This window comes from Lygodium microphyllum, chromosome 16 (assembly GCF_053477565.2).
Source record: "Lygodium microphyllum isolate KBCC chromosome 16, Lygodium_microphyllum_v1.1.10, whole genome shotgun sequence".
Taxonomy (NCBI): domain Eukaryota; kingdom Viridiplantae; phylum Streptophyta; class Polypodiopsida; order Schizaeales; family Lygodiaceae; genus Lygodium; species Lygodium microphyllum.
Window position 1 is genome coordinate 76,323,268 of NC_141150.1, and position 144,179 is coordinate 76,467,446.

Below are 144,179 nucleotides of genomic sequence, written 5' to 3' on the forward strand. Positions count from 1 at the left end.
TATTGTAATGGTGGGAGGATTTTGGTTCACAAACTTTTCTTAGACATCAAGAATTAAGGCCAAATATGATGCATTAAGTATGCAAATTGGCCTTACTAGTTCTCATGAAGCTAATACCATGGAGTCTAATGAAAGGAAAGATAAACAAGTCAATGATCAAACTATCAATACTTCTATAAGGGGCCCCTTAGGTCATGACAATAACTCAACTGGTGCTTCTATTGACCATCCCAAGTCTCATCAAATAGATCCTCCTGTAGATGATCACATCTCTTTAAGTGAGCCATCATTATATCAATAAACCCTACAAAAATTCCAGCCAATGGTGCTTTAAGGTCAAAGATAACCAAAAGTTTATCCAAATGGTTCTTACTATGTGTTTTATGCATAAGCACATGAGAGCTTTAAGGCTGAAGAGAACCAAAAGTTCATTCAATGATGCTTACCATATGTTTTACATGTAGTTGATAAGATACCAAAGCCAATTTGTGATGCGGGTTTATTTCATGTAGATTTTGCACATGCCTTCCATATATTCGGCTTGGAGAGTTTGAAAGGAAGAAGCCTTTGGTGCTACTTCTTCTTCCTTAGAACATGGGGCATGATATGGAGAGCTATCAAATGACATATTGAGACATGGCTCACAGAATGTACGTTGATGTTATGACTGCGAATGGTAGCATTACATATAGCAATGAAGACCAATAATCATTTGAATGAAATATCTTATGTAAATTATTATGAGAGTATATTTTTCACTTCAATATTTAAGATATTAGAAATGGAAGTAGATGGGCTTTTAACACATGAAAGAATGCTTATCCAAGTAAGATATTGTCTTGTTTTACCTCATGGTTATATTATCATTGATTATTAGCGCTATTGTCAAGCTAAAGTTTGTGATTCTCTGCTAATGCATGATGAGGAGCATAATAGAGTTTTAGATGTAGCAGAACTAGTTGAGTGTTACCCTTTGGACAATGTTATTTGATAGCATAGTGTGGTAGCATCACAAATTTTAGTCACAACACTTATAGTGAGGCAATACTAAGTGTAATAGGGAACTTGATTGATGGTAATGTTTATGTCTATCTCATTTTGGTGGGAATGTTTCTGTCTGTCTCATTTTCACCCAAGTCAAGATGTTGAAGTGATGATAAATTGTCGAGTTCATCATGTAGAGACCTATGATATTGATACTAAGAAAGTTGCCAAATTCACCCAAAGCCAAGTGAATTCCACCTTCAAGCTTATTGAAAGCTATGTTTAGACCCTAGAGTTTGTGCAAAGCACCTAGTTGCTCTGAAACATTTATAATTAGACTATCGCTCAACAGATCAAGGCTACTTAGATTGGTAAGATGGGACATGTGTATTGGAATGACTTCAAATAGTTTGTTGGCATTTAGGTACAAGACCACCACCACGATACAATCCCCAATCGAGTTTGATATGCTTCTTAACATGAGATTCTAAGAAAGGTCAAAGCAACTATGGTGTTGGACATAGCTCCCACTTGGGATGGATGCCTATTGGATTCCAAAACATACTTCTAATGGAATGGGGTCAATCAAGGCATTTAGTAAGAGGACCAGACACCCCAAACTTACAAGGCTTCCAATCTATATTCTCTCTTTTTGACTCTTAGTACACAAAATGTGCAAGATAAAAGATTGTATAGAATGGACATCCACACAAAGAGGGATATCATGATCTTTGCATACATATATTTGTGTAAGGTGTCATGTATTATCTCTTATTGGCTCTCTTAGCGTATAGATGTAAAAGATAAAAGATTTCCCAAAATACTAGGTTGCTTGCATGTACCAAGCCAAGGATTAGTAGACAATCTACTTGTACCAAGCTTCTCGAGAGGATAGGTTCCAAACTATAATAGACAACATGCCTATAGTAAGCTAATGGTTGTGCTAGACAACCTGTTTGTATTAGTTGTCTCTTCTCCTTCTATACCTGCTATTGTGCCCTCAATTGGTAGGATCTTATAAGATTTTTTGAGCTTTATCTTGCATATTTTCTAGCTATACCTACAATTTAGAATTGAAGCTTCTCAGGTTTTGGGTTATACATGTAGTGAACAATGCATTACATGGGTTTATGTAATGAGACTGAGTCTCTTCCTAGTGATCCATAATTATAGGCATGCTATTAGTCATTTACTAGAATTGCTTCAAACCATTTGGATAGAATAGATAAATTCAAGTCAGACTTCAAAATTGCAAGCATAATTGGCTTATAATTCTAGTCCATCTAGTAAAGTAGCTTGCTACATAAAGAGCACAATGATGCTATTGGTTGGTAAATTTAAGATAAGACACAAACTCAAGTGTATCCACCTATGGGTCTGGATCAACTCAAGCTTGCATTGATTATCTCTCTCTCAGTGTTGGCCATTATCTTAGTTATAGTGCGGGAAACAAGTGTCTTACTTCACTTCTAGTGTCTTGAATGACAATTTGGGTTATGAATCTAAAGTCCTTCATTAATTTCATTGGATTTATGATGCCTAATTGCTACCAAAATTAGGCCTTTCTTGTGCATGGAGTTGGTCATTATTGCATGTTACTTAACTCTTAGCACACAAAATGTATAAGATAATCCAATACATTATTTCTTCATATGCTTTAGGAATTAAGATTTGATGTTAGAAAACTTGAAATTACCCAAATTCTCTGGAATCACGCACACATGAGAAACTAGAGAGCTAGATAATAGGGAAAGATAAAAGAGATAACTTGGATGTGAAAAACCAATACACATACAATCATTAATCCAATACACTTGATTAGTTTTGAGAGTGCCACAAAAACTTGAAATAGATGTTTTAGAATTCCCTTGGTGTTGCTTGCAATTTTCTTATGCAATGTGAGTGATCAATTACCTATTGACAATTGGAGTTGTGACAAAAAGTGCCATTCAATGCTTGATATAACAAGATTGAGTGGTCATGAGTGGGAGAAGGGACCTTTCTTGAATCTTGGATTTGGAAGAAGCAAACATTTTTTGCTATTTTCTTGATTCTTGGTTCTATGGAGGTATGTTTTGCTCTCACGTAATCAACACAAAAAACTTTATTTATATATTTAGTTTTATTGCACGATTAGACCCTTTTTAGGCCTTGGCTACACTTACATTACCCCACTATCTAGTGACCATGTCAGCTATTATTGATGGAGGAGGTAGTCAGCTATGTTTTTCTAAGGCTCACTTCAAACATCTTGAGTGTATTCGAAAGTTTTCATGAGATGTCACATGTAAATTTTCCAAAGAATGTGCCCATGGTGGACAAAAAATTTATTCGCCATTTAACCCTCATCCATACATGTAACATTTGAATTAATGAGCTTGCACACATGCAAGCAAGCACTTCACAGTATGTCAATCATAATTCAATGAAAAAAATATTAACTTACTATATTTTACCTTTATTTGGTCAAGTGTGAAGTACAAGTTCACTTTGAATGTGAAAGGGCATTCGGGCATCCAAAGAAATGTGCAATGGGTGTAAGATGTCTTTATCGAGACTTCAAGCATAAACCATGCATGAAATATGAATGGATGGGTATGTGCATGATTTGCAAGTTTCTTATGTAATCATAATAAAATCTCCATACTTACATTGCATGAGAAGCTAAATACATCCTTATGTATTACATAATTATGTTTGGTGTAGGCAATGGCTACAAGGAAAGATTACTATATGATCATTGCCTATACATGGAAAAGTGTGTTTCTAGATGAAAAACATGCAAGAGGAGATTGAGATATAAGCTACACTAATAACTCTTCTACACTCAACAACATAGGTTGGGGCACAATATACTACCACAATATGGTTGTAATAAGTGCTAACTTTGCTTAGTTTTATAAATATCACTATTTTCTATCACTTATAAGACATTAGTTTGATTTGCTTTAAACTTATTTTACTAGTTATAGCTTCATATATATTTATTGTATAAAATTAAAAGCCTAATTCAGATCCAATACTTCCTACATGGTAGCTAGAAAAAGTTTATACATTTACTAGATAAGAGTCATTGTACTAGTTATACCTTTGTTCTTATCTAATAAAACTAAAAACCTAGTTTGGATATGGAAATTCTGACTTGCTAACTAGTAAAATTCATTCATTTACTATTTGTGGGTATTTTTACTTTGTAGTCTTGTGTCTAAAGTTCCTTGTGCACGCAATCACGATAGCTATCAGGTGTCATGACAATTAGCCATTATGCCGAATCACACGAATAACATAGGAGCTAGAGTATGCCACTGCCAAGCCAAGCCATCACTCAAGAGCTGTAAACTTCCATTGCCGCACATGATGCCATCGACTACATTGCCTCACAATCTACTACATAGTAGAGACTAGGTGCACACCAATGGTGATGATGAGATTGATTGCCCAAATGCAATGATAGCCCAAGTGGTTGCACAATACTAGAAATCCATGAAAAATGGGAAAAATAGTCATCCAAGACAATTGAAATGATGTGACTCGAGATAGCCCAAGAGTCAGTCGTGTGGCTATCCACAATTCAAGGTAGCTAAATCACTGCCCTAGAGAAGTGATAGCATCGTAATGCAATAGTATTGGACATCATCTTGAGATCATAGCACTGTGAGCGGCCATTCTGATCTACAGTCATCTTAGCAAGGCTATAGGTTGGGCAACGTCAACACAGGGGGCCCAAGAGACACATGAAATGACGCGTGTTGATATAAGAGCAAGCCCACCATTATTCACTCCTAATCAGCATGACGAGGTCTCACTACAACGTTTGCTGCAACACATGGTGAAAACCTAGGCACAGGTGGATGAGACAACAACCAGAGCCAAGTTAGTGCAACGCACCCACAAACCTCTTGTGAGTCTGCAAATGCAATCAGAAACATCATTAAGGGTAAACATTAGCCCGTGATGGTTGGACGACTTGGCCACGTGTTTGACTACCCTCCATCCTAAAACACAATCAACAAGCCACAAGCCACACAATTTTCTACTATGCCTTTAATACAATTCAAAGGCAACCACATACGTTGAACAAACAAGAAACATGGCATGTCTTAACATCTTCTATGTTGAACTCGTGCTTGAACTTGCACAATTAGGTATCCAAAACTTTAGCAACAAAGGGTGTTGCAAAAGCCATCATAAATAAAAAAATGCAAGATAGGCCATGTTAGATTTGGATTTTTGCACATTCATGGTTTTTGTTGAGCTAATATCCCTTCCCTTCATACAAGTATCATACAAGAAAAATGTATTGACAATTCTCAATGATATCACAAAGGTCTGATTGACAATAATAGCTCAAGTTTGTGTCTTGTTTTTAATTTTTGGGTGTGTTTTTGAGTTTGTTTTTGGGTTTTTTCTGCTCTAACAAATCCAATCGTTCAAATCTCAATCTAATGAATTGATGCCTCTTAATTTGACCATCCTAAGCTAGTTGCATGTGTTTTGGAATATGCAACTTGTGAGTGTGAACAATCAATGTCCCATCGATTCCATCTATACTCAAGTGGACAAGCCTCCTATTTCGTCATACAGTAGAAGTGTGAGAATCTCGGTGGTTGCACTATCCTTGGTCTCTCAATGGTTGCATTTTCTTGGTTGCAACAAAACAAAATCAAAATTCTAGGCTAAACACACAAGAGTTGGGACATTGGATGGACAAGAGTTGTAACTTGCTTGGGCAACAATCTCTTACCTTGTTTCTCAACACATCTGCTCTAACTAACCATGCATCATTCTCTCCATCCCAAGGAAGCAAGAATACAAGACTGACTTCAAGGCGTAGTAAACTCACCAACTTACCTATTTGCATTGTAGTAGGAAAGTTTGAAGGCTCAAAGATGGTTCCACCATGCAAATAACACAATTCGATGCCGTTGCTCTTTCACATCCACCACCAAGCACATTAATGAGTCAAGAAGCTAATAGAGAAGAAAAAGAAAAATAAGAATGTGATGTAGACCTTCACCTTCCCTTAGATCCTCACTCAATATACCTCTCGCTCACTCACCCACCCACTGACTCGCTCTCAACAATGGAGGCAAGATAATAGAATAAAAGTAGAGAATGGAAAGCTTAAAAACTTACATTAGTAGAGCTTATGCAGTATGGATGCATAAACGTATAAATATAACTAAGATCTCCCACCCTTGTATAGACCAATATTAGGATTAGGGTTAGGTCGCTTCTCTAGGGTCGCTCCCCATTTGCCTTTTAGGATTTGTGTCCCATTCCCATTTTAGGCTCTACACCCATTTTGCATTTTTGGGTTTCCACAGTTGTGAATTAGGGTTTACATCCTCTCTTGAGTGTCCTACCCACTTTGTGGATCTAAGACTAGCCAACCCTTGAAGCATGCTTCTAGATTACCCTAAATAGACCTAGCCTAAGCTATTGTGATTACAAATCCATGTGTGCAACTCACACAATAATTGCACACAGTTGCAATAAATGCAACTACGGGTAATAAATACAATGTGCATGGAAGTAAGCTCGAATCTCAAAAAATAATAGAATCACGAATATGATGTGTCCATGAAGTACAAAAATAATACAAGCTTCCAAGAATAATACACTAAAGTGCTCAAAAAATAATAATCCACCATAAAATAAAATTGGCATGTGTGCATTGACTTTGCTTGAACCTTCCTTGACTTTAGCCTTCTCAAAATAGTGTTAAGAGAGCGAAGGAGCACAATTTGCATTTTATTCTCTCATTGTTGTCAACAATACAATTACCCAAGGTTAATGGATTCTCGAGTGTATAGCGAGTCCTTTGTAAATACAATTGCTCGAGGACAATGGATCTTTTAGTGCACAATGAATACTCTATAAATACAATTGCCCAATGATAATGGATGTTCTGGTGCACAATGAATGCTTGATGATTTTTTTAATTGCTGCAAGAATTGCTTTCATCACTACGAGCAATTGCATTCATAACATTTGGTGCATTCAAATCCACTTCTCTTGGTAAAGCATATCGCCTAAGAGACTCTTTAAGAGTTTTTTGTTTTTTATTTTTCTTATTATGCATCAATGTTGGTAATTGCAACCATAACAATTGATGCATTGAGGCTCACTCTATTGGTAAAGCATATAGTTAGTGTAACTCTTCAAGGGTTTTGTGTTTTTTACTCTTCTTACAGTGCTTCAATGTAGCCATAATAGTGTATTGACATATAGAATAAACATGCTTTGATGTCTCCTCGCTTGTTCATTCACAAATTTACCTAGAAATATATGAAGATTGGTGATGTATACATACCTCAAGGCTTTATGATACATCTAACACTTGACTACATGGATAATGACAAATTGTGCCTTCAGCTTTTCATCAATAGGGTGCAACACACCCCTCTCTCCTCTTGAGTTTAGACCCTTGTGCTATATGCAACATTTGATTAAATCAATATGGATGATCACATCTCTCTAATAATCTCTATGGTAGAGGGGTAATACATGAATTTATCAACCTTTAGTAAATTAGGAATCAATTCATTGTTTAGGATTCAGCTTGTTGCAGTTTGCAAGCTTGCATGTCAATCCAAAACAAGCTACAACATGGTCGCCATTTTGAGTCTATGCAATTGATGATTACTAGTTCAGATGTCCTCATCACTGAATATAGGATGTTACAAGCGTGGCACAATGGCACATATGTGTTAAGACTCAGATCTTGGTTGAGAAAACACACAACCTCATTCCAAAAAATGGCATGGCACATTGCTTGCATGACATTCCAAACTCAATGCATTGCTAGTCTATTATGCACTCATGAGTCATGATGGTCGACTCATGACTCACGAGTTTTTAGAGAATCTTCAATCATAATTTAGCAAATCGACATGAGTCTTATCACTCTTTTGAGAATCTCAAGCTATAAGCCTACATGATGCATGCTACTACAATCTAGAACACCACATCAACCCATCAGAACAATAAGGTATTGTGTTGATGCAATCCTGATCAAACTTTGTGTGACACAGTCTTGAATCTTGCTCAACTCTATGTGATGTATCGTTAAAGTCAAGTTTTGTCGCAAGTACAATGTAACCTAGTCCCTTTTCTCAAATATCGACGTTGGAGGGAACTCATGCGAAAGTGACTAGAGTCACCATTCTCATTTCTAAATTTTATTCTCTACCTTACTTTTTAATATTGGTTTAAATTTGGTCAACATTTACATAGATTCCAGTTGCCAATTTATTGACATTTATTGACATCAATGAACAATAAGGTATTGTGTTGATGCAATCCTGATCAAACTTTGTGTGACACAGTCTTGAATCTTGCTCAACTCTATGTGATGTATCGTTAAAGTCAAGTTTTGTCGCAAGTACAATGTAACCTAGTCCCTTTTCTCAAATATCGACGTTGGAGGGAACTCATGCGAAAGTGACTAGAGTCACCATTCTCATTTCTAAATTTTATTCTCTACCTTACTTTTTAATATTGGTTTAAATTTGGTCAACATTTACATAGATTCCAGTTGCCAATTTATTGACATTTATTGACATCAATGAACAATAAGGTATTGTGTTGATGCAATCCTGATCAAACTTTGTACGACACAGTCCTCAATCTTGCTCAACTCTATGTGATGAATTGTTAAAGTCAAGTTTTGTCATAAGTACAATGTAACCTAATCCATTTTCTCAAAAATCGAGGTTGGGGCACAATATACTAGCACAATACGGTTGTAATAAGTGCTAACTTTGCTTAGTTTTATAAATATCACTATTTTCTATCACTTATAAGATATTAGTTTGATTTGCTTTAAATTTATTTTACTAGTTATAGCTTCATATATATTTATTGTATAAAATTAAAAGCGTGATCAAACTTTGTGCGACAGAGTCCTGAATCTTGGTCAACTCTACGTGATGTATCGTTAAAGACAAGTTTTGTCGCAAGTACAATGTAACCTAATCCCTTTTCTCAAATATCGAGGTTGGAGGGAACTCATGTGAAAGTGACTAGAGTCACCATTCTCGTTTCAAAATTTGATTCTCTACCTTACTTTTTAATATTGGTTTAAATTTGGTCAACATTTACATAGATTCGAGTTGCTAATTTATTGGCATTTGTTAGAAAAAGCTATGCGTATGAAAGGATTGTCGATTTTAAATCTTGTAATTCTTGTGAAATGTTTAAGTGTTGGGCATAGGACAAAATTGGGGGCTGTCGGACAAGTGGATGGTCATAAAATCCTATTGCGATTGTAATTTTTGATTAAGGATGAAACCTACTTACAAATAGATTGCACTAAAAAGGGACTGCAACCTTCAAATACAAGCCCTAGCCCTAGTAGGAGCATTCTAGTCGTGCCATGTAGGAGGGGAGAGGCTATTTGGGTTTATCAAGAGAGGGACATAGATATTCCACATTGCACTAGGGCCCAGGGATAATTATACAAGGTATCTCTAACTCTGCTTAAATAGGTCGGAAGAAGGCGCCAGTGGTGGCGCGCTGAGAGGAGAGATGGCGTGGACTCCGTCGCCACCCGACCTTCTCCGCCGCCCCCCTCACACGCCAGCATTGCTCTCACCTCGTTTCCGCCCGCACTCTGCACAGGCCTTCCCAGCGCCATGGCTGGAGCAACGGCCGTGCCGCTGGACGCCTACAATATCAGCATCAGCAGCAACACCAACGTCAACATCGACCCCGACGCAGACATCATCGTCGACACAGGCCTCTCCAGTGCAGCTCGAGGCCGCCTCCTCATCCAGCACGCGTGTATCGCTGGACTCCACGGCCGCCGCGCCCCGCCGCAGTTCTGCGGCTGGAGAAGGAAGCAGCGGTGCCGCGCCCCGCGCCGCCATTGCAGCTGAAGAGGGAAGCGGCGGCGCTGCCGTGGTCAAAAGAGGAAGCCGCGGTCCTCATCCAGAGGAACAAGGCAGCGGGGCCAAGAACTCGTCCTCCAACAGCAGCAGCAGCAGGCCAGGGCTTCAGCTCAAGTGGAGCATGCTGCTCAGCACTGAAGCCCTAGAGGACGCGCAGATATCGCGAGCAGGCAGTGTCACAGATGCTCATGTCTTGCGACGCAAAGGCCGCCTGAAAGAGCAAGACGGTCTCATCGAGTTCATCATCTCCATGCACGCCACACACACGCCTTTAGAGGTTGGCTCGTCGCCCCCTGTCCTTTTCCCCTTTCTCTGACTTCCTTCACAAGTGCCGTTTTCGTCTTTTTAGCCTCTCCTTTTGAAAGTCGAGTCATTTTTGTTGAAGTCTTTCAGCTGGTTTATTACGCAATTGTTAGGTTAAGTTACTGTGTTAGAGTCATCCAGCTGGGTTTATTACGCCATTGTATGATTCGATGCTTTTCGTGTAACTAATGAGCATTTTTTTCCCCTTATTGTATGTACCATAACTGAAGTTTGAAGAGTATAGCATCGCATTACGGTTTCAAAAAGCTAATATCTACTGAGCCAATTAGCTATGCCAACCTTTTGTTTGCATCCACAATACTAACGTTGACTCTCAAGACCCGCCTCTTGCTTAATCGCCTCTTGGGCCTCTTGATTAAAAGCTATAGAGGATGATCACCTAGCAATCTTTCTTTCAATGATGTTAGGTCTTTTGGAGTCACTTCCATCAACTCCATCCGGAGCAATCTTGGACATTCTTATCACCACTCTTTAGTGCTAAAATGGATTGCTCTCAAGTGAAGAACAATCAAGAAAATATTAAAAATAGTGGTGGAAACACATCCAAGTAAGAAGGAAAATTAGTGGCAACTACCATGAAGAGGTAGGTAGAAAGAACAATCAAAACCGTCTAAGCATAAGGAAGTATGGATATGAAGGAAATTGTGAATATGGACCTTCCATACTCTCAATGAAGCCTAATTGTGTAATACAAAAAACACAATAGGAGCAAAGAGATACTGTTGATAGAAATTGCTATGAACACAAAAAACACAAAATAATAACAACAAGAACACAATGAACTCATGGTGAACAGACTCGAGAAATGAAATCCATATACCAAGGTTCAAGAACAGTACAAATTACAATGGTATAGGTGAGGGCAACCAATAGAGTGGAGCAACCTCTCTCTTTGTCTCTCCAATGGAAGCAATGTGTGCTCATATATGAGAGTGATAATGATAGGGGAGTTGAGATTGCTTATTAATAACCAAAAATAAATACAACAATGATGAATCAATTGGCCAACATTCAATGATTGAAAATACCAACTGGCCAGCATTTAATGCACCTGACTCATAAATTAAATGCACTCCAGTAGGAGGACTTGGCACCTATGATATATGCTCTGATGTAAAGAAATACTTGTCTACAAAAGAAAAACACAATCATATGACAAAGCATAGATTGATAAAAGAATTTGGTGGGGTTAGGGTAACTTGGAGACCATGAACATTGAAGATGAATGAATGAATAATGCAAACATACAATGCTCAATGCAACAAACACGCTATGCAAGGTGAATATTGAATTGGAGTAGAGAGTATGAGCTAGAGAGTGTGTTGTATTGTGATGGATCTTGTCATGCAAAAGATAGCCTCCTAAGTGTACGATATCAGCCAACACAGATTTGTACAGTTTGGATTCGTGTGGACAGCTTGGAAGAGTAGGTAGTAGATTGTAGACAGTTAGGGTGATGAATGTGACAGCTGCTGCAGCAAAACGCAGCTATTCTGATGACATGGTAGGTTGTACGGTAGTTAAGATCAGCCAACACACATTTTTGGCTAAACTCAAATATTACCAAAAGTTTCATTGAATGGTGTGCGTTCCTAGAGAGTGTTTGTGTCCCATAAGCCAACCGAAAATTGGGAGGATCCACACTTCTATAAATAGATGTGCTGTCCACCACTCAGCCCACTCCAATTTTGTAGATTGCTGGTGCTTGTCTTTGTTGTCCACACCCCATTTACAGAGGATATCTCAGTTTGAGCTGGTTTCTACTGCTATCCATAGTTGGTACTTGCTTCTAGTTCCGCTTCTTGTTGGAGACTGTTCTTAGCTTGCTTCCATCATTGGGCAGCTTGCATTTACTGCTGCTGTTCGCTTTCCAGCCTGTGTTTCCCCTGATCTGCTGTACCAACTGTTGATGTCATCAAATTTGCCTATGTTTATTGACCAGCCTGGTCATACAGCCTGCCACATCAGTAGAGAAGCTGTGTTGTGCTGCAGCAGCTGTCTCTGCACATTTTGGACAGATTTTTGTGTGCTGCCGATTGTTTCTGTTGTCTAGCTTTGTTTGACATTGATCTAGACACTCCTAGATCTGCGCTTGTTGTTGCTAAACACATTTAGAACCTATTTGCTATGTTTCAGGGTTTGTCAAAGTACAACACACTCTCTAGCTCATACTCTTCGCCCTATCCTAGAGACACAGGAGTTCCACGTTCAATATTCACATTGCATAGTATGTCTATTGCATTGGGCACTGTATTAATCATTCATTCATCTTCAATGTTCATTGTCTTTGTTATCTCGGCCCTACCAAGTTCTTTTATCAGTTTGTGCTTTGTTGTATGATTGTGTTTGCCTAGTGGTCTACTAGGATTTGCAAAGGCAAATTTAATCACTTTGTTTTGCTTTTTTTTGGGGGGGGGGGAGGGGAGTGCTTACGTCTGCCCTTGGGGAAAAGAAAAAGGGATAGCCAAATCAACGGACAACCATGTGAAATAGCATGAATATTGTGAATCTAGAGTCCAATGGGATGAATGTGTATAGACACATATTAACAAGAGTAGAATACCAATGTATGGGGTGATGCAAAGGGCAATGTAAGGGGTCATGCTCAAGCAAAACGTAATGCAACAATGCCACCTAGACATCACCCTTGTAAGGAAATTGTTCACTTGTCTATGTATCCTTTCACAATCATAATCATCTTTATTATATGGATAACGATTCAATGCATTCTCTCTCTCCCTCTCCCTTTTGCTTGTTTAATGTTTAAATAAAGAGATTTTTTGCTTATTTAGGAGGTAGAATAATATTGTCCATGAAGCAAAAGTAACTAAAACCCTATAAATACCAAGAGAAGAAGGCCATTCCCTCTTACCATGGGACAGCCAAAGGAAAAGCTAGAGGGAACTCTCTCTCCCCATTAGGTTGAAGTAGAAAGCAAGGAGCATTCGCATCGATCCTAGGTAGCAAGTACTGAAGAATTGGGCAGTTGATTGGTTTGGTCAAGATAGATGCAAAATTGTCTGATGAGGGCACAAACTCTAGGGGGATGGTGCTAGTCTCAACTTGCTCTCTAGTGAAATGGCAATGCACCTCTACATGCTTCGTCTTTGAGCTAATGATGGGATTACTAGCAAGTGCGATGGCATTTGGCTATCATAGAAGATCATGATCGAAATGTCACATGTGGGAATTGAAGTGCCCCTAGTAAGCTTCTTAGGCAGACAACATGTTGTGAAGTGAACCACATGGTGAATCTAGAATCTTAAATTTTAGATACAAACAACTATAAGAAACATAAAATAATTGGAATAAGTCAACGAATTTAGAAAAAATAAGAGAAAATGCATGATAGGGCCCAATCTTCCCCATGACAAAAGCTATGGTTTGTTGTTCTCTATTATGGAATACTAATTTACATAGCTAATAATATTCGTATCATATATTTTATTGCAAAGAAAATACAAATATCAATTAAAATACAAAGATTTGTGTTTTAAGAGATTTCTTGTAGCTTGTTGTAATTGTTGCAAAGAATTTTGTGTGCCGAATCATGATATTTTGATATCACTAGCGCGTTCGAAATGTGCCAAAACTTCTTAAATGACTCGGAATTCTCTCAATTCCAACTTTGGATGTGGAAGAAACAATGAAGCTAAGTTTTCACTCTGTTTTTCTTTTTCACTCTTGATCCTATTGCTTTTATAAAAAAAGACAGCAAAGTTTTCTAAAAACTAAACTACATAAAGAAAAATAGCAAAGCATTTCATAAAGAAAGCTCACTTTTGATAAAAACATATCTTAATCTAATATTATAATTTATAATATTATATTAAAGAGATTAAATCAAATAATTTAATAGTATTACAAAGCAATGATTTAGTTTAACATTAAGAAGCTTAAACTTATAATTCACAAATATAATGATAATTTTAACTCTCTCTCTCTCTCTCTCTCTCTCTATATATATATATATATATAATGTAAATATATACTATTATATATTATGCTTACTATATAGATTCACCTAAACATTATTTATACTAGATAATTCTTTAAAAATATTAATTCGCATAATTTGGCCTATTAAACTACTTGCCACAATTCAAAGCGCATTAGTATCATCTATCTACCAGATATAATGCAACCATTGTCACACACATGTGCACGTATAACAAGTTGCGGATTGTGTGGCAAATAGACAAAATCCACATATATAAATAAAGTAAATATCATCTTATTGTCATAGTGAATTTCACTAAATTTCATAATTCCATAACATAGCCTTGGTGATGGCATCATAAAGCGCCCTAAATTTCGTCTTGGCAATGGAGGTAGCCATTGTCTCCTATTTACGGCTAGATCAAACAATGGGAGCAATACCCAAGGAGAAGATATAAGGGCCATAGGAATGCGAGTGTCTTGATCTCTTGCCCAATTAGAATCAGTGTAGCCCTACAAAATCAAAACATGACCATATGTCAGCCCATAAGAATAGGTACACTGAACATATTGCACATATGGTAATATACATGAATGCCATCTAATAGGACATCTTAGGTGCATTGAAATACCAAGTGAGTAAAGATAGTGAGGAAGCTAAGTTTGGCCAAGTAGGAATTGACTAGATGAGTTTTTCTCCCGTAGATCTATAAGTGTGTGTTGAAGGGCCAACCTTAGGGATCCTTAGATAGTTTGACAGTGAGATCTAGAGGTGTGGCTAGAGGCTGTGTTTGATGAGTGTAGAACTGCTCGACCAATTGAAGGATGTATTTTTGCTAAGATACAAAGGTCTCATCTCTAAATCTAACAACCTCCATATCTAAAAAATAGGATAATTGACCAAGGTCAATTATCTTGAATGTAATGCAGAGCTGGGCCTTTATATCAGCAATAGTAGTAGAATTTGAGCTTATAATAAGTCATCTATGTACAAAAGAATATAGCTGATCCCCTCTAAAGTAGTTTTGACATACAAATTTGGGTTGAACCGGATAGAATGGTAATCACGAGTTTTGACGAACTCATCCATCCTATGGAACCATGAACGTAGTGCTTGTTGCAGCCCATAAAGAGCTTTGTGCAATCTTACAGTTCGAATGAGAAAACCTAGGAGGTTGCTTTGCATTGACTTATCCAAATAGCCATTCAGAAAGATGTGTTTGACATCCATTTGATAGAGTGGCCAATTGTGGCGAGTGGTTTGTGCAACTAGTAGTCGAAATGATGTCAACCGTGCAGTCAGAGCAAAAGTCTCTTGATAATCAACACCATGCTTCTATTGAAATCCTTGCACTACAAGGTGAACCTTGTACTTGTCCAAATTATCATCAATTTTCAGTTTAGTCCTAAAGATCCACTTAGTCTTAGTGACCTTCTTGTGGCTTGAACTATTTACTGAGGTCTAGGCTCTATTCTAATCAGTGCTCTTAAGCTCCTTTTCCATGGCCTCTTGTAATTGGGAATGCTGTAAAACCTTCTGCCAACTCTTTGGCTCAGAGTGTGTTATATCTGTTGTAAAGACAGACACAAATGAGGTAGTAGGTGTAAGCTAGACAGATCTTCTCAAGCCCTTTGGGATGGAATCCAATGGAAGGGTCCTTGAATCCTAGTGTGTTGGTACTAGTGAGGTAGCGGGTCCCTAGGAGGTGGCTTACGAGTAGAGACTCGATAGGTAGGTAAGGAGTGGGTGGTAGACTTGGCTTAGATGGCACTATCTCAAGCAATGTAGGTTAAGAAATTGGCTTGGAGGCCGGTGCAATGGGCTGCACGATATCCCTCTCATAATAAACTACATCTCTCTAGGTAATAACTTTATTTGTCCTGGGATTAAGTAAGTTGTATGTCTTTGCCTTAGAGGAGTAACCTACAAAGATCAAGAGATCAACTTGAAACTCAAGCTTTCCTATATGATTATTGGGGGTGTGCTTGCAAGCATGACTCCAAAAAATGCTAATGTGGGAAATGAGGGGCTGAGTGCTAAAGAATGGCTCGAAGGGGGTCCTTTGAGGGACCGCCTATCAAAATAGTGTGATAGAATTGTATACACTCATACCATATTAGAGAGAGAGTAGGGTTTGTAGGGAGAAACATGGAGCGTACAGCGAACATTGAGAGAAGAAGAGACTTGGAGAAAACATAGAAGTAGCTTATGTGAATGATGAATCACTGAGAGAAGAAGAGACTTAGAGAAAACACAAAAGTAGTTGATGTGAGAGAAGAAGAGACTTAGAGAAAACATAGAAGTAGCTGATGTGAATGATGAACCACTAAATCATGCTAAGTGAATCAAGTGGATTCAAGGGAGCCGAAGATTTGAAGATGATTGCATTGTCTTGTTTGATTAGGCGGCAACACTTGAAGGGAAGTTGCATAGTAAAGGGAGCGAAGGGCAATCTTTCGATAGTAGATATCAAAGGTAATGTTAAATGGTGAAGGAAAGGACAGCCAGCTATAGAGGAAGTGAAATGCAGTCCTCAAGAGTTGTCAAAGGTGAAGGATATGCTAAAATCTCTTCAAGACGATGATTGCTATCAAGGCGATTGCTAGGCAGCCAACTGGAGAAGAAAATGCAAGAATATCTAATGAAGACCTCTCTATGTAAGTGGTTGTAGACAAATGACTGCTGGGCAGCCCCTTTAGCAGTGAAGAAAACATAAAATTGGAGGAATGTGATGTAGGGCTATTAAAGAGGGTATATCCTTCTCTCTAGATGGCTTGAAATTGCTGCAAACATAAGCATGATGATGATGCTAGCTGAGGGGGGTCGACACTAGACGACTTAGGCTGCAAAATGCCAGGTGGAGATGGATGTAGAAGCCACAAACCGTAATGTTCTCTTGGCGGGGTGTGGACGGTAGTGGAGACGATGGAGAAAGGAGCGAAGAATATGGAAGAGAGTGACTAAGTGTCAGAATGAATGATATGTGGGATGTAGAATGAGGGAATTTATTTCCGTATTTTTAGGCACATATTGTCTTGAGTGGTGGCCCAACTCTCTCAAGTGGCACCCATTGAAGTCTCTCAGGTGGCGCCTTGGCTCTCTCAGGTGGCACCTAGACACCAACTAACGATCCAAATAAAGCCTTTTTGGGCCTGTAAAATGGAAACCAAAATAGGAATGAAAGAGAAGAAATGTATCCAATGACTTAGTTTCTCAACACAGCCATAGTCGGACATCAATTGAGGATGTACACTGAAGTATTAATAGTCTTGGTCCATAGGTGCTTGGGAAGCTTTGTTGCAAAGAGCATAGAGTGTGCCATGTTCATCATGGTCCGGTTCCTATGCTTACAACTCCATTTTGAGAGGTGGAGTTGAAAGAGGTGAGTTGACGAGGGATGCTATGCTCATATAAGAACTTGGAGAACCTGTGGCTTGTGGGAGGTAAATTCACAACCATTGCCACTCCTCATAGTATCTATATGATGACTCATTCGATTTTTCAAAGCACACACCCAAGTGGAGAAGTTTGTGAAGGTGTCAAATTTGTGCTTTAAAAAGTACACCCACATATATCTCGAGGAGTCATTCACAATAAAAAAGAAATACAATATGCCATTAATGGTAATAGTGGATGTTGGCCCACAAAGATCAACATGAATCAAACTAAAAGCTCCTTAGCTCTATGAGAAGTTTGTTGAGGATGGTGTGTGGTGTTGTTTTCCTAGTGACAAGCTTTGCAGATATCCTTAGATAGTTTTAGATGTGGAAGCCTCTCAACCTTCTGGTAGTGTGACAACTCATATAAAGAGTCATATCCAAGGTGTTCAAAGCGAAAATGCAAAAGATGCTCCTCATTTGGAGGCTTTTGTATGGTGGCTAAAGCTTGGAAGCAATGAAACTTAGGGCTCTTAGTAGTCGATTAGGAAAGGAGAAATGAGTTATCATATATATCGGTGGTGCCTTGCCATGAGTAATCACACTAAATAGTTTGAGATTCAATGACCTTGATTGTGGTCATAGTGAAGAAGACTATTTGTTCTGATTGGCAAAGTTGCTGAATGGATAATTGATATACCCCAAGCTTGGGGACATAATACACTTTGTCTTGCGAAGTGAGATCTTGGCCCTTCTCAGTATCAAAGTTGATGTGACCTAGACCATGGATCTTAATTGAGGAGCTATTTCCGCATCAAACATTCCTAGCTGCAAGGGCTTGCAAAACAAAAATGTATTGAATTGGGGCCATGTGATGTGTGGCTCCACTATCCACAAGTCAAGAAGGTGAAGGACTACTCGTTGAGTAGAATGGGCCTTTGTGGTTGCCTTGTCAAAGCAAACCAATTGGAAAGCACAAATTAATTTGAGCATTTAGAAGCCAAATCAATGATCCAACAACTATCTACAATAAGAAGCATCTACCAATTGTGAATCTGTATGAGTCGTAGCCTTTCAATTTGGATCGATGGGAGTAGAAATGATATGACACTCTTGCATTTGAAAGGTGGTCAAGAGCTCTTGCACATACCATTGGTGACTGTTGGGAGAGAAAGATCCCCCTCTTAGTCCACCATATCTCATGATTGAGAAAGAAGTGAAGAAGCCCCATATTTGTCATCTCAAACTTCTCACGGAGTGCTTTCCTGGTCTGCTTGACCATCTAGACACGGTCACTTGTCAACACAAGATCATCCACATAAAGCACAAACAGTGCGTGCCCTCTAGTTGATGTGTGGACTTTAAAATTTGGATTGGGTGTGGATCTCCAATACCCCAACTTGTCTTGAAGGAATGGTTCTATCTTCTCATTCCAACCATGCAGAGCTTGTTTGGGGCCATAGAGGTCCTTCTTTAACACATATATCTTACCATTTGAGGTAGAAAGGCTAGGAGGCTGCTTAATGTAGATCTCCTCCTTGAACTTGAAGTCACCCTTCAAGAATGTAGACTTCACATCCAATTGGTAATTTGGACATGTCCTATGGCTAGCAAGAGTAAGGATTGTCCAAATTGTGGTCATATGAGTTTTGGGGGGCAAAATTATCATGGAAGTCAACACTTAGCCACTGTAGAAATCCTTTGGCAACCGACCATGCCTTATACTTGTTAAGGGTACCATCATTGAGGTACTAGGTCTTAAAGACCTATTGATTCCAATCACCTTTTGATGAGCGGGCTAAGGCACAAGGTATCAAGTGCCATTCCACTCAATAGACTCCCAACTCTTGCTCCATGGTCTTTTCCCCAATGATTAGACTATAATACTTTCTTTATTGATATTGGCTCCCTATCTTGCATGGCATAGGTCATCAAACCATAGTTAGTGCAAATAAGCTCAATGTTGTGTGCCTGGTTCGTCGAGATCGTTGTGGGCCATCTTGTGGCTGCCACTCTTCAGGCATCCCCTCAACCCCTACATCGTTGAGTGGCTCACGATCCCAATGAGGTGGTGGCTAGTACTTTCCTTGTTGACCTACCTTTATTGAAGTTTGTGGTACATCCACTAGGTTGGAAATGTGGTGAAGCAATCTTCTCATCTATAGGTGGAGCCTCAAGAGGTGCAGGTACCACAAGCACTATCACACGGATCTCCAAGAATAGGGTGCTCCTTACCCCCCTATGTAGCTGGAAACTCAACAAATTGCACATCCGGGCTCATATAGACATCCTCGAGATGGGATGAAAAATTATGTATCCTTGTGATTGAGACTTGTAGCCAACAAACACCTATGTTTTGGAAGCTAGATCGAACTATCCCTTTGCGTCTTGGGGATGTGAATGTTTGCATCACATCCAAATACCTTGAAATAGGAGACATGTAGCTTTAGTCCAAAATATGCCTCAAAGGGAGTCATACCAACAACGGTAGATGTGGTTGACCGATTTAGGATATGAACTACGGGAGCCATTGCTTTTGCCCATAGATATTGAGGTGTTAGCTGATACTTTGGTGAGAGTGCGCAATGGAAGAAGGAACTCGAACACAGAGAAAGAAGATAAGGAGGAGGAAGAAAGAAATCTGCACCGACTGAAATAAATGCTGAATACAAGCAGATGGACTGATTAGTCCCTGCACACAGCCCAAGGCGTCAGTGAGGGCACGAGATTTGGCTTGAAATGATGATGGCAGCAGCAGCATTGGAGATGGAGTGTGCTCGCAGCCAGAGGAGTAGCTTGCAAAAGATGATGGCCTAAGTGTGGAAGGGGGCAGCTATAAATATCTGGAAATCCCCAAAACTAGCCAACCAACCAATAGAGGCCAAAATATGACTGACCTGCTGCAAACAAAAATAGGACTGCAATAAATGCAAATCGATTGTTGAAAAAAATGCCATAAATAGCATCATGGTAGTTTGGAAAGTGTGTGCCTAATAGGAGATGAAGTTCGACTGACAGGCATAAGAACCAGGCCTAAGATAGGAGAAATGCATACTAAAGTGCCAGAGATCCCATGTCTCCGTCAGACTCTGACATGAGCTCACACCTAGGAGATGATAGAATGACAACACTAAAGTGATAGGCGAACACCTCCTCTTAGATCCTAGGAGTGTTTGTAGACCCAACAATCTCATGTGATGAAGCATAGAAGCCTTGGGCAAAGGCTTCATGAAGAGATCTTCTACATTGTTCTTAGTAGAACAATACGCCATCACTAACTCAAATTCCACGATCTACTCTTGAACATAGTGGTACTGAACCTCGATGTGCTTCATGCGAACATGAAACATGGGGAGCCAAACTGTCTCCATAGCTGTAGAACAAAGGGCATGGTACTCAGCCTTTGTAGAATGATTGAGCCACAATAGGTTGCTTCTTACTACTCTCAGAGATGGCTCCTGATCCAAGGGAGAAGGCATAACCAATAATGGATCATTATGAGTCCACACCACTTGCCTAATCAGAGTCAATCCATCCTGAAGGAGTGGTCCCCTCGCCATACATGATCCCATAGGATTGAGTACCCCATTCGTAGCATAGAATGCGCAAGGCGGCTCGCCAATAAGCTAGAGTAGAAGTCTTTATGAGGGAAGATAGTAGTGGATCATTGTCACGAGGACGTGAAAATTTGATGCTTTGCTTAAGTTTAATTGACATTTGATTAAAGGATTAATCAAATGTGCAATTAAAAGATGCACATGTGTTGCACATGTGAGGTGCAAGCTACTTTTTTTTTTACAGGTGAAGGCCCAAGGACCCTTTGAAAAAGATAGGTGTCAAAGGCAAAAGTTGTAACAAGTTACACTTGTTAGATTCCAGGTGAATTTTGGTGTCAGTTTGTCCCTAGGACCATTAATTGGCCATTAAGTGTCAGTGGTGACACTAGGGACTAGGCATTAATTAATGGATTAATGCTTGTCCAAGGGTGAATTAATGCATGGGACCACTTTGGGTTGCAAATGGCCTAGCCAATTAATTTTTGGATGGGCAAGGTCAATTGTCTGGGCATGGATTAAGGGCTTAAATGGCTGGAAATTGTTGAAAATGGATTAAGAAAGCTGCCACTTGGCTAAACTTTCCCATGCAAGTGGGGGAAAGGCTAAATAGGGCCGAAGGGAGAGGGAAATCTCGTTTTTTCATTTTGGAGCTGTTGGAAAGAGGTGTTGGACTGTTGCTGCCAGCTTTTGGGGCCATTCCCAGCCATTGGAGACCATTTTAGTGATGGAGATTGCATATTCTTGACCTTGGGAAGCTGGCAATTGCTGCTGATACACTTTCTCCTGAAGATCACAGTCTCTGATGCTCCTATTGTTGTTGGTGCATCCATTTGGGGCTGGTACAGCAGGGCAACAGCTGATTTTGATCAGTTCTTCGCGACAAATCTCAGAATTTTCTCTCTCTACAGCATTCTCTCATCTCTTTTAGCGTATGTTCAGCCATTCTCAGCAATTCTTAGCCATTCGGAGGAGATCTCAACCATTTTTGGTGGGCTGATCTGTAATTTCTGCAGTAAACCCTAATTTACAGCAAAAATTAGGGTTTAGCAGCCACCTTGGGATCCGATCCAGAGATTGAAGGCTCAAGGGACTGAAATCAGTAGCTGATAATTGAAGATTATCAAGGGATTTAAGGAGCCAGTCCATCTTGAATTGATTTGGGGCAGCATTTGACCAACCAAGGGTCAAATTGGAGAAGAAGTCCTGGGTGAATCAAGGGGCAAATGACCCAAAAGGCTCTCTGGTCATTTATGACAGCAAGAGCAATTGATTAGTAGGAGGAGATTGAAGAATCTCGAGTTGTAATTTCTTCCAATTGAATGAAAGCTAAAGAAGTACCGCAAGGGGCGTCAGTTTTGGGGCCAACAAGGTGTCCACTGTCCAAGTTTATGAAGGTAAAGCGAGCATTTCAGTTTATGTTCATTTGTTGATTGCTATAATTAAGTGCTTAATCAGGTTAAACCACCCTATCCGAGAAGATAGGCTGGTTACAATCATCATGAGTCCACACCACTTGCCCAATCAGAGTCAATCTATCCTGAAAGAGTGGTCCCCTTGCTATACGTGATCCCATAGGATTGAGTACCCCATAGATAGCGTAGAATGCGCAAGGCGGCTCGCCAATGAGCTAGAGTAGAAGTCTTCATGAGGGAAGACAATAATGCCACCACAAAAGAGATGTCTGGCTGAGTATGGATTAGCCAGATCAAAGAACCAATGAGGCACTTTTAATGGGTGGCATCACCAAGGGGATCTTTACTGCCAAAAGCTTGGACTTTGGGTCCATTGGGCACGAAATAGGTTGACACTCGGCCATATCAAACTCCGAAAGAAGCTTAGTGGTGTACTAGTGTTGTGAGATAAAAATGTTTTGTTCCATTTGATAGATATCCTATCCAAGAAAGAACCGTAGGATCCTAAGATCCAGTATGTCAAACTCTTGGCCTGATAGTTGTCATGTACGATCAACCTATTGTGTGCCACTCCTTGTAACAATGAGATCATCAATATATAAGATGACCAAGATGCACATGTCCTTTGGAACCTTGTAATAAATGTTAGGGTCATAATATGATTGATGGAAGCCATTGTCCAAGAAGAATTGATTAGGTTGTTGATACCAAGCCCTAGGAGCTTGTTGTATGCCATAAAGGGCCTTCTGTAACTTGTAAAGATGGTTCTCCTTTCCCTGCACAAGAAAATCAAGAGGTTGGGAGACATAAATCTTCTCCTCTAGGACGCCATTCAAAAAGGCTGTCTTCACATCCATCTAATAAAGGGACTAATGGTGATGCATGGCCAAAGCTGGGATAGCTCAAATAGTGGACATTTGAGCTGTTGGTGCCAAAGCCTCAAAATAATCCAAACCTACCCTATGAGAAAATCCCTTGGCAACAAGCCATGCCTTGTGCTTGTCCAAGGTCCATCTGCAAGATACTTGGTCTTGAAGACCACTTCACACCAATCACCTTCTATCGCTTTAGACGAGGAACCAACTTCCAAGTTTGGTTCCATTCGATAGAATCGAGCTAAGCTTGCATAGCATTGCGCCAAACATCCTATGTAAGAGGCTCATCAAATGTAGGAGGCTCATGGTCCTAAAGAATTTGAGATATAAGATCATAGTTCACACATAGTGAACTATCCCGCCGGGCCTGTAACTTGGTTGACCTATGTGGGCCAAGAGACATCTTAGGAAATTGAGTAATCCTTGAATCTTGCATGAGCCGTTGATACCACTAAGTAATGGTGATAGGCTCATATTGCTGCGAAGAAGGGTGAGAAGCCTAGGGTACTTGTAAAGCATCTATTTGTGGAAGGGACTCCCCCTCACTAACGAAAGGTGGATCCTCCTCACTTGATGAAGAGAGCTCCCCCTCGGACAACTCAATCCCCCCAGAGGAAACTTGAGGGTCACTAACAAAAGGTGGATTCTCCTCACTCGATGAAGAGAGCTCCCCCTCGGATGACTCAATCCCCCTAGAGGAGACTTGAGGGAATAGGAAAGGGGCCTTGATGCGAAGTAGTGGATGGAGGAGTCATCAAAGGTGGAAGGGAAGAAGGTGTGGAGGACGGGGAGGAGTCGTAGATGAAGAAGAGTTGCCAAGGGGTAACCTGGAAGGAAGGGGAGGGGTTGATGGTTTGGGGGAGGGGGGAGAGTGGGGGGAGGGGCTAGTTGAAGATGAAGAACCACATGTAGCAAAAGCACCATCAATATTCTCGGAGGTTGTAGCCTCACCGAGGATTATATACTTGCTCATCTTGATCTTACGAGTTGTTGGGTCATAGAGCCGATAGCCCTTCATGGTCATATTGTAATCAATGAAGATAAGCTTCTTTGACTTGGAATCAAGTTTGCTCCATCTTTTTTTGTTGTCCACATGGATATATGCCTGACATCCAAAGGTGCAAAAGTGGGAAAGGATAAGGCTTCTTCCCAAAGAAAGCCTAGTGGGGAGTCATATTCTACATTGCTGAAGTAGGTGACCTGTTGTGTATATGAATCGTAGAAAAGCCACAACCTCACCCCATAAGGAATGACAAGGTAGGTGACTTGTTGCGGATATGAATCATAGTAGCCACAACCTCACCCCATAAAGAATGGCAAAGATCCCTGTGCTCCAATATTGATCGGTGGGCCATCTCAAGCATGGTTTGAATGGCACACTCCACCACACCATTTTTTGATGGTGTGTTTAGATGGGAATATTCCACCCAAATATCTTGATCCCTGCAAAATTCAGAAAATAGGTTAGAACAAAACACGCCATTGTGATCAACTCGAACTCCGCAAACTTCGAAGGAGGTTTGCTTCTCCGTAAACACCTTCCACTCAAAAAAATGGGAGTATGCCTCGCTTTTGTACTCCAAGAAACAGGGCCACACATGATGACTAAAGTCGTTAACGATCAGCATAAGGTACTTGGCCTTTCCAAGGGGGGCCGTGCCCATGGGTCCGCAAATGTCGATGTAAACTAGCTCAAGTGGTGTAGAAGCCCTCCAAGTAGCAATTTGTGGATGAGGTTGCATATGTTACTTGCTCCTTAATCAGTTGGGGCATAGTGTATGAACGGAAGGGAAATGTGGAAGTCTCTCAGCCATCTTCCTCCTCGAAGCCCGTTCAATAGCATCAAGTTTCAAATGCCCATAATGAGCTTGCCAAAGTAGTCCAAGCTTGTGTGAAGATTGTGCAACAAGGGTTGTGAGTGTGTAGAGTTCACCCTCCTGTGTACTTGTTAAAATAGTAGCTCGTGAAGATGTATTCTCCACTACTGTAATTGCATCCTTGGTAAAGATGACTTGGATACCTAGTTGTGTAAGACCGTAAACAAACAGAAGCCCAAATTTGGTACATAAAAGACTTTGGTTGAAGAAGAACGTCGATCGGGCAACAAGGGAATGGTCCCTACTCCACACATAGGGACTAAAGAATTATCACCAAGGGCGACGGATCGCCCTTTGGATCACATATCTTGAAGCCAATCTTGTTGGCAAGTCACGTGGAAAGAGGCCCCACTATCCACGAGCCAAGGCTTTCCCTTAGAAGAAGCAAGAGCTGCATTCTCCACCTGAAACAAGTATACGAAGGTTGACTTAGTGGTAGCGAGTGTAGCCTTCAAATGCTTGGACCTCTCCTTAGGCTTCGTATGGGGGTACTGTAACCAGCCTTCCTCCTTGGATAGTGTGGTAAATAACCTAATTAAGCACTATTTACAGCAATTAACAAAGTCACAAAACTGAAATGCATACTTTACCATGTAATCTTGGACATTGGACACCTTGTTGGGCCCAAAACTGACGCCCCTTTTGGTATTTATTTAACTTAATTGAAGAAAAAGTTGATGTATAATGGGATTTTCCCAATCCCTTTCGGTATTCCAACTTCCCTTGCTGTCCACAATGACCAGCAAGTCTTCAATCTGATTTGCCCCTTGATTCGGACAGTCAATTGGCCTTCACCCACTTTGATGGAGATGGAAAATGCCCCAAATTCATTGATTTGTTGGTCCCTCCACTTGAATTTGACTAAAAACAGCTTTATCCCTGTTGAATCCAAGTCTTGGAGCTTCCAATTTCTGGCACGCTTCTCAAGGTTGTTGCTTAACTCTAATTTTTGTTGTAGATTAGGGTTTACAGCAGAAAAATCTGAAATTTCTCAGTCTCTGGTGATCTCAATGTTGTAATCTTCAGAGCAAGGCTATAGAAAGGCTGGGAGATGGGAGAGAATGCTGAGGAGAGAGAAAATTCAGATTTTTCTCGCGAAAAATTGAAGAAAATTTTTCATTCACTGTTGTTGCACTGTTCCAACAACTTATAGGTGTAAAGAATGAAAGAAAATCAGTCATTTATTGCTGCTGCCATGTCTCAACAACTTGTAGATGTTGTCACTTGCTATTGATTAGTCTTTTCTTGCCCTTGGTTGCCTCAGAAGGTCCTCCAATGGTTGCAAATCAGACCAACAATATCTCCTTCCTCTCTCTTGCAAGATGAATACTCTAAAAATGCCTCTCTCTAGCCTCTAAAGACGTTTTTCAGTCTTGGATGGGCATTTTTGACAAGTGGCAGCCTTCTCAAATGGTTTTTTCAGCATTATCCATAATTAAATATTAATTTTCAGTCTTTGAATGCTGAAAATTAATCTAGTAATTATTTCGGTGCCCTTTAAAATAATTTGACTGGCCAATAATTAAATTGGCTAGCGGACTTCCATTCCTGAGTGTCTTTGCACCATCTTTGACCATCGGATTGGTGTTAGGTAGCATTAAATGATACTTCTCTAGTGTCACGAAGTGACGTTTATGGCCAAATGAATGACCTAGGCCAACAATTGGCACCAAATACCACTAAGTATTTGTGCAATATAACTTATAGCAACTTTTGCCTTTGACATCCTTGTGATTTCCTCAGGACTCGGGGTCGTAAATTTAGTCTAACCTAGTTACACCTCACATGTGCAACATTTACTTAACCACGTGATTAAAAATTAATCCACATGTTAAGTGAGGTTTCAAAAATACATGTCCTCATGACATGTACTCTTGCTAACACTCCTTCGGATGAGTGCCCTTCCCACAATGTGGGCACTTCGGCTTCTTCTTCTTCTCATTCTTGAAATCATCCTTCTTGTCTTTCTATTTCTTAGTCTGTGGCTTCCCCTTTTTCTTCTTGCCCTCAATACTTGCAGTAAAAGCTTTCGCAGTGTCGGATCCACTACTCCCCAGCCCTTGAGATGCCCATCATGCTCCAAGACAAGCAGTGAAAGATCCTCCCAAAGAAAAATTGTCGGGTTGGTATAGAAGACATCGTACTTAGGAGATGGTAGGTGAGTCAATAGAATCATAGTCATATCCCTCGATGATATCATCCTCCCTAGGGACACGAGCTTCTCTTGTATATCCTCTAGTTTTTTGATGTGCTCCTTCATGAAGAAGAGTCATCAACATTGAGCATTTGAAGCTTCTTCTCGAGGGAGATCCTGTGGGCAAACGTCTTTTGATGGTAAAGAGATGTAAGCTTCTTCCACACCTTTGTCACAATTTTTAATTTGTGAACATGAACCAAGTTTGAATCTTGTAAACTCATAAAGAGGAAGGATTAGGCTCGAGAGTGGAGCCGATCCCAAAGGGTTGCATGATCCATCCATGACCCATGTGCGGGGTCTTCCACGGGCTAGGGAACAAGGAGATAAAAACTCCCAAAGGTTGAAGGTATCAAGAATACACTCCATCTTACATGACCATAAAGAATAGTTCAAACCATCCAACTTTTCTTCTTTGGGCAAAGAAGGAAGCACGGGCATTTGTATAGCGGGTGCCATGTAAGGCATCTCTAGGCTGATAGAGTGTGCTTGATGAGAAACATGAAGGGAGGGAGGAGGAGAGGGGCACTCCGAACAGGGAGTCTACACAGGGGACTTAGACCTTTGATAATCTCGCTGTCAGTCAGAAGAATGACGAGAGACATCATCCTTTGAGTCAATAAAGCTGAAAGACTAGTGTTGAGACATCTTCGAGAACCTGCAATCACCCCGAAAACTGTGTTTGACAATCAGATATTAAAAAAACATGAGGAATCAGCTGTCACTTGTACTCAAGTGATGTCACATGCACCTAGAAGCTGTTGCTTTCACCCAAAAAGCTGTTGCCTACAGTCAAAGAGTGTTGCTAGGGGTAAACATATGTTAGAAAGCAGAGGAAATCTGTGTGTTGCAGCTAGATGCTGTTGCCTGGCCAGAAAGGCAGTTGACTGGGCAGCAGAGAAGATTGGAAGAAGGGGAGGGCAGTTGCTTAGTGCTTGGAAGGCTGCGTTTGCAGCAAACACAAATTCAGTGAAGGTTGCTTGATAGTTCAACGTGGTTTTCGTAATAAAAAGCTCCTATGTGATCTCTCCTTAAGTGTGATTCCACGTGAGAGTGCCCAATGGAAGAAGGAACTTGAACACAAAGAAAGAAGACAACAGGAAGATGATGGAAGAAAGAAATCTGCACTGACTGAAATAGATGCTGAATACAAATACACGGACTGATTAGGCCTTGTATGCAGCTTGATGCATCAATGAGGGCACTCGACCTAGCCTCAAATGATGATGGCAGCAGCAGCACTGGACACAGAGGAGTGTGCCTGCAATCGGAGGAGCAGTTTGCAAAAGATGATGGCCAAAGTGTGGGAGGGGCCAGCTATAAACAGCTGGAAATCCCCAAAACTGGTCAACCAGCAAATAGGGGCCAAAATATGTCCGATCTGCTACAAACAAAAATAGGACCGCAATAAATGCAATCAGACTTATGAAATAATTGCCATAAACAGTGTCATGGCAGTGTAGACAATGTGTGACTGCATTAGACATTAGATGAAATCTTATTGACATGCATAAGAATTGGGCCTAAAATAGGAGAAATGGATACTAAAATGCTAGAGCTCCCCTGTCTCTGCCAGACTTTGACAGGAGCTCACACTTGAAAGATGATAGATTGACAAACACTAAAACTGATAGGCTAACAGCTCCATCATAGTTTGAGTCATGTTGATCACACTCCTATTCCTCCACTTTAAGATGCCATTCTACTAAGAAGTTTTTGGTATTGATATATTGATGAATTTGTTGATTTGCACAAAACTGAGCTAATTCATTGGTAACATACTATCAACCCTTGTTGGGTCCTTTGTCTTAAGCTTTTGTTCTAAATAGTTCGCCTTGAAGATGCGCCAATCCTTTAAGTGTGAGAAAGCTTCAGATTTGAATGCCAAAAAATGCGCTTATGTTATATTGTTTGTGATCATCCACGATCAACATAGAGTAAAGACTCCCCTTAAGGGACTTTGTCCTCGTAGTTTCACATAAATTTGTAGAAACAAGCTCCAAAGGCTCCTTTGCCCATCTTAAAGCCTTGTTGGGAGTCACATCTCTGTGTTATTTATCTCATATGTAAGAGGTACATGGCAGATGGTTGACCCCAGTATTTGGCAATCCACACATAAGCTGGTCATGAGCTACCTTCCAAAGGTACTCGTAGTTAAGGTGGTTGAACCAAGCATGCCATAGCTCGGACCGAGATTGGGAAGTGAAAAAAAGAGTGAGCACGCCATAGCTTGGGACCAAGATTGGGAAGTGAAAAGAAGAGAAGAAAGGATTGGAGTGCTGAGCTAAGAAATGCATTCCATACTGATTAGTCTCGTAAACAGCCCCAAAACGTACTTATTTAATGAAAAACAGAAAATCGGTGCATGGTTCGAGAGAGTTTTTGTTTGTGAAACCCTAATTATGGAGGGACCATCCACATCTATAAGTAGGGAGGTTGCTCCCATTAAGTCTTCATCCCTTCCATGGAGGTTTTTTGTGTTCACTTAAAGATCTTCGCTATTAGCCCTTCTCCATGTGGTTGTCCAACCTCCGTGAGTGCTACCACCACTCCGTTTGCTACGCCATCCCTTAGTGATTGCCCTTCCAGCTGTTGCATGCTGCTTGGCGCTTCTTCCACTGCTACGTTTGGCCCTAGACAGCCATTGCTAGCCCTAGTTGACACTTCTTTTGTGTGTTTGGTAGTTTCGGCCATTGCTGGCATCCTTGTGTATCTCCATTGTTGTTGTCAAGCATGCTATTGCTTCTATTGATGTGCATTTTGTCAGAAGTGGGGCAACGGTGGAAGCATAAACATGTGCTGAAATAAACTGCTGAAACACAAGACAAAAAGAGAAAAGAAAACGATACAGATGAGAACTCAGATGTATGCACGGGAAATGGAATCCATATATCTGAACACGAGACAGTCGCATACAACAGTGAGTCACTGGCTGCGTGGGCACTGGCACTGGCTCTGGCTCCTCTCTCCACAGAGTCTGCAGATGGTGAAGATGATGATGATGATGATACTGACTGAGGAGGAGCACTGAGTATAAATAGGCTGAAAAAGTGGGGAGCAATAATGCTGGTCGGACAGCATTAATGCTGGCCGATTGGTGCATAAAAATGCTCCACTGGCATAAAATGCCACACCAGAAAAAACCTAAAATACCTAATAAAAATGCCTAGGCCAGATCAAGCTCAGACTCACACGAGTTGACAAATACTCTGCTAACACCCTCTCTCAGATCATGGGTGATCTGATATAATACAATAGTACAATGAAAAGGGATCAAAAACTATACAACATAGAACCACCAAGTAGAACCATGGATACCCATGCAGTGGGTGATCAAGCCACCACCAAGGTGCCTCGGAGAGAACCTGATGTCGATGTTGATCGTACCAAACACCGGAAAATAGAGAAGATCATAGCATGTCTCTGTGTCCATCACCAGTGTCTTGCAGTAGTATACAAGACCATCCTGTCAAAAATGCCCCTGAACATAGGTGACCATGGATTCCCCGCCTTTGGCCAGACCGCCAAAGTGTCCCCTCATGTGAGCTCCAAACGAAAGCCTCCCGCTCTCTGTCAATGACCAGCTCATCATGAATCTGGATGTCAATCCTAGTGCCAGGATTTGATTCTGCCAGACTGAAGTCGATGCGTCAGGGACGTCCCTCTCTGGAACCTGTGCACCTGTATAAAAGTATAGATGAGGCGTGGCTGCCCCATTTGAACACCCGCTCACACTCCCTCTCTGGCACAAGAGAGTCGTGAGGGATGATCTCATCACCACCACTAGAAAGCAGCCGAGGAAGGGGCCACCAAGCCCTTCCCGCGATCCGAAGAGGAGGATCCCTTTTGCGCCTTGGACTTCACCTTGGTCGAAGGATTGGAGTCGGAGTCTGATGAAGGAGAGGACTCATCGGTAGAGTCAACATCCTGCTTCTTCGTCTGCTCCTTCTTCCTGGAAGCCGCTAACTTCTTGCAGTCCTTCCGCAAATGTCCCTTCTTGCCATAGTGGTAACACTGGGCCTTCGACTTCTTCTTCCCGTCACCCCTCTCTAAAGCTACATAAGCTTCGCCTCCATAATGTGCCGGAAGCCGCCCCTGTGATCTCAAGGATGTCTCATGCTCAAGAAGCATCGAGGTCATATGTGTAAAACTGACAGGAGTCGATGATGTCTGCGCCCGCAAAGCATTGGCCACTCCATCAAACTCCGGGGGAAGCTTGTAGAGGACCGTCCTGACGAGATGCACCTTGGGAAGAGCAGATTGCATGTGCCGAAGCTGGTCCTGTACCTGTGTAACACGAAGAAGAAAAGACTGAATAGTATCTTTCGGCTCAAACTTCATTTGCTGGAGCTGGCCATAAAGTGTGACTGCCCGCATGGTGGAAGGTGCCTCGTACATCTGCTGCAACTTCTGCTATACTTCAGGAGATGTCCTACAGGAGGTAACCGCCGGTAAGACTGCTTTAGAAATACACCGAAGCAACGCCGAGTAAGTACGGGCATCGTCCGAGTCCCATGTGAGCACCGCTTCCTCATGGTTATCCTCATCAAAGTCGTCAGGAAGAGGAAAAGGACGGAGAGGTCGAGCAATAGCTCCACAGACGATGTACCATAACCGCTTCTGCACAAACCAAGCTTTCATGACAGCACTCCACGTGAGATAATCAGGTCCATGTAACTTATCATCAGGGGAAGGGCACGGAGGAGCCATATGGAGAGGATAAGAAGAGAAGTAGAGAAGAGATGGAATGTAGAGAGGAAACACAGCCAAAACACAAGCACAAACGGCAGAAAATGAGAGTTCACATGCAATATAAACCAAAATCTGATCAATAGAAGACAAAATCTGCTGCAGAAAGTCAAAAAATCAGGTCAGAAACTGCCAAAAACAGCAAAAACGTCTTGAATTAACAGTCACCCAGCCACGAGAGATGCTGAATCAGCAAGACGCAGACTGTAAACTGGAGAAAAATAGGTAGAAAACTGCCGCCAGCAGTTGCAGATGAAAAACGCAGGCAGTAGAGGGTGCGTAGGCAGCAGGCGATGGCGAAACTGCAAAAAACGCAGACTGAAAACAGCCCCAAAACAGATCGCCTGGCTGCGACAGCAGTCGTTTGATCAGCAGGGGTACAAAACAGTCCTGAAATCAGCAATAAAACACAGCAGAAACACACATCCTGAAAACTGATACCATGTCAGAAGTGGGGCAGCGGTGGAAGTATAAACATGTGCTGAAATAAACTGCTGAAACACAAGACAAAAAGAGAAAAGAAACCGATACAGATGAGAACTCAGATGTATGCACGGGAAATGGAATCCATATATCTGAACACGAGACAGTTGCATACAACAGTGAGTCACTGGCTTCATGGGCACTGGCACTTGTTTTGGCTCCTCTCTCCATAGAGTCTGCAGATGGTGAAGATGATGATGATGATGATACTAATGACTGAGGAGGAGCACTGAGTATAAATAGGCTGAAAAAGTGGGGAGCAATAATGCTGGTCGGACAGCATTAATGCTGGCCGACTGCTGCATAAAAATGCTCCACTGGCATAAAATGCCACACCAGAAAAAACCTAAAATACCTAATAAAAATGCCCAGCCCAGATCAAGCTCAGATTCACACATTTTGGTCTTTTACACCCTCTGACACACTATGATTGGTGGTTATAGCACTCGGGATTCATCTTTGGTGAATGTCACACTTTGACACTCATTGCTATGCCCTTGAGCATTTTGTACACTGTTACATTCATTTATTGCATTGATTCATTCACTTTAGAGTTCTCCTTCTCTCTTTGTTTGCGTTTGTGTTTTTAAGTTTTGTGTTTTGTGTTTTGGGTTTAGGGTTTGAGTTTTGCACATCATTGTCGGTGTCTTTGTGTTTCTGTCGTGGTCATATGCTCTGTGTTTCCTTAGTGCAAACCCTAGTAGTTTCTTTATATGGAGAACTCTGCATCTCTCTTTGTTTGTGTTTGTGTTATACGGAGAACTCCGCATCTCTCTTTTGGGAAGCTTGACATGTAAGAGCCTCAAATTTCTGCAAATTTGGACCCCTTTGTTGTTCCTCTTGGTCCAAGACCATAGGAATTGGCTCCTCCCACTTAAGGGTCTTTGTCTGCACTGATGCAATCAAGGGATAGTAGAATGCCTTGAATCTAGTGGGCAGCCATGACAACAAAGTAATTGTTGTGTCCTTGAAGGAGATTGCCTTTCTTGCATTCTAAAGTTGCATTTATAACTGTTGAAGCTTGTACACATGCTCATAGATGGAAGTGGACGTGCTTGGGTTCAAAGTTCACATATGCACTTCCAAAGAAATCCTCTTGGTCACAAGGTCTACCAAATCATAAGACTCCAAGATGGCAAGCGTCATCACCCATCAAATGCGGTAGTTCTCCCTATCTAGCTTTTGACCTCTTGGAAGACCTAGTAACATTAGGATCTTATGGTCCATAATTGCCTAGAACTCCACGCAATTTCGGAAGACATGGTTGCTTGAATAACTTTCACAAAACAATGGGTAGTGCCCCTTCTGACTATGAAAAGCAGCTTGCTAGAGCTTCCTCCTCTCCTCTCAAACATGTCTTAGTCAATGAAAGTGGTTAAAAGTCAAAATCTGTTGTAAAAGGCTGAAAATGCAGCCTTTTCTCCTTCTTTGATAGCAAATCCTGCACAAATACAGCAAACTTTTTTCCTTTCCGTGTGTTTTTACTTGCTTCAGCCTTATGTTGATGTGCAGCCCTCTTGCTCGCCCTTGAATGTTAAAAATGCAGTCTTGTTGTTGTGCTGAAATCTGTTTTTCAGATCTGGTCACGATCGATCAATCCTTCAAATGCTGCTTTGATACCATATTAGAGTGCAGTGAATGTGGAAGCACATGATTTGACTGAAAGAAAAAAGTGAACATGGAGAGAGAGAGAGAGAGAGAGAGAGAGAGAGAGAGAGAGAGAGAGAGAGAGAAGAATTCTGAAGGCTGCAGAGTATGAATGTTGAATATTGAAGGTAGATATGTACAATGTGCTGTGGGAGTATAACCAACCAAAGTTCTCTTTCGACCTACAAAAAATTGAAGTGAGTGTGACCCCAGGCAGGCTTGCCATAAATATGTAGCAAGAAATGTTCAAATCTAATGAGTTGACTAGTTGTGAACTGGTGGAGTGCATAATAGACAATTAAAAAAAAAGGAGTGAAAAACTGCATGCCATGTGGCACAAACTCCCTCCCTAGTCCAATTTTTCATGACTAGCCTAGAAACTTGCCCAAACTGCTGGCAACTGTTTAACTGCTTCATAACGTGCTCTTGAATATGTATGACTGCATAGATTGCCATGTACATGCTTGTGCCTATCTTGGGGATGACCAAATCTCCAGCACATATAACTTCAAATGTGAATGTGAAGCATTCCAATGATAGGTGTGACCAGCTCTGCATGATCAAGGCATGCATACCCACTTCTCCCATCTATTCCATCTCATCCTTTGTGATGCCAAGTTTAGCAACTCTATTTGTAGAGATAGAACTAGCACATGGACTTGGATCAAAGAAAATCATTGCATGATGATCCCTTACTTCATCCCATGCTCTATATAACTCTGTGGCATCATCATTTTGTTGCTCAGTGATTACATCTCAAACCGAATTGGTAGTGGTCTTGGGCCCTTTACCCTTAGGATTACTGTTACTTTCAGCATTTTCAGGTTGTTGACTATTAGGGTAGTTTGTAGCAATATGCTTGAAACCAGCCTTCCTTCTCGGATAGGGTGGTAGATGACCTAATTCGACTTATTCTACAACAAGCACAAAATTCACAAATCTGAAGTAAGTACTTTACCACATTAATCTTGGATAGTTGACACCCTATTGGCCTCAACTTTGGCGCCCTTTGTGGTATTTCTTCTTCTTGTATCACTTGAATTCGTAGTATATAGAGACATAGGCTGATTTCTCTACAAGTTCCAACACTTTGGACTATCACAAATGACTTGGTAGGATCAAGATTCAATTTACCAACTGTTTCTAATACTACTTGGGCACAAATTCAATTGTGAACACTTGCATGCAAGCCAAATCAAATGTGTTTGAGTTTTTCCCTTTGGATCAATTGCAATTTCTGCAATTATAGGTGCATCATTCTCTATATGTGTCCTAGGAAGATGAAAGATAACGTCCACAACAATGCTCTACCAAGGCCTATTAGGTATAGGAAAGGGCTGCAATAAACTTGGCATATTTTGTCTATCATACTTGCTCCACTACCTTCGCTTTAGAAAATGCCTCTATGCCTTGTATAAAGAGGAGCATGACTTTCTATCATCTCTTTTGGCCTCAAGTGCTTTGTGACGCATAACCACCCATGCATAATAAAAAAGCCATCTCTAAGCACATAGTGCTCATGCCTTTGGCCACTTCAAAACTGATCATAAATATTAGCTAAGTCCAAATCAACAACTCGTACCGCTCTCTCGGAGCATCTAAATTAGTGTGATAGACCATAATAACTGCTGAAATCTAAGGCTTCCTTGATAGTGCATCAACTGCCACATTTTTGTGCCTTCAATATGCACAATTTGAAAGTGGAACACTGAGAAAAAGTTTACCCATCTCATCTACTTCTCAAATAACTTTGTACACAACGAATGTACACAATAGGGCCTCGAGTCCTATTTATAACTTTGTAACCATTGTGACCAATGCTACTAGTGCCCATCTAGATGTCCAAAGATGTAACATGCCAATTGCTGCTCTGAGGTAATGCTAGTCCCCACATGGCATTGAGGATACCTCACTATAGTTGCATAGGTAAGCCAGTCTGTCAGAGAATCTGTTTGGCGTTTGGCATTGTGATTGAGTATTCTTGTACTTCATTTCTCTTTCTTTCTCTTGCACAATTGCTTCACACCTAGACCATCAGAATTATCATGCTGTGTGATGATCGATCTTTGTTCTTTGGCCTCCCAACAGGCGTGTTTTGAGAACTTGGTTGTCTGTGACATATTTAATTCTTCTTCTTTGTCTTTGAAGGCCAGTTACTCTTGTTCTTGCTATTTATGGCTCACGGTGGCCTATGTGTGCTGCCAAGGCAACTGGGACAAAAGGCAGCAGACTTCAGTACTGAGCTGCCAGGGATGAGTTTCGTTTCAGAGGGTTACAGGCAATGTGGAGGGATCTTTGAGGTTGCAAGGACCATTTTGAATCAGCTAGAGAAGAGAAGGTGATTGTAGTCCACGAGGTGTCTTCTTGCATTGAGTGTGTGATAGTGTAGATGAGATTAACAGTTTGAAGTGCTAGTTCTGTAAGTGATGAGTAGCTCAGTCACTCAGCAACATGCTTGGGAGAGTCTGAAACTTAACATTTCATAATCAAGATGCCTATCTTCACAACTCCTCTTGATTGGACTTTTGGGTGTCACATATTTGGATAGCTAAAAAGGCTTTCTTTTATCGGACCCGTTCTGCCATCCGTTTTTATGAGAGAGCTGTGGATAAGGCAATAGTTAAGCAAGTACAGGTCCTAGCACACACGTGTGATATGATGTTTTCTTATTTGAATCTGTTGCTGATTTTGTTACTGAAAACAGCCATTCAGGTGTCTGATATTTTGTAGAGAGTTTCTTGAATTTGTTGTTTTCCTGTTATCTCTTGTGGGGGTTGCAGGTGATGGAAAAAATGGAGAGGTGGGTAAGGGAGCATTTTGAAGATCCCAGACGTAGTACCCTAAAGAGGCTTGTGCCATCCATTGGCCGTTTTTACTCACCGTTACCGCTTGTTCGGGCTTTGCAAGAGTATGATCAGTTTTCTGCACTTTCACGGAGGAAATATGTGCCGCCTAATTTTGCTGAAATCCGCCATGTCTTAAATATAGCTCAGGTATGTAATCTATTTCCAGATTCAAGTTGGTAAGGGAGAAATGGCATGTGTTGCTGGTGTGTTTGCAAGGGGCTTGTTCTTGTGAAGCTAAATGAGCAATGGCCAGTGATGTGCATGCTAAGTCTTGTAAATCCTTCCATATAGTTTACAATGCACCCTTCATGAATTTGTCTGGGGTTTTCAGGTGAAGTTATAGTGCAGCAATATTGTTTGCACAGATAGCTCTAAAAAGAGAGTCTAATGATTTTGGCACTGTGAATATAACACGATCTTTTCTGTGCACCATGATAACATCTATCCCATAGAATAGGATTGTTTATAGTTGTATAACCTGAAGCGAGGTCTGGTTTCACAGTGTCAATGGGTCTGGTTGTACAGGTTCAAGCGGTTGCAGAGGATCTTACTTTAATAACTTTTGATGCGGATGGCACCTTGTATGCAGATGGACATCACATTGAAGGAGACAATAAAATGATAGGACACATTATCAAATTGATGCAACATGGTGCTCATGTTGCAATTGTCACAGCAGCTGGTACTTTTTGTACTTTATTACCTACTGAACTTGTTCGTTTTCCTGAGCCTTTGAATGTCTTGGTGCAGGATGATCTAATGTCAAGTCTTGGTATGTATGTTAAGACCACAGAAAAACGTGAAAAATTCCTCAGAAAGAAGTCAAGACAATGCATTTAACTTCCAAGAAGAGTGCTGAAAACGAAACTCATTAACAAATCTGAGAGTGGAAATAGAAAGGGAGTGTAGTTTATTTTAAACACGTATTGGCCTATTGATGCTCTAAGCATGCATACAGCTCCCACATGTAAAATGCTGTGTACTGAAAGGCAGCAAAGTAGAATTGGATACTATTAACAAAGGATGGCACATGGGGTTTATATGATTTGACTTTTGGATACTATTAACAAAGGATTGCACATCGGATTTATGTGATTTGCCTTTTGGTAAGCATACTCTTGCTACACTGTCAAATTTTAACTCATCAAAGAAAGGATTGGTGGGGCTCTCTCAGCTGCTGTTGTTTTCATTGGTGGGCCTCTTCTATACTCCCTAATGAATCCAAGTATTGTGGTCCTCTTCTATAATCCCATCCCACATTGCCAAGTGTGCTATACATCTGGCTCGCCTTTCAGCTCTACCATCTTCCAACCTTGCTTCTGCCTATGGCCCTCTTCTCCACCAACTTGTTGCCCCTCCTCTTGCTTGCAGCCTTTGTAGATGGAGTAGATTGTCAATAGGATCTCTAATTTTGTAGTTCCTTATTTTGATGGTTGGATCCAAGGAAAGGGTTCTCAAATCTATTTCCTTTGGGCTAAATAAGAGCTATGCTCTCTTCCTTCAACATCTTCAAACAAGTGGTGGAAAGAGATTGGTCGTATGTACATTAGGTAGAGGATGGTCTCCTCCTCTATTACCTATCAGAAAGTCTAACAATCTTCTCCCATGCTTTAAAATTGCTTCCTCAATCCATTTGTAACCAGCCTTCCTCGTCGGATAGGGTGGTAAATAACCTAATTAAGCACTATTTACAGCAGTTAATAAACTCACAAAACTGAAATGCACACTTTACCATATAATCTTGGACATTGGACACCCCGTTGGCCCCAAAATTGGCGCCCTTTGGGTATTTATTTAACTTAATTGAACAAGAAGTTGATGTACAATGGGATTCTCCCAATCCCTTTTGGTATTCCAACTTCCCTTGCTATCCAAAATGACCAGCAAGTCTTCAATTTGATTTGCCCCTTGATTCGGATAAGACATTCATATAGATGACTATGATGATCAAACATGCATCATCCTTTGTTGCTCCCTCCACTTGAATTTGACTAAAAACAACTTCAACGCTATTGATTCCAAGTATTGGGGCTTCCAATTTCTGGCATGTTTCCTGAGGCTACTACTAAACCCTAATTTTTATTGCAGATTAGGGTTTACAATAGAAAAATCTGAAATTTCTCAGCTTTGGGTAAGACATTCACATTGATGACTATGATGATCAAACATGCATCATTCTTTGCTGGTCCCTCCACCTAAATTTGATTGAAAATAGCTTCAACCCTAATGAATCCAAGTATGGGAGCTTCCAATTTCTGGCACGCTTCTTCAGGCTGCTACTAAACCCTAATTTCTGCTGCAGATTAGGGTTTACAGTAGAAAAATTTGAAATTTCTCGGCCTTTGGTGATCTCAATGCTGTAATCTTCGAAGCAAGGCTATAGAAAGGCTGGGAAATGAGAGAGAATGCTGAGGAGAGAGACGATTTAGACTTTCTTTGTGAAGAGGTGGAGAAAATCTGTCAATTATTGTTGTTGTCTTGTCTCAACAGTTTGTAGATGCAAAGAACTGAAGAAAATCAATCATTTAGTGTTGTTGCCATGTCTCAACAGCCTGTAGATGCTGTCACTTGCTGTTGATTGATCTTCTCTTACTCTTGGTTGCCTCAAAAGGTCCTCCAATGGTTGCAAATCAGACCGATAGCATCTCCTTTCTCTCTCTTGTAGGATGAATATACTAAAAATGCCTCTCTCCAACCTCTAAAGACGTCTTTTAGTCTTGTATGGGCATTTTTGACAAGTGGTAGCCTTTCCAAATGGTTTTTCCAGCATTATCCGTAATTAAATATCAAATTTTAATCTTTAAATATTGAAAATTAATCTAATAATTGTTTCAGTGCCCTTAAAAATAATTCGACTGGCCAATAATTAAATTGGCGAGGCAAATTCATTCCGAGTGTCTCTGTGTCATCTTTGACCATCAGATTGGCGTTAGGTACCATTAAATGCCACTTCCCTCGTGTCACCAATTGACACTTATGGCCAAATGAATGACCTAGGCCAACAATTGACACCAAATATCACCAAGTACTTGTGTGGCAACATAACTTATAGCAACTTTTGCCTTTGACATCCCGTGATTTCCTCGGGTCTCAGCTTGTAAATTTACTCTGACCCCAACTACACCTCACATGTGCAACATTTACTTAATCACACGATTAAAAATTAATCCACATGTTAAGTGAGGTTTCAATAATACATGTCCTCATGACACCATCCCATACCTACTAGGAGATGCTTCAAGTCATTGGTATTTTAGATTAGTGCTTCAACTAGAGAGCATGGCCACCTAGTGGCATTGTGCCCCAAGAACCCTATCAGGTAGGGCAAGCCATCTAGAGGAGAATGTGAGTTGAGGAGATTAGAGGACCATCACTTGGCCTTGTGGACACAAGGAAGAGCTTTATAAGCGCTAGAGAGGATGCCATTGTAGAATAGGTGGAGACATTAGAATTAGATAGCATGAAGTTGTGTAGTCCTATGGAGGGGGGAGGGAGGGACATATATGAATAACAATAAATAAGTAAATAAATAAATATCTGTGTCTATACATATATATAGTATTGTCCGGGTGGTACACTATTGTATTTACCAGATTTCAGTTTACAAACTGCTGGTGATCAGCATGCTGCTCTTCCACATTCAATACTCTCTTAGCTCTAACTATTGGTTACAGTAGGTACATTATTGTGTTTACCAGATTTTGGCCTATAGATTGTTGCATTTTAGTGATCAGCCTGCTGTCTGCAACTTTGGTGATCCGTTTCCAGCCTTGTTTGGTGGGTACACTATTGCGTTTACCAGTTTTCATCCTATAGACTGCTATAGACTGCATTTACCAGCTTTTAGCTTGCTGCCCTTCCACATTTAGCATTCTCTCAGCTTCATTTGCTGGTTACATTACTCAGGATCTGTCTTTGGTGGACGTCCCACTCTGACTACATTCATTGCTCTCCCCTTGAGCATCATGTACACTTTGTCCATCATTGACAACATTGATTCATTCACTTTAGAGTTCTCTTCTTTCTTTGTTTGTGTTAGTGTTATTGTGTTTTTCGTTTAGGGTCTGTGTGTTATTGTGTTTTAGTCATGTTTGTACATTTTCTGTTTTCTCAGTGCAACCACTAGCTTATCTTCACAGTTACACATTGGACTATTGATTTCTATATTAGATGCTAACAACATAGAGCAACCATCCACTTCAATGAGAATGGCCATGAGCAAGATTCATTCCCACAGATGGCTGATTTTTTGGATCAAGAGTTGCTAGCGACATGGGAAACAAAGGTGAAGGGAAGCTAGTTATAGTTTTAGATCTAAAATTGTCTCTCTATTCCTTATGAAAATTGTCACTTAAAATATTCAAAGCATTTGCTCTCAAAGCAAACAACATGATAAGTGGAGAGTGTATGTGCGCAAATGCTTAGGATGTCTTATGCACAGTTGAATATCATAATCATAAAGAAGTAGGAAGGGTAATACATTGTCATGGCTCTTGCATGTTGTCGCCTTAGCTAGCACATGGCCACATGTTGCTGCTATCACACATTGCTGCCTTCCTCCCAGCATTGCTATGATCTATACTATGCCACCATATAGCCTTAGCTAGTACTGCCTCAGTCCAGCCTACTATTTGTAGTGTAGAAGAAGAAGAAGAATAAGGAGGAGGGGAAGAAGAATGAGGAGGAGGAGGGGGAGGAGGAGGAGGAGAGGAAGAAGAAAAGCTAACTTGTGTGCTACTTGTTTTTGGTTACCGAACTAAAGAGGTACCAACTAGTTCTCGTATTGATCGGCAAGAAATTGTGTCCACTATTGGAATGTTGAGGTATGGCATCCACGATGAAAAGTTCTTTGTGTTGGATTTTTGATTTAAAAGACAAAGATTTAGCTCATCCTTATGTGAGAGGAAGGTCATGTCTATTGAAGAACCAGAAATTGTTCGAGGGAGTGCCCCACATTTTTACCAAAATCTGCTTGAAAAGGAGGAGAGCGCACTAGCCATTATTGGGTTTGGTCTCCTCAACAATCTAGTCCATCACCTTGACTTATCAAAACAAGCAAAGAGATATGGGATAGTCTTGCTATGACCTTTGGATGTGACACAAAAATTCAAAATTGATCTTGAAAACGCAATTGTACAACCTTATATATAATCCTACCCATTCTCTTAGACAACATCTTGATCACTTCAGCCTTCTCTTTCAACAATTGATCACTCTTAACATTCATCTAGATGACGATGATAAAAAGGTTGTTTTTCTTAATAGTCTTATAAAAGGAGATATATTCAATGAGATTATAACAGCCCTCATAGTTGCTAGGGTGATGTAATACGAAGGAATAGTCGCCATCTGCCTGAATGACAACGAATAACATAGCTTGCCTGTTTATTTGATTTCGGTTCCTTTTTTAGAAAGAGTAAGCTAGTAAAGTGTATGTAGTCCAAACGTATTGATCATGTCATTGATCAATGCTTCAAAAACAAGGGCAAGCAATAAGAAAAGCAGTACACAAACTTTGTGGTCGCTTATTCCTTCCTTGACAAAAACAATGATATTGATGAGACACCCTTCATATATGACAAAGCCTTAATTGTTTTTGTTCTATGTGTAAATCCAAGGTTAGAGTTTGGGGAAATCCCAAGGCTGTAAAATAAATCCCTAGGCTTGTACTTTCATATCATCCACTATCACATCAATATGTTTAGCTTTGTGTATGTGAAAGAATTCTCTCTCTCTCTCTCTCTCTCTCTCTCTCCACCATGGAACCGCATCCACCATAGCTCCCCCTCTTGTTTCATAGTGCTCAATCCAACGAAGGATAGAGCATGGTGGAAACCTATAGTGATGGTGGGATGGTTTTATATAGCCCCTTCTAAATGTAAAGTTTTTGTTACGAGAATTTTGGTGGGTGGTCTCCCATTTGTTGTGGCTCTCTCAAGATGCACCATTTCAATTGATTCTTGCTTTTCTATACTATAGATGAAGACACCTCTCATTGTAGGTTTCTTGTTTGCGCAATTGCTTAGTGCATATGGTCTCGCTTGCCTTGAGTTTGACATTCAGTTTGTTGAAAGCTCTATGCTATCCAAATGATGGATTTTTGGAAACTCCAAATTTAGATGCATTGTGCAAGTATATGTGTTGATAGTTTCTCACTTTCTAATGGAGATGTTGGCATAATTAGACTTTGTAAAATTTTCATTTTTAATTTCCGTTTTGACATGCATAGCAATATTGGTCGTTAGTGAGGTTACCTTTAATGGTGGTTAAGCACCATCAAGTATATAGGTCTTTTTACTGGAGATGATTTGGCTCCTTGGTGTGTTGCCATTTATTAAGTCACTTTGGGTAATACTTAGTAGTCATGTGACTCTCGTGTAATCTTGATAATCAATGCAATTATATATGTGTGTGTGTGTGTGTGTGTGTGTGTGTGTGTGTGATAGAGAGAGGGATAACCCAAAAGTGTGTGTGTGGGAGGTCGAGCCTTCATCATAGGTATATCACTTAACCACTCGGAAACGTGTATGTAGAGGTCTAAAGGCTGTGCCTAAATGTGGAGAACTTCCTGGTGTGGTGAGTGGTGGTAAATATGGTGCACTTAATGGAAGTGGAAAGGAAGGTGTTATGGAAGATGAGGGAGGGATGGATTGAAGTGCAAATGGATTAGTGATAGATATTGTTGGGCGAAACATGGTTGGTTTCTTTTGTCCATTAAATGCATTAGATGAAGATGCACCTACTCCAATTTGACCATGAGAAGTAAAATCATTTGAAGGAAAAGGAAAGGAAGAAATACTTACAAGTTTTTCTTTCAGCTTTTTACCTAGTTTTGAGTTCATAAAGAAATACTTGTCTTTCTTATTACTAAAAAACCAAAGGTTATTTTGAAGAGTCCCTTCTTGATAAGCATTCTCTAATTCAACAAAAAATATAGAATCAGTTAGCATAGAATCTGACAAAATGGGATTTGTATCTAGCATTGGAGAAAAAAAGTACTGCGGAAGTAGAGTGTAATTCGAGCCAGGTTCCACTTGTGGATGGCTAGTCTGTAGTGGAGATTTCGAAGGTCCCGCAAGATCATTAGTTTTGTGCATTTAATCTAAAGGAGATAACTCAAGCTTATCTTCAACCTCCTGCTAAGCCCTATGCATAAGGATGAGATCATACTCAGCGGTAAAAGTCTAGTATGATCTGTGGACTCCATGGTAACCTGACGGTTTTCCGCCCATGTGAGATCAGACAGTAGCAAGCTAGGAGGCCCACTCTTGATCATTTCTGTCCATGTTTGGCTGTGGAGACTGGAGCGGGGATGTGAATGTGTTCGAAGTCATTTGACCCTTTTGTTGTTCTTGCTTTTGTGGATGAGCTTTCCCATCAAAGGCCAATGTTTCTCAGGGAGCACCTGGCTCTGCTACCATGTGAAGAAATGCTCTAAACGCATAAAACATAAAACCAACCGTATGACAAAGCACAAACTGATAAACATAGAACACAATTAAGGTTAGGGTAACCTAGAGATAGTGAACATAATGAATAATGAAGTGAATGACTATTGAATATACAATGCTCATGCAACAAACACACTATGCAGTGAATAGTGAACCTCGCACTCTCGTATCTCTTGGATTAAGAAAGAGATTATGAGCTAGAAAGTGTGTCGTACTCTGAATTGATCTTGAAAGGCAGCAAGGTAGCCTCTATGTATCTGAGGAGAGAGAAAAATTGGGCGACAGTAGACAACTGTGCACAAAGTGTAGGCAATAGCTAGAGAAGAGAGAAACTTAGCAAATACAAATTTTGGATGATGGCGATAATGGCTGACTGATGTCGACAAGTTTAACTGATGACTCAAGTAGCAAATGCAAGGTGCAAATTGTTAGAAGTGGTGCATCAATGGAAGCATAAACATGTGCTGAAATAAATTGCTGAACACAATACAAAAGAGAAAAGAAAAGAAAGAGATAACACAATACAAATGAGAACTAGATGTATGCTCAGGAAATGGAATCCATTTATCATAAATGAGACTGTCACATACAACAGTGAGTCACTAGTGTGGGCACCGGCGCCGGCACCGGCACCGGCTCCTCTCTCCATGGGACCTCCAGGTGGTGAACTAACTGTTTGAGGAGGAGGAGCTTAGAATATAGAGGCATGAATAATGCCATAAAATATGTTAGGTCGGATAGCATTAATGTTGGCCGACTGGCAGCAATAAATGCTATAAAGCATAAAATGCTACACAATAAAAATACATAAATATCTACATAATATGCCCATCCCACAATACATGCTCAGACTCACACATGAGCTGACATACTCTGCGAACACAAATAGTAGGTAATAACTCCAGGGTACCAGATGACAGCTCCTAGATGCATACAATAGCTCACTACTGGAGACGAAGGTTGAAATCAGGCTCTACATTGTAGTAGACAGCAATAGGAAGCTCTGACCATAATGTTCTCCGTGAATGGGGTGTGGGCAGCAGCGATGCGGCTCTTGAAACCTACAGAAACGAGATTGAGAGAGAGTGGTAGATTGTATGCCTATTTATAGAAAGTTTGGGACACCTAAATTAAGGTTTGGCATGTGGGACACAATAACTCTCTAGGATCGCATTTCTTTTTAAAATAAGAAGGTTTCTTCATTATTTAAGTGTGTTTTGGGGCGGTTAAAGTCAGGCTAATGCAATTTTAGTTGAATAGGTGTTTACTCCAAATAGTAGGGGTTATTCAGCTTGGACTGCGCTTTAGGCTCTATATCTGTAGATGTAGTGCTCCTTGATCTCTACCTCCTCTTGGCATAGCCTACAAATCCGCTCAGTTTGGGGAACGTGGGCTGCCCTTTGGGTCTCAATCTCAAGCTGGTGAGAGGATACCTTGATTTGGCCAATGGCTACTCGCCTCTCATGTGGCATCTATATATCTAGGTATCCATGTCTCTCAATGAAACCATTTGCTGTAGTCTTCATGAAGTGGTCGTTGTGGTACATCTTGGGGGAAAGGGGCTGCTCGGGTGAAATCCATGTATGTTGTATGGACAATTGGCAAAGGTCTTGCGGCATGACCAAGTTCCTCTTTGTGTGGGAGAGGTGTATGAAGGGGTAGTCAAGGTCATATTGAAAGGGGGGAGATGGTCCATATTGATCTCATATCCTGTAAGCCTTTGCTAGACCTATGCATTCCTCACCTAACTTCCTAGAGGCCTTGAAGGCTCTTCTAGGTAGTCTATCCAGGTCCATGTCACATACTTTGTGCATGAAGCTGATGGTTTGAAAAAGGGCCTCCTCTTTGTGTGGGAGAGGTGTATGAAGGGGCAGTCAAGGTCATATTGAAAGGGGGGAGATGGTCCATATTGATCTCATATCCTGTAAGCCTTTGCTAGACCTATGCATTCCTCACCTAACTTCCTAGAGGCCTTGAAGGCTCTTCTAGGTAGTCTATCCAGGTCCATGTCACATACTTTGTGCATGAAGCCAATGGTTTGAAAAAGGGCCTCCATCATCATGGAGATGCAACAAACTTGGCTCTAATAATCTCATGCAATACCGGTGGTTTGCTGCAGATCATCCATGAGAGCATGATGACTTGTGGCCTCTTGATGTGTGTCCATAGGTATGTAGCCAAGCCAGGGCTTCAAATAGGTTCACCATAAATCATGGTAGGTGTGACTAGTGTGTCAAATAGCCACCTCTCTGTGCAAGCCTCCTGGAAGTGTGTTTGGTGGTACTGTCTCTCTATCATGGCCAATGATGTGTATCTTCTTGTGAGTCAGTCTTTGGTTGCGTGTGCCATGGAGAGAGAGAGAGAGAGAGAGAGAGAGAGAGAGAGGCCCATCTAGTCTTGGGTCCTGGGCAAGTTCCCTTCTTCCTTCCCTTTGCAATCAAATCATCTTTGACTCTTCCATTTTCTCAAATGGATAGGTCTTTGACACATTTGGCACACCCACAATACCTTATTTTTGATTCGACCTCAGGCATCCGTGGTCATGTGGCCCATATTTGAGGATTATTGTTATGGAAAATCTCTTCCATGGTTTCAGTGGACATGGTCCTCCTTGATGTGGCTGTTCCTTGGCTGGAAACTGTTACTCTACATCTATTGTGTTGGTAGCATGATGTTTGTGTGTTAGATTTTGGCAATCTTTGGCTTGACATGTGAATTGCTAAGATTTCCTAGCTGGCCAAAAGGCTTGCTTCATGTGACGTGTCACCTTTTGTTTGGTTGGCTTGAAGGCATGATGTAAATATTTCCATACATTAGAATACACTTATGAGAGAGAGAGAGAGAGAGAGAGAGAGAGAGAGAGAGAGAGAGAGAGAGAGAGAGGGAGGGAGGGAGGGAGGGAGGGAGGGAGGGAGGGAGAACCTCAGACTTGCGCGCGGTTCAGTCTGCCTCGACGTCAACATCGTGCCCTCGACTTTTCAACCTGCTGACCCGTCTGAAGGCGGCGCCTCTTGTCCTGTTCGCTTCCGCCTGACATTCGTGAGCAGTAGGGCACAGAGCAGGGACGCGACCAATCGTTCCGTTCAACGAGCAGACGGGGTCCACAGGACAGTTCGACATGCCACAGTTTTTGCAGAAACAGGTATCCTTTGTCCGCTGCCTCGTCAGCCATTTGCATTGCGTCTGTTGCCCGTGGGTGCCTGCCATGTGCATCTTGCTGTGTCGAGACAGAGAAAGAGAGTCATAACCTGGCAGCACGCGACTGCAACCTTGCACAGATCAGAGAGCTGACTTGCTCTTGTAGAGAGAGAGAGAGAGAGAGAGAGAGAGAGAGAGAGAGAGAGTTACAGAGGTGCAGATTTTTATCACAGTAGACAGAGATCTGTGATACAGCAGACACAGAGAGAGAGAGAGAGAGAGAGAGAGAGAGAGAGAGAGAGAGAGAGACTTGTGCTGTTTCTGTCTTCTATGAGCTTCTGGTTCAGCATCCAACCTGCACAAGTGGTGATACAATATGGCTGGTTTGGATATGGCCTTTCTCGACCAAACGGTGGTAGTCCTTGGTCCGGATTCTGATACAGAGGAACAAGAGGATATGGTTCCTTGTACGGAGGAGATGCCCCTTGGTCTTGACTTCCAGCCTGCGGGCAAACGCACCAAGCATACTTCGGAAGAGACAATGGATCATCGAGAACGTTCTTATGCGCAGGTTGCTTCTGATTCTGTGGATTCTCGGGATGTTGATTGAGAGCATTTGTTGGACTTTGCCAACACTCTGCTTGGCGATTATGTTCAACATAATCATGAAGCATTTTCTGACTCTGGAATTGAAGATGTTCTGGAAGCTACTGTGGACCCAAAAAATGTCCTGCGCTCCTTCTCGATGTTTTATGAACGTGCTGTTATACTGTTCTTCACTGGCAGGATTCTAATGCTTGCTCATATTCGCCAGTGGCTTCAAAGTCTACTACAAGGGGAGTATGTTGAGGAGATTTTTGTTGGGCCCCGAGGCTTTTATGAGGTGCTGTTGAAATCCGAGCAGCATCGTGCTGATCTGTTGTCTAAACTGCCACTGTTCTTTGATCGCCGTTTGGTCCATGTTGTGCCATGGCGCCCAATGGCAGATTTTCAGCGCTTGCTTCAACATGAATGCCCGGTGTGGGTTGAGGTGGAAGACTATCCGGTTGTCTATTGTCCACTGTTAAAGGATGCCATGGCTGTTGTGGGCACTGTTTTGGTCCCCCCGAGCCTAAGGGCTACGAATTGTAACCGTTTGTGTATGTTATGGGACATTGCTCGGAAAAGGCCTGCTTGGTTACGTCTTAACTGCTCTGGTATGCATCCTTTGCACTTTCGTCTGAAATGGGGTAACTTTGCAGGCCATTGTTTTTCGTGTGGTAAATTGGGGGATTTTATGGCCGAATGTCCAGAAAAGCAACTGACTTCAGATGTGGAGCATGTTTTGCCTCCCAGGGAAGATATGGTGCTTGATGCTCCGTTGCAGGATGCGGCCCAGTCCCCTAAAGTTTTGGATAAAGGCAAACAACATGTTTCGGGCTTGGATTCCCGTGACAATGATTGCGTGGATGTACGTGTCAAAAAAGATAAAAGGTTTGATGTTGGCATGGCGGATACTGTGCCTAATGCTTCACAAGATTCCTTGCGTACTTATACGCGCAGGAAAGACATGTTGTCGTCAGAGCATCCTTCTCATGCTAAGGTTTCTTCTGTTCCTCGCAATCAGCCCACAAGGAAAGTATATTCGGATGGTCCGAAGGGCCCACCTGCTAAGTTGGCTTTTGATACTAGAGGTAATGTGATTACCCCATGGGATCGGCGTTATCCCCGTTTCATCCCCAAGTCAGTGGATATACCGTCTATCTCTAAATCTGCCGGTTGGAACTCTTTTGCCGTGTTGGCTGATTTTTTGGACGAGGGAGTTCTTGACATTCTAACAGAGAAGGTTAAATTGAGGCAAGTGTTGCCTCGTTCCTGATCTTCTTTTTGAATATACATGAAGATAGCACGTGGAATGTGAGAGGCATTTTTTCTTGCAATAAGCAGCATGCCATATGGAGTTTATTGCATGAGAATCAGTGGGATGTCTTGTGTGCTGTTGAGCACAAGAGTCACGGCGAAGCAGGAAAAGTTGTGGATTGCCATGACTTTCGCTTGTTTTATGCAAGGACTCATGCCATGCATTATTCTGGCGTGCTTATAATTGTCCATGAGAAATATCAACCTGTTCTTATAAAAAATGATGTACATGGTCGTTTTGTAGTGATTGAAGTTTTATTTGAAGGAGAGATCTTACGGTTACTTGGGCTCTATACTCTGACCCTTTATCCCGCCGGGATCTTTGGAATACTTTGCAGACCTCCTTGTCACTTGGCAGACGGGGTTTCTTGATGGGGGATTTTAATATGTGTGTTGATCCTTCGCAGTCCACATCAAAGCATTCGGTGATGGATACTCCGGAAAGCCATGTGTGGAATGCGTTTGCTCTTGCCGTACTTAAGCAAGATCTCTGGTCATGGCTACACCCTTCTTCTACAGGATTTACTTTTCATTTTGCGCAGTCTACATCTACATGGTTACGGTTGGACTGCATGTACATCATGCAGGATGATGCTTTTCTTCCTGAGATGTTGGAAATGAAAGTGTTGCAGCAATACGCCTTGTTGGACCATTTTCCTCTACAGCTTGAAATGCTTGCACAACCCGTTGCACCTTTTAAGCAATTTCTGGATAGACTCCCTTTGCATTTCCACTCGTCTTATTTGAAGCATTATATGCAGCAATTGATTGATAGATTTTTATTGGACTTCCCTTCTGAGGGCAATGCTTCTTTTGAACGATTGCTCTCTAATGTGCAGCGGGTTGCACGACAGTATGGGATCCATCATGCCTCTCTTTGTTGGCGGCGTCGACACGCAGCGGAGGAATTACTGGTTTTCGTTCGTTCTCTATTGGTGGAGACTCCAAATGATGTATTTCTGCTGCCATTGGCTATGCATTTGGCTGATCTTCTTAAAGAGTTTCGGTTGAAATCTTATCAACAGGCCAAATTGCAAAATTTGACAGAGAATCTGCAAGATAGTGCTTGTCAAACTCATAAGTTCTTTCGTGCTCTTCATGCATCTCTCGCTCGAGAGAATATGACTAGACTCCAGGATGCAGAAGGTCAAATGGTGACTGATCCTCAGACTATTGTGAATATGTGTAGGAATTATTTTCTAGACCTTCTTGGTTCTACTCCTTCACCTTCGGACGAAACTACTCATGCTCGCTCAGTTTTCTATGATTTGGTCTGCAATCATGTTCCACATGACATGCAAACTACTTTGGAGACAGATATTTGTGAGGCAGAGGTTATGGATGTTTTGTTACACTTGCCCAAGGATAAAAGTCCCGGTTGGGATGGTCTCACCAATGAATTCTTTGAGGTTTTTGCTACCAGTCTGGTGAAACCATTGACGGCTATGTTTCAGCAGGTTTGGGAAACGGGGTTCATGCCTTCCTCATGGAAAGAAGGACTTATCAAACTGCTTCCAAAACTTCCTTCGCCGTCTATGTTGACACATTGGCGACCAATTTCTTTGATGGGTTCTATGTATAAAATCTTTTCCAAAGTAATGGCGAATCGGCTCCATAAGCATCTTCTTGCCATTGTACATCCTCTTCAATATGGTTTCATTAAGGGCCGAAACATTTTGCATAATGTCTTGAATGTGCAACTGGCTATTGACTATGCAAGGCACTCTAATCAGGAGGTGGTATTGATTCAATTGGACCTGGAAAAGACTTTTGATTATTTAGACTGGTCCTTCATTGCAGACCTTATGTCTACTATGGGGTTTGGTACTCGGATGGCTCGTTTGATTTACACCATTAGTGTTGCGGCTTCTTCACGAGTTATGGTGAATGGTGGTGTTACCGAGCCTTTTATCCTTGCACGCTCCGTGAGACAGGGTTGCCCTTTGAGTCCTCTCTTTTTTGCCCTTGCGACTCATCCGGTTCTTTCGATGTTATCTCATATGGCAGCTTCTACTCAGTTGCTGGATTGTCTCTTTCTTTTGGACATCACTTCATTAGTCAATCCTTGGCTGATGACAGCTTTATGGTTTTGTGTGCGGATAAGGATAATCTTCGCAAAGCATTAGATGTTTGGACTCTCTTTGGTCATGCTTCTGGTCTTCATATCAATGCCTTGAAATCAGCCATTCTCAGTTGCACGGAGTCAGATTTGCAGTCACTGGACTGGCAGGGAATGGTTGTTCCCTGTGGTTCCATTGTCAGGCATCTTGGGTACCCTTTGGGTGTTGATGTTTGGCCGAAGCAACTACAAGAGTGGATTTCACAGAAACTGACAGCTAAGTTTCTGTATTGGAAGTCACAAGCTTGACCTTTCCATGTTCGCCTCAAAGTGGCTCAGACAATTATGTTGCCAATGCTCACATATTTCTTGCCATTGCTGCCTTGGACTACTACTACATTGAATGCTCTTACTCAGTGCATTTGTTTCATGTTATGGAAGAAGGACTCCTTGCATACAGGTATTTCATGGATCTCTTGGTCGCATGCATGTACCCCCAAACGCATGGGTGGTGGGGCTATTTTGGATGCCGAAACTCATATGCTGGCACTTCGTTGGTCTCTTTTTCGTGCCATCTGCTTGAATCATCACCCGTGGGTCTTGATAGCCCGTTATTTTCTTGAGAATCATGGGCTTGTGCATGGTAATACTCAAATTCAGAGCTTGTGGTGGCATGTTCTTAATGCAGACTCTCAGCTTTCTAGTCCTTCGTCATCCCTGCTTGCTCACTTGGTATGTTCTTGGAAATTGGTTCTCCAGAAGGCTCAATGGCATCTTGCCGAGGATCGCTTAGCTACTAACTCTTTTCAACAGGAACTGTTGGCAGCCTTGCGATTACTTTCTTGGGAAGGCAAACATGAGCTCATACCAAAATTTAATTGTATGGCACGTTTGGGCTTGACTTCAGTTGCAGATGCCACCCTTGCTAGTCGCAATGTGTTGATATCGTTTCGTACAGCCAGAAGGCTTTTCAGGATCCCTTGTGGATACCGTGATATATGGGGACAGCTTTTGATGGTGCTCCAGAGCAGACAACCCCTTCCTGCCCTTGTTTCGGATCGTCCCTGGCAAGACGGGGACCTTGCAGGCCGCTTGAATTTGGAAAAGGCTTTAAAATCTCGGTCATGGTGGAAGGCAACTGTGATGGAGGGCTGGATGAACAAGACACCTTTCAAATGCAAGGTCTTTATTTGGAGGGTGATGATCGGTGGTCTTCCTCTTGCTTCAGCCCTTTCCAAGCGTTGAATCTCCAATAGCAATTGTTTCTTTTGCACCATCAGTGTGGAATCGGCCCATCATCGATTTATTTCTTGCCCTCTTGCTAAGAAAATATGGTCACTCTTGTCAGCAGTTTGGAGTGCAGTGGTTGGTTTCTCGCTAAGCGCTTTTGACTGGATTTTCATGCAGCCCAAATACCCCACACCGGCTCAGTCGCATATGAAGATCTTGTTTCACTTTCTTAGATATTGGGGCTGTTGGCACAATTGGACCATTCGGAATGCTTTTCTTTTTGATTCAGCCTATAATGTTCAAGGACATGCTTCTAGGCCTAAAAACCTCTTGCATTGGCAGATAGATCTCATTCGGCACTCTGACTTTCTCCCTCGGGAGGACTTACTTCCCTGGCATATGGCAATTTCCTCTGCGTCGTTGCCACGACTTTTTGTAACTCTTTTGTAGTTTAGTGCTTGAGAGAGAGAGAGAGAGAGAGAGAGAGAGAGAGAGAGAGAGAGAGAGAGAGAGAGAGAGAGAGAGGTTTGCAACTAGGTTTTACCAAACATTGATGTTGTGTTGGAGAGTGATATTTGTGAGGATGAGGTTATGGATGTCTCGTTGCATTTGTCTGTGGATGAAAGGTGTGGTTGGGATGCCCTCACTAATGAATTATTTGAGACCTATGGCACTTGTCTGGTGAAACTTTTCACCCCCATGTGTCAACATGTTTGGGAAACAAGGGTTATGTTAGCATCGTGGAATGAGGGAGTTATTTATTAAATTGATCACAAAAGTGCCTTTTTTATCAATATTGAAACATAGGAGAACTAACTCCTTAATGGGGTCGATGTATAAAATCTTCTCAAAACTAACATTGTGCACCTCAATGAGTACGGATTCATCAAGGGCAAAAATGTCTTGCATAATGTGCAAATGGGAATTGACTACACCAAGCATTCTACTGGTGATACTAGTGTAGTTAGACTTGGAAAAGGCCTTTGATTATATGGACTGTCCTTTGTTGCAAAGCTTCTGCACATCATGGGCTATGGCTTGTGTATGTATTAGTTGATATAGACTATCAATGTTGATTCTTCCTTGTATGCCATGGAAAAATGGGTGGTGTTAGTTACCTTTTTCCTCTTCCTCTTCATAGTAGCTAGAAACGTTAGAAACATTTAAAATGAACTTTAGAACTATTTTTTGTATGTCTTTTTCAAGAGGGGGTAGAATAAGAAACATGTGCTTTTTTATAAAGGGATTTTCTATAGTTTTAACTAGGGAAAGAGGTTTTAAACCTCTATGGACCTTTCTCTCAAATAGAAAAGGCCAATTGAGCTTAAGGAATTATACATGAGAGTCAATTGAGAATAATATGTTTTACATCCATGATCCATGATCCATTATTCGCAACATCGTGATTCTCATTCCAAAACAAACTGAGAAAATGCCAAATTTTGGAATATATCATATATAACTTATAAATGAGACTAACATTGTATAATAATCAACTCTCGGGACAAGAATAAAGCCATAGCGATAGAGTCCAATAACTAAACAAAATCCCAATAAAGTAAGTCTCTGATCCAAAACCTTGAGCCCTCACAAATCACTACTCCGCTTCAATATCATCATCATCATGTTTAACATTGTCAACACGTTTTGTCAAAAAGGCCATGTTTTGTGTCCCTAGTCCACCAACCAACCCTCCTAAACTGCCCCTCCCATTTTTTACTATCAGAAACGTTTCTTTCTTGAATAAACATTTTGTAGGTTTCAAACTCACAAAAATGCATTCCTTTGTTGCTATATTCCTCTTGTATGGTGTGTTAGATAGGGCTGCCCCTTGAGTCCCTTGTTTTTTGCTTTAGTGACCCATTGGGTATACACCATGTTATTGTGTGTGGTGGTCATGGAGTAGTTGATCGGTTTATCCCTTCCTTTTGGACAACATTTTGTTGCTTAGTCTTTAGCAGATGACATACTTGTGGTATAAAGATATGCTAGGGTTTACACTGAGGAAACACAACATGTATGACCAAGATTGAAATACAAAGACTCAGATAGAGACAAGCAAAACTCAAACCCTAAATAGTCGAATGTGAAGATATGCTAGGGTTTGCACCGAGGAAACACAACATGTACGACTAAGATTGAAATACAAAGACTCAAACAAAGACAGGAAAAATTCAAATCTTGAACGTAAAAACAAAATGCAAAAACTCAAAACTCAAACTCAAAGACAAACATAGAGAAAATAAACTCTGAAGTGAATGAATGCTGTAAATGAATGTAAGAGTGTATAGAATGCTATACACCAAAGAGTGATGTCCATTGGAGATGAACCCCAAGTGCTATAACCACCACTCAAAGATGGGAGGTGTAGAATAATGAAGGGCAGCAGGTTGGTCACCAAAACATAGTAGTTGGAGGCGGAAATTTGGTAAACCTAGTAGTATACCATCAGAGAAGGCTGAAAACTGATCACCTGCGGGCAGAAATTGTCAAATGGCAATATGAGAGGTGTTTGCTGATGTAGACGGCATGCCGGACAGTGGAAACGTAGGTATTGCAGTAGTCATTTGGTGGGAGAGATGGTAGTGGGTTGTTGCCTGGCATCAGATGTTGAAAATGTAGGTTAATCAGGTGCTATGATGACACAGCAGATGCAGACCTCCAAACAGGAAGGTGATGGCTGAAAAGAGGTTGACTAGGGCTGATAGTGATGGGCTATAGTTGGTGATGGCTGGACAGTAGATGATAGGTGGTTGATGGCTGAAATTTTCACGATAGAGAGAAACATGCACAAAAGGATAAGGTTGATTGGTGGGCAGCCCGTCTATTTATAGATATTGAAGGATGCTCCAAAAAATTAGGGTTTTGGGGAACCATTGAAACTCTCTTGAACCGCACACTAAAATTACATTTTTGATTAATTAAGCATGTTTTGGGGTTGCTTAAAAATGCTTATCAATTGTAAAGTGTCACGAGGACGTGAAAATTTGATGCTTTGCTTAAGTTTAATTGACATTTGATTAAAGGATTAATCAAATGTGCAATTAAAAGATACACATATATTGCACATGTGAGGTGCAAGCTACTTTTTTACAGGTGAAGGCCCAAGGACCTTGTGAAAAAGATGGGTGTCAAAGGCAAAAGTTGTAACAAGTTACACTTGTTAGATTCTAGGTGAATTTTGGTGTTAGTTTGTCCCTAGGACCATTAATTGGCCATTAAGTCTCAGTGGTGACACTAGGGACTAGGCATTAATTAATGGATTAATGCTTGTCCAAGAGTCAATTAATGCATGGGACCACTTTGGGTTGCAAATGGCCTAGCCAATTAATTTTTGGATGGGCAAGGTCAATTTTCTGGGCATGGATTAAGGACTGAATTAATTTTCAGAATTAATTAATTCTAAATAAATGGTTGGAAATTACTGAAAATGGATTAAGAAAGTTGTCACTTGGCAAAACTTTCCCATGCAAGTGGGGGAAAGGCTAAATAGGGCTGAAGGGAGAGGGAAATCTCGTTTTTTCATTTTGGAGCTGTTGGATTGTTGCTACCAGCTTTTGGGGCCATTTCCCAGCCATTGGAGACCATTTTGGTGATGGAGATTGCATATTCTTGACTTTGGGAAGTTGGTGATTGCTGTTGATGCACTTTCTCCTAAAGATCACAGTCTCTGATGCTCCTATTGTTGTTGGTGTATCCGTTTGGGGCTGGTACAGTAGGGCAGCAGCTGATTTTGATTAGTTTTTCGCGACAAATCTCAGAATTTTCTCTCTATAGCATTCTCTCATCTCCTTCAGCCTATGCTCAGCCATTCTCAGCAATTCTTAGCCATTCGGAGGAGATCTCAGCCATTTTTGGTGGGCTGGTCTGTAATTTCTGCAGTAAACCCTAATTTACAGCAGAAATTAGGGTTTAGCAGCCACCTTGGGATCCGTGCCAGATATTGAAAGCTCAAGGGACTGAAATCAGCAGCTGATAATCGAAGATTATCAAGGGATTTCAGGAGCCAGCCCATCTCGAATTGATTTGGGATAGCATTTGGCCAGCCAAGGGTCAAATTGGAGAAGAAGTTTGATAATTGAAGATTATCAAGGGATTTCAGGAGCCAGTCCATCTCGAATTGATTTGGGGCAGCATTTGGCCAGCCAAGGGTCAAATTGGAGAAGAAGTCTTGGATGAATCAAGGGGCAAATGACCCAAACAGCTTGCTGGTCATTTATGACAGCAAGAGCAATTGCTTAGCAGGAGGAGATTGAAGAATCTTGAGTTGTACTCCTTCCAATTGAATGAAAGCTAAAGAAATACCGCAAGGGGCTCCAATTTTGGGGCCAACAAGGTGTCAACTGTCCAAGAATGTTATGGTAAAGTGTGTATTTCATTTTATGTGCATTTATTTATTGCTGTAATTAAGTGCTTAATCATGTTAAACCATTCTATCCGAGAAGGAAGGTTGGTTTCATAAAGCATGTTTTAGGTTATCACCCCTTCCGCACCCCACCCCCCCCCCCCCCCCCCCCTTGCCCCCCTCCCAAAGGCCCAAAACTAATCCTAAAAGTGAAGGCTGGCAATGTTTATCCCAAGCTGTCCTATCCCAAAGCAACCAAGGCATTGAACAAAGGGTGCACATCTGCTACTGAGTTGCCTACCATGACTATAGAGATGATGGTTATCTTACCAAGAAAGTCTAAGTAGTCACCCTTGGAGAGGATAGGGCATTTGACAAAGGATGCTCGTCGACTACCTAGTGGCCTACCAAGCCCTACCGCATTGAACTTTTTTTTGTTTGTAGAAAGTTAATTTTAGGTTTGGCGGCCAATTAAGTAATCCTAGAAGACGAGAGTAGGATGGTACCCCCAACACATCACACAACAGGACAAGCTTACCCAACCACTTGAGGATATATTGATGACGAGGAAAAGAGTGATGAAGTATCATGGGAAGAAGGATGGTGGTGTAATCTGTTGATGGAAACAACTGAGGATCCGTTTAATGGTGCTTTGCACAATGGGATGCATAGTATGCTACATGCTAAAGAATGCTCATGCAATAGGTGCCACTTGAATGGTGTTCCGCGTTGGGAAATTGTTCACTTGCCCAAGCGATCTAGTATAAAGAGGATGGAATCATGCAATGCATAGGGAAAGGTACAATAAGGGGAACGGGCGATGCCGAAGACAAGTGTTGAAACCTGTAGAATATTGAGAAGGGTAGAAATCCCCTCTCAACTTGGATGTCAATGGCGAAGAAGCAAGAGGGAGAAGCTTGAGAATGTCTGACTTCGTGTGGTGCCAAGAACCATGTGGATGAAAATGATGAAACATCCCTATTAGAAGAGTAAGGATAGAAGATACCACCATGATAGCATCAAGAGAGATACTGCATGATTTGTCGCAAGAGGAAAAGCCTCCATGTTGGTAGAAGAGCAAAGCTCCAAGTAGATGGAACCATGAAAGAAGTGGTGTGCATCTCCTATCTCCAGCTCAAGAAGTGGTACAAGTCTCTATGTTAGCCCTACATTGAAATATAAATCCTTGCAAAAGAGATGAAAATCTGCAAGCATGAAGGTGAGTAGTGAGATGCTCCAAAAAATAAAACTGAAAATAAAAGAAAGCAAAGTTAACTAATAGTACAATGCAATGAGTATATATATATGCGACGGAAGTCTTAAAAGGGAAAGGCTAAGTGTAAGGCCATCATCGCATATGGCAAGGTAGGGAAGGGGTCCTAGAAGGTGCAGTGGATGCCCTAGGAATGGATGCGTAAAGTGCAATATGTGAGTCACCACCAGCGGACCAATCAACTAATTTTTTAGGAGTATTAAAGGAGATAGATTACTGAGATTGTCCGCATGCCACATGTCTATTAGTTGTTGGGGTAGATGGAGCAGCAGCAGTAGGCGTAGCCCCACTAGACTGGCCTGCCAGAGTGGAGCTAGTTGCAACAGTTTGTAGTGGTTTTCTAGGAGGAAGACCTTTGGGCCTTGGTATGGCACTCCTCATCCACATGGCCCGACATCTGACAATGTGTGCATGACCTTTTTTTTCTTAGGAATTTATTGCCAAAGGATCGTGTTTCTTTGGTTTTGTCGAAGGAAGTTGTGCTACCCTTGTTTTGGCTTGCCTTTGCATCTTGTGAGTGCTTGCCATTGTTGGTTTTCCCTCCCAAAGAAGAGGCAACGAGCGCTCATGCGTTTGAATGGATGTGTGTGGAGGACATCTTGTAAACTTAATCATGTTGCCTTGTGTAATGCAGGAATTGATACCCAAACTCGTAGAAGGTTGGCAATCTAGGTAGTGAGATAATGTGCTGGATAAAATGGAAGTATTTGTCAAGCAACTTAGTTAAGAAGAACGTGACTGTCATTTGACTTTAGGGAGCTAGTAGTGGCAAACTCAGCGAGTAATTGCCGATATTCGGCCAGCTTGACTTTCAGATTATCCCCTTAATGGAAAACTCTTGAAGTTCAAAATCGAGATTGATACGCCACTTGCGATTTTGATCCACATAGTAGTCAATGAGATGACTTCAATGCTTAGATGCAAGGGGAAAATGTTGTAATTGACAGTGGAACTCGGTAAGCAAACCTTGTATTAACTCAACATTGGTTGTGGCATTGTGGGCTCTCCATTGACAGATGTGATTAGGGTGAGCTAATTGAGAGTCTGCAGATATAGGATCGGTACCAACAATGAGGTTCCAAAGTCCTTGAGATTCAAGCAGTTGTTGTGTAAAGTTCGACGAAGGGGTGAAATTTGATATGTCAACACGAGTCTTATCCGCGAAGGCATTCTTGGCCATTGCAATAGGAGTGATAGTGCTAGGAGATTGAGAATGTGTGTAATGGGGGAAGGGTGAATAGGGGGGATAGGGTGGGGGAGTTGAGTACACCTGAGAAGGAATCCCAGAGTGCCCACCATGCATACAAGGAGTGTGCATGGTGGATCCAAATGCGGGCAAGGGCGGATTGGGTATGGGTATGGTAACTGCTTGTGGAGCCCAAGGTAGAGGAATAGGGACACAGGGAGTAGCGGATGGAAATCCTTGTATAGGAGTAACTTGAGGGATGTGTGACGACAGTTCATAAGTAGAGCATGGATATCCTTGCATTTGAAAGGTCACGTGAGGGGGTTGTGAGCGTTTGGGGATAGTGAGGGAGATACCTATCACAGCCATCGCGGAGTGGAAAGATCTGGTAAAGTGGGGGTGGGTGGAAGGTACAATGTTAAAGGGTGGCATTCCCCTTAACGATGCACTAAGAGGTGGAGTGAATGGTGATTAGATAGATGGCGGGATGGAAAAAGAGAGTGTTTGGAGCGGAGATGGAAGTTCCAACCCCTAGTTTGCTTTGTGTGGAAGTGGAATGCAATCCAAGATTTTTGGAATGAAGATGTGAGTAGATTAGACTCTGGAGAAGATAATGGTGGGATGGAAGGTAGTTGAGAAGTATGATTTACTTACTCAAATGAAATAGATGGTAAAGATATACTTGATAAAGAATATCTACTTCGAGAGCCTCCTCTATTAAAGTTAACATATTGAAATCATCCGTATCTTGCATAACAAAAGAAGAAATAGGAGAGGGTTTTGGCTCATACGACTCAAAATGGTTATACAAACTTGACATAAGGCAAGGCTAAAATAAAGGAGATGGATCACTAGACACACAGAATGTCGTTGTCCCTCCAAGATCAGAGAGGTGGCTAGTCTCACCAATTGGTCCAAGCAGAGTAGTAGCACTCGTTGGAGGAGTATAACCATACTTTATGTGATGGGCAAGTACTTCTCAAACTCTTCATCTGCAAGATGACCAAAACAAGAAGAAGAAGATGGTAAATGTGAAGGTGTGTCTACCTTCTCCTCTTGAGATCATAATGCTTTCTTAGTGCATCCAATGATGGGAACCTGCACTGATGAAACATAGCATGTATAACCAAGACTGAAACACAGACTCAGACAGAGAGAAGCAAAACTCAAACCCTATATGCAAAATGCAAAAGCAAAAACTCCAAACTCAAATACAGCGACAAACATAGAGAAAAGAAACTTTGAAGTGAATGAATGCTGTAAATGAATGTAAGAGAATAATGTTTTTTACAAAATGCCCAAGGGCAGAGCAATGTCCAAGGGCAGAGCAATGTAGTGTTGGAGAGTGACGTCCACGGCAGATGGATCCCAAGTGCTGCAACCATTAATCGGGGATGAGAGAGTGCTGAATAATGAAGGGCAGTAGGCTGATCACCAAAACACATTAGCCAGAGGCTGAAATTTGGTAAATGTAGTAGTATACCACAAGAGAAGGCTGAAAACTGATCATCCGAGATAGAGAACTATCAGACGACAATAGGAGAGGTGTTTGTTGATGTAGATGGTATGTTGGACAGCGAAAACGCACGTACTGCAGCAATTGCTTGGCGGGAGAGATGGCAATAGCTTGTCGCCTTGCACTAGATGCTGAAAACGCAGGCTGATCAAGTGCTATGATGACGCATCAAATGGAGACCTACAAACAACAAGGTGATGATTGAAAACAGGCCGCCTAGGGTTGATAGTCTATAGTCGGTGGTGGTTGGACAGTAGATGATAGGTGGCTGATGGCTGAAATCTACATGGTAGAAAGAAATTTGCATAAAAGGATAAGGCTGAATGGTGGGCAGCCATCTATTCATGGATGTTGAAGGGTGCTCCAAAAAAGTAGGCTTTTGGGGAACAACTGAAACTCTCTCGAACTGCATACCAAATTTGCATTTTTGATTAACCAAGCATGTTTTGGGGCTGTTAAAAATGCTAATTGGTTGTAAAGCGTGTTTTAGCTCAACACATAGTTCTGGACACAGAAAGTCATAATCTTTGCAAGGCATTGGATGTTTGGAATCTTTGTGGGTATGCTTTTGGACTCCATATTAATGCTTGAAATGCTCCCTCATTAGTTGCACTAAATTTGATTTTTAGTCCTTGGAATGGCAGGGGATGGTAGTACCCTATGGCAATGTCGCCAATCATTTGGGGTACCCCTTGGGTGTTGATGTTCAAAGCAATTGCTGGAATGGATCTTATGAAAGTTGGAGGCTAAATTTGTTTATTGGAATTCTCGGGCTTGGCCCTTTCATGTATGTCTCAAAGTTGGATAGGCCATCATGCTACCCATGCATGCTTACTTTTTATCACTACTACCTTGGAATATCACTACCTTGAATGCTCTTACCAAGCACATCCAGTTCATGCGGTGGAAAAAGTACTCCCTGCATGCATGTATTTCTTGGATTTCTTGGAGTCATGTTTGCACCCGAAAGCACCAGTGGTGCAATTATTCTAGATGTGGAGACCCATATGGTGGCTCTTCATTGGTTGCTTCAAAGGTATGTGGACTGATCAATGCCTCTAGGTCTTTGTTCTCCATGTCTTCTTGGAAGACCAGTCTCCTACATGGTAATACTCGGCTAGGAGGCTTGTGGTAGCAAGTTCTTAATATTGGTGCCCATTTCTTTACATCCTCCTCCTTTTTGATGAAACATTTGGTTTGTTCATGGTGGCTCGTTCTTCAGAAGGTACACTATCATCTAACAGAGGATCGTCTGGCGGCTAAGTCCTTTCATTTGGTAAGTGTTGGCTGTGTTGTGGCTGCTGTCTTGGAATGGGCAATACGAGGACCGCCGGCCAAAATTTAATCACATGGCATGTCTGGGTTTGTCTTTTTGTTTTGCCGGTGCCACTCTATTGACCTAGGGGGTGTTGATATCCTTCCATACAGCTAGGAGAGACTTTTTCGGATTTCTCATGGGTACTGTGACTTATGGGGACAAACTTAGAGGGTGGTGTAGCCTATGTCACCCTTTTTTGCACTTGGCTCTGACTGTCCTTGGTAGGATGGGATCTTGCAAACTGTCTTAACCTTCAAAAGGCTTTGCCTAACTAGGTGTATCATCTCATGATTAAAGATCATCATTAGTCGGTCATGAAAAACAATTTGGTTTGGGGCATGCATAAATCTAAGACTTGGTGAAAGATGGTTTTGATTGTTGGTTTGGTCATGAAGTTGAAAATAAATGCCTCATGATACTGAAAATCATCTAGAAGAAGAGGACACAAATGCTCAATTTCAGTTGTAACAAATGGCACCAAAGAGTGTTGTGTTCAGCTCACTAAAAATCCATGTTTTTCTTAGTTTATGTGGTCATCAAGGAAGAGCGGCAAGGATAGAAAAACGACGCGTTTCTCCTTGTTCAATCGACACAATGCCACATGGCATTTCCCCTTGGATCTGAAATGTTTCCCCTAATGTTCGTCTCATCAGTTGGGATTTGGAATGCCAAGTGGGGAGTTTGTGGGAATGAACATGGGTTTAGGCCATGATATACCTATATCTTTCTATCCCTATAATAAGGCACCCATACTTTTTTGCTTTTCCTTCCTTAGAAATGTAATTCTCATTCTCTATTTACACATTTTCCCCTCTTCACTTCTCTTCCACTCCCTAATGAGGTGACATTTCTGTTTTCCTTCTCTTTTCTTGTTTGGCTTCTGTAATTTACTTGTAATTTTGTAAATTAGGAATTCATCGCCCTTTTAATCAAGGAAGGCTGGTTTCAGGAGGTTTGTCACTCCTTAAATTATCAACTAGTGCCACTATGCACCTTTAGATCACTTGCTTTCCTGTCTTGGAGTATGCTGACAATGCAACTTGCTAGGTAATGAAAATTGGTCAGAATGATTGTAGCTAGCTATTGTTGCCGCTTTTGGTTATCTCACTTTGTAGAGAGCATTTACTAGGACAGAGCATGCTTATGACTTATTTTGCGGCTTATTCAAGCAGGTCTATATCCATACCATCCATAAGGTTCATAAGATAGAGGGAGATAGAGCGGTCCAAACTAGTCACATACCAACTGGTATAATACTTGTTTGTGGATTTTATTATTCAAATCTAGGATCTCAACCAAAGCATGGCTTGGGGGGTGCTGGAAATGCTACTCTATATGCTTATAGAAAACCATCTTCAAGTGCTCAGATTGGGTTTGATGAATCCTACTTCTGCGAGAAGAATTCTTGAACTGAAGGGTAGATTGTAGGTCTGAAAGGTTTTTCGGTCCAGATGGTCAAGAATGGGGAAGCTTTCCAATTATCAATATACCTCGTTTTTGTAGCAGGATGATCCTTATGAGGGAGGGGGATACATGGGTCCTTAATAGAGGATTCTTGTTTGGGATTAGTTTTCTTCAAAGTCAATCTAGCCCTCCAAGGTGAGCATCTGCCACCACTAATCAAGGTGCACCTGCCTGAGGGAAAAGAATTTGCTACTGCTGCCTTATTTGCACTGCTTCGTGCTATGATGAGTCGTCTTTTGAAGAGATTCAATATGAAGGATGACACCAATGTCTGAGCTGGTGTCTCTAGGTCCTGTCTAGTGTCTTATACCAGCAAAGGTGTGCTTGAAGGTTACTATGGCATCTTGTTTGTCATGGGTGTGCATATCTTGGAGGGAGCAGATATGCCAACCTCTAATGTAGGGGATGTGGCATCACAGGTCAAAGCTTCTGTTCTCATTGAGAACTAGTAATGGCCAGTGCTCCAGTACTGGGAGACAAAGAAGTGTCCTTACAGTACTTCATGGGCTGTTTTCCATAGTTCCCATGTGGAAGCAAGGGAGTTCAATGAGTCAGGATAGATTCTCCAGGCGAAGACATCAATATCAGAGTAAGTGGGATAGGTGATTTGGCCAGAACCAATGATGTACGTCCAAATGCTGGTAGCAGGGACCCTATTCAAGATGCAATTCCAGGAAGATGAAGTAGGTATTGCAGTTGAGATCATGATATATCAGTGTCAAATGACCTTAGTTGAAATTGTTCTGCCTGGGAAGTTGTTTGGTGCAATTTCAGGGGTATGATAGAACTAAGTGAGGGCAAGGGAGCTGCAAAAGTTGGGCTCCAAGTCAACTGGACCTTCTAAAAATATGGTGTCACAATAGTGGAGGCTATGAGTAAAGATAATGGCAGTGGCAGGCTTAAATGGTGGGGTGAGCTGGTTGCGATAATGGTGTTGAGGTGGCAGTGGAGGTGCCAACTGTAGGAGTGGAGGGGACTGGGGTGATGCAGAAAGGGAGAAGACGGTGTTAAAAAAAAAATTAAAATTCTGGGGTGGGGGGTTGGGGTTTTGAGCAGAGGCAGACATGAGGTGGGAAAGGGGACGCCAAAAGGCATGCACTCCTGGTCTGGATAGCAAAATGAGAGTAGAAGCAAAGAGTATGACCATCAGGAGGTCCACTCTTGTAATATCTCTTTTGCTGTCTTGCCGAGTCTTGTGCAGTCTTCTAATGTGATGTGAAACATGCAGTGGCTCAATTTTACCTGTTGATACACCAACAATCAGGATTTAACAAGCATTATGAATATCATACAGATTCATTTTGTTTGAAAGTTAAATGCTTTCTTGCCACGATTGAGATATCTGCAACATGTATGAAAGCTGCAGCTTCAGTTCTAGTAGATTGTAAACATGTGCATGGCTGTCGCTCTGTATGCAACAAAAGTGACTTAGATGAATACACTTGAAAACTTGCATCTTGACATCAAGTTTTTCTTATTAAGATTGTTGATTTGTATGCATCAAAGTGCTTGATGTAAGACACTTAGGTGCACAATACTCTTATAGTACAGGAAAATGACAAAAGGATTCATTCATGAGGAAAGTGTTCTTTACAGGCTACCCAGGAGAGCCAGCAAGATTTGAGAACAGGCTTGCTGGATTACTTGCAGCTTTTGAAGAACTAAGGCTTCCAAGAGAAGTTACATCTCTCTTCCACATTATGGGTGGCGAGTGCAACTACCTCCTAGAAGTTGATGATGACTATCGGCTTAAGTTTATTTCAGATGTGCTATGGAAAACCAAGGATATGCTAGAATGGTCAGAACAACAAGTACATGAACTTCTTCATGATGCAGAATGTGCACTAAGGTCTGCTGCAGCTCGGCTTCAGGTCCCTGTGGAGATAATTCGTAAGCCCATGGCTGTTGGTGTTGTTCCAAAACAGCCAACTATATATGAGGTAAAAAAATTGGTGTGTTTTTGATCTCTGGTAATTTTAGTTTGGATTGCCTTTTGAGCTCTTGCATTCACGCACTTTTAGATGGATTTGCACCATCTGTACGTGCATCCACATGCAGACATAGAGGTGAACAAGTAGGAGAGAAAAGTGTCTTAAATTCTACAAGCAGTTGAACTGCTTTTTTCCTCCCTTTGTTTCCTCATTCCTGCTACTCTTCCAGTTCCTATGTGTTCTCTAGCTTGTGCATGATTTCAACCCTGTCCTGCTTGTCCCCTTTGCTGCCGTTTTTCCTTGTTCCTCCTATCAATCCCTTTTCTGGTCTGTGCCTTGTCCCCTTACTTCCCTTGGTCTTGAAACTTTCCTCCTCCTATTTATGCTTCTTTGCCACCCCTTTGCTCTCAATACATAGCATGCTCTGTGTGGCCTTCTTCTTTTTTGGGTGGTAGCCTTTCCAGCTCCAATCAGGACAAGCCCCGGAGGAAGTCTCCGAGACTGCATTGTCCACTGTGTATTTGTGCCCTGCTCATGGCTGAGGTCACATTTGTTGAGCAATGGATTTTCATGGTTCGGCTCACTCCCTATGATGCAGCTAAGGGGTTGGTTGATAGCTGGATACAAGAGGGTTGGTTGATAGCTGAATGGAACCTAGGATTGATGTTGTCCAATGGTATAGTCTTGTGGTGGAGTGGTTTCTATGTGGACCAGTTCAACATGCACTCTCCTCTTTTGTGGTTTAGTGGTGGAATACTGCCACTTCGCATGAGACTTTGCAATGACAGGGGTAGGTGTCTTGAAGGTCCATTTTGGAAGTGATGGATGATCACTGGATTTCCTTTGTATGAAGAGTGTTGTAGGTTACACATCAATTTTGAGTAGATCAAGGCCATTGGGCAGCCAAGTCACTCTCTTCAGTTTGGCATCTAGGTGGTTTGAGTGTCCAAAATGCCCCACTATGGTATGAGATCTCTGGTAGAACCAACTCCTACAGTGAATATCAAGAGGCATTGTAATAGGGTCAAGACAATTTTGTAGGTGCATCAGACTTTGGATACCCAATAGGAGGCCCTTAGGTTCCAACTGTCCTAATCAAGCTTGCCATATCTTATTGAACTCCGTGTGCCTCCCGCTCTTGAGCTGCTCTCCTCAAAAAAGGAAGATTTATCCTGATGGTGACCTGAGTTCTAGTGGTGGAGTTGAGTCCCATCTCTTGACTCAAATATGCTTGAAACTTCCTCAAAGGGAGAATGGTGCTTCATGTGTGACTAGAGGGGTTGAAGGAGGCTTGCCAAATTTCTCATGATAGAATCAAAGGATATTGCCGTAGTTGAGGCAATGTCGCTGGGGCTTTTACTTTGTTTGCCACTCTTGCCATGCGAGACCACCCTGTCAATATGGCTAGCTTGTCCTTGTCCAAGGAAGGTTGCCAGTAAGACTCCCATGGCCAACCAACCGCCTACTGCTAGATTCCCATGGGCCACCAGCCATAGGAAGTACAAGACAGTTGTTGGCTGCCAGCTACCCCATAGGTATATTTAGAAAGTGTGCTTGAAGGGGTTTGTGATCTTGTCCCCTGCCCAGTGTTGGCTGCTTTGTGGGAGTCCAGTCCATATCATGCTGCATCAAAATATGTTTGCTGTTGTGTGCTATGTAGCAAAGAAGTTTATTACCTGAAGAAGCAGGCTAGCTGCACTCTCTTAGATCCCAATCCAACTCATCCAAGGCTCAGCTCTGCCAGATCCATAGCTGCCATGCTTGGATGTCTCACCAGGTGAGGTATGGGTCTAGTGTCCATAACCTCCCTTGGAGGCTTATAATTCAGGCCTTCCTCTAAGTGTGGTTGGGGAAAGTGAGGCCTTGCTGTCCTATGTCCGATGCGAACCTGCCATCCTCCTGGACAGTGAAAAGTATCTTTTGTTTTGTTTTGTTTTGTTTTTTTTTTGGGGGGGGGGGGGGGGTGTGGTTCATCCTACTTGCTATCTACATTGGGACACCTAGTAGTGAAAACTAGGCTACCCAACCAAGGCCTAGCTGCATAGGCTCCTGATGAGGGGGACCAACCACTGCTGAGGGATCCTTTCGTCGATCTCTAGTCGTCTAGCCCCTACTCCCTTCTAGCTCCCCACCACTTGCTACAAAATTCCTATGTTTGCATCCATGTGGGTGTCTTTGCAAACTTTGATGGAACGGGCAGTTCTAGCTTCCCCCAGCTACTGAATATTCGTGCGCTTTGAAGCTGCAACCTGCTTTTGTCCATAACAAGTTTAATCAACAATTGGTGACTCTTTCTGTCCATCCTTCCTAAACTGGTCTAACTTACTAGAAATTGTAGCGTTGAAATGTGAAGATATTGGAAGGATATAAGTGGGACGCCCAAGTAAGCTCTCCAACCTGTGTTGGAGTTGGGATATGTAAGAATTCAGACTTGGGATCCAAAACACAGCTTGTGATCTGTAAGTATATCAACTGACTTTCTAGTTGATCTTCATGCTTACTATAGTACAAAACACCTCCAAGGTTAATCTTTCTCTGCTACATTTGCTCATCTTCCTCAACAATAGGGCTATGTCATCTGCATAGTCTAGCAACTCTGTCTCTGCCCACACAAGTAGCTTGAGACTCCTCAACATTGGCTCATGTTGAAAGGCTAAGGGGAGAGTAGGTAGACAGTTGTTCAAACCTGATGTGGAGGTGGGCAGAGGGGAGGAGTGTAGAAAAGACGGGTCTGAGTACATGCGAGGGGAGAAAGAGGGTGGCAGGGTTTCACTGCAGGCAGCAGCCAACATGAACATGTGAGAGGGGAAGGAGAGGTAGTAGAGTCTGACAGATGACAGAGGCCAGGGAGAGGTGGAAAGGGAGCAGTATCTTGTGAAGGGATGGTGCAACGGGCAGCTGAGAGACACAACTGGAGCTTGGCGGAAGGGTGTGGGAAGAGGAGGATGGTTGCACACAACTGGAGGATGTTAGCAGCATTATAGGGAGGTAGCTCAAGTGCATATATGTATGCAGTCATGTTTGGGAAGCTAATGATAGCTTAGGATTTTTTCATAGTTGCAGACAAAGATTAATTGGCATAAGCTAGTTAGTTTTCTCACAAATCCATCTCTAGTTACAAATTGGAGTTTAAGTTAGTCTCTAATGGGTGAATAGAAGGTAGACTTCGACGCACCTTGGCTTCCAAGTGGAACTTGATGTCAAGGAGTTCAGGTGGTTGTCCCAATGATTGAGTCCAGCTGAAAGAATCTAACATCTCTAACACTACCCCCGTCTCACTGGATAACAAAGCCTTGGTGGTCAACTGCATCCTTTAGCCATGGCTTGGTTCAAGGTCAATGCTGGAGTCTCAAATTCCTATGGTATTCAACTGCTATGCCGCAAGGTGTAGAACTTTAATTTTTATTACAATGCTTTGAGGGACTCTCCTCTTTGGGAAGCTTGTGGTCAAAGAATCTTGTTCTATAGGAGTTCCAGGCTGCCAGCCCTATTGTAAGAGATTGGAGGCCTTCTTGTAATGGAGTTTGAGCATAACCCCTAAGCCTTCCACCCAAGTCCACTTTTTTTGGTAGTCACTCTAGAGTTTGGTAAAGCCTTCACAAGGTGCTGCTGACTGAGATGCCGGGGTAGCTACTAGATTGACAGCAGCGTATTGTCTGGAATGGGCATACCAAATGACAGGACGGTGAGCAACAATTTGAGTTTATGCACATCTTGTGGGTTATTTGGGAGGCATGGCGTACTTGCTTCACTAGAGTTTGGAGAGAGATTTCCCACCTTGGCAAGGTTGCTGGTCCTAGCTCGAATGACAGGGGTTGTGAGGGGTTATGGGGTCATAGGCAGACAGATCAATTCTGCTATCGTATATGAGTGGCTAGGTGACACTTTGTAGGCTTCTTTTGAGGCCAAGAAGCAAGTGAATGGGCCATGGCACAGTTCTTACTGCTAGGAGGGTCTTTTAAGGGCAACTGCTTTGTCCTCTGAGTTCCACTGAGATGCTTTTCATAGTTGAAGCTGATGGCAAATTGATAACAATAGGGGGTAGATAATACTAATAGGGGGTATGAATGAATATGAAAATGGAGTATCTAAGTATTGGTGGAAAGGGAGATGCCCAAGGGAATTGGGGGGATGGGGTCAACTAAAAGGAGGTGAGAGGGGATGTCTTGCATCAGGTCAATGTAGTTGGAGCATTTAGCTCAAGGTAGTTGGAGCATTTATTAATCCAAAGGGCATTTATTACCAAGAATTTGTAATGCCCATAACCAGCATTGAAAGCTGTCTCTGGGATATCAAATTTCTTTAGCCAGACCTCAGAAAAAGCCTTTGCTCCATGAAGTTTGCCTAAGTGCTCATCAATGTGAGGAGTGGGATAATTGTTTTGCACTATGACTAGTGCAAACCTTTGTATAATCAATGCACAGATAGAAAGAATTATCCTTTTTCTTTAGGAAGATAATTGATGCTTCTATAGTGTTGAAGTCAACCTTGAAGAGGCACTATCATTGAATAGAGAGCAATGGGGCATGGCTTTCTTAGGCTTGGGTTGGAGTCTGAATTTGGGGGGTTGTGTTGTAAGAAGTTCCATAGTTGTCAGGTACGATACGGTACGGTACGATAAAATACGGTACTAAATGGTAGCTTAAGATTTTATAAGGTATGGTGCGATATTAGTACGACAAAAAAAATAACTTGATTATTTTGGACAAAAGATAATAGAATAGATATTTCAAGTCTAAAAAGCAATGCTATTAGAGTATATAAGATGAGTACTTGAGGGTAACATGCCAAAACCTAATGCGGAATGCACAACATGCTCTATTACTACCTACAACTTATAACTACATAGATGGGAGTGGATACATCATACATGCATGATCATACAAATAAGAGAAGTGTGGGCTTGAGAGAGAGAAGGTTGAGAGAAATTGTTTGAATCTCAAATAACCTAATCTCATGGGACAATCATATTAATATAAGGAGCATTTAGCTCCTCCCAAAGTGCAGTTCGAATGGGAAAGATACATCCATTAAGTTGGTACCTTATGGTACTAATACGTAAGGTACGGTACCTAAAGTATGGTATGGTATCAAACCTTTCGTATGTGGTACTAGTGCAACTAGAGAGAGGAAGAGGCTAGAGAGAGAGAGAGAGAGAGAGAGAGAGAGAGAGAGTCGTGAGAGAGAGAGGCTTGGGGGAGAAATAAGAAAAAAAGAAGAAAAAAAAAAAGAAATGAGAAAGAAAAAAATAAAGTTGTAGGCTTAAAGTAGAGTGGCCAAAAAGTGCCCATTTTTTCGTACTAAATCGTATGGATACATACCGTACGGATCAGTCCGTACTACGTACGGAGACAACCCTGGTAAGAATTGGATTGGGACTGGGAGGGTTGGTGGCAGGTGCTGACTAATCTCCTTGATATCTAAGGCTCTGATGATTTTTTCCTCTTAAACAGCTAGGGCTGGAAGACCTATTTTTGATTACTATGACCTAGGTACATAGGGGAAGCCTTATGTGGATTCTTCTATAGAGGGATTGGTTAAAGCTGTGGGCCCTGATGATGACTGCACCTCCTCTATACAAGGAGCAGACATTGGGCAGATCATAATATAGTAGAGCTTTCAAATGTGCCATCTGAAGCACTTTTGAAACTGCTGATACATAATGAGGGTGTCATACTGTTAGAGCTGACAGGATACTTTAGAGACGCTCAAGGAAGTGCTTGAAGAAATTATTCAAAAGCTTGTAAAAGGGTTGAGTTTATACTTGAATTAGCTTCCCATTTTCTGCATACCTAAATCCTGTGCTGATTGCAGAGAACATCCTGTACAATACAAATCCTTTAACTTAGCTGCTTCAACATACAAGCAGCAAGTCAATGTCCCCTCTTTCTGCTAGTTGCCATAGGATTTGAATGTCGTTTTGGGCAGTGTAGAACAATCCATTTGGTACAACTGTCACCCTCATATGAAATTTTATTGAGGCAGGATGAACCAAATTCAGTATACAGAGTGCACTCTTCCATTTACCAAGCTACAAGTCATACAGACCAAGTAGGACCTTTCTATGCTCTCTGGTGTGTATCTTCTGAATAGAATCATCATAATCCTCCTTTGGCATACTAGTGCAACAATCAGCAAATATTGTTCTTGAAAAGGCTAAAATTGTTGCCTTTTCTACCTTGATGCATTGCTTTTGGTAAAATGGCGCCACTTATGTGTACATATGGGATGCTCCTAACATATAATGATCACTTCCATGATTGTAGTATCAGTGTCTTTTTCCTTTTTTTAGGGTGGTGTCCCTTTTGGTGGAAGGCCTGATAATGTTAGTGTAGCCCTTTTGATGAAGATGAAATGAGCACAATAAGATATGTGGTATGCATGTAGAAGGATATGTAGTAGTGGTTAGTCAACCTCTATTACTTATACTAGTCATTAGTCAACCTCTATCTTATGTTTGTTCACGTTTTGTCAGGTCTTGGAAGAAATGGCTTTAACAGTACAAGTGCAACTTGTTGATGCTAAACTTCCTTTTTGTGCTTTCAATGGAGGAAAGGGTAAATACAAAAGTTTTCAAGTTGATTTTTCTTTCTATGGTGAAACTGTACAGCATCTTGGAAAGGTACATATGTTTATGAGATAATCATGAGGGAGGGAAAGTTGTATCTTGTACTGAAGGCAAAAATGACCTATGAGACCAAATTTTGCATGCAGGTGATTCAAAATGTGATATCTTGTCATATGTAAACAAAGAAAACTAAATCTGCCATCTATGTGTACAAGAGTGTCTTGCATGCAGCATAACTAAAAGACCCAACAGAGGGTCGTGATGGAGGGATCTTAGGTTGCTAGGCTGGATCTCTCCTGGAATGTTTGATCATAATAACCCATTACAAAGAAAAGAACTTTTTTTGCAGAAGGCAAAATGATCTATGAGATGTGAACAAATAGTGCAAGTGAGGTAACATTTCATTGTGGAGATTAGCGTACAATAAACCAGTTATAAACGTGAAAGCTCCTATGTCTATGAAAATGCAAATAGTAATCCTAAAGACAGATTGGAGTGAAGGCGTCATAGGGTTAGTTTGGACTCTGATGTCATTCTGTTGGTGATAGGGGCGAGGTCATCTGCTATGGGATCTAGGGTGCTTGCTCTACATAGGGACGCAGTTTGCTCCAAGGTGACTCCTTGTGATGATGGTCTACCTTGGCCTAAAGGAGAAGTGCCCTGTGAACAAGTGGGGAGGGCATTGGCACTGATGATTGTCTTGGAGAAAAAACCAATAAAGGCTGTCCCTCTAGGTTGATCCAAGTGTGTTGCTCTTTCGTCTATCAAGAGGATCCCCTTGTGTCACTAGAGCTTATATAGGAATAGTAAAATGGAAACATTGTTGATCCTTGAGTGCATGAGCATGCATTCTATACTTTAACACCGAAGTATTTGGCTACAAATTTGTGCTTATTATTGACAGCATGGTACATTAAGAAAATAATGATCAAAGTAGCATTCGTGGTGTCCTTACTTAGGAGGAGAAATTCGATGGCTCAAACTACTTGTTATGGAGTTTTATGGTCCACAACCTTCTTGTTACGAAGGAGTTGTGGGACTATGTTACAGTTGACTTGTAGCAACTAGGAAGTCTAGCACCTCAGACACTTTAGCGTAACGCTTGAGGATAGGTTGCTCGTGCACATGTCGTTGTTGCCTCTCCTCCCCCTCCTACGGAGGATTAGATGAAATGGGATTCAAATGATGCAAAGACACTTGTGGAGTTGGGAGGCCTCTTGTTGTAAGAGGAACAAACTTGGAATAATGTTGCATTGCGTTCAAGTGATGTGGCTATGTTTTCCATGTTCAAAGGCAAAGGTAAAGTCAAGCAAAATGCAAAAAACAGTGATGTTGGTCAACCATCAAATAAGGTTGTGCAAGACTTAGAAAAGTCTAAAAAGAAGGAGAAATGCCATTATTGCAAGAAGTCCGGTCACTATATTGATGAATGTAGAAAGAGATTAGCCAAAGAGAAGAAGAAAAACTCCGGTTTGGCTGTCCTAGAGACATCATATAGCAAATCAATAGATGGTGATGTTTGTGGAAGAGGATTATGCATTTCTCTTATACAATTATGATTCTTCTATGGCTGATTTAGCATTTTATGCTGCTGAAGTGCCGCAAACATGGTATTTTGACAATGGAGCATCAAAGCATATCACTTCTAGGAAATGTTTGTTTACCTCTTTGCATTCAACCCTTGTTGGAAAGCATGTTACATGTGCAACGACAGTCACTATTATTGCTGTAGATGGTTATGATTTCATGCTTCTAGATGTCTTGTTTGTGCCTGGCATTACAAAGAACTTGTTGTCTGTCTCTATTTTCAATGAGCATGGCTTTTAGGTTATCTTTGAGGATGACAAATGCATTGTCAGAGACAGAGAGATTGTTTATGTACTCAGGCTGTTTGGCACTCTGTATAAGGGTTTGTTCTTGTTGGATACATATGATAGGGACTTATGAGTTTCGAGAGTTTGATGACCCTCCAGATGTGTCATCTATGTGTGGAGATTCCATCTCCTCATGCATGCGAGGGATGTATTTTAGGCAAGATGTACAGGTTTGCCTTAAAAAAGGATGTTGCAGTGCATGCTATCCAAAAAATGCAGCTTATTCACTCGGATGTTTGTGGTCCCATGAGGACATGTGCACTCGGGGGTTATCTTTACTTTGTTACATTTATTGATGACTACTCACAATATATATGGATGTATGGGTTGAAAGCCAAATTTGACGTGTTCATGCATTTTAAATATATGGTGGCAAAGCTTGATGCTGGAATTGGTTTAAAAGAGCAAACACTTCACACGGATAGAGTAGGGAAGTATATGTCTCATGCTTTTGAGACATGCTTGCTTGATCATGGCATTATGTATTTAGCCATTGTTAGAATGACCCCTAAGCAAAATGGAGCTGCTGAACAGAAAAATTACACTCTCATGGAAATGGCTCGTTATATGTTGAAAAGCAAGGGGTTGCCTTATAAGTTTTGGTTAGAAGGCTCTCAATTTGCTAATCATGTGTTCAATTATGTACTCACTAAGGCTTTGAAGACGATTACACCGTTTGAAGCTTAGCATGGCAAGAAACCCAAAGTTGACTACTTTTGAGTGTTTGGTTGCATAATCTATACACATGTTCCAAAAGACCTTCATGGGAAGCTTAATGACAAGGCTGTGAAATGCATATTTATTGACTACAGTTGGAAGAGCAAGGGCTATCGCTTGTATGACCAATGCATGAAGAAAGTTTTTGTCAAAGGGATGTCATATTTATTGAAAATGTTGCATTTTCACCTGACCAGTTTCAAATGCCAGCCACCCTTGACATTGGTGATGTCTTTGAGGGCGTGCTTGCTATAAATGGCAGGATAAGACTTATTATAGCAAGCTGTTGTTGCAACCATATGCTTCTAAACAATAGGGTATTGATGCTGGTTTGCCATGTGCAATGGAAGTTGTACAACATGAAAGGGCTGCTGTAAATGCAGCCAAAACAGTCCCAAGGTGGCTATTACAAACTCTCCAAGAGAGTGAAATGGATGCTCCTTTACTTAAGCGCACTAAAAGGTTTGCTAGATATCCAAGACATGATGCAGGGGGGCACATTTGGCTGATATTATGAAAGTAGATAATTGTGATGAGCATGTATTTATGACCTCACTGTTGGATGATGATGAACATATTTCCTTGGACAAAGGTCAACAACATGTACATTGGATGCTAGCCATGCAGGATAAGTTAGACACCATTGCCACTAACTCTACATGGGATGTTGTAGGTTACCACCTAGTAAGAAGGCCATTAACACAAAATGAGTTTTTAAACTTAAACGCAAAGCTAATGGTACAATTGACAAGTACAAAGCATGGTTGGTAGCAAAAGGCTATGTGCAGAAGAAAGTTATAGATTATGAGGATGCTTTTGCTTCTACATCCCGTATGAGTAAGGTGAGATGTGTGATTGCTATGGCTGCAAATTATGGCTAGAGAGTACATCAATTGGACATTAAGACAACATTCTTGAAGATTGAATGGTACTAAAAAAATAACCATTATTTGGCCAGCAAAGGGTTCTAAAATAGTCCAACTGCTCCCTCTCTATGCATTAAGAATGAAGGGGGGGACTCGCTAAGTATCATTCTATATGTAGATGACATGTTACTCACTTGACCTACATAGGGAAAAATTGCAGATTTTAAGGATGAATTAAAACATGCATTTGCTATGCCAAATATGGGCTGTTTACACTATTGTTTGGGGATTCAATTTACCCAAAATTAACATGATATCATCATGTCATAGTCATAGTATGTGGAAAAGTTGTTACATTGGTTTAATATGCAAGATTGTAAATCTATATGCACTCCAATGGAGCCATGCTTAAAGCTGTCTATGGATGATTGTGAAGAGATGCATGATGTTACAATTTACAGCTAGTTTATTGGTTGCCTTATTTGCCTTTGCAACATACTTCCTAACATTCAGTACGGAGTATTGCAGGTGAGCACATATATGCACAGTCCAGGGATTGTACATTGGCAAGTTGTTAAGTGGATCTTGAGATATTTGCAAGGTACTTAGTCACATGCAATATTATTTCCCCCCCGGGGGGGGTTACAGGCTTACAATGATTCGAATTGGGCTGGTGATGCAAACACTAAGCAGTTTACTAGTGGACATTGTTTATTTCTGGCTTGTTCATGCATTTCATGGCTAAGCGAGAAACAACCTACAATGGCTATTTTGTCTTGTGAGGTTGAGTACAGGGCAGCCTTCACAGCAACAAAGCAATGTCTATGGTTGTGCAGATTGTTGGTTGATCTACATTTACCATTGGAGGGTCCTAGAGCCATTCTTTCTAATAGTGAAGTACATTACCATTATGTTAGAGAGAGATGCTATGCAAGTGAAGACATTTTCACCAAGGCACGACATTACCATTATGTCAGAGAGAGATGCTATGCAAGAGAGATCAACTTGATATTTGTACCCACATGGGAAAATGTTGGAGACATTTTCACCAAGGCACTACCACGCAAGAAGTTTGAGGCTTTTTGAAAGTCCTTAAACTTATTACCCTTTGTTGATTGACCATCCTTGTACTTTATCACATTTGCACTATAGGGGGGTGTTAGAATTTATCAATTTTGGGTAGTGCCCATGTAATTTGTGTGGTGTGGACACTTTAGTACGTGTCACTTTAGTGTGTGTGTGTCTAATGTCTTCGCATCTAAAGTAATGACACTAGGGACTAGAGTGAGTTAGCTTACCTCTAGTTAGTTGGTGGAGGGCTGGTTAGGTCAATCCTTGACCTAACTTAGGTTGTACCTTCACTCTATCTTTTCAGTTCAGCAAGTATACTCTATTCTCTTGCTTCAGCTCACTCATTGTGAATGTCTCGTTTCTCTCTCCTCCATAGCTGATTTTGATTTCTCACACTAGACCACCATGGTTGTGCTTGCTTCGTGATCCCCTTCTATTCTTGTAGCTTTGTGTTTTTTGTAGCCTTTTGGCCTTTTGTTGTTTTTTGCTTGTCTTTGAGTTTGCTTGGTTCGCCAAAAGGCACCTTGTAAATATTTCAACCATTAATTCAAACTTCTTCATGGAAACTATAAACGGGATCTCTGAGAGTTTTGGTTATCATTTTCTTTGTCTAGGTCTTTCTTTGTTTCTGCACTTCTTCTCTCACATGGTTTCCACAAAATTGCACAATGTGAGGATTCACTTTTGCAATTGTATGGTATTCTTTTTCATGGAAAATAAAAGGTCTGCAAGGAAGTTTAAAATTGTTCAGTTGAACTAGAATCCAGTTTTACAAGTTATTGGGAGATAGTCATATAAGTCATAGTCACTAGCAAATTGGAATACAGATGGGGATGGCTATGAACTTGCCTTCCTTTGTGACCATATAATCACATGGAATGGGACCAAAACAAGAAGCAGCTGTTGTTATTAATGTCTTGGAACCCAACGATGGCCATTTAATGCTATGCATGGAGTGCTTCAGACTTTCATGTTCAGTTGTGCTAAACCAACAATGCATGCTGGATGCCATCATGAGATTAGTATAGAGGTCTAAACCGTCACCCATTCATCCTTGACTTTAGTAGTGATTTGCAAAATACTGAAGCTTTTTGTGTGTCAAAGCATTGTCTCTAGAAGGGCATATAAAAGAGATCAGTCTTTTTGTTAACAAAGAATGGTTTCAATGTTCTCATTGCATGTAAGAGCCTGTTCATGTTGTAATGATTGTTTATTGTTAAAATCTGCATGTTTTATTTTTGGAATTTGACTGATGCAGTTCTTAACCATTTGCTTTCACTTCTTCCTTGCCTTTTTGCAGATGTTTTTGTAGATGTTGGTAAGGTGACAAAACCAATAATATTTCAATTCTGTAAGCTTTTTGTTTTCCCCAGCATGACTGGTTAGTAAATTTGGTTCTGAGCAATTTTTGGCTTTATGATGCACCTTGCAATGATAGAATAACCTATTTTAGTGAGGAATTGTAAGTTGATTTGAACATTCAGAATACACACAAGGCATGTCTGCAGATAGGGTGACAAAGATTTTAGGACTCAAAAAGGTTCTGTCCAAGCTGTAGGCTCAAAGATTTCATAGGATTGATAAGGTATGTAATAGAGCACAAATGTGCATGTCCAAATATTTGAAGTAGTTGGTCACATGACAGATGAGTAAAGTTTTACTTGTGCAGACAGTCTCAATTTTATCATTCAAGGTTGGGCACTCATTACTTCCTGGAATTTCCTATAGATAAGATCTGGGTTGGATTCAGATATGGACTTTCCCTTGTCTGCAGGTTGAGCAGTTGTAATAGTTTGCTCTCCCTTATTGTTCCTTCTTTAATTCTCAAGCAATTCCTCCTCCACTCTCATTGCCTTGCTGAAGACATGGTTCATTTGTCTGTAATCAAGGTCTGCATACCTGGTAATTGATTGGTGAAGATTATTGCCATCGATTCCATTAAGGCTGGATGATAGCATACTTCATTGGGTGCTCATTGCTATGCACTCTCTTGATCATCTCATGTAATGTACTCTCGTACCAAGTCACCCTTGTTTTATTTCTTCATCACGAGAATTCTTGTAAGCAAGTTATCACTATAGCTTGGAGGGGCAAACTGCTCGATGAACACTGGCATAAGGGCTTTGTGTTGGGCCATTAAATTTAGGTTTTGTTAACACTTAACTATGTCTCTTTAAACCAGCCCCAAAAGCACATTATTGTGGAATTATTGTTATTAAATCTCTTATTTTTTGGCAGTAGGTCGAATGCACCCCCAATCCTCTATAAATAGGAGAATATGTGGGTGCCTCCCAATCCCTCATTCATTATTCCAGCCAGCTACCTTCAGCCTTCTCCAAGCCCCACTATGGTCTACACTCCTGTCCCAGTGGATACCTCAGTTCATGGTGAACCGAGGAGTACTGCCTCAGACAAACTAGGGAACCTGTCTCAGCACCCTCTGCAGGCCCTTGCACTGTATGATGTGGTGCCACCAGGACCATCCAACAGCTGTCGCCATCAGTTCCAGCTGTGCTTTGAGCTGTTCCAGGCCAATGCAGCAGTCCACAATACTCCTTGAGCAGTTGCCCATCAGCATACAGCTGCATGTCACTTACATTGGTGATTTCAGGCTGCTGCACTTAGCATTTTGCTGCCAGGCAGGCCACCTTGCTGTCACCTAGTCTCTAGCTGCTGATTTGATCAGATGACGTTATCTTCTTCTCAGCTAGACTTGCGTTTTCAGCAGTTTGGGTTGACTCTCCGCTGCCGTCATCTTTCTGACATCATCAAAGACTGCTTCTTGTGTTTCGGGATCCATTCTAGATATGGCACACCCTCAGAGCTGTCATTGGTGTCTTAGACTTCTCTTCCAGCTCACCTTATCCTTGGTCCTCCCAAGATATGAAGCTTTGAGGCCCATTGTATCATACTAGCATACAGTTTGATCATTCATTCATCAGACTGAGTTCTTTTCTTCTTGAGTTCTACCCCTTTCACTGTGTTTATTTTACACTTTGAGTTTTGTATCTCTTTTCAAGCATTTCTTTACATGGTATTAGAGCTAGGTATAATTAGAGATATCTCAATCTTGATCGGAAAGCTTGACATTAAAGAGAAGTAAGACCGGAAACAGGGAAGATATCTTATCCATCATAAACAAAGAAGTCTTTTTGAGAGCTCCGTGGAGCATGTGAGAAACTTGCAACCACCTCACAAAACTAAAACTTCTCCATGCCTTGATCACTTTACAATGGAAAAGATATCTTCAATCACTCTTGATGAATATACCAAAGTTTTAAAGAGGAGGGAAGAGAGACAATGTTGAGACACGAGCATGCTTCAGAGCTCATCTATTTTTTGCTCCTCATCCTAGTGAATACCATCCAAATGATCCCATCTTCAACTTGAAGGGAGGTGCACAATAGTTTGTCTATGACATTGACGAGTATTTGGACCTCCCAGCCCAAGTAGGGCATACTAACTTGGGATACATACTATTCTTCTATCCAAACCCATTAGAATCGGCGAAAAGTAAACAAGTTGTATTTGTTAGCCTTCTTTATTTACTTGAGCTCATGTGCAGGCTATGGACACAAGTATTGATGATAATCTTGACCTATATTGGTGTGTGAACATTAATAGGCAACACCGCTTTTTCATTTGGAGATTTAGGAGATGTTTCTTTTGGCACATCATGGCACACTTGAATCCCATGCTTCCCACCCCTTTGTATATTGGCATTCCTCCCATCCCACCTACTCATTCTATTACACACACATTTATGCATTCACCTTTGATATAATTCATTGCACCAAGGGAAACATGGTCCTTAGATACACATCCCTTATAAGCTTATGCCTATCCACAACTAGGTGGGGAAGGTGCATCGGTGGTAGGGGTATATTTCTCAAACTATGCTCTTTTTGGGATTTATTCGCAAGGGTTATCCACCCATGCTTACCTATGCCTTATTCTTGCAATGATATCACAATTTGCACTCATGTGTCCACCTGGTGGGCCATAAGTCCATCATCGTAGGCAAGGGTTGGAGTTAGCATGCCTATCCCTATGGTGCAGCATGCAGTACGTAGCTCTTTTCTTGTCTTCCCACCTCATTCTACATATGTAACACCTCCAAGTTGTGATCATAGCGCTACATTTGCTAAAAATGCATTCATTGCTAAGACTCCTTTTAATGGGTCTAGTAGAAGGAGGAGGAGGAGGAGAAGGAAGGGGAGGAAAGTTATATCAATGTCTACAAAAGGCCAAATCGGCCTACGAGACCAAAATGTTACTTCTGAAAATATGAGAGAGAGAGAGAGAGAGAGAGAGAGGATGGCACACCTAGGACTCCGTACTATTGCTGATACTCTTCTACTTGTCATTGGGGCTGTTATGTCCTTCAGTACGGTCTAATGCTACTTTCATATGCTTGGAGGCTACCACAAATTGTGGAATGCCATCTCCACCCCTTTACGGGCCATGTAGCCTCTCCTCTCTTTGGACTAGGAGGTCCCTTGGCAAGATTGGTTAATCGATGGTCGACTCCTTTTGGGTCGTGCTTCCGCGAATCAAATATATGCAAATTGTACAGCATCTTTAACTAGACACTCAAGTGCTTGGCCTATCACCTTGGCCACTAGTAGCGTGGACTTGTTGATCGTCTGTCATTGTTGCTATTGCAGACATTGCCATGTCACCACCTGGACCTGCCAATCGTCACACTACTTGTCTTCTATGCCACAAACTTGGATACTTGCAGCTTTTCACACAATATATCAGCTGTCTCACCTTGTTTGCCATGTCAAATATGATAGTCGACAACTTTTTATTTTCAGCATAATCTTCTTTGTCATCAGCAGGAAAACAGCAAGAGAAAATTATTATTCTTCATATTATTTAACTTCATTTAAGCAGCGAGCATCTCCTCTATCAGTGGTTTTTTATTATCCAGGGATTTATTTTCTCTCTCTTCACTTGTGAATTATTACTTTATTGTTGGTTTTCACTTACAAACAACAATAATAATGATTTGTTGGGTATGCTTGGTGTTGACGACAAGCGCGATTGTCAAAAGGGGCATATTGTGAACATCATGGAGAAGGGCCGACTTCTCCAACATCGGCACCAGCTCCCGCCTCCACATTGAGAGGTGGCTCTCACGATGCCGAATCCTCTCTCTCTTTCACATTGCCTCCAATGAAGAGCAAACTCGATGGGAGTGTTGTGATTCCCAAGCACATGTCCTAATTGCTTTATTCGTGAAGAGAGCCTTGATATCACACATTCGATCATGCAAGATAGCCAAGGATGCATAGGATTAGATTGCATCATTGTATCAAGTGCACAATGAAGTATGTGTTGCTTACCTACGTAAGCAAATGGAAAATGTTTGCAGTGAAGGAGGTAACATGGATGCCTATCTCACTAGCATCAAAGATCTTATTGAACAATTACTAAATATTGATAAAGAGGTCCAAGATAATTAACTTGTTTCCATCGCTCTTAATGGTCTAACAGAGTCATGTCAAGGTTTGGCTACCACTTTGCAATTGGTAACTATGGGCAGCGAAGTTATCTAGAGTTTCGACCAACTTGTCTCTATTTTGTTGCAGGAAGAACAAAGTTGTCTCAACCACTATGCTACCATGGTGATTGAAGATGCCTTTTCCACAAATCATTATGGAAAGGCAACCAAAAGTTTAAAAAAACTTGCTGATAAAAAATCAGCAAATGTTCATGCTGGTTTTCCTCCTATCTCCACTTCTTTTCCATCGAAGATGTCCTTCCATGCTAGTCCATCCTCTACCAACTCTTCAAAGGGTATAGCCAACAAACGCAAGAGGTGTTCGGTCTTGCTCTCACACATGAAGCCACGAACTATTCTTAGTTCAAGGATCATACTCTTTTCATTCAATGTTAGTATAACCCTTCTATTCATGATACTTGTTTTTCTATCGCTGCTGCAACTTCTTGGTATTTCGATAGTGGTGCATCTAAGTGCATCATCTGTTGCCGAACATTATTTATTTGTCTCTCTCTCTCTCTCTCTCTCATGTATCTAATGGAGATACAATCATTTTTGCTAACAATGCCTGCTATACAGTTAAAGGCATTGGTCATGTGCATGTTCTCTCTCTTTTGGGCACTCCTTTGACACTACACGATGTTCTCTATGTGCCTAACATCAAGAAGAGTCTAATTTCCATTTTAGCTATTGCAACTTTTTGGTTTCAGATTATTTTTAATGGCCCCTAATGTGCAGTATATGATGATCAAGTTTCTTCTTCCTTGTCTTGACAGACACCCTTACTGAAGGTCTCTATCGCCTTGATACATATGATCAATGGCTTGCTAGAAATCCTATTGACAATGCCTTATTAACAAACGAATCTTTCGAAGATACGCATTTATGGCCTCAGAGGCTTGGCCACATTAACTATCAAGCATTGATTAAGCTCCAGTCATAGGATATTGCTAGAGATCTCTTAAAAATTCACTTGCCATCTAATCACATTTGTGAGGGCTGTTTACTTTGGTAAGATGCATTGCTTGTCCTTTCCTAAGGACTCTCATGTTCATTCTCCCTCTAGTTTGCATCGGCTTGATAGTCATGTTTGTGGTCCTTTGTGGACCTTTAGTTGGGTATATGGGTTGAAGTCTATGTGTGAAGTCTTCTCTTGCTTCTTCAAGACTTTTATTTCCATTGTGGAGAACCAAAGCGGCTGTTGTATTCAAACCCTTCGTACCAACAAGGGGGTGAATATCTTTCCAAACAAATTTCAGAGTATTTTGCATATGGAGGTATTCATCATCAATGCACTGTCCCTTACTCCCACAACAAAATAGAGTAGTAGAGTGGAAGAAGAGGTCACTCTTGGAGATAGCAAGATGCATGCTAAAGAGTAAGAATTTATCTAATTCTTTTTTGTTTGATACTATTCTACATGCCACTTATGTTTTGAATGGGTATTCCACAAGGGATTTATGCACCATCACTCATTATGAGGTATGGATTGGCTCCAAGCCTTCTCAGCTTGCAAAGTCTCGATGGATTCCACACACCGAGAGGGAGATATTCTATATTCTTTATTTTCCATTTCAGTTTATCATGTAGACTTAGACATAATTTTGTTTTCTTCTTTGATTAGAGATGATGATGGTTGCCAATTGTATTAGTTATGGTTTCATAGGCCATTCTGGCCTTTTAGAGTTTTTAATAGATCGATCTTTTTTTCTTTCTTTCTTTCTTTCTCAACCCTCTCTTTCTCTCTAGCCTCTCTCTCTCTCTCTGTGGCCTCTCCGTCTCTCTCAACCTTCTCTCCCTCAAGTCCACAATAATCTTATTTGTATGATCATTCATGTATGATGTATCCACTCCCATCTATGTAGTTGTAAGTTGTAGGTAGCAGTAGCACATGTTGCGCATGCAACATGAGGTTTTGGTATGTTACCCTCAAGTATTCATGTTATATACTATAATAGCATTGCTATTTAGACTTGAGACATCTATTCTATTATCTTTAGTCCAAAATAATCAAGTTTTTTTTTCTCGTACTAATATTGTACCTTACCTTATAAAATATTAAGGTACCATTTAGTACATATCGTATTTGTTGTGCCTAACAACTATGACACATATGGCCATAGATTATGTACAACGCCTGCAAGAGGAGGTTGTTTTGGTGCAGTTGGACTTGGAGAAGGCGTTGGATTCCTTGGAATGGTCTTTTATTACTAATTTCATGCAAGCTATGGCCTTTGGGCCTTGTATCTTCAAGTTGATCTATACCTTCAATATGGGCTAGCGTGCTTGGTTTGACAAGGCTGCCCTTTGATCCTTATCTTTTTTGCGCTGGCTACTCACCCCATTTTTTCAATGTTATCACATCTCGTGGATATGGGACAGCTAGTTGGTTTATCTCCCTTCACAACAATATTTTATTGGTGTGGCGTTGGCCAATTATACATTTATGGTTTTACAAGTAGATTCCTCTAATCTCTCAAAGCTTTAGATGTCTGGGAATGGTTTGGACATGTGTCATGTCTCCGGATCAATGCTACCAAGTCCTCCCTCATGGCTTGCACCAGCTCAAATTTACTTGAATTGGGACAGGAGGGTGTGGTTGTTCAGCAGGGAGCCATTGCTAGGCATCTTAGTTATCCCTTGGGTGGTTATATGCAGCCCAAACTCTTGCTGAAATGGATATCACAAAAATTGGAAGCCAAGTTCATTTATTGGAATTCTCAAGCTTGGCCATTTCATCTGTGCTTGAAAGTGGCACAGATCATTATGGTCCCAATGCTCACTTACTTTTTGCCATTGGTACCTTGGACAAATGCTACCTTAAAGGATCTCATATTGCACTTCCGTTTTATGCCGTTGAAGAAATATTCTATGCATGCTGGCATTTCATGGATATCTTGGACCATAGTTGAGGGAAACTTTGGAACGGGAAGAAGGACGAGAAGGGGAACGAGAATTTTCAAAGGGACCAAAATGGAACGGGAACGCCACATTATCAAGGAAAGACGAACGTACATGAAATCCTAGTTAATGAGGTTTAAGGTTTTTTACTTTTAAAACTTAAATTTATCAATATGCAAAAGCTTACAATTATAAGTTCAAAGATCTTCATGAAGCTATAAGATGGAAGTTTTGTTAGAGAGAGAGAGAGAGAGAGAGAGAGAGAGAGAGAGAGAGAGAGAGAGAGAGAGAGAGAGATCAAAGTCTTTGTTGGTCATAATTAATTGTCATAAGTGTTGGTCTTAGTTGGAACTAAAGTGTGGCCACAATCCCTATTTTAGTTGTTCACTTTTAATGTTCACATGTGGAAGAATCACAATTTTGCTTTTATGAAAGATTATGATTGAAAGGGTGGGTCTCTTTTGCTTGTAAAGGTTGTGATTGAAATGGTAAATCCGATTTCACTTGGTCTATGCTCAAAACAGCACATTTGTGGCCTAAAATAAATTATGTTTTCTTAAAAGGGCACAAACTTTCAAATTTTGACCCTAAATATTGCATCCTATTCCATGGAGACTTTTTATGTCCCGAAATAATTTTTGAAACGTTTTGGGTTGGGCACGAATCACCATGTGGCTTGTGTTTGCACACCGAAGTGAGTGGTTGGTGGGGCTATTTTGGATGTTGAGACCCATTCAACAGCCCTTCGTTGGTCTCTTTTTCAAGCAATGTATAGTGGCTAGCAATCGTGGACTAACATTGCCCATACTTTTCTTGAGGATTGGGACCTTCGGCATGGTAATACAAAGATTTAGGGATTGTGGTGGTGTGTGCTTAATGCTGAGGTTCCATTCTCTTGGAAAATTATGTGGGTTTGGCATGACACACCACGTGGCGCCGCTTTAGGATTACAAAACGTTTTAGTCGAAGAAACACGTTTCAAGAGATTTTGACCCCATTTTAGTGTTTTATACCTTCCTAAGTGTCATTTCGCATAATTATGTCTTGGACTCATGTTTGCACCCTGAAATCAATGGTTGGTGGGGCTGTTTTGAATGTTGAGACCCATATGACAGTCCTTCGTTGGTCTCTTTTCGAGGCAATGTGTGCTGGCCAGCAACCATGGACTACTATTGCCCATACTTTTCTTGAGGATCGAGACCTTCGGCATGGTAATACAAAGATTCAAGGATCATGGTGGCATGGGCTTAATAGTGAGGTTCCATTCTCTTCGTGTGTTTCGGTTCTTAATGATTTGGTGTGTTCATGGAAAATGGTGCTTTGGAAAGTCCAATGGCATCCAACAGAGGATAGACTGGCTGCCAATTGTTTATAGATGGAAATTCTAGTGGTCTCTCACTTGCTTTCTTGGGTGGGCAATTTGGAGGAGAAACCTAAGTCTAGTCACATGGCTTGTCTGGATTGGCCTTTGCAGCTGATGTCACTCTCTTGCCTTGAGGCACATTGATGTCTTTTTAAGCTTAGACAAGTCTTTTACTATGAGCTTTAGGGCAAGTCTCCAATTTTCTGCAAGACCAACAATGCTTTCCTATTCTTGATTCTAATTGCCCCTATTAGGGATTGAGACCTTGTAGGGCATCTGGCTTTTGAGTATTCTTAGGGTTAATCATATTTATCATCTCATGATCCGAGGTTGCTCATGGTCGACTTGTAAAGAAATGTCCTTTGGGGATGGCACAATGATAGAGGGATGGATCAACAAGATGCTACTCAAATGTAAGGTATTCATTTGGAGAATGGTGGTGAGTGGCCTTGCCCTTGCATCAACTCTTCACAGCTGCAAGGATATCTCCAATTAGAATTGTTTCTTTTGTACCACTGCAGTTCAGCCTCTGTGTCACAAATTCATTTCCTATCCTTTTGCTTGGAAGATTAGGGCCTTTCTTCTTGACATTTGGGATGTTGTGGTGGGGACTAGGATGAGTCCTTTTGATTGGGTCATTGGCAAGGCTAAATATCATGGTCTAGTGCAATGCTTAAGAGACTTCTTCAGTGGTAGCTTGATCTTATCTAGTTGCTTGGCTCGTGATGGTCTCTTTGGTGATTGTGCCTGGACTTTTTGTACTATGACATGATATAATCTAACAACACTTTACGAGAGAGAGAGAGAGAGAGAGAGAGAGAGAGAGAGAGAGAGAGAGAGAGAGAGAGAGAGTATTAACGTCTCTAAAAGGTCAATGTGTCCTGTGAGACCAAAGCAATATATATAATGATGGTGTGTTTCTCATTAGGAATGAGAAAAGATGAGAAACATGCCTATAAGTTTGAAAAGTAAAATAGTGTCCTATCTAAAAAAACATGTCAATGATCTAAAAGTAAAAGTAGAAAAAGGAAACTCTCCATCAATGAGATATCTGTCCTCTAAGGAGGTGTATCTCTGCATGGTTGAGCGGTCTCGGCATTTGTCTCCTGTGGTGCTCAATGATGGCTCTAATTTGTTTGTGGTGTGGATGTCTATGCCTTCGTTCGGGTGGACATGGGCACCTAGATTGGCTGAATGCCACTGCTCTATCTAAAGGGACACCTATAGAAAATGAGGTCCAATGATGATGTACTCCGTAGAATAGCGGCTATGTGCCTTTGGTATTGTTTGATCCTTAGGTGAGTCCAAGAGGAAGAGACTCCAGCTAGGTTGGCTATGGCCCCACGAGTTCTGTCCACTTATTTTGAAATTTCATCTGTGTATAGCCGAAATAGTGTCAATGAAAGTGGACAGCCTTGCTTTACCCCAATGGTGCTATTGATTGTCTACAAAAGCGCTCACACACACACACACACACACACACACACACACACACACACACACACATACACAGAGGGAGAGTTATACTACCATCTACAAAAGGCCAAATTGACCTATGAGACCAAAATGTTACATCGAAAATTGAGGGAAATTTCCCGTGTCCCAAAATAACTGTCATCTAATGCTATGACTATCTGTGTGTGTGTGTGTGTCTGTGTGTGTGTGTGTGAGAGAGAGAGAGAGAGAGAGCTTGTTTGACACTTGGTAGACCAAGCTTGTTGATGGGAGATTTTAATATGTGCATTGATGCTTTGTAGTCTACCTCTAAGCATTTGGTAATGGATACTCCTTAGAGTCAAGTTTGACATGAGCTTGCTTTGGATGTTCTTAGACAAGATCTTTGTTCTTGGCTATATCCATCAGATCTAGGATTTACTTTTCGTTCGGCATAGTATGTATCTACTTCTTGCTTGATGATGTCTTCATGCTAGAGATCTTGGACATGCAAGTTTTGTAGCATTACTCCTTGTCAAACCACTTTCCTTTGCAGTTTGAGAGGCTTGCATAGTATGTAGCTCCATTTGGCTTCAATTCATCCTATTTGAAGCATCCTATTTTCAATGGTTACATGGGGCAATTGCTTGATTGATTCTTGTTTGATTTCCCTTTGAGCAATTGATTGGCAATGTCAAAGAGTTGCTTGGCAATATGGCATTCATCATGGATCGCTTTGTAGATAGACAGCATCAATAAGTAGCAAAGGAATTATTGGCCTTTGTTCATGCATTGCTTCTTGATTTACCAAATGATCCATTTGTGTTTTCCTGGGCTACACGATTACTTGATGTTATTGAGCAATTTCAGTTGAAATTTTAGTAGCATGCTAGATCGAAATCTTGGAGTGACAATCTACAAGATGCATGTTGTGAATCTCATAAACGTTTTTGGGGTTTGCATCCTTTCCCTACCCATGCGAATATGGTTAGACTCCACTATCCAAACAACCACATGATTATAGATCCGCAATCCATCATTCAAACGTATTGGAACTATTTCCTGGGCCTTCTTGGCTTCGCTCTGACCCCCTTTGAAATGATTTTTGAGGCTTGTTCGACTTCTTATGCTTTGGTCAGGGATCATGTTTCGTATATACAGATTGCATTGTAGAGTGAAATTTGAGAGGATGAGGTTATGGATGTCTTGTTGCATTTACCCCTAGATAAAAGCCTCGGTTGGGTTGGTCTCACTAGTTGATCCCAAAAGTGCCATCTCCCTCAATGTTGAAACACTGGAGACCCATCTCCTTAATGGAGTCAATGTATAAAATTTTCTACAAAGTGTTGTCTAATTGCCTCCATAAGCATCTTCTTTCCATTGTGCACCCTAATCAGTACAATTTTATTAAGGGCAGAAAACATTCTGTACAATGTGTTGAATGTGTAGATGGGAATTGACAATGCCAAGCATTCAAATTAGGAGGTGGTAGTAGTGTAGTTGGATTTGGAAAAAGCTTTTGATTATTTGGACTAGTCCTTTCTTGTAGAACTCATGTATATCATGGGTTTTGGGCCATGTGAAGAAAACTGCCAGGGTTTGCACTAAGGAAACACAGAGTGTACGACAACCACAAAAACACAAAGAGACAGATACATACACAGAAAGCAAATTTCAAACCCTAAACGTAAAACTCAAAACTCAAACACAGAAACTCAAACACAAATAGAAGAAGGGAAAGAAGAACACAACTCTCAAGTGAATGAATACTGCAAATGAATGTAAGAGTGTACAGATACTCAAGGGTAGTGCAGTGTATCAGAGAGTGACGTCCATCGGAGACAGATCCCAACTCTGTGACAACCAATCGGAGTGTGTAGTTTGCAAAACGATGATGCTAGAAGGGCTTGGAGCACCAAACCCAAGCAGGAGAAGCTGTGGAGATGGAAGATGGCCCGTAGATGAGTATAAACGCAAACTGTGGATGTCGCCTGGATGAGGAGGAGTACCAACACCTATCGCCTAGAGCAAGAGACACCAAATGCAAGCAGTTGGAGTGTGTAGGAACTGTCACTAGATTGGGATGGAACCAAACGCAAGCTGCATAAGTTAATGAAGATGTTGGCGATGGTTGAAAGATGCCAAATGCAGCCCAGAGAAAGGCGCCAAATAGTGGGCGACAGCTTGGAGGAAGATGCAAGGGCATTGAAAGGGCTGACAGAGAGGTGACAACGATCTCGAAGGTTGGACAGCCACATCTCTAGTAGACTAATGACTAAAATCTGCACTCAAGTGTGTGAAACCTGCACAAATGGGAATGAGGCTGAATGGGGGCAGCCTGTCTATTCATAGATGTTGAAGGGTACCCCAAACAATTAGGGTTTTTGGGGAACCATTGAAACTCTCTCGGTCCACTTCCCTTTTTAGGGTTTTTCATTAATGAAGTATGTTTTGGAGCTGTTTAAGAATGCTAATCAATTGAAAAGTGTGTTTTAGCTCAACACCCTCTCTCAAGCCCAAAATGGAGCCAAAGGGTTTACACATTGGTTGCCCAGTGGCTTACCAAGACTACAAAGGCAATGGTTATCTTATCAAGGGAGTCCAAGTAATCACCCCAGAGAGAATATGGCATTGGACAAAGGGTGCACGTCGGTTGCCCAGTGGCCTACCAAGCCCTACAAAGGTGGATGAAACCACATTCAACATTTTTTTCTTTTAAGTGAGAGTTAAATTTTATGGGATGTGGCCAATTGAGTAATAGTAATGAAGAAGACGGGAGTAGGGAGGTTACACCCAATATATTAGAAAACAGTACAAGGTTACCCATCCACTCAAGGGTTTTGATGACGAGGAAAAATATGATGAGGAAGTATGGTGGTGTAGTGTCAATAGCCGCCGGTGGAAATAGCTTAGAATCCACTCAAGTGGTGCTCTGCACAATGAGATACAAAATATGCTACATGTTGAAGAATGCTTAGTAGCAGGTGCCACTTGAAAAGTGTCCCTCTCGTGGGGAAATTGTTCACTTGCCCAAGCAAGAAGGAAGAGAAGCCTGGCGTTGGTCTTCGTGTGGTGTTGAGAACCATAAGGAATGGAAGAAGATGATGAAGATGAAGTAGATGAAGCATCCCGTTGGAAGAGCAAGGTAGAAGTCACTGCCATGAAAGCATCGAGAGAGATACTGTACAATCTGTCTCAGGAGGGGAAACCTCCATATTAGAAGAAGAGCAAGTATACCTAGGATGATGAAACCATGAAAGGAATGGTACGCATCCACACATCTCTAGCCCAAGTAGGACTAAAGCAATCTGCAAGTTAGCCCTACATTGAAAGATAAAACCTTGAAAAAGAGATGAGAATCTACAAACATAGAGGTCAATGGTGAGAAAATCTAACTAAAAAGACAATGCAATGAATGTGTATGTGTGTGAGTAAATGCAATGGAAGACATAAGAATGGAAAAGCTAGGGACAATGAATCGTATGGGCCTAACTCTAAGAGTGTGAAAAATTGATGCTAGATTGACCTAGGGTATCCTAAAGGACCTAGAGACATGCTAGTCTAAAAATGTGTCTACCATCGCGTACCTCCAATAGCAAGCCTTTGCCAAGGTAATGCTTGAGGAGGTGAAAAAGAAGGTGAGATGGATGTATGAAATGCAACAAGATCGAGACTTGTAGACCAATCAGCTAGTCTCTTTGTCACCAGGTGGTGATACTTTTTGCAGTTGCTTTCCTTATTTACTTATATAAATATTTTATTTAACTTTTCTTTAGTTGCTATTGCTTTTTACCCCTAGAGTTCTCTTGAAATAAGCCGAGATCTTTGCACGGCCAGAAGAGGCAGCCATTGGGACAAATTGGACTAATGGTTTGTCTAAGCCTTAGAACCGATTCCATATTGAATGGGCACTGGAGAATAGAATGCCAGTGGTTTGGGACTGTGTGCTTAGCCACTGGAGATGGTGCAGGACAATGAGCCTAGCAAGACAGAAGATACACCTGTAAGAATGCTCACGGAATAAAAGTCACCGTAACTGAGCCACTTTACACTTTTTGATGTGGTTGCGATGATAAAAGTTGCTCAAAACAACTCAAGGAATGTAGGGATTATGTTAGATTACGAGAACAGATTTCTTGAGACTGATGGAAGCACGAGTGTTCTTCACCTCCCAGCCACGCCTAGATAAGTGCTGGCCCTCAAGCTTATCCCTTTTTCCAGCCGTCAACTTGCTGGAGTCCTACTATTTCTGGACTCCCTTAACCTCTAGGCTCCCCTTGACCCCGTTTGGGCACCCAAGAGCCCGGACGGTCATTCTCGTGCATGTTCCCCTAAATTTACCTTAATGTAACATTAAATATCCCTTTTAATGTCACATTCCACACTTATGACCTTAATGTAACATTAAATATTACTTTTAATGTCACATTAATGTCACATTTCCTTCCCCTTAAGAATCGGTTTCGTCCTCGAAAACGATATTTGGAAGGTCTAACTGTAAATCGGGAAACCTTTTCTTTAAAGTACTTACTCGCTCCCATCAACATAAATGGACTATATCCAGTGGAAGAGTGTTTGGCACTGTTATATGCAAACTCTGCTATCGGTAAATACTCTTCCCAATTAGTTTGCCTTTTACTCACATATGCCCTAAGCATATCTTCAAGAATTTGGTTAACCCTTTCAGTTTGCCCATCTGTTTGCGGATGATCCGCCGTACTCATGCTAAGTTTAGTATCCAATTTCCTAAATACCGCACGCCAAAAATGGCTATCAAATTTTCTATCCCGATCAGAAACTATATTTGCCGGAAGGCCATACAATCGGTATATGTTCTCTACGAACAATCTAGCTAATTCTGGTGTTTTAACATCAGTTGAAGTTGGAATAAACCTAGCCATTTTGGTTAACCTATCCACAATTACCCACACAGAGTCGTGCCCCCTCTGTGTTCTAGGTAAAGCAACAATAAAATCCATGGAGATACTCTCCCATTTTCCCGAAGGAATTTCTAATGGATGGAGAAGTCCTCCCATTTTTAATTTTTCAGCTTTATTAACCTGGCATTTATTGCATTTGACCACATAGTCAAGGACGTCCTTATTCATTCTAGGCCAATAGAACTGCCTTTTAATAAGACTATAAGTCTTATTAACTCCTGGATGTCCCGCACTAGGGGTATCATGACACTCAAAAAGTATCTGGCGCCTAATTTCTATATCTTTCGAGATACATACCCTACCCTTGTAGAGTAAATAACCATTATCAATGGTAAAATTCTTCCACTTGAATCCAGTTTGAGCAACCCCTGATGCTCCATTTCCTAGTTGAACATCCTCAGATATTCCTTCCTCAGTAGAAGCACTTTCATTTGGATCCCCATTTTTTATTGCTTCCCATATGTTGGAATATGCCGGATCAACCTGACATTTCCCTTTTAAAGATTCAAGCAAGCTGGAAGTGAACTGAGTAAAACTCAATTCATTAATGATGGGCATTCTGCTCAGTGCATCAGCTACTATATTATACTTTCCTTTTCTATATCTTATTTCATAGTCGAACTCTTGGAGGAGTTCGGCCCATCTGGCTTTACGCCCATGTAAATCTGGTTGATCATTAAGCCACTTAATGCTTTCATGATCCGATAAAATCAAAAGTTTGGCACCATACAAATAGTGCCTCCATTTCTTCATTGCATGTACTATTGCATACAGCTCCCTCTCATAAACAGAATAATTCTGTTTTGCACGATCTAATTTCTTGCTTTCAAAAGCAACTGGTCGACCTTCTTGTAATAAGACCGCGCTTATTGCCTTGTCACTGGCATCAGCTTCAACCACAAATGGTTTATTGGGATCCACTATTAATAATACTGGAGCTGTAGCAATAGCTACCTTAAGTTTTTGAAAACTTTCATTTTGGTCTGTTCCCCAATTAAAACTTTTCCCTTTCCCTTTAAGTTGGTCTGTCATTGGAACAGCTATTTTGGCATAATCTCGAATTAATCTACGATAAAATCCAGATAAACCTAGAAAGATCTGCAGCTCTTCCAGGTTTCGTGGAGGTGGCCATTCAATAATTGCCCTTACTTTTTCTGGATCCATGTTGATTCTCTCTTTCGAGATTATATGCCCTAAATATTTGACCTCTTGTGCAAAGAATTCACATTTAGTTTTCTTCGCATAAAGGGAATGTGTTCTTAACAGTTGGAATACTAATAATAAGTGTTCCAAATGTTCTTCTCTTGATTTACTAAAGATCAAGATATCATCCAAAAAGACTACTACAAAATTTCCTAGATAGGGCCGTAAAACACTATTCATCAGCTTCATAAAAGTAGCTGGTGCATTAGTGAGACCAAAAGGCATCACCAAAAAATCATAATGCCCATATCTAGTACGAAATGCCGTTTTGGAAATATCTTGTGCCTTAATTCTTATTTGGTCATAACCTGATCTTAAATCTATCTTTGTGAAGAATTTTGCCCCTTGCAATTGATCAAAAAGATCTTCCATTCTGGGCATAGGAAATTTATTCTTCACTGTTATTTTATTAAGTGCTCTATAGTCAACACAAAGTCGCATAGAACCATCTTTTTTCTTTACCAATAAAATTGGTGAAGCCCAAGGTGAATTACTAGGTTGAATAAATCCTTTATCCAGGTAATCCTTAATTTGTCTCTCAACTTCTTGATGCTGTGTTTCACTTAACCTATATGGTGGTTTTGAAATTGGGTGTGTATCCTTATTTATATCAATTGGGTGATTTATTTCACCCCTATCTGGTGGAAGGCCACTAGGTAAATCAGAAGGAAACACATCTTTAAAATCAACTAATAAACTGTTCAATTCATTATTTACATTCAATTCGCAAACATAAGAAAATTGTTGCTTTATATTACAAAAAGTAAAAGTATTCTGTACAGGAAGAGACCATAACATATATACCTCACAAACTTCCTTCTTTATCAGCTTCTGAACTTCAGTAGAACACAACAAAGGATTATCAGATACTTCATGTTCACCTTGAATGACAAAAGTCTTACCATCCCTTTCAAATTCCAGTGTATTATGGTGATAGCTACGTTTTAAGGATGGTTCCAATCCCCATAGCCACTCCCTCCCTAGAGCAATGTCAGCTCTTTCCATGTTCATTATTTGGAAATCAAGCTTATCTTTATATCCTTGAATCTGGATTTCCAAATTGGATACCATTGTATCCCATATTTTATTGTCTTGGCCTTGCATCATACGTACAACGTATTGATGCTCACTATTTTGTTAGGGAAGTTTCAATTTTTTGACAAGTGCATAATTTATAAAATTATGTGTGGCAGAGTCATCAATCATGACTCTAACCCGTTTTCCAGCTATCAATCCATGTACTCTAAGTAAATCATGTGGCCCAAAAGTAGGTTGCCACAAAGAAGTTGACATACAACACTTATGTTGTACATCCATGTGCAAGACCTTTAAAGATTTATATTTTTCATGGCCCTTTAATTCTAAGGTTTGCACTACATGGATTTGTTTTTCTTTTCCTTTGCCCTTGTCCTTTCCTTTGTCTTCCCCCTTTTTCTTTTGAGGGCAATTCCAAGCAGCATGGTTAGGGGATAGGCAATTAAAACATAATTTTTCTTTTTTGGCCTTATCAAAGTCATCAGGACTTAGCTTTGGCCTCATATATGGTTTCTTTTCAAAAGGTTGTTTTTTACCTTTGAAAAATGGCATTTTTCTTTTAAGTTTGCCCACAAATTTTGAGGTTTCTAATTCCTTAGACTTAGGCTCCATATCAGTGAGACTGGTGAGTGTACCTGGACGCGTACTATCTTCATAAATTAATGCAAATTTAATTGCCTCTTCAAGCGTCTTAGGTAAACTCCGTTTTACTTCCTTTTTACAGGCTTTATCCAGTCCCCTAATGAATCCTCTTGTTTTTTGGAATTCATCAATTCCTTCGAGTTTGAGGATTATCTCACGATATTCCTCCAGATATGTCAGTAGGGGCCGTCCCTTTTGTCTGACATAATCCCAATCTTCCCAATTTCTTTCCATTTCATTTTCAGGAAGAAATTCTTTTAAAAATACGGATTCAAATTGAGCCCAAGTTTCAGGTATTTTATTCGCCTCCTTTAAAGTTCGCCACCACTTATATGCTTTAGGCCCCAAAGTTAAACTGGCCTCCAGTGCTTGGAGATGTGGTGGGGTATTTTTTAATTTATGTAAATCTTCCCATTTTTGGAGGAAATTAAAGATTGTATCTTTATTCCTATCTTTTTCCTCCCCGTAAAATTGAGGTGGTTTCATATCCTTTAAAACCGGATTATCCCTCAATTTATGGTAGGTTTGGGGTTCCTTAGGATCTCGCATAGTCACATCTAAATCTTTCGATGAAGATGGGACATCCGAGATTTCTATCTTATTTTTATCTCTTTCCAACAATAAAGTTAGTTGAGATTTTATTTCAGTAAGTGTTTGAGTTAAAAACTCCATTTGAACCCCCTGAGTTTGCACACGAGCAGAAAGATCATCAAATTGCTCTCTCGTGGCAAAAAATTCTTCCCATTGTTCTTCTTGTATGTCTGGTTCATGGGGTTCTGCCATAGGTTGATCCCCGGAACTAGGACTTTCCATTACCCTTTCTAGGTTGATCCCCATGAACTAGGACTTTCCATTACCCTTTCTTTCCCTTTTTCTGCCACTAATACACTGGAATTGGAAAGCAAAAATAAGAAATTTGCATACAAGATAAAATACTTCCCTGATTTTTAACGGCAGGCTGTGGCTTCAGTTATGTATGAAGGCTGTAGCTTCCGTTGTGTATGAAGTTTTCTGCCTGTCTCACAGCAGTCGCAGTCTTATCCGCCTCAGGAGCAGTCCTATCCGTCAACAGTAATCTAATACTGGCAGCTCCACTTCTGATCTGTTTCTCGCGGCTGCTGGCAGCTTCACATCTGAGCTGGTTGGTCCTCGCGAATGCTGGCGACTCCACTCCTGGTCCTCGCAGATGCTGGCGGCTGCACGCCTGGTCTGGTTGGTCTTCGTGCTGGTCTTTACGTTTTTTTTTTTAATTTTTCTCTGCCCGTTTCTGCCCGTAACGTTTTCTGCCACGGGTCCCGTAACGTTAGACCAATGATAAATGTCACTTACGTGACGTGGCGCTGCACTTCTAATGTGACAAATCTTCTCCGTTTTCTTCACGGCTTCATCAATTCTCACGCGACGGGACAGGGCAGAAGTGACGGCACGCGACGGGACAGGGCAGATGACACGCTTTCACTCGCGACGGAACAGGACACTTCTGACTGATGGCCCGCTTCTTGACTGACGGCCTGACAGATTCTTGTTTGATAAAAAGCATAGGCTCTGATACCAATGTTAGATTACGAGAACAGATTTCTTGAGACTGATGGAAGCACGAGTGTTCTTCACCTCCCAGCCACGCCTAGATAAGTGCTGGCCCTCAAGCTTATCCCTTTTTCCAGCCGTCAACTTGCTGGAGTCCTACTATTTCTGGACTCCCTTAACCTCTAGGCTCCCCTTGACCCCGTTCGGGCACCCAAGAGCCCGGACGGTCATTCTCGTGCATGTTCCCCTAAATTTACCTTAATGTAACATTAAATATCCGTTTTAATGTCACATTCCACACTTATGACCTTAATGTAACATTAAATATTACTTTTAATGTCACATTAATGTCACAGATTAGCATCCCTAAAATTTAGGGAGTTACTATTTTTGAACGCCAAAATCTGTTCATATTCTTTGGTCTGTGCCGAGATCAAATTTTACACTGATCATAGAGAATTTTAGACCGGAAGGTTTAAACAGGAAAATTGTTACATGTATGCCATGTGGCACAAGTTTCCAAAAGAGAGACTGAGAGCATGTAAATAAAACGTAATAGGGATAAGGGGCAGATCTGAGAATGAAGTTTTTGAGGAGCTCAGGGCAGATTGCTACAGTTTCATCAGCTATGGAGAGTACTTCTTCATCTTTGACTCATATACGAAGATAGAGCTTGCTCTCTCTGGTCAACTCTCTCTATTCTCAGAGAAAATGCTCTGGATGATGGGCTGATTCCATCGAAGGAACAAGGTTTATCAGCTTTGATTTAGTGCTATTCAGGACATGTTGGACAGTAAGAACAGTGAATTCAAAGATCTACAGACTGCAATTCTACACATGAAACATTAAGTTTTGGTCAAAGAAAATGCTTTCCTAAAAGGGATGTTGTTTTGGATATGCTCGACAGTAAGAACAGTCAATTCAGAGTTCTGCAGAATGCAATTCTGCACATGAATCATTGAGTTATGGTTATAGAAAATGCTTTCCTAAAAGGGATGTTAATCTGGTCATGCTGTACTGTCCTTATGCAGCTGGGATTTACTCAGATTAGATGAAAACCAACTGTTCACAGGTTATGTATTTTGGAACATTTCATTTTTGTAACTTTCCCTCTTTTAATTGATAAAGAATTACTGAGAGGGGCGCCGGTCTGTGGGGCCAATCTGGTGTTGAGCGAGGGAGTGAGGTTTCTGTTTTTGTGTGTGTGTGTGTGTAAAAAGACCAAGTGTTTATTGAATGAACTATTGCTTTATGTGAGTCATAGACCGGTTTCACCCTTAGGGGTAGTGAAACAGATAGTTTGCTGAGGTTGTACGCGGGCCACATGTCTAGCAACAACAATAGGCACTGAAGGAGCATATGAAGCAAGAGCGGAAGGCGTAGCCCCACTAGACTGTGAAGTCGTAGCGGTCTGTTGAGGCTTTTTAGGTGGAAGACCTTTGGCATTGAAGCGACACTCCTTGTCCACATGGCCTGCTCTCTAGCAATGTGTGCAAAACCGGTTTTTCTTAGGAAGATGCTGCTAGATAGGTCTAGATTTTTTGGTTCCGTCTAAGGAAGAGGAGCCACCCTTTGATTGGCTTACTTGCACATCTTGCGAGTTCTTGCCACTGTTGGTTTTCCCTCCCAAAGAAGAGGCAACCAACCCCATCTGCTCGAAATAAGGTTGTGATAAGGATTTCTTATGGACTTGATCATGGAGCCTTGCATAACGCAAGAATTGGCACTCAAACTGGTAGAAGGTTGGCAATTGAGGCTGTAAAATGATGTGCTAAATGAAATTGAAGTATTTTTCGAGCAACTTATTCAAGAAGGTAACCTGATCGTTGTCTGACTTTGGAGAGCCAGTAGTAGCAAACTCGACGAGTAACCGTCTATATTCAGCCAGCTTGACTTTCAGATCATCCCCTTCCTTAATTGAAAACTCTTGAAGCTCAAAGTTGAGATTTATGCACTATATATGATCTCCAGCCGCATAGCAATCGAGAAGGTGGCTCCAACGCTCTCATGCAAGCGGGAAGTGTTGTATCTGAGAGTGAAACTTAGGAAGTAATCCCTACATCAGCTCAACATTGGCTCTGGCCTTGTGGGCTCTCCATTGACGGATGTAGTTAGGGTGAGCTAGTCGAGGGTTTGCCGTAGGCTGTAGACCAATGACGAGGTCCCAAAGACCTTGAGACTCAAGCACTTGCTGCATGAAATTCGACCCATTAAAACTAGTCTTATCCGTGAAGGCATTCTTGGCCATTGCAACAAAAGTGGTAGTGCTCAAAGATGGGTAGTATAAAAAAGTGTAATGGGGGTAAGATGGGGGAGTGGAGTGCACTTGGAAATGGGCCCTAGAGTGCCCACCAAGCATTCGGATAGTGTGCAAGGTGGATCCATAGGTAGGGATGGGTTGACTAGGCATGGGTATGGTAGCCGTATGAGTAGCCCATGGTGGAGGTGGGATGGAAACACGTGGAGCAGAAGATGGAAATCCTTATGTAGGTGCAACCCAAGGTAAGTGGGATGACGCACCATAAGTCGAGGATGGAATTCCTTGCGTGTCTCAGTGGTCATGTGAGAGGTGAATGTAGGGATAGTGAGGGGGATGCCCATCACAGCCGTCCCAAGTGCTATGGGTGTGCTCATTTACAGAAAGGTGAGAGGCACTTTGTTAAAGGGTGGCATTTCCCCTAACGAAGTACCATGGTGTAAAGAGGTAGAGAATGGGGAAGAGAAGGAGAAGGTGCTAGGAGTAGAGATGGAAGATCCAACCCCTAGTGTGTGTGAAGCAGATGTGGATTGTAATTCGAGAGTTTGAAAGGATGAAGAGAAATGATCAAGGGTGAAGGTAGAAGAGGGTGGGATGGGAGGGAAGTGAGAAGTGTGTGTTGCATGCTCAAATGAAACAAAAGCTATAGATATATTTGAATTCCGTCTGCTTCGTGAGCCCCCTCTATTAAAGTTCACATACGCAAAGCCATCTGGATCCTGCACCTCAAAAGAGAAAATAGGCGAGGGTTTTGATTCATTCAACTCAAAAGGCTTGTAGAAACGTGACATTGGACCTGGTTGAAATGATGAAGATGGATTGCTAGACATTCCAAATGCCGTTTGTTGTCCATGATCAGAGAGGTGGCCAGCCTCACCAACCGGTCCGAATGTGGTAGCGAAGCTTGTAGGAGGGGTGTAAACATTATTGTACTTGTTGCAATAGTACTCCTCAAAGTCCTCCTTTGTCATGTTAGTGAAATCTGGAATAGGAGTAGAAAAAGAAGATGAAGGTGAAAGTGAAGTGTCATTCTCCCCACGGAGTCCATAATGTCATCTTAGGGCCTCCAATGATGGAGAAGCTTGATAGGACATCATAGGAACTCGACAAGGTGTTTGGGACATTGTGATTCGATTACGAGTCGTATTGTGTGCCTCTCACAAAGACTAGCTCTCCACAATATTCACAGGATACTCTTAATAAGAGCACCAACTATGATATCATGTGAAGAAAACTACTAGGATTTGCACTGAGGAAACACAGTGTACAACCATGACATAAACACAAAGAGACAGACAGAGACACAGAAAGCAAAACTCAAAACTCAAACACAAACAGAAGAAGGGAAAGAAGAACACAACTCTGAAGTGAATGAATACTGCAAATACTCAAGGGCAGAGTAGTGTGTAGTAGAGTGACGTCCATTTGAGACAAATCCCAAGTTTGTGACCTCTAGTTGGAGTGTGTGGTCTGCAAAATGATAATGCCAGAAGGGCCTAGAGCACCATAAACGCAAACTGTGGATGTCGTTTGGATGAGGAGGAGCACCAACACCTATCGCTTGGAGGAAGAGACACCAAACACGAGCAGTTGGAGTGTAAAGGAACTGTCGCTAGGCTGGTTTGGAACCAAAGGCAAGCTGTAGAAGGTGATGAAGATGCTAACGATGGCTAGAAGATGCCAACTGCAGCCTAGAGGAAGGGCCAAACAATGGGTGACATCTTGGAGGAAGGCGCCAAGGCACTGCAAGGGCTGATGGAGAGGTGGCAGTAGTCTCGAAGGTTGGATAGCCATGTCTCTTGTAGTCTGATGGCTGAAATCTGCATTCAAGGGTGTGAAACCTGCACAAACGGGAATGAGGCTGAATGGGGCAGCTGATCTATTTATAGATGTTGAAGGGTGCCCCAAAGAATTAGGGTTTTTGGGGGAGCACTGAAACTCTTTTGGACCACTCCCCTTTTTAAGGTTTTTCATTAATTGTGTTTTTGGGCTGTTTAAGAATGCTAATCAGCTTAAAAGCGTGTTTTTGCTCAACACATGTGTGTCTTAGTTGATACATACTATCAGCGCCAATGCATCTTCTCAAGTTATGTTAAATGGTTGTGTTACCAACACCTTTCCCTTGGCACACTTAGTCAAACAGGGATGTGCATTGAGCCCCTTGTTTTTTGCTTTGGTGACACATCCAATATTCACCATGTTATCCCACATGGTGGCCAATGGAAAGTTGGTGGATTTATCCCTTCCTTTTGGAGAACACTTTATTCCCCAGTCCTTGGCAAATGACATGTTCATGATCTTGCATGAAGATAAGGACAATCTTCATAAGGCATTGGATGTTTGGATATTGTTCAGGCATGCTTCTAGTCTTCATGTTAATGCTGCACAAATCCTCCCTTTTCAACTGCACTAAATTTGATTCCGAGTCCTTGGGATGGTAGGGGGTAGGGGGCAGTTGTATCTTATCCAGCATACTGATCTTCTCCCTAGGTAAATCTTGCTTAGCATATGGCAATCTCTTCTGCTTCCTTGCCATGACTTTTGTATCTTGTTTATGCTCTGACTTCTGTGCTTTTTTTGTGATTTGATATAGTAGAAACTCCTCATTGAGAGAGAGAGAGAGAGAATGCTAGGGCGGTCTCGCCATCAGTTCACCCTTCAGCTACTCCCTCATTGAGAGAGAGAGAGAATGCTAGGGCGGTCTCGTCATCAGTTCACCCTTCAGCTACTCCCTCTCTCTTTCAATCTCTCTTTGTGTCTTAGCCATGCATGCCTTTGTGCCACTCCTGTAACATGAACCTCCAGCCCTTGCTACCTGCCTTGTCACCATTACGTGTGTGTTGAAGCCCCTGCAGCATGCTGGTTCTGCCTATGTGCCTCTGTGCGCAGTCCTGCTGCCCACCTGTTCCACCTTGAGTTCACCCTCTTGCAGCCGCCATCAGTACACAAGGCATCTGTGCGCCCTTTCAGCAGCTCTTTTCTGCAGCACTGCATAGGGTGAGACACCTATTTTTGTTCAGATCTGCAGCAGCATCTCTCTCCAGTTAAACCGTACCTCTATTAGGTCTGAATTTTAACAGTAGACAAGCACAGACTGTATGCAGACAGCTAACATGCAGAACACCTAATTGCTGAACTGCCTACCAGCATGCAACGAGATCTCTATGCAAATACCTTCAATAATGCAGTGTTAGATGTCTTGGAGCCGGTCATGGATGAGGATGAAATGACCCCAAATTCTGGCATGGAGCATGGTGAGCCCCTTGTCAATCATTCCAAGTGTGTGGAGGCCTCCCCAATGGAAGGGACAAATGCATTGCCTTGCGGGGAATCGCAAATATTGCCATGTTCTTCAAAGATGGGTCACACTTTGTCCTATGCCCAAGCAATAGGGCAGTTGGATGACTCCCAGGGGTTGGGAGCATCTTTTGGAATTCGCCAGCACATTACTTGGGGAGTATGTGCAACATAATCAGGATACTCATAGCTACTTTGAAGAGAGGGATGTCAATGTTACCATTGTGGGTACAAAAAAGTGTTGCATCCATTCTCCTCCTTCCTTGAAAAAGCAGTCATCTTGTACTTTATTGCCAGAATTCCTACAATGTCTTTGGTACGCTCATGGTTGATGAGTGTTGTGCAAGAGGATTGTATGGAGAGCATCTTTGTGGCATCAAGGGGGCTTTATGAGATCCTGCTCCAATCCCCTCATCAGTGTATAGTGTTTTTAAGTAGCTTGCTAGTGTTTTATGATCACAAATTGGTGCATATTGTCCCACGGCAGCCTGTGGCAAACTTCACAGAATTGCTAAAGCAAGAATGTCGAGTTTGGGTGAAAATAGACGGCTGCCCAATCATGTATTGGCCCTATTGTTTGATGCTATAACCAAGATTGGCAGTGTTGGTACCCCTTGGTACTCCAACCATCAATAGAAACAAAATGTGCATGCTTTGGAATACCTCTCACAAGCGTCCCACTTGGCTATGGGTGGATTCCCTTGGTATGCACACTTTGTATTTCTGTCTCAAATGGGAAAGCCTTTGTGGGACATTGCTTCAATTGAGGAAAATTGGGTTACTTTATGGCAAAATGTACTGAAGCCAAGAAAGGGACAATATAGACAAATGAGGTTCTTGTTTTACAACAGGATGGTACTGCTTCACATACGCATATAGATGCCCAACCCACACAAGAAAAATTTGGGCAAAGGCAAACAGTTGCTTTCACCTCTCATCGATAGTGTCCATGCCTAGCAAGAGGTGCAATTGAAATAGGACAAAAGTCCAATGATGTTCATAACATTGGATCCTTGGAGGATACACAGAATGCCCTATGCATTTATGCACATTGTAAGGACAAGCCTTTGTCCCAAGGTACTGGTGTTGCACCTTTGATGACTAAGATAACCTCTAATCCTAAGGCTCGACAAGAATCATTACATGCGTCCCCTAAGCGTCTGGCTTTGGACAAGTGCAGTAACGTCATTACTCTATGGGACCACAGAAACTTGCACAATAGCACAATGGATGTGGATCAACCCTTGACTTCAAGCACATGGTAATGAGACAAAGTTCTTCATTGTGTCGGCAAATTATTTGGATGAGGATGTTCTTGTTGTTAAGGAAAATAAAGCTGCGAGGCAGCGGCAACCCCACCCTTGATCTCCATCATGAAAATCACTACGCGGAATGGTCGTGTTTATTCACGTGTCAAGCAACATGCTATGTGGCAAATCTTACACTCTAATGCTTGGGATGATAGTTTTTATGAGATTCGTATGATTCAATTTGCAGATGTCTGAAAAACGTATATGAGTATGAAATGTTATTTCAGACATGACCAACTTTTGGGCGGAAAAAGACGGGTAGGTGAAAGTAAAAAGCATGATGATTTCAGCCGAAAGGCTGTTGCCTGGCAGGGAGCACAAAAAAACATTGCAATTTCAAGCCAGAAATGTGTCATCTCACTGTTGCCTACCTTCTCTCTACCCCAGATCATGGAGAAACAGCTTCTTGGACTGCACATGTGGTCTGCTCAGGCTTATGCCTTGACAGGACTGCTTCAAAGTTACAGTATGCCTTTTCTTCCTATTTTTTACCTCTCTCTCACTTTCACATGTGCTGTAGCCTGTAACTGCTTTTGTCTGTGTGAAATTTCAGATCTCTCTCTCTCTCTCTTTTTTTCGTAAAAGGTAATTATATTAATTACGAAAAAAAATACTGGATTACAAGATACATGATGACACAAAGCCATCATGTGAAGAGGTTTTCTCTTTCTCTCTCTCTCTCTTTTTTCTGATTACAAGATACACGAGGGCCCTAGGCCAACGTGTGGGGAAGCCTTGTAGTAATGCACTGAAAAAGTTACACCAATCATGGCAACGACCCAGAGGCAATTGCCATATGCCACGGATGCAAATCCTCTCGAGGGAGCAAGTCGGAGTGTCGGATGATATCCAGCTGCCAATGCAAGAGCCCTTTAAGCCTGGCAATATGTCGGGGTACATTAGAGGCCGAATCAAAGAGAAAAGCATTGCGCGTTGTCCAAATGTGCCAGCATCCCCAATATCTGAAAAAGTGAAATAAGATCTTCTCATGCAACTGTGGCGGTGCGGAATACATCGGGTGCACAAAAACCCAATCGAAAGGAGTTAGCGAGGATCCCACCACCGCGCGCCAAATGTGCGACAAGAGTGACCAGATATTCTTGGCGAGCGGGCAAGAGAGAAAACGATGTCGGGTCGATTCCGCCGGTGTGGTACAGAAGAAACAATTGCCATTCGAGATGCGACGCTTGGCAAGGGCCGAGGCCAGAGGAAGACCACCAATCATTACCCGCCAAAGAAAAACCTTGCATTTGAAAGGTGTCTTATTTTGCCAGCCCTCCATCAGCGTTTTGTGCCACCATGACAGCGATTTCCGCAGTCCCCAAACAGTGTTAGCTTTCTCTCCCAGCCATTGGTGATCTTGAACAAGAAGATGATACACCTGATTAGTGGAGGCCTTTTCCAGACTCAGGCGGCCTGCAAGATCCCAGTCCTGCCAAGGGCGATCCACCGTCAAGGCAGGAAAGGGTTGCCGACCCTGAAGCTTCGACGAAAGCAGCTCCCACAAATCACGGTATCCACGCGGGATCTTAAAGAGTCTCCGAGCAGTCCGAAATGAGACGAGGACATTGCGAGTAGCAAGGGTAGCATCCGCAACCGACATCACACCTAAACGGGCCATGCGATTAAATCTTGGTCTGAGTTGATGTTTATCTTCCCATGAAAGGAGTCTCGATACTGCCAACAATTCCAGCTGAAAGGAATTAGTCTGCAAGCGGTCCCCCACTGGGTGCTAGCGGGCCTTTTGGAGCACTACTCTCTCTCTCTCTCTCTCTCTCTCTCACACACACACACACACACACACACACACACACACACACACAGCATTTGAGACTTGAATGGCTGATTATTGCAGCAAATTTCTTGAGTAAAAGTCTGAAATTTCAGTCATTAACAGCCAGTAAACTCTCAAATTATTCAGAAATACTCTTTTGCCCTTTAGTATTGATCTTTCAATCTCTGAAATGTCTTGTTCAAAGTCTGAAATATGTGAAAATTTCAGAAATTTCAGACATTAATAGGCTGTCGTTGGATGCTTTTTCCCTTTAATATTGGGTTGGGAATCTTTGAAATTTCTTCTTAGAAGTCCAAAATATCTGAAATTTTAGACATCAACAAGCTGAGATAGCCATTGAACTCGTTTACCCTTTGGTATTGGCTTAAAAATCTTTGAAATTTCAGATTTTACAACTGAAATTGACAATTCAGCAAGATTTATTAGTTATTATGTCATCATTCGATGAAGCTTCGTCCCCATTTTTGTGCATCAAGCTGACACAAATGGGAAGAAAGAAAAAAGCAGAGTGAGAATTTGTAACAATTGTCAAGCAATGTAGAACAGGGCAATTTACTTGGAAATACAAGTGGTGTTAGCATACTTGGGATAGAGACCCGTCTTATATAAGAGCCCACTATCTTGGGCTTAAAGGTTTTGGTATAGATAAATGCTCACAACCACCTTAACATGTGAAGGAGACATGTCGACAAATGTATTTAGAAGTAGGATTTGTTGATCCTTTAGCAGCTATTGATGAGTCTATGGGGTTGATTTGGGAGAGGGTTCATATGGGGAGGCAAGCATTGCATGTGCAAATGCTCCTAATGTTTCAACTACAAGTGCAAGTGGTTCCGCTTCGTATAGTGTTAAGCCATCAAGATCCAATAAGCAATAAGTGGGCGAATCACATGGAGCTTTGGAGAAGTCTTGGAATTTGTAAGCAAGGGACAATGCTGATGTTGCCCTTCACAGATTTTTTAATGCTGAAGGCATTCCTCATTGGAAATTGAGGAGTCCATATTTTTTAGACATGGTAAAAGCAATAGGGGATTTCAGGCCAAGCTACAAGCCCCCCTCTCACCATATGCTTTGCACAAAGCAACTTAATAATGAAGTCAAATGCATTGATAGAGAGTTGCTTGACATTCGAGATAAGTGGAAGAAATATAGATGTAGTGTTTTATGTGATGGATGGTTCAACACTTGTGGTAGACTCATTATTAATATCATGATATCTTTCATAGATGATTTTGTGTTCATGAAGGAAGTGGACAATATAAGTCAGGAGAGTACATCTATGAAATTTTAAAAAGATGTAATCTTGGATGTTGGGCCGAAAAAATGTAATGCAAGTGTATATGGATAATGCAACAAATTGTGTGCGAGCTAGAGAATTAATAGAGGCACGATGGCCTAACATTTTCTATACTAGGTGTGCTTATCATTGCTTGGATCTCCTTTTTGAGGATATTAGTCGATTATCTTGGGTTGCTCCTATATTGGTTGATGCCACAAAAATTATCACTTTCATAACTCAGAAACATACAGTCTTGGCTTTATATCATAAATTAAGCACAAAGGAGCCAGTAAAGCCAACTCAAACAAGGTTTGCTTACATGTTTATCATGTTGGCAAACTCACTAGATGAAAGATGCTATAATGGCCTGTGACATATGGTTGTGAGTGAAGATTAGACTAGGAAGAGAGTTTGCCACACTGATAAACCAATGCAAGTGGCTAGTATCATTTTAGGGTTCACTTTTTGGTAGGATGCAAGGCTTATTTTGAAGATATGTGCACCTATATTAAAGGTTGTTTACCTTGTAGATAGGGAATTCGCAACAATAGTGATTGTGTATGAGTTGCCAGATCATATGATTGAGAAGATACAGGGCATTGAGGGTGTGGATGCTAATAAATTGTAGCACATTAAGAATCTTTGTGTCGATAGATGGGATATGTTGCACTCACCTTTACATGCAGTTGCTTATGTTTTGCATCCAATATGGAGATCAAAGAATCCAGGTGATGATAGTGAAGTGCATGAAGGTTGGATGAATGTGATTGAGAGATGCACTCTTCATGATGTAGCAAAGCAAGGTGTTTAATGTAATGAATTGGATATGTATAAGTCAAAGGTAGTTGGATATGTATGCACACCCTCTTGTAAAGGATGTGGCAAGGATGCACCAAGGGGTGAAGCGGCAGGAAACATTTGGGCTTGCACACCTCATTTGCAGCAATTGGTAATTAAGGTACTTTCTCAAGGTACTTGTGCATCTCCTTACAGAAGGAATTGGAGTGCCTTCTCTTTTATACATATGAAGAGAAGAAACAAGTTCCTTCTGTAGCATACGGAGAAACTTGTTTATATCCTCGCAAACCTTCGCCATGTCTCTAAGATCAAAGAAAGAGGATGGGGAAAAAATGAGGTTACTTTGGAAATGCTTAATAAGGAAAAGGATGATGATAGGATTCTTGCAATTCAAGAATTGCAAGAAGAAGAGTTGGATAATGCCAATGTTACAACAAGCAATGCTTCTTTTGTTGATCAAGGAGAGCATGATCATGATGATGATGATGAGGAAGATGAGGAGCAGGAGAATGATAAGGATGAGGAGGATGATGAGGGTGCATCTTGCCCATGATCGTCATGTGTAATCTTTTTTCGGTATAGTTTGCTTGAACCTTCTACTATAGTTTAGAATCCAGACTACTATTATGCCATGATGTGCTTCAATTGTGTCTTGGCTCAAGTGATTTGAAATCAAATTTGAAATCTTTTTGGCTGATCAATGTTGTGAACTTCTAAGTTGTGTCTTCAATCTTATTCATTGGCTTATTGGGAGACTGCAATGTCTATTTTGTAGAATCTAAAGTTGTTGAAACAATGAAATTTTAGTTTTTATTCAGCATATTTTTAAGAAGAAAAATGGGCAATGTATGATTCAGCCCGAAGGCCTGAATCGTACTCCAATCATACTTTCATACCCGTCTGCATATGACGTATGATTGCCGTATGAAAAACCTATGTCTAGGATGTTTTCTATGTGATGGAGCACAAGAGTCACAAAGAAACAAGGAGAATCCTACACTACAGGGCTTCAAGCTTTTCTATGGTGGTGTTTTTACAGGAACCCATTCCGACGTGTTGCTAATTGTCAGACAGAAACTTCAACCAATAGTGATTAAGAGAGATGTATCAAGCAGATTCATAGTTGTGGAAATTATGTATGAAGGTGAAGTGCTATGACTGGTGGGTCTCTATGCTTCTAATGATGTTCCTAGTTGTTGCGAGTTATGGCGAACAGTCAAGAGAATGCCTCTTTGTTGGAAGGCTTGGATTCATCATGGGAAATTTCAATGTGTATACTGACTAGACACATTTAACTTCGGACTCATGGATAACCTAGAGTACGAAGATTGGAACACCTTTGCTTTAGCAACTTTTAAATAGGATTTGTGCCCTTGGTTCTCTCCCCTAGATGATGGCTACACCTTCCATTCCATGCAACACCTAGAAACCTAGGGCCACTTGGATCGGCCCTACATTATGTATGACGATTCCTTTTTGTTAGAGGCTTTGGAAATCAAGATTTGCAAGGCTATGTTCTCTCAGATCATTTCCCCTTGGTATTTAAGATGCATATACATATTGTTGATCCTTTTCGAGCCCTTTTGGAGCAATCTCCCATTGTGTTTCAACTCCTTCTTCCTCTGACATGAGATATTTGATGACTGTATGCAACAGTTGCTACATCTATTTTCATGGGGCCTTCCATCCCAAGGGGCAACTTCCCTGAATCAATTGATATGTAATGTGCAAACGGTCACTAGGCAACATGGAATACATCATGCTGCCCTATGTAGGCAAGGATTGCAAGCTGCCAAGCAACTCTTGGCTCTAATACACTCTATTTTGATGGATTCACCACAAGATCCCCTTTAACTCTCCACCTCTACAAGATTGGCATAGCTTCTTGATACTTTTCAAATCATACCAACATGCCAAACTTTCTTCAGTATTAGAGGGATTGTAGGACAATAATTGTCAGTCGCACAACTTTTACCATGTCTTACATGCTTCGTTTGCTAGGGAAAATGTGGTCCATTTGAGTGGCTCCAACAATGAAATTCTCACAGATATGCGAGCAATTGTGCAAATGTGCATAACCTATCTCATGGCCTTGCTTGGATCACTGTCCTTTGTTTCTCACGTGGTCGGTGCGGCCCCTTTATTGTTTTGTGGTCTAGTTAAATATCAAGGGGTGTCCTCTTGCATTTGCCTAAAGACAAGAGTCAAGTGTGGGGTGGTATCACCAATGAGTTTTTTGAGACCTATGCTACTCACTTGGCTACGCCTTTGACAGCCTTATGCCAACAAATTTGGAATATTGGACACATGCCGCGTTCTTGGAAGGAGGGTCTGATTAAACTAATCCTTAAAGTGCAGTCCTCCTAAGCCTTAAAGCATAATACCTTCTGGACATTATTCACCCTACACTATGGATTTATCAAAGGGTGCAATATTTTGCACAACATCTTGAATGTTCAGATGGGGATAGATTATGCTCGACACACGAAATAGGAAATAGTGATGGTTCAGCTGGACCTTGAAAAAGCCTTTGATCATGTGGAATGGTCCTCTTGGGTCAGTTGATGCAAGGCATGGGTTTCGGTTCGAGAATGTTTGAACTTATCAATACTAGTAGTGCGGATTCCTTTACAAGAGTTTTACTCAATGGTGGTGTCGTGACCACCCTTCCCCTTTCGTCGATCGGTTAGGCAAGGTAGCCCACTGAGTCCTTTGTTCTTTGCCTTGGCCACCCAACCCATTCTGATGATATTGTCTTATATAGTAGCCAATTGTGAGATGGTCACACTCTCTCCCTTCACAAGAATAGTTGGTGGAGAATAGTTGGTGGAGCAAGCCTTGGTAGACAACACCTTCATGTTTCTTAATACTAATCCAGATAATATACAAAGAGCGATCACCATATGGGACTTATTTGCCCTTGCCTCTAGACTGCACATTAATGTATCTAAATCGGCTCTTATTAGTTGCAGTGAGAGTGATCTCTAGGCTTTGGATTGGCAAGGCAAGATGGTGCTTAAAGGCTTTGTTTTTAGGCACTTGGGCTATCCTGTGGGAGTGTAGGCTTTACCTAAACCGCTACTGGATTGGATCTCCTCGAGTATTATGGATAAGTTTGTATATTGGAAATCACAAGCTTGGCCATTCCATGTGTGATTAAAAATAGTGTAGACAACCATGATACGGATGGTTTCATATTATCTTCCCTTACTCCCTTGGCCATCTCATCTACGGAAACTTACTCAATTTGTCTCGTTTCCGCTTTGGAAAAAAGATTCTACAGAGATGGGTATTTCCTGAATCTCTTGGCACCATGTTTGCACTCCTAAAAGAATGGGCGATGGGGCTATTCTGGACTTGGAGACAAATATGATTGCTCTTTGTTGGTTATTGTTCTAGGCCTTGTGCGAGGATAGGAAACCCAAGTCTTTGATTGCCAGGTTTTTCCTTCAGACTCAAGGTATTAGGCATGGGAACACTAAGATTTTTGCCTCATGGTGGCATGTAGACTCCCTAAGAGTAGAAGTGCTAGTGGTTTCGAGGCTTCTCTCTTGGCAAAGTATAGAAGAACAAAGGTTGATGTTGAATACAATGGTGCGCTTGGGACTTTTCATTGTTGTTGATGCATTTCTACTTGTTAGTAGGGTTGTTACGTCCTTAGGTCAGCTCGATGCTACTTTCATTTCCCCGAGGGTACTACAATTTGTGAAACACCATGTTCACCTCTTTACAGCCCATGCAACCTCTTCCCTCTTTGGACCAAGAGGCCCCTTGGCAAGATTGGATGATTAAGGGTTGGTTGCTTTTGGGTTGTGCTTCAACCAATCAGATATGTCATTTTCTTATTTCTGATAAGGATTGGCTTGTCATCCAAGGTCTTTATATGGCAAATGTTGATTTGTGTGCTTCAACTTTGCCTTTGCACTCTCCAAGCAAAGGATTTCAAATGGCTGCTGCTTCTTTTACTAGGCATTGGTTGAAACCCTTCGCCATTAGTTCCTTTCTTGCCTTATTATTCAAAAGGTTTAGTTATTACTACCAACCATTGGTTCTGAGTGGAGGTCGATATGAAAGTGCTCTTTCCTTCCTTACGTTCTAGGGTCGTTGGCATATATGGACCATGAGAAATGCATTCATCTTCGATGCTTCATCGAGCTTGGGAGTCATATAGCCCACTTGAAAAGACTTATTCACTGGTAGCTCAACTTGATTGAATTTAGGTTTTGTTTACTTGGCAATTGCAATTTCTTTTGCCCCCCTTTAGTCACTCTGCTTTCTTTGTACCTTGACTGTGATGTCTCAGAGTTTATGCAAGATGGCCTAGAGTCATCCTATATCTTGTAACCATGTAATCTTGTACCTTTTTTGTAATTTATACAATTGCCTTTTGAGAGAGGAGAGAGAGAGAGAGAGTGTGTGCATGTGTGTGTGTGTCTACATGGTTGCGGTTGGACCGCATGTACATCATGCAGAATGATGATTTTCTTTCTGAGATGCTCGAAATGAAAGTGTTGCAGCAAGATGCCTTGTCAGACCCCTTCCCTCTACAGCTTGAGATGCTTGCACAACCCATTGCACCTTTTAAACAGTTTCTGGATAGACTCCCTTTGCGTTTCAACTCGTCTTATTTTAAGCATTCAATCTTTCAGGGCTACATGCGGCAATTGATTGAGAGATTCTTATTGGACTTCTCCTCTCAGGGCAATGGTTCGTTTGAATGATTTCTCTCTAATGTGCAGCGGGTTGCTTGGCAGTATGGGATCCATCATGTCTCTCTTTGTCGGCGGCGTCGACAAGCAGCGGAGGACTCACTGGCTTTAGTTCGTTCTCTGCTGGTGGACACTCCAGATGATGTATTTCTACTGCCACTGGTGATGCGTTTGGCTGATCTTATTAAAGAGTTTCAGTTGAAATCTTATCAGCAAGCCAAATTGCAAAATTTGACTGAGACTTTGCAAGATAGTGCTTGTCAGACTCATAAGTTCTTGAGCTCTACATGCATCTCCTACTCGAGAAAATATGACTAGACTCCAGGATCCAGAAGGTCAAATGGTCATTGATCCTCAAACTATTGTGAACATGTGTAGGAATTATTTTCTCGACCTTCTTGATTCTTCTCTTTCACCTTCTGACCAAGTTACTCAGGCACGTTCAGTTTTCTATGATTTGGTCCACAATCAGGTTCCACATGGCATGCAAACTACTTTGGAGACAGATATTTGTGAGGCAGAGGTTATGGATATTTTGTTACACCTGCCCAAGGATAAAAGTCCCGGTTGGGATGGTCTCACCAATGAATTCTCTGAGGTTTTTGCTACTCAACTGGTGAAACCATTGACAACTATGTTTCAGTAGGTTTGGGAAACGGGGTTCATGCCTTCCTCATGGAAAGAAGGTCTTATTAAACTGCTTCCAAAAGTTCCTTTGCCGTCAATGTTGAAACATTGGAGACCAATTTCTTTGATGGGTTCGATGTATAAAATCTTTTCCAAAGTGATGGTGAATCGGCTCCACAAGTATCTTCCGGCCATTGTGCATCCTCTTTAATATGGTTTCATTAAGGGCCGAAACATTTTGCGTAATATCTTAAATGTGCAAATGGCTATTGACTATGCAAGGCACTCTAATCAGGAAGTGGTATTGATTCAATTGGACTTGGAAAAGGCATTCGATTATTTAGACTGGTCTTTCATTGCAGAACTTATGTCTACTATGGGTTTTGGTACTCGGATGTCCCGATTGATCTACACCATTAGTGTTGCGGCTTCTTCGCGAGTTATACTAAATGGCAGTGTTACCGAGCCATTTGTCCTTGCACGCTCTGTGAGACAGGGTTGCACTTTGAGTCCTCTCTTCTTTGCCCTTACGACTCATCCGGTTCTTTCGATGTTATCTTCTATGGCAGCTTCGACTCAGTTGGCTGGATTGTCGCTTCCTTCTGGACAGCACTTCATTAGTCTGATGACAGTTTTATGATTTTGCAGGCGGACAAGGATAATCTTCGCAAAGCATTAGATGTTTGGACTCTCTTTGGACAAGCGTCTGGTCTTTATATCAATGCTTTCAAATCAGCCATTCTCAATTGCATGGAGTCAGATTTACAGTCATTGGGCTGGTAGGGACTGGTTGTTCCCCGTGGTTCCTTTGTCAGGTATCTTGGGTACCCTTTGGATGTTGATGTTCGGCCAAAGCAACTACTAGAGTGGATTTCACAGAAACTGGCAGCTAAGTTTCTGTATTGGAAGTCGCAGGCTTGGCCCTTCCATGTTCGCCTCAAAGTGGCTCAGACAATTATGTTGCCAATGCTCACATATTTCTTGCCATTGCTGCCTTGGACTGCTACTACTTTGAATGCTCTTGCTCAGTATATTCGTTTCATGTTATGGAAGGACTCCTTGCATGCAGGCATTTCATGGATTTCTTGGTCGCATGCATGTACCCCCAAACGCATGGGTGGTGGGGCTATTTTGGATGCCGAAACTCATATGTTGGCTCTTCGTTGGTCTCTTTTTCGTGCCATGTGCTTGGATCATCACCCGTGGGTCATTATAGCCCGTTATTTTCTTGAGGATCGCAGGCTTGTGCATGGTAATACCCAAATTCGGAGCTCCTAGTGGCATGTTCTTAATGTAGACTCTCGATTTTCTAGTCCTTCCTCATCCCTGCTTGCTCATTTGGTATGCTCCTGGAAATTTGTCCTCCAGAAGGCTCGGTGGCATCCACCAGCGGAGGACCACTTACATACAAACTCTTTTCAACTGGAATTGTTGGCAGCCTCGCGATTACTTTCCTTGGAAGGCAAACATGAGCTCAGGCCAAATTTAACCACATGGCACGTTTGGGCTTGACTTCAGTTGCGGATGCCACCCTTGCCAGTTACAATGTGTTGATATCATTTCATACAGCCAGGAGGCTTTTCAGAATCCCTTGTGGATACCGTGATTTATGGAAACAGCTTTTGCTAGTGCTCCAAAGCAGACAACCGTTTCTTGCCCTTGCTTTGGAGTCCTTGGCAGGATTGGAACCTTGCAGATCGCTTGAATTTGGAAAAGGCCTCAACTAACCAGGTGTATCATCTTCTGATTAAAGATCATCAATGGCTGGTTACTAAAGCTAATACTATATGGGGATTGCGTAAATCTCGGTCATGGTGGAAGGCAACTGTGATGGAGGGCTGGTTGAACAAGACACCTTTCAAATACAAGGTCTTTCTTTGGAGGGTCATGATTGGTGGTCTTCCTCTTGCTTCCACCCTTTACAAGTATCGCATCTCTAATGGCAAGTGTTTCTTTTGCACCACCAGTGTGGAATCGGCCTGTCATCGATTTATTTCTTGCCCTCTGGCGAAGAATATCTGCTCACTCTTGTCAGCAGTTTGGCAAGCAATGGTTGGTTTCTCCCTAAGCCCTTTTGATTGGGTTTTTGTACGGCCCAAATACCCCACACCAACATAGTCGCATATGAAGATCTTGCTTCACTTTCTTAGATACTAGGGCTGCTGGCACAATTGGACCACTCGGAATGCCTTCTTTTTTATTTGGCCTCTAATGTTCCGGGACATATTGCGAGGCTTAGAGGTCTCCTGCATTGGCAGTTAGATCTCATTCTGCACCCTCCCAATTGATTGTGTTGTGGCAAGAGTCTCTTGGCCTTACTATACGGCACCCTCCCAATTTTAGAAAGGAAGTGAATTCTTTGCAAGCAGAGGTTTGGGTACATGTAGCTTGCTTGAATCGCCTAGTAAGCAATTGCAAAGGGTTAAATTTAATAGGATGGCAAGATTTAGCTTGAAGACTATCCAAGATGCTGTTATTTTGGGTCCAACGAGGGTTTATTCTTTCCATTGCATTTGCGAGTACTTTTGAATATGAAGAGGCTGCAGGTTAATCTAGTCAATCTTAGAGGACCGACTTCAAAGGCACTCTCCCTTGCTTGTTTCTCATCTCTTATCACCATGGTTGAATTGGGCCTTTGTGAAACCCCCAAGATTTTTTGAAGTAGTCAGCTAATCAGATCTACCACAAAATGGTAGAGGATATAGAGATGGAGCATTGAGAAAGCTAATAAAGTTTGGTCTGTTTGTGATATTGCAGCTAATTGGCATGATCGCATGCTTCACTTATGGAAGTCAAACATTCCTTATCAAGGAAAAGTTTGTCTCTTGAGGCTTCTCATTGGAGGTTTGCCCACTGGCTAGCCTGCAAGATATCCCAGGGCAAATGTATATTTTGACCCTTATCTGCCTTTTCATTTCTTGCCCAGTCGCTAGATAGGTTTGGGACTTCATCTCTAGAGTGTGGACCTTGCTGACAAGTCAGAGAATGCCTATTTGTTCTTGGGCCCAAGGCGAGATCCCATCCCCGGCCAGGTTGCAGTCTCATCATCCTCGCCTCTTTCACTTCATGCAATGGATTGGTCTTTGGCACACTTTGCGGACTCGAAATGCTGTCCCTGTTCGATGATGCTCATGGTCGGCAGGAGGTGCATTCCAAGAAGGGCAGAAAGACTGCCAATGTGTTGCAGAGTGGTTCCTTGGCGCTTGCCTTGGAACTATAGGCTTCAAATAGGTTGAATTGCCTTGTAACATTACCAAAATGGATGCCAGTTACTTCAAATATCCTCTTCAGATGCTACTTCAGTCTGTAGGAGTTGAACCTACTCTAGTGATACTTCTAGACCTGTATGCATTTGTTTTATGGAAATGTATGGGAAAAACTACACTCTAATAAGCTAGCTTTCACCTGAATGGAGTCTAGCAAACAGATGAACTCTTAGTTGTCGTAATCTCTAATCCCTTTGGAAACTCCAATGACCTAATTAGTACTCATCTTAGCTCATTCACTAGAAGCCCTAGTGTAAATCCCCTCCTAGCGGTCACTTAGGCCCCAATGCTCCTGAACGGAATAAGCTGAAAGAGAGAACCAAAGGATGGCTTATTTAATAACTTGCAAGGTGCCTCCAGCCTTTGTCTAATCTCTTGCATATTGTCGTTGAATCTTGTTGTGACACCCATCATTTGAGTAGGGACATGTCCTCCACATGTTCCAGTTTGACCACTAAACATGGGAGCACTTACACATAATTGCTATCCATTTCTCCCTTTGACTTGCCTATTCTATGTGATGGTCTGCTTTTGAATGTCCTCTTGCATCATTGTGGATCTCAAACCAATTTCTTGTAGAGTGCTAAACTCTCAAAGAGACTGTGATGGAAATTGGAAGGAGTGATCATTGGGGCTCAAGGACAATCCTGTGCAAAGATGGCTTCTAGTACCTGTCAACACATCACTGCACCTCCTCCAAAAGATATTTATCAAGTCTACTTCCAAAAGTGGGTGCTTTGACAATGAGTTTGATCAAAAGAGCCTGATTGTGATAGTCAAGATCACTGAATGCATAACTGCCCCTCAAATAGTCTCCCTTGGGATAGTCCTTGAGCTTGTCCGAGAAAGCACGGTTTTGATACTCAGGACCAAATGGTGCCAGTGCCTCCCTTGCAATTGTAACAAATGAGAGTCTACCAAGCATTTTACCTTGAAAATCCATTGATGTGTTTGAACTGGATCATAAGTGTTTGACACCATGTGCCACATTCTGCTTTACAAGAAACCAGAGGACACCAGTTACAAGCAATATAGAGAAGAGGTGTGGTTGATCACTAGGAATTTGCAGAGAGAGGCAACCAATACTTCCCATAGGTCAAGGTTCACAGTGACGAATTACTGAATCGCCATAATATCAAACCCTGCTTGAAACTCCAGATATTAAACTATTTGTCCTCAGTTAATTCATAGAAATGCTAGTATACTTCCCCTTTCCTAATCCTGCCTGCACACACCCTCCCCCACATGAGGCAAGTTGGGGGCTGGAGTTTCTGTAGTGTACTCACACTGGGCACCATACCAACTATGCTGTGGGGCTTGGTGCTCTAGTGAAGACACTTGTGCAAAAACTGCCCACTCCCTTTATGAGCTCCTGTAGTGACATTTGAAGAGCTAAACATGAGTGGAGTGGTGAACAAGTATTGTGAGTATGATAGTGCAATGTTACAGGTGGGTATGCAGGTCTATTGTCATGCAACAATGGATAGTGGGTAGAAATACATTGATGAGGCAAAGTGAGATAATAAAATTCAATGTAGCTCAAAATCCATTGTATTCACAAGTAAAAGAGCTAGTATCCAGGACTCTATGATAGGCCACTACAAATGGCTAACCAACAAGCTTTGTCTAGTGCCAGAAAGTTCTCCCCTATTCTGCATAGGCAGCACTGTCCTGACAGGACAACTTTTTTGTAAGTACAGTGATATAGTGGTATACTTGTAGAATCTACATGTGTAGGGCATTTGAGGTTGATGTTGGGAAGTAGCGGACTATTCAAGGTCTCTTCATCCTAAACTTGACCCATGAACAGCTAAATAAGCCACTAGTGGGGGGTTGTACAGCTAAAATGGCATAGAGTTGGTAAAATAAGATATAAAATCAGCATCAGTTTTTGAGTTATGTACCTCTTGCAGTACATGGCTGCAGTACATGGCTGTAGAATGGCAGGCTGACTTTCATTCATATCGTCTTACCTTAGGCAAGCAAGTCCCTCAACATTGGAGCATTTCTCTATACAATGCTAAGTCTCATCCTTGGAAAGTCTTCTCAAAGAGGCTTATATCTATGTGTACAGAGCTTTTGTATTTGCAGACTGATATTTAATCTGGTCTCTTAGATTGCAAACTGCCAGCTGTGTGCTCTGAAGGTCATGCTGTTCTGTTAGTAAACTGCCTATTTCACTTCCTATTGCCTCATGTGACAGCATAAGGCTACCCTCTAGTTTCTCAGTTTTTCATCTTCAATGTTTGCTTTTGGCAAGAAAGTTCTGCTGTCTCACGTGTTGTCCCTACACATATTCAAAGTACTCATGGAAGTATTATTTGAGATTCCCAATTTTGAGCATAGGTTTTCTTCATCCTGCTTGGGGTTTGCCACCTTCTTTCCACAAGATGTGATGCTCCCTCCTCCTTTTGTTCTGTTTTAACGTGTCATCTATGATTGCCTGCACAAAAAATTGTTGTTCTTTGGGACCTAGTGTAAAAAATAAAGTAAACATTTTTCATTGTAAAATGAGTTATGCTATTATCATGGAGTTGCATTATACTATGTACAGCCTTTTTACTCCTTGAATAGCGATTTGAACTACAGTCCTGTTTATTACTTGTTCTTAGTTCCTTACTGTTTTGTGTCAGGAAACAAGTCCATTGGTTTGGAGGCATTAATGAGCTACCTACAGAAGAAGCCCAGTGAGATGTTGCATGTTGGAGACCGGTTTACCATCAGTGGCAATGACTCAGCAACTAGGTCCAAGTGTCCTATACTGTGAGTGTAGTCGTTTCCTGGATTCTCAGATTGATAAACTCTGGATTTTCTGCTTCATATACCCAGATGAGTAGTTGAACCAGTCACATGCAGGTGTCAGAAGCACATACTAGCCAACTGGGAATAATCTTGATTTAAAGGCTGCTTGCTGTTTACATTGTAGTGTGTCCCTGTGCCAATCTGCATCTCAGAGTTTTCAGCAATGCATTCTTCTTCTTTGTTAGTGAAGACATCACTGTTTAGCAGTGTTCATTTTTGGAAAGGAAGGTTGATAAATTAAACAAAATCTAACCAAACATTTGTAGCAAATATTATTATCATTCCTCCCCTCTACCAACCTCCCGATCTTGTTTGAGTGTTGAACTTGTTTGGACTTACATAGGAGGGAGCTTATACACCAAAGACCTGCTGTTACAAGGGTATGGAGCCACCTATCAAGTGTGCAAAGGGAAGCCAAAATTGGAAGGCCCCATAAATATAGAGAGATGTCATGTTTACCCCTGTGAGATTCCTTGTTGAGTTAGCAAAGTCATCCTCTTCTCTCAAACCCGTGAGACACCTGTGACATTTTTTGATTGGATATAGTTTTAAGTACTAGACAAGCTGGCAGGCCACAGAGAGAGAGAGAGAGAGAGAGTGTGTGTGTGTGTGTGTGTGTGCGTGCGTGCGTGTGTGAATTAAGCGCAGTTTCTTTTTCTGATGTGTCAACTTCAATGTTGAGTGAGTGAACCAGATGGGTTGCTAACCCAGAAGAAACGGCTTTCTATGCTCGGATGTTACTGCAAGATATGCAGTTAGCACAGTTAACTCCTTACTTGGAGTAGACTACTCCACCTCTGAGGTAGGCTGCATAACTTTTAACATTGTGTGAGATATTTCCATCACAAGGTCCACCTCTAACATTTTCACATTTCTCATTCTTAGGATAGAACATCCATGGGCGGCCATGCAGGTCTGCAATGTTCCCTAAAGTTTCTGGTATTCATTGTCAGAGCTGGTTCATTATAGGGAGTAGGTGCCCATCGGGGATGTGCGCGCGAGTCTAGAAAATTGCCGAGTCATTTATTTGTTGCTATGTAATAAAGTTGGCATCTGATGATATAAGGGGCATTCCATCCTCTCAAACGTATGTGGGTCTTGTTCCCCCTTCAATTTATTGAATGAGCCCAGATCTTTTATGCGTTATTGTCAGTGTTCTTGTGCGCAGGCATAACAAATCTTGACGAAGTTCCATGTTCAGTCTTATCACACGTACACGTGTGACATTCCTGGTTATGAATACAAAAGCATTGGAGGATGGTGTCAGGTGTGCTCAACCCAACTGGATCAAGTGTGAATGCGCATGTCCTAGCTATAGTACTAATAAGCCTCTTCTACAAATAAGCAGATTATATTATTTCACATAATTAAGGGAGGAACCTTTGTATATTTGTTACATTACTTGTCAACAATAATGCATGTATGCGGGCATTGTAAGTATTCACAAAGCTTGGTAGTTTGAAATAGAGTTAATGTTGTGTAAATGACAAAAAAGACGAGGGCTAGTACATTGAGGTAATATATTTTCTTTTTTTATGTGATTAGGGCAAAAGTAATGCATATTAGGGCATTCTCAAACTTGAGTCATGAAAGTTTTATCTAATTTGAAGAGTTTATGTCTATAATGGGAGATCATGTAACATTTGCAAACATAGTAAGTTTGGTAAGAGGATTATAGTAAACCCATAAAGTAGGTTGGTGAAGGGTTACTCTTCATATCAATTTTGTGGTAGGCGATTATATTTGTTTGATAATGTAGATAGCTTTGTTTAGAGGTTTTATATTTGTAACCAATGTTTCCTTTATGTTAAGACGTTCCCTTGTACATAAGGTGATTTTATTGCCCTGATTTTACTTTTGCCACTTTTCAAGAGTGGTTGTTGAAGAGATTTGTTATTGTATAATTATTTAGGATGTTATGAATGTCTTTCAATTTGAGCCTCCAAACTTCGAAATGCTTGGTTCTTGAAGTGGATAACTTTTTTAATGCATAACATCTTCATAATTTCAATATTTAATCATTGTCTTTAGGTCTTATCCTTGGTAAATTTGTCTCTTTGGATTTTCTAGGGAACATATTAGTCGTGTTTCAACCATTTTATGTTATATTCTTTGGCCATATATTAAACACTTGAATTGTTAGTCTTGTAACATCAACAAATGCATTCACAATATCTTGTTATACCAATCTGTGTATTGAGACTTTAAGGCTACCATAAACTATATGTTCTTGCTTTTGTAAGTTAAAATTACTTGAAACTTGAATAATTTATGATTCCATTACATATGTGAGTTTTGATAGTTAGCCATGTATTTAAGGTTTTTCCCTTGCTATTTAGTGTTGCAATGAGCAATATCCAAGAGGAATTATTGCAGGCTTGTTGATTGGAAAAAGCTTTTCTAGGTTACCTTGTAGGTGGTCAAGTATGTTTAGTACTACATTTTTGTTGTTGACTACATAACCAACTTGACCATATAAACATGTATGCATGTATATGTGCATTTATACACATGTACATACACATCATTTTGTACACATATATTTAACAAGGAAACCCATTTCCATTTGGAGAAATCACATATAAGAATATAAATGGAACAAATGGAAAGTATTTCTTTTTTCAATGGTTTGAAGGTAATGATAGAAGAAGAGAGAACGGAGTTTTGTAAGAGGAGATTGTATTTCATATTGATTGTGGATGATTTTAAAATCATGGTGCAAGCCATTTCAATCACACTTGGGTTATTTCTCTCTAATATGTCATTTTCTTAAGGTGTGTTTGTGTTTGTGTTTGTGTTTGGGGATACCATAATCTATACGAAATCTACTCAGCTCATTAGGAATAAATTATCTCTTATTTGATTGTAATATCTTTAGTTTTTAGCTTGATCTCTTCTTCTCAAAGAGTAATCAATTGGTAATCTTGGGACTGTGAGATGTAGCCCACAAACACCTATCTTTGAAAAGTCGCTTAAAATTATCATGTAGTGTCTTTGGGATGTGGACTAAGGCATCACAGCCAAAAACCTTGAAATAAGAAACATCAAGCTTAGATCCAAAATACAACTCATATGGTGTCATACCAACAAGGGATTAAATTAAGAATGTGAGTTTCAATAGCCATAGCCTCAGCCCAAAGGCGCTCAGAGGTCTATCTGTGCCATGTATGACAATGGCTCCATGGATATGTTCGTAATCGCAAGAAGTTTAAAGATTACTAAATATACTTGGTTGGATACATAAGTAATGATGTTGTGGATAAGGCTCAATGGAGGGAGATTGATGGATATGATATTGTTCTTTCAAGGTTTTTAACCACAACTCTTACATGAAGTTTTCTACTTTTTACTGTTGTTTTTTACCCATGCTTCTTGATTTTTTTACACATGCCTATCATGCTGTCTTTGGGATGTGAACATAAACATCACATTAAAAACCTTGAAATAATAAACATCAAGCTTAGATCCAAAACACGTCTCAAGTGCTATATTAACAAGGAACAAATTAGGGGATCGATTAAGGATGTGGATTGCAATAGCCATAGCCTCAACCCAAAGACATTAGGGTGTTTGTCTATGCCATGCATGATGATGGCTACATGGATATGTTGGTAATCATGAGAAGTTTAAAGATTATTAAATATACTTAGTTTGAAACATAAGCAATGGTGTTCTTAACAACGAGGCTCAATGGAGAGAGATTGATGGATATGCTATTATTCTTTCAAGATCTTCAACCACACAACTTGCATGAAATTTTCTACTTTTTACTATTGTTTTTCACATATGATTATTTCTTTCAAATCCACAAGGGAAAAGAAACGAATTTGAAAAAAGTAAGAATATTTCTCTTTGTTTTCTATGTACTCTATGCATGGGAAAAAATGTTATGGGTTGCTTGATTCAAGGGATGCTACTATGATAGGTTCCCTTGGATTTATAATATAAGCCTTCAATTAGTCTCTCACACTTCCATCGTAGAGAGAGAGGAAAAGAGAGAAAGTTGAAATGAAGAACAAAGAAGCTTACACACTCTCTTATGTGCGTACACTACAATCACTCTTATGTCTTTGTATGTAGTGGAGAAACATTTAGAATAAGTAACCCTACAAAGCTTGTATGCACAAGAGTAAAGCTCTAACTCATTCTTTTAAATTTAAGTACATAATAAGAAATAAGTCCTCAAAGATTGCATACACAAGAATGAGATTTATTTCATGATTTCAATGTTTATTATTGAGTTACATAAGTATCCTTGATCTTGTACTCATAAATCATATTACAATGCATATAGATCTTCACAACTTGTGTGCATGATTTTTAGTGGCATATAGGGCTTAAGGAGAAGTGGATAGTTTGATAAATGTGGTCATTGATTGATGGTGATAAAGAATGTGATGAAGTTTACACATGTTATGGGAATTGCTTGTCATGCATGTGGATGGTGATAAAGAATGTGATTCAAAGATGGATCTAATTAAATTCCCTAGGTATACTTCACATTTGAGGATCCACTTGTTGTAAGGGTTGTTTTATACAATGGATTTAAGAGTGATTGTTTTTTTGAGATGGCTTGAGAGTATCTTGTCATGGATGTACCTAGATATGTTTTGGGGAAAGGTTGAGGGGGATATTGATGGAGCTAACTTGTCAATGTCAATTAGCATTGTTAACTTTAGGGCCTTAGGTGCACTAAAGTAGATGTGGTGCAATTTTATCATTTTCTTTCTCTTTTTTTAAACAAAAATTTTGGACTTAAGATTGAGGATTGGATGATGGTGGTGGAGGAAGAGATTTGTACAATAGTGAACATGGATTTATGATTGAAGAGATAAAACTAGAGGATTGGTGAGTGAAATAAGTGGTGGTGTAAAAGAAGAAATTTTTCTATGTTGTATTAAAATCAAGGAAGTTGGTGAAATTATCTACAAAGGCATTGTAAAATGACACAAGGTCTTATTGTCTTGCTTATGTTAGTCTATCATCTATTATATGTGAGCTCTTCTTAGAAATTAACGAATACAGAGAAGCATTGACAATTTAGGTACATTTTTTTTATTTGTCAATTTTATGTCCATTCTTAGGCTAGTTTCTACTTTCCACAATTTGCCTAAACTTGCTAGACATTGACATTGTCATTTAGGATTTTTTTAAAGGTCTTTTTTCTAGTATTTTTCTTCTATTAGTAGCACTAAATGCAAGTTGGCCAGCTTTTCTGGCACCTATTGGTGCAAATCAATTACATTTAGGCAGTTATAGCTAGCCCCCCCCCCCCCCCCCAACACTTGGCAAATACACACTCTTCAATCTTACCTCTCCATTGTATCAGCATTCTTCTTCAATCAATGCAAAATTCTTCCTTCATCTTCTACTCTCTCTCTCTCTCTCTCTCTCTCTCTCTCTCTCTCTCTCTTTGTGCTTTTCTATGTGTTTGTGTTTCTCTTCCATTATGCACTCTCACATGGTATTATTGCCTAACCAAGGACATCGTTTGGAGATTTGTTATAGAAGAGCAAGTTTTCATTGCAAAGGAGCAACCCAGATCTTCAAAATGCAGATTTTTAATCTACATTTACTACGCTCACATCCCGTATAGGTGGTCTAGAGCCTAGTTGACCCTTCTTGAGACCAAGCAACATCATCCAAGTCTAGGTGACCTTGTCTAATCATCAAGTGGCTCCAACTTTCTACAATTTGTAACAAACGCAAATTACATTTTGGCACCGGCAAGTTCCTAGTACAAACACTAGCTCTATGGCATAGTTGACAACCTCTTGGTGTAGGTGACCCCTTTTGGTGGCAGGCAATAGTCTTTCTTTGATAAACACAACTTTCTAGGTGATTGCAACGTCAAAGATGTCTTACCAATTCATGAGTCTTGATGAATCAAAGGAGAATCTTCTTTCAAATACTCTTTTAAACAATGCGACTATCGCAATCATAGTTGGTGAGAGGAGTCCCCCGTTTGTACCCATCCCCCTTCTATTCATCTATCACATAAGACCGTCTATAAAGATGTCGTCCTTGACACCCTCAATGCAAGTGCCTATCTTACCTTCATTACCCAGAGAAGACAAACTCAATGGTTTGAACTATTTATTATGGTCATGTAAGGTGAAGTGCATACTCGACACCTTCAATCTTTGGGCTCTTGTTTCATATTCCATCCCTCGTCCTAAGGAGAAGCCAAGAGATGGTACTTCTATGAACCGAGCAGACTTGAGGGATCAACTCAACTCTCAAGTTTGATCCTTTCTCTTTATGAGTTTCTAGGTTCTATCCTTGTGCATGTTCGTAGGTTGAAGACCGCAAGGAAAGTGTGGAAGAAGCTTGCGTCTTCATATCAGTACAAAATGTTTGCCCACAAAATTTCCCTTGAGAAGTTACAAATGCTCAATCTTAATGATTCCTCCTCTATGAAGGAGCACATAATGAAGATGGGGAATATGAGAGATGAGCTTGTTTCTCTTGGTCAAATGAGATCCTTTGAAGACATGGTTATGATCCTTCTGACTCAACTGCCATCTACTTGATTTGATATCTTCTATATCAACATTATCACCTTGGACCCTTGAGGCACTCTTATGGAAGGGGCTTTCACTGCTTGTCTTAGATCATGACAAGTGACCTGAGGACTCGTAATGCACTCGGTTTAGGCTGGTGGTGTTGGCTCCACCAAGGCATTTACCATAGCTACTAGAGTGAAGAAGAAGAAAGTGCAAACCAAGGACAAGAAGAATGAGAAGAAGGAGAAGAAGCCTTAGTGCCCGCACTATGGGAAGAACACTCATTTTGAAGAGAGGGATTAGCAAAAGTATTCCCATTTGAAGCTAAAGGAGAAGGATTCGAAGGATACAAAGACCGCCTCAGTGATGATAGAGTTTGTCTTTGTGCATGTGTTTATTGCAAAGGATGTAGCTATTGCTTCTTCTATTCAAGAGAAGCTTTCACTCGCTGAAAATGGGGCCTCTTCTCACATGACCTACAAATAGTATTGGCTTTAGGATTTGAGTGCTAGAGGGGGCACAGTCACCATTGGTGACAACTCTACTATTCTCATTCGAGGAGTGGGAACTATTCCTTTATTATCGGATAGTGTTATGGGAGCTCATGCTCAACCCCCAAGACCCATGGACCACTTATTGTTCAAGCATTTCAAGCGAGCTTTTTAGTAATCATTAATTTTATATTTAGAATCCATATAGTTGTTGCATTTATTTCATTATCATGATCACAAGTCCACAATCCTAGTTGCAAGCTCAAGCAACGTTATGCCTCCTCCTTCGAGCTCCATCCTCCATAGCCGTGCACAGTTTAAGAGAAGAGAAGAGAAGAGAAGAAGTGAGGAGAAGATGGAGAGCTTCTCCACCACGGTCCCTCGCCCTCACACACTCACTCCCTCACACTCACACTTCCTCTCTCAAGCACAAGCACACACAAGTAAAAAGAATAGAAGAGAAGAGAAGAAAATAGGAAAAACAAGCCACTTTAGCCATATACCAAAGAATGAGCTTCTCATTCACTTTTTGAGTTTATATACAAGTCCTAAATCCCTCGGGTACCCATCCCCTTTTTACCTAATCGGGCATCTTGCCAAGGTCATCTTTCCCTATTCCGTTCTAGTTGTCTTATCCCTTCACCTATGCCCATCTAGATTTTACAATTTGCACAATAGGGTGCATGGCGCTCTCTTTACCAAATTTTAGTGACGCCTTTGCATTTTAAAATGTGCCTTCACCTTCGACTTGACCTTTGGCGCTTTTGGCCTTTCATCTCTTATTCATTTTTCGACGGGCTGCCTTTTTTCGCATTATTTCTTATTTTGAGTTTTCTTTTTTTTGTCTCACATCAGGGTTAACATTACCCCCTCCTAGTCAAGTGTCTCTCCCATGGCACTTACGTGTCTTGGTTGGTGAGGTTCGTCGATGTGAAGGGTGATCGTGTGAGTTGATGATGGGGCCTTGTGGAGGTTGGTCATGGGAAAAAATCTTGTCAATTGATAGGGATGGTGGGGGTTAAAGGGATATCGAGTGTATGGCAAGGTCTCTGATATCGCTGGTTAGGGGCATTCGAAGGGAGCTACAGGGAGAAGCAAAGTGCACGGCCTAAGGGGTGTGTCTACCTTACTATGCAGTGCATTGTATTCGTACTAGTGAAACTGGGAGTTGGGTTCAACCACAGGCAAAAAGCTGGGTGTTGTCCCACACTTGAGAACCCAGTTCATGTTGTGGGGAGGTGCAGTGGATGCAGCTTAGAAAGACATGTCTAACCATAGACAAGGTTGACCTCCCTACGTATTCTCTACCCTTGATGTGCCCTAAGTGTGAAGTGGGGAATCAAAATGGGCTAGGGGATTAGGGACGGAGCCAGTGGACCGAAGCCATTGAGCGCACCTAACTTGAGAACCCTTAGGTGCATTAATCATAGCACTCATGAGTTTCTTTCTTACTTTTGCTTGTAATTTTCTTTTCTGTTGTCTTGTTCTTGTCATCCTAGATGTGCCTTCTCCATCTTAGTTGGCACTTGTAGCCCTTCACTGTTCTAAGCACTTCCATGACCTTATTCTCCTAGTAGTTAGGAGCCTCCATTCCACATAAGGTGGGATTCTTCTCTCTTTCGATCACCCACCTATCTCCCAACCTTCTTCCTACGTTAATCACCTCTTCCACCACCTTGTTTAATAACACACTGCTCAATGTAGTGGGGAATTGAAAATTAAAGTCAAAGGGGTCGCGGCCATTCTCTTTTTGTTCCCATACTATAAGTTATACATTCCAGTCTACTAGGAAACAGTCTTCTCGTGGAGAGATGGAAGCTTTTGGGACCAGTGTTGCTTGAGCTTTCAACCTCGTCCATGCTTGGTCCAGCATGTTTGTTCTCTTCCTTTTGATCTCTGCTTTTCTTTCGGCAGTGGTATCTACCTCCTATGGTACTTCAAGCCGTGGAGAGGGGGATTGTGGGACTAATTCCTCATCGTGTTGCCCCATTTCAAGGCTTGGACCTGCTTCTTTTATTGGCCTTTCCATCTCCTCTCCCCTGTGCTCTTATGGCTCTGCTTCCTTGGCCCTGCTACTTGTGCTTGGATGTGCAGCATGTATCTCAAAGCCTTGCGGGTGAACTCTAGTTTTCTCGTTAATGATTCAACAACCTCCTCCTCTTCAGATTGTATGGCATCTAAGAGAGTGTTGAGGAAGGCAGGTTGTTGGGCTTCCAAACTTATTTGCGTGGCCTTTGCCCTATTTTTTGCTAGCACCTTGTTACCTTCTGCAATGGCTAGTCGGATCGCTAAGTCTCTCACCCTTCCCATAACGCATCTTTCTCCGCTTTTTCTAGCTCGGTCATAGTCGTCTTCTTTTCCTCCTTTGCTCTCTCTAGTTGGGACAAGAGTTCCTTAACATAGTCGTCTTCTTTTCCTCCTTTGCTCTCTCCAGTTGGGACAAGAGTTCCTTAACATAATCGTCGTAGTTTGTAGATGACGGCAGTGCTACAGGGATAGTCATCATGGACTCTTCTATCCTCTATCTCTTAGGATCTTGTCGTGATTCCGCATCTACAGGCTGCCGGTCTTTTTGTGCCCATCACTGGGGTTCCTCCACTTGCACCTTGAGTTATCTCTTTATTTGACCAAAAACTACACCCAAGCCATAAGGTTACTAGCATCTACTGTGGTAGAAGTGCCTTGGGTGGGTGCCGAGACTGGGGTGGTAGGCACTAGGATAGGTGGAATGGGGTAAATCAAACCCTTGCCCTTGTCTTCTACTACTAGGGGTGGCATGATTTCCAATACTTGGGAGCTTATCCCCGGGCGTCTTTCTCCATGCGGACTCATAGCAACCAACTCCTCCTCTCTGGAGGGCTACTCCACTGATATGCGGATGGCCATGGCTATGTCTTCTTCTTCTCTCCTTTTGAGCTCCTCCACCTCTTTGTCTACTTTTCTCTTTCTTTCTTCTTATGCCTCCTTGTATTCCCTTTGGGCCTTGAGGTAGGTAGTCGGCCCTTTCTTTCTTCCTTCTCTCCTCTTCTGCTCTCCTTTGGGGGGTCCCCTTCTTCGACTTCCTAGCCCTTCCATGGCTAGATCACAACTGCTTTCGCCCTTCTTCGTAACTCATGGTTCTTTCGTTGGACTATTCCTACTCGTGGTGGAGAGGGAACCCATCGTCTAGTGTTTTGCCAACTCCTTCGTCATCTTGTGCCTCCCCCAATGCCTCTCTGATGATGGCTGTCAAGACCCCTCCGAATCCAATGGTCAAGGCCTTCGACGACAACTTCTTCCTTGCTTTGGAGGCTGTGGACTCTCCACCCATGGGTCTTCCATCCTCTATAGCCAATGCCTTAGCTGAAGTTTCGACGGTCTTCCCCATGAAGCCGTTCAAGTTTACTTCATTAAAGGATTTGGCTGTGATGCTTTCCAACATTAGCACATTGATTTTGCTCATCAATGTGTTGTACCTTTGGCTAGAAAACAAGGCATGCACCATTTTGGCCTATAGCTGGACTTTCGAGCCAAGGATGTCAGCCAAGCTGATGCCATCATTGGTGTGGACTAGTACTTTGTCCATTCCCAACATATTGTACACGTCCCTTTTCGGTCGTCTTTCAACTTTGTTGGCCAGGCCCAACGCTCTCTCCACCAGCTCCAAGGTCAACTCCACTTCTACTTGGTGGGCAACCTCTTCTTGTTGCGCAATCATGGTGTCGTTGTTCCTGTTGAAGGTACAGAGGAACTCCGTGCACTTTTTGTAATCCACGGTCTGGCCAACCTTCTCTACATACTTCTTCAACTTGCATTGGTTCATGATTTGCCTTATGGCCTGCTCCTCCCCATGACTACGTCCTCCAAATTCAGGATGTGCCTGAACTTGAATTGGTTGTAGGCCCTCGTCTCCACTGAGAGGCCATACCTTGCTTACTCTTCCTTTGCAAATGGTAACTTGCTAGCTTTCTCCTATCCTACCATTATAGGTGCCTGTCATGAAACCTTTTTCACTATCAATATTCTTCATGTAATTTTGCTAAAAGACACATCAAAATTTGAGAAAATGCTTATGGAAACTAAAATGCTTAACCATAGAAAGGGAATTTTCCTTTGAACAGTTTATGCATTCCTCAAAAAATATATGACCCTTTTCCTCAATCATAAGTTGATTTTTGTCCATTCTTTTCCACTTTTGGATGTTGATTGAGGTTTAGGGTTTGTTTTTATGTTCCATACCTTACCCCCTCCCCCTTGGAGTTGGGAAGAATTCTTCCTAGGATTAGAGGTTGAAGAGTGAAGGCTATTCAGTGCATGCTCACGGTGTATCACATCCGCATGAGCCAAGCATAAAAGTTTGGGTTGTACTCCATTTGAGCATAGTGATCCATGTCGATAGGTCAGATGCTTATGTGGGTGAGGTAAGTAAGGACATCCATTAGGAAGTCATCAGAATCTATTTTGTTGGCAATGTGTAGCTTCTCCTCAGTCAACAAGCGATCTAAATAAGGGTTGGTCATGATGTGCTCTTCTAGGGATTAGTTGTGAATGGTGGTCACCACCCTATATAGGAGGTTGGAGTGACATAAGTTGGGTCGTACTCCGAGGTTTTGATAGCACATCTCTGCTCAACGTTGATCATGATTTGGTAGCCCTGGAGCTCCCATTAAAGTCGAAGAGCATAACATTTCTGCAGGAAAGAGGAGTCGTCAACAAGCTGCTTCAACTCTTCAATTTCTTAGTCTGTGGTAGGGGTTGTGTTCTTATTATACAAGGTGATGAGCTGTCTTTGATGCGCTTGCTTGCAGGAAATATCGGTGGCAATTAGCTCCTCAGTTGCTTAGGGAACCTTAATGAATACGAATTCTGGTTCTTCCCAAGAGCAAGGCAGCATACATACCTCCATGGCCAAAAACTCTTCCAAAAGGCCTAGGTCTAATCAATCATAGCTTTTAACAAGTGTAGTAAATGTAACGTCCAAGTGTTGAAGGCAAGTGACCACATCATCACCCATATTTTCAGCCAAGGCCAAGGTAAAAATTGATCGTCGCTCATAAGACGATTTTACACCGACAAGAGGTTGAGGTTTGACTAGGCTAAACGGATTTGCAGTCGAGACTGTCAATTTCGACTACTTTTGAGGAGGTGGTGCAACCACTTGCACACTAGGTGAGGGTTGTGATGTAGATGTTGTGATGCTAGATGCTTGGGAGGCCTTGGGGACGCTAGCAATGCTAGGTTGATGTGGAGTGGAGACATCAAGTTGCAATTTCGGCCGGGAGACTTGGTGAGGTTCTACAAGCGTAGCGGGTTTGGACTCTATGGGCTCAGCAGCTTGAATTGTTCAGGATGTCGGTTTCTGATTTGCCATGTAGGCTTGTGTGGGCAAGCTCGAGGGTTATGTTTGAGTTATGTGCATTCGTGGATTTGGGTACCCATATCTAAGTGTTGCCCTCGTAATAGCCTTGTGTTTGCAATAAAGTATTGGGGACCCAGTGTTGCATGACCGTTTGTCAATGCCTATAGCTTCTTCTTTGGTTCCTAGGTTTTGAGTATGAGCTCCTAACTTTGTGAGGTCGTGGTTGGTTGCTTCTTGGTAGTGGTCCTTGATGTTTGGTACCCATTTGAACTTGGGTTCATGGCTTTTAGCCTTCGTCTCTGCGATTTGCTGAGGCTAAGGCTGAGGCTGAGACTTGGTGGGTTGTAACGAGTCACGACCCCCCTCCTTAGACTTGGTGGTGGGTCCCCCTATGGGTGGCTTCACAGGCTTGGATGGAACCGCGCTGCCCTTGTTGAAAGCTATCATCACGAGGCGAATGCGCTATGCCTCATAGTCAACGTTTCAATGCGCCTATTTTTTAAAGGTGCGCCCTAGCAACAATTCCTTACCAACATCTTTTATGTTTGGCAACACATAAAAGACTATGGGTATGCTTTCAGACTCGATAAAGGCTGCAACTTTGCACTTTCCTAAAAGGCGTATGATTGACCCCCAAAGGGCTGAGTTTAGCGCTTGTGGATTGTAATTGTGATTGGCCGATTTTAGCCCAATGATCATGAGTTAAGATGTTGAAATTAGCTCCCTCATCAATCAATGCATTAAAATTATATGCTCCTTAGGCAGTGACTATTATGCAGAGCTAAGCAAGTTCTACTGCTTCTTTATCCTCATCTTCAAAATCCATAATTGTGGCAACTCAGATTTTCACAGGGGTGTCTAGTATGGAAGGGTCGTGTAGTGGATGTATGGGAGGGTAATACTTCTTTATGCAACTACCATTGAAGAAGCCCATACCCTCTCCATTTAGGATCTCGAGCTCTACATTGCTGGTTTGAGCTAATGGTGCGAATGTGGAAAGGCCCCAATCCCCTAAATTTTATCTTGTGCTTGTGGCCTCTCACTAAGTATAACAGCACAAGGTCACCCTGATCCAAGTCTCGCTACTTGACATGCTTGTCAAACCAGCTCTTACAACACATCTTTTCACAAATTAGTGTATGGATAGTGATGCCAGGAGGCATATTTCACGGTGGATTCCGTGCCACGGTGGATTCCGTGAGGTTTTACGGTGGATTCCGTAAATGTTGATGACCGGGGCTCATACACAAAGTGGATTCTTTGTGCAAGAAGATGATGGAGACCCCTGTCCTTTTCGGGCGTTTCATTAATTTAGTGTGTACATGGGTGATTCCATAGCGGGTGATTCCGCAAAATGCATATTAAATTAATAAACATTTATGAGTTTAGAGTGCGCACTCGTAATAAATTAAGGCTAGGATTTATTTCTAACCATTTGATTTATTTATGTAGCTGAAGACTGCTAGGTATTCACTTTTGTCGGTTTAATTGTATTATTTTACTAACGATTGTGAATGCTTCAGTTGATGTGTAGAGATAGCAGCAATGGTGGCAGAGGAAAGCATTGGAGGATAGCGAGTATTCGATTTATGGATTATATTTTGATGGGCGCATACCTTAGGCATGGCGCCTATATTTTGTCACGCCTATTTATTGAGGCGTCGGATATTTATTATTATTTTGTATGCGCATGGGCGCACGATTATGTTATTTCTATTTGGACATTGTATTGGGCGTGCTAAACTCTTTGGGCACCGTCCATTAGCTTTATTCCTATTTTTGTGTAAAAGCAAACTCAAAAGCTAAAAGCTTGCTATTTTGTAATTTGGGCTATTATTTGAGCTTGAAGATGAATAATACATAAAAATACATGCTTTGTGGAGCGCTCACACAAGGCATGGGGGGATATTGCACCCAATTGGTCTCTTGCTCTTGTCGTTCATGCTTTTTATCTTGTAATTTGTGCAAAAAGTAGAGTTCTATTGTTCTTGGGGACCTTCCGACATTCACTACGTGAGCATACAGCATCTGATCTGCGCACCAGTGCTCTTATGATGCCAGGAGGCATATTTCACGGTGGATATTGTACCACGGTGGATTCCGTAAACTTTGATGACCGAAGCTCATACACAAAGTGGATTCTTTGTGCGAGAAGTTGATGGGGACGCCTGTCCTTTTCGAGTGTTTCATTAATTTAGTGTGTACATGGGTAATTCCATAGCGGGTGATTTCGCAAAATGCATATTAAATTAATAAATGTTTATGAGTTTAGAGTGCGCACTCGTAATAAATTAAGGTTAGGATTTATTTCTAACCAGTTGATTTATTTATGTAGCTGAAGACTGCTAGGTATTCACTTTTGTCGATTTAATTGTATTATTTTACTAGCGATTGTGAATGCTTCAGTTGATGTGTAGAGATAGCAACAGTGGCAGAGGAAAGCATTGGAGGATAGCGAGTATTCGATTTATGGATTATATTTTGATGGGCGCATACCTTAGGCATGGCGCCTATATTTTGTTACGCCTATTTATTGAGGCGTCGGATATTTATTATTATTTTGTATGCGCATGGGCGCACGATTATGTTATTTCTATTTGGACATTGTATTGGGCGTGCCAAACTCTTTGGGCACCGTCCATTAGCTTTATTCCTATTTTTGTGTTAAAGCAAACTCAAAAGCTAAAAACTTGCTATTTTGTAATTTGGGCTATTATTTGAGCTTGAAGATGAATAATACATAAAAATACATGCTTTGTGGAGCGCTCACACAAGGCATGGGGGGAGATTGTACCCAATTGGTCTCTTGCTCTTGTCGTTCATACTTTTTACCTTGTAATTTGTGCAAAAAGTAGAGTTCTATTGTTCTTGGGGACCTTCCGACATTCACTACGCGAGCGTACAGCATCCAATCTGCGCACCAGATAGCTAGAAGTCGAGTCTCTAATAGGTGTTCTAGCTCAACTAAGCGTTTTGTTCATGCCTCCTTCCTATCCCATCTCTCTTAAGTGGCTACTCTCAGGCTAGGGATAAAGAATTCTACTAATAAAATGGCATCAATTCCATAGGTCAATCTAAAGGGAGTCTAGCCTGTAGCCATTTTATAGGCTATTTGATAGGCCCCTAAGGTTGCCATTAGCTTGTTATCCCAGTCGTTGCACAAAGCAGAGACAATTTTGGTCAAGACATTCACTAATATATTATTTGTAGTTTCTGCTTGGCCGTTCGCTTGAGGGTAGTAAGGCAAGGATTTTCGATGTACAATCAAAAAGGTAGACAAGAGGTGAGCAATCACTTCATTGATGAAATGTGTGCCTTGATCACTAACTAGTTTAAATGTAGGGCAGTCAAATCGCAAGATCACCTGCTCCCACATGAACTTAGTTGTGGTTCTAGCATCATTCTTTCTAGTGACTTGTGCTTATGCCCACTTTGTGAGGTAGTCGGTAGCAACTATGATATACTTAGCCTGCAAATATTGTGTTGCGGGATCAATAGGCACGATGAAGTCAATTTCCCATTTTTTGAAAGGTTTTCTTGCAATAATTGGGTCAACTCCAACTTTTCCTTGCACACAAGTAGCTTGATCTGTTGGGATTCATCACAGTGCCTTGCAAACCGTGCTGCGGTCTCAAAAAAGTGTAGGCTACCATAGTTGAGATTGCAACACCTTGCGAGCTATCGTGTCTATAATTCTGCAAGTACGTCATGCATTTCATGCTTGCACGCACATCTACGTAGTAAGCCATCCTACCCTAACCTATAGAGTTATCCTGCTATCATCTAATAGGGCTGCATCTTAAGGATGAGTCGCCTAAGTTGAGCCTTTTCGAAGGGTCTTTCGGGTAGTTAGTGTTCAAGCACTTGGACTATGTCATCTACCCAGTATGATGTCAAGTCAGCTCTAAACATATCTTTCTCACTAGACAGGTTAATGAGATGCGCATCAAGCAAATCATTGGTAATACCCTATCCAACAGCTTCTCCTGTGGATATCAGGACATGTGGCTAGCCATGTAATGTTGTTTCCCCTTGTCCACAACCACATAGAAGTTGAATTCTAACATCAAAAGTAACCATCGAGCAATGCATCCTGTAACACAAGGTTTATTAACAAGATAGAGCAAAGCTTGATGGTCAACAAAGAAAATAAAGGGTGTAGCCAACAGATAATGACGAAATTTCTTCACAACAAACACCATTGCTAAACCTTCTCTCTCTGTAGTGGAATAATTTATTTCGGTATTCGTAAGTTGTCTACTAGCAAAACTCATGGGATAGTCTAGACTTTGTTCGCCAAGTTGGCACAACACTACTCCCACAGTAAACTCTGAGGAGGCGTCAATGTGGACATGGAAGGTTATGGTCTAGTTTGGGACTCCTAGTATTGGTGCGGTTGTCAGAGCCCTTTTTAGTTCTTCGTATGCATGTTGAAATTCCTCGGTCCATTCGAATATTATCAATAATTTGTAGAGTGGTCTAGCGATTAACACATAGTTCAATACAAATCGCCAACAGTACCTTGTATGCCCTAGGAAGCTGTGAACTCCCTTGTAGTTGCTTGGTGGTGGAAGGTCGACAATCACCCTAACTTTTGAAAAGTTAGTGGCAATGCCGTTCTTGGATACCATGTGCCCTAGGATACATCCATGCTTCACCCAAAACTAGCACTTAAGGGGATTCAACGAGAGGCGATATAATCTACATCATTCAAAGATTGCGCGGAGTTTGTTTAGGTATTCGTTCTAACTCAAATGAACACATAGGTCATCCACAAACACTGCTAACGCCCACTGAAGCATGTCCTTGAAGATTATGCACATGAGCCATTGAAATGTGGTTGGTGTGTTAGTCAACCTAAAGGGCATGACTATGTAGGCAAAGACACCCCATTCAATATAGCAAATGCAGTCTTATGCTTGTCATTAGGATGCACTTGCACCTAATTGTAACTTAAGAAGCCGTCTAGGAAATTGTAAGCTTCCTTTCCAGCTACTCTTTTGAGCATATGCTCGATGTACAGTAGTGGATAGTTGTCTCTCTTCGTAGCAGCGTTGAACTTATTATAGTTAACGCACACTCTGGTTTTTTCGTTCTTTTTTGGGACAACTACAATGGGTGAAACCTAGTCCATGTGCTCAATTTCATAGATGAATCCTACTCTTCAAAGTTTATTTGTCTCCTCTTGACCACATAAGCGTGCTTGGGATTCATTAGATACAGTCGCTACTTGACTGGTGTTGCATCAAGTGTCATGGGGATGTTATGAGTCACTACACTCGGATCCACTCTTTTCAACTCATCGAACGACCAAGCAAAGACATCTATGTATTCTCATAGGAGATCAATGAGTCTTGCTACATCCTACTCGCTCAAGTCATCGACTATAAAGACCGGTCAGGACGTCTCCCCTTCCTCTGCCAAATTAATATCTTTTGCTTTGGTGGGTCCTTCTATAGGCTCGCTTGCTTACCCTTCTCGTTTGGCTCCTAGGAAGATCACTACCCTATCACCTTTCTTGAATTTCATGAATCATTTTGGTAGGACTTGCAATTTTTTTTATTCTCTAGCTTCCAACTCCTTAGTCTGTCTCTTCATCTCCTCCTTCAACCATCAACACCTCATGTGGAACAGTAGGTCTTCCTTGGTGCATTTTGTACTAGGGGGTCGAGGGGGTCACTGTTTGAGCTTACTTCCAACTCAGAATCAAACTCTTCGTCTTCACCAGAAGAGGGAGTGTCTCCTAGTGGTCGTAGCTCTGATAGTGATTACGTTCTCACAAGGGGCATGGCACGTGGTTGAACTAACCCTGCTTGCTTGTAGTCTATCACCCCTACATGGTCTAGCCAAGTGCGATCACACTTGGTTCTGAAAACTCCTCTTTTGACACGTTTTCCTTTATCCTAGGCGCTTGGAATTGACCATTCGCTAGATGTTGTGACCCTTTCTAAGGATCTAGCATTAGCTTTGTCTTGATTAGAGCTCCGGGAGCTTCTCTCCTTGAGCTAGTCGTCCACTCATATGGCCTCTTCAAAGACCCTAGCTAGTGCATCTCTTTGCAGGCTCAAGTTCCCTACCAAGGCCTTATAGAGTTTCTCACTGCGTATTCTTCTGATAAATATTGTGAAGACTACTCTCTTGATGGGTCATTCATTTTAGTTGGGATTCTCTTATAGAGACTCCGTATCAGAATAACACGATCCCTAATGTCCTCTTTGTCTTTTTCCTTGACATTCATGAGCCGAACTATGAGATTGTCGAAATACCCAACCTTTAAGAATCTCTTAATGAAGAGATCCTTGGGGTTGTTAAAGTTGTTGTGTTCCACCGTGTCCAAGCTCATGTACTAGGTCCTACCCTTATTACCTAGGCGTAGATCGAAAGCTTGCGAGTGATGAGCAAGATTGGTGAGGTTGCTAGCCTCACAAACATGCTCAAATTACTCTACGAAACTATATGGATCGTTGCTCCGACTGATATTTGTCTAGCGGCTTTGCAACTATAGGGATCTTCGATTGACTCTTGGAGCCTTAAGTGACTCCTAATCCTACAAGCAATGAGGTTGCTAATGCTGCCATGCTTTGCTCTGTTGACGTATTGTCAATAAGCTACTTTGTAAGAAGCTCGCTCAATGTTAAGTCTGCCTCTAGCACTCTCTCTCTCTCTTTGCATTTGGTCATGTTTGATTCCTATTCGCTAGAGGTAACACGCGTTGGACTTCTCACATCTCTATGTCCTGCCGCAATCTCCTAGCTTGTCGTGGTTGTAGGTTGTGATGCTCTACAGCATCCTACATGCTAATCTCCTCCCCTCATCAAGGTCTGTGATGATTTTCTCTAATGGTCTACCATGGTGGTCCATTCGGGTTTGGAGATTGTATTTACTTACCATTTATTGAATCTCAATTGGGAAATCTTCCAAGTCGAGCTTATCGCTTCCGTGAGTTGCACTAGTTCTTGCCATATCAGTGGTTGGTCAAGTCAAGCAGTGTTGCGCCTCCAATGGAGTCGATCCTTCTATGTGTCTGGCTCTCTGCATCGGGTCTCTTGGTCGTATAAATCGGGATTCTTGATGGCATGTCTAGGTCTTAGGGTTGTCTCCTATTGGTGGGTCTATTCTGCTTATTATTTCTGGGTGTGTTTCTTCTTTATCACAAACAACCCTCAAGTTTAAGTATGCTGCAAGTGTGTGTGGTGTTCTTTTCATGCACCATGCAAAATCATGCTTTTGATTTTATTAAGTGCACTTCAAGTGTCGAAAACAATTGTGGGGTGCGAATGCAAGATGATAGATGCAGGTCTCTCACCCCCTTGTACGCTCTCAGTCAGGTATGCTTCCATGCTTAGTTGCTAGCCATTCTCAGGGGTCCCTAGGGTCTCCACTACATCTTTCAACTTAGTCAAATCTTAATCAGGGTCTATGGGTCGATTCGTGGCTCTAAGCAAGTTAGACGATCGACAAATCATCTAGTGTTGCTTCTAGGTTTGTAGGTATGATTGCATGCGGTCAAGAGGCTCCACGAGTCGTCTGATATGTCTCAAAGACTACCGAGAGATTTTTCTGCTATAGAAGGTGCTCTACATTGCTTGGGATCTGCTGGATCTGCCTATTTTCACCATCCACCTTTAGTCTAATTTAACAAGGTCTGATTGTCAGTGTCTAATTCCCAAAATCGGATGTCCTAAGCGTGGGTGGTTCCTTTGTCTAATTTTGTTGTGTCCGCTTTCCAAGCTGTCCGATTTCGAACATCTAATTCTCACGAGTCCGACTATCCAATTGTCCGATTAGAACAAGCCACGTGTCTGATCGAACAAGCTGGGTGGTATCCGAGTGGTCCGATATCCAAAATCAAACTGTCCTTTTTTTGCATTATTCCTTATTTTGAGTTTACTTTTTTCCATCTCGCATCGAGGTTAACAAATAGGAAGTCTTCTTTAGCCAAAGTTTTATATGTACAGAATTTAGGTTCTAACCTATTATTTATTCACGGTTTTACATGGCTTGGTAGCCACATGGTATTTAAAAGAGATGCAGTGACAATGGAGGATGCTTCTACAAGTGTCATTCTGTGGATATGATCATAGGAGGGTGGACTTTACACGCTCATAGCCTTAGCTGCAAGGTCTTCCCCATGAGCATGGGCTGCTTTGGCATAGTCATTATGGTCATCTCAATTTTGACACCATACATACAATAGGCTTCTTGAAAAAATATGGACTCTTAATTTCCCTCCTATTCACACTTTGTGCCCTAGCTGTTGCAAGCATTATAGGGAGCCTCATCCTCAAGTTGCCACTAAGAGAGCTTCTACTCTACTTGAGTTGGTTCGCACCAATCTTTGCAATCATATGGGCATAGCCTTCCTTGGAAAGGCCAAGTATTTTATGTTGATTATAGACAATTTCAGTTCTTATGTGTGGCCTTATTTTCTAGAGTACAAGAGTGAGGCATATTCCTGTTTTTGCAAGAGTGGAAGGTATTTGTGGAGACACGAACCACCTTGAAAGTTTGTGGCATATGAGCTGATCATGGTGGAGAGTTTATTCTAATCTCTTTTCTCAATTTTGTAGAGATCATGGCATTGAGGTAGAGTATACCCATCCAAACACACCTTTGGAGAATGGTGTGGTGGAGTGTATGAATCAAACCATACTACAAATGGCCTCGGATCATTGGGGTCTTCCTCATATCCTTTGGGGTGAGGTGGTGGCTATCGCAGTTCACATCTACAACTCTTCCCCAACTTTTACATTCCATGCAATGACTCCCTATGAGGCTTTCTTTAATTGAAAGCCCTCCATGTCTCACTTCCACATCTTTGGATGTGATGCATTTGTTCATATGGACGAGAAGAAGAGGAAGACGAAGCTTGACTCGGAGTCTAAGAAGCTCATTTTTGTGGCCTATAGCACTATCATGAAGGGCTATCAACGCTATGACCCAATGACATGAAAGCTTGAGGTGAGTAGAGATGTGATCTTCGATGAGGCTTCGGCCTCTGAGAATCCTATTGATGATTCTATTGCATATAGCTCTTTGTCATCAACTGACCCCCCCTCACCTTCAGTTCCTCTCCTTCCTTCCAGGTTGCCTCTTAGCACCTTTTCTTAATCTTGGGCTCCTCCCCCTCTTGCACCCTCTACTCTGGCTTTTCTACCACCTTTGACTATAAATGGAACTACTTCTGCATACTTCCACCCCTTTAAACTCCGCTCTAGAGTCTTCTTGGGCTAGTCAGTCTTCTTGGCTTTTCTACCACCTTTGACAAATGGAACTACTTCTGCATACTTCCACCCCTTTAAACTCTACTCTAGAGTCTTCTTGGACTAGTCAGTCTCCCTCGAGTCATATAAACCTATTTGAATTCCTCGTTGGTATCGATAACTCATGCAAGATTCATGTGTTTCTCACTTTCATGCTTCTCCTACATGTCCATGCAAATCAACTCACTTACAGGCCTAGCAAACTAGTTCACTTTGTGTGAACTATGCTCTTATGTCACAGATTCGTCATGCCAGTGAGCGTACTATAATTAAGGATGCTCTTGCACATGATATTTGTTGTTAGGCCATACAGGAGGAATCATGCAAAGGTTGTGATATTTTACTATCTTCATTACAACTCAGAGTAGAGGTTTGTCTTATGGCCTCATCATCACAACTATATTCACAACTCAGAGTAGAGGTTTGTCTTATGGCCTCATCATCAAAAATATCTTCACAAGAAGCCTCATAGCTTAGCATCAATGAAACTTACCCAACCTAAAATTGTAGAAAGATTAGTTTGGTAGTTATCTAGGGATCCGATCCTATCTATCCCGATCCATGCTACTCATAAGCATGTTGACTTAGGTGAATAGGTGTTCCCTAGGTCTACCTCGCAAACAAAGCATTTGGCCTCATCCCATAAGGATCAACCTCATGCAAATTCTTAGAGACACATCCACGACCTCTAGTGGTATTCTAGTATTAATCCAAGATGTCACTATTGCAAAACTCATCAAAGACTCGAGGCAGAGAAGCATCACACTTGGTTCAATGAGAGTGAGAAATGAGGGGGAGCTTAGTGTCAACTCCTCTATCCATAAGGTATAGTTTCACATTGCCCCCTAAAATGGTGATCGGCTAGATCTAGAGCTACTCGACCATGGCCACAATTTATGCATATTTCTTAATTTTTGGGAGAAGCCACTTGGCTAACTTGGTCTACCTAGCCATAGGACAATTTCATTGGGAAGATCGTCCATCTACTTCCCATTTATAAACATGGCATATTTTAATTTTCCAACCAACCATGCTACTCACTCTATGAAACAAATAAAGACACTTTCCTTAATTAATCTTAGCATAGGGCTCGTTGTTATGTTTCTTAAGTATGAACATAAAAACATTACTTTGAAAAACAAGGTATTTACATTATTTTTGTAATTACAATGACTCTAAAAAGAAAAACCAACCCAAAATCGGATTGCCACCCTATTGGATAGGCCTTCCAATGCTAAACCATGTTGAGGTCATATAAGTTTCCTTTACTATCAAAGGATTGAGTATAAGATTATATCATTTGAGGAGAGCCCCACTGGTACAAGATTATATCCTCTGAGGAGAGCCCCACTGCTTCTCGCCTACCATAAGGAAAACCTTCCTATACAGACAACCATATATAGCTAAGCGTTGCTTTGTTGCCTTCTTAGGTAGTTTATTATCACTCTAGATGAAGAGTTTTTAGGCATGGCCATGGGGGTGGCACAATGCCTCAATCCCATCCGATTGTCAAAGGATTGGGCATCATTAGTATCACTTATTAACAAGGTTTTTCTTCAACCAAAAACAGTCATGTGAAATAGTTGAATGAAAATTATCCTTTCTAAACAATGTTAATGTAAATTTTTCAATGGAACTCACTAACTTCCATTCAAAATAATAATATACTCCAATATATGCACATACTTAATTATTAAAGTTTTTTTATTATTTCCTATTTACTAGGTTTTAAAAAAATAAATTATTTACTTATTCAATTTGACTAAATTATAAAAAATTAAAACATGCATAAGGAATCATCTTAAACTACTCATATTTCTCAACTATTTTAATAAAATTTTGAATAGAAATCTTCATAAGAGTCTAATAATTCCAATATAATTTTTTGAAAAATGTTTGATAACTCTATATAATTAAAAGGTTATTTTTTCAATATTCTTAAGATGTCTTTGCTAAATTAGCTGCTATCTTAGAAACTTTTAAATTTCAAATTTTTTTAAGATATTCTAGATTGATTTACTTATGATTTAAACTTTTAAATTCTAGACCAATTTACTTATGATTTATTTTACTTATCTAAGGATTTTTTTACTTTTTTATTTATTAATTAGAATAGTATACTAATTGTGTAAGTTAAATTTATTTTTAAATCCTTAATTATTAGTTTATGATTATTTTATTTTATTTTATTTCTAATAGATCAATAATTTGATAGATTAAACTTCAATCAAAATTTAACGAGAAGAGGAGATCTAAGTAGTTGTAATTTACAAGAAATTTTAGGGCTTCATTTTTAATAACTTTATTTATTTAAGAATTTCTAAAAATAAAATAATAGACCTCAACTGAGCTATATCGATGGCAATATTCTTAGCATTGGGAATGGATGAAAATCCCACAACCTCAATGCACTTTTGTTGGGCTATGGTAGTTGGAGAACAACGCTCGAATAACAATGTTCATAAGAATAATGACAACACGCGAATGGCCACTATCTCTTAATTATATAATTTCACTCACCTACCTCTCTCTCTCTCTCTCTCTCTCTCTCTCTCTCTCTCTCTCTCTCTCTCTCTCTCTCTCTCTCTCTCTCTCTCTTCAAGATGAGTTAATTTGTGGTTTGTCTTATTAGATTGATTGTTAAAAGGTGGGGAAGTAGAGAGGGGGGCCGTGGAGTTTCCTTGGTTTTCTAAGGTTTTTTTTTCTTTTATCAACGGCTAAGAAAGGAAGAAAATGTCATTTTTAAATATGCAACTTTTTAACTTCTTTTCTTTCAAAGAATTGGAAAAAAGAGGGGGGCAATGTGTGCAGGATCCACGTCG

At 41.3% G+C, this 144,179-nt stretch overlaps 1 protein-coding gene and 1 pseudogene across 6 annotated transcripts; both read left to right on the forward strand.

Annotated features, from left to right (window-relative positions):
* Positions 1 to 9,265: 9,265 nt before the first annotated feature.
* On the forward strand, positions 9,266 to 121,301 carry LOC148022995 (IMP-specific 5'-nucleotidase 1-like). Of its 6 annotated transcripts, none has more exons than XM_087695957.1 (9): positions 9,330 to 10,155; positions 37,094 to 37,306; positions 37,685 to 37,841; positions 65,635 to 65,978; positions 72,445 to 72,526; positions 78,366 to 78,446; positions 119,591 to 119,720; positions 120,454 to 120,561; positions 120,650 to 121,301. In XM_087695957.1, exons 1-8 carry the CDS (start codon positions 9,517 to 9,519, stop codon positions 120,542 to 120,544), a joined length of 1,737 nt encoding a protein of 578 aa, XP_087552083.1. In that variant the 5' UTR covers positions 9,330 to 9,516; the 3' UTR covers positions 120,545 to 120,561; positions 120,650 to 121,301. The 6 variants fall into 6 exon arrangements, with proteins under 6 accessions (XP_087552081.1, XP_087552084.1, XP_087552083.1 ...); XM_087695956.1 differs by having other exon boundaries at positions 9,335 to 10,155; positions 120,645 to 121,300; XM_087695959.1 differs by having other exon boundaries at positions 9,342 to 10,155; positions 78,366 to 78,383; positions 120,645 to 121,299.
* On the forward strand, positions 106,764 to 108,908 carry LOC148022996 (uncharacterized; annotated as a pseudogene).
* Positions 121,302 to 144,179: the final 22,878 nt, after the last annotated feature.

Bases quoted from the DNA above. Each gene is read 5' to 3' on its own strand.
- LOC148022995 (XM_087695955.1), top strand. From the start codon at position 9,517: ATGGCGTGGACTCCGTCGCCACCCGACCTTCTCCGCCGCCCCCCTCAC. The intron at 72,527-78,365 runs GTAAATACAAAA...GCCTTTTTGCAG, and splicing joins TGCTTTCAATGGAGGAAAGG to ATGTTTTTGTAGATGTTGGT. The intron at 78,447-119,590 runs GTTAGTAAATTT...GTTTTGTGTCAG, and splicing joins TGTTTTCCCCAGCATGACTG to GAAACAAGTCCATTGGTTTG.